The sequence below is a fragment of the Saimiri boliviensis genome, chromosome 7, assembly GCF_048565385.1.
Source record: "Saimiri boliviensis isolate mSaiBol1 chromosome 7, mSaiBol1.pri, whole genome shotgun sequence".
Lineage (NCBI taxonomy): Eukaryota > Metazoa > Chordata > Mammalia > Primates > Cebidae > Saimiri > Saimiri boliviensis.
In genome coordinates this window covers 83,480,750-83,584,713 of record NC_133455.1, presented here as the reverse complement: position 1 = coordinate 83,584,713, position 103,964 = coordinate 83,480,750, and the positions used below count along the sequence as shown (strand labels likewise).

The following is a 103,964-nucleotide window of genomic DNA, read 5'->3' as shown; positions in this document are numbered from 1 at the left end:
TATTCTAAAGACGTATCATTCAAATATCCTTAAAATGCTTATTAAACATGAAATAGGTAAAATGCTATAAAGGGGTTTTAAAAAATAGCTAAGAAGTCTCAAGTGAATAAAGCCTTTACTTACCTTCATGTTCTGCTTCTTTTCAGAACCTTGAAACAACCGTGACTTTCCCTGTGAGTTTTCTACTCTTGCCCTGAAATTGTAGCTTTTAAAATCTTGGTGTTAAGGACCTCTCTCCATCTGGAGTAGAGTTTGGGAGTCCACAGGGACATCTTGTCAGTCTTCAGGCAAGATCGATAATCTGATGACTCCTCCAGGGAGTTTCATTGCAGGAAGTTGAGGAATGATTGATGGGCGGAAATTATTTGTTTGGATACGGAGTGCGTCATCCAGAAGACATTCAGAATGTGTCAGCATCACTGCTCTTGCTTTTCCTACTAGTTACCCAAAGCACTGTTATTATTATTATTATTATTATTATTATTATTTTTTTTTTTTGAGACGGAGTTTCACTCTTGTTACCCAGGCTGGAGTGCAATGGCGCGATCTCAGCTCACCGCAACCTCCGCCTCCTGGGTTCAGGCAATTCTCCTGCCTCAGCATCCTGAGTAGCTGGGATTACAGGCACGAGCCACCAAGCCCAGCTAATATTTTGTATTTTTTTAGTAGAAACGGGGTTTCACCATGTTGACCAGGATGGTCTCGATCTCTCGACCTCGTGATCCACCCGCCTCGGCCTCCCAAAGTGCTGGGATTACAGGCTTGAGCCACCGCGCCCGGCTGTTATTATTATTATTAATGAAAACAATCAATAGTCCAAGGCAGAATCAAAAGTAAATGAGTAAGTAAGAAAACTTGTCTTGGGTAACTAGCTATCAGTCTATCACTGATGCCTAAAGATGTATGAAAAGGTTCGGGAATCTCAGTGGAATCTGACATCAGTCGTTCACTTAATTATTCATTCATTCGGTTGTTTAGCAAATATTTATTGAGTGCCTACTCTGAGACACACAATCCTTTTATTTCAAGGGACACAGCCATGCACTGAAAAGACATGGTCTTTGCTTTGATCTAAGTTACCTACTAGTCAAGGTACACACTAAATTGAGAAATAGATAAAATATGACACAGTAGTTACCCCTTAATCATAGGTGTATGTGGGGGTACATGTTTCAAGACCCACAGTGATGCCTGAAACCATTGGTATGTATATGCCTTCTATACACTGTATTTATTCTATCTGTTCACCGAGACGGTTACTAGTTGACTGGTGTTTACATATGAACATGCTAGACAAAAAGATGTTTCATGTTTTGGTTAGGCTTTAGCTGAACAGTGAGAGATTTCAACACCCTACTCAGATTTAACAGTCACAATTTAAAACTTATGAATTCTGAAATTTCCCGTTTAATATTTTCAGACTGTAGTTGACCATGGGTAACTGAAACCATGGAAAGTGAAACCGTGGATAAGCAGGGTCTACTCTAACTACAGAATGTTTTAATTTTTTTTTTTTTTTTTTTTTTTTTTTGAGATGGGGTCTTACTCTGTCACCCAAGCTGGAGTGCAATAGTGCCGTTTCTGCTCACTGCAATCTCCACCTCCTGGGTTCAAGCGATTCTCCTGCCTCAGCCTTCCATGTAGCTGGGATTACAGGCACGCACCACCATGCCCGGCTAATTTTTGTATTTTTAGTAGAGATGGGGTTCCACCATATTGGCCAGGATGGTCTCAGACTCCTGACCTTGTGATTCGTCCATCTCCGCCTCCCAAAGTGCTGGGATTACAGTGCTGGAGACACTGAGCCCTGCCTTTAAATTGTTAAGTAAAAGTAAGCAAGGTGATGGGTTAGGATAAGTGGTGGGCTACTTTAGGGAAGGTTAAAAACAGAGGGTAGTAGTCTTGAAGGATAAGGTGAAGTAATGGGAAAAACTGGGGCAGTATTAGTATTCCAGGCATTCTCAATAGAAGAAGAAAAGCAAAATCTATGGACAGCAAAGAGCAAGGCTTGTTTGGGGAACAGGAAAGAGGCCAATGGAGACCGAGTTGTGTGGTGACAGAGAGAGGCTTTGAAATGAGATTGGAGAGAAAGAAACTGGCCAGTTGATATGGAAATATGATTATAAGAAAGGATGATGATGGCTTATACTGGGATGGTACACACAGAGAAAGAAGAGCTGTAAATGAGTTTGGATACATGTTGTGGAGGTAGAAAATACAGAACTTGTATATAAAAGGGATATGAGAGTATGATAAAAATATATCAAGGATGGTTCTTAGGTTTATGGATAAAACTATGGGTAAATTATGAAGTAATTTATTGAAATTGGAGAAACTTCTTAACTTCCTTTTGGTTAGTAAAAGACAATGGAATATAGAATGCAGTATGTGAGCAGAAACTTGAGAACTATTTACCATCTGCAAGGAAAAATGCAAAGCAGGAAAAATCTAGAGGCATTAGTGTAATGCTCTATTTCCATGTCGTAGGAAAGGAGAAAGATAAAAACTGACTAAAATGTTATCTGGTTGCTGTTTTAATAATGCTTTAAATGCTAGATTTTAAGATTTTCATTTCAAAGGGTTGTAGCAATTTCCTTCAAAAAAGAGCAATAAAAGAAGGTTATGTTTTAAATAATCACACATGAAATCTAATTACCAGATTATCTGAAAAATAAATAAAATGCCTTTCCATACCCATAACACAAATGTTTTGGGAAGAGGAGCAGGAAAATGAATCACCAGTAAAACGTGTTTTGAACTTACAATTTTAACAAGATACATAAATGTGCTCTGCTGATAATAGTTTAGCTAATGAATTCACAAGCAGATGTCTTACGTCAAAGCTGCCATTTTCAGTTTAATGTGTGCAAAAGAAGGGAATGGTTTTGACATGTTATCAATATTGCAGTCTTATCAAGAGTAACATGCTAGAATGTGTTACTTCTAAAAGGATTTCCAAAGGGCATTGGCCCCCAATAGAATATTTTTGGTAAATCACAAAGCTTTTAAGGTTTTTACAGTTTCAAACTAAGACATAGGTTGTTATAATATTTGGTATAAAACAAAACAAAACAAACAATAACAAAAATTCACATAGGTAAAGCCCTTGAATTTTATTCTGCTAGTATGACCAGACAGTAGATGTGAATGAATGGTCTTTTAAGCCTTTTTTGAAGGCACATTCAATGAACACTGTTTTGAATTCATCACTGTTACCTGCATTCTTGTGGTTGACTAAAGAGTGCCCAGACCCTATTTAACCAATGATCACCTGTCACTGTTCAAATGGCGTTCTTTCAAGGTCAGAGATTATTGTGTTCACAAGGAAAACAGCTGCTATCTTGGATAAGATTATCTGGACAATGTGGCTATTATTGTCAAAATGCCTAAATGACTTTTTTGATGACGGAATAGAGAGAATTTGAGTTGGATAGCATGAATGAAGATATGAGTTCAATCTTCTAGATTGGCTTCATTTTCTGTTAGGACATCAGCCCCTTAGGCCAGTTGTCTCATAATCAGATGAAAGAAGTCATTTCCCCAAAGGGTTACCAGTTTTAGGAGGGACTTTGGGAGCATTAAGAAGGCCTGCTATCCAAAATAAAACTTCTCATTAATTGGCCACTGTCTTTAGTCAGGCTTCTTTTTACTTAACGCTTTGATTCACAATGAGCTCACACCCTGAGATAGATAATATTGCAATTCTTTGTTTACAAACTATTTCAGATCCTTTCTCCAGAATTACAGATAGGGAGAGGAAGGAGAAAATATGAAGATATTGGTTTTCTGAGGAGAGTTAAGACAAGTAATGTTTAGTGTGTTGGGGGTAGATAAAAGTGAAGCAGGGAGACTCAAGTTCACCAATTTCATACTATTTTCTGGATTAAAATATTTTACCACTCATTTCCAAAATGATATAATAGTGTGTATAGATTAATGTACAGCCACTGTTACTACAGGATAATTCATAAGACATGGCTGCTAATGGTGTATGTTATGTAAATGCAGCACAAAGAGGACAGATATAGCAAAAAGGTCTTGGATCAAGATACAAACAACAAAACACTAACACTGATAGCTCTTTTGGAAATGTTGAGCCATATAAACCTTGGTAGCTCAGAAATGTGAAGAATGATTCCATAATTCTGTCATGTGAATTAGCTCGAACACCAGCTGTTGCCAGGTGTGATCATCAAATAGGAAGGTGGGATAATCAGTTGTCCTACTTCTAATCTATGTCACTGGGCCAGAAATACTCTCAGGACAATGCATGCTATTTTTCATAACACTTTAAATTTGAGACCTTTGAAATCCATTGTTAAATTCAATTTTCATATCAAATTCATGTATTAGATCCTGTATTTCACTTAGAAGCATACTTGAGAGTTTGACTTGATATGACACTAAATAGTAGAGCTAGTGTTTTAGCACCAAGACTGGTCCTTATACCGCCATGAAACTCAGTCACCTCACAAGGTCACATCACAACAGAAGAATCTTCAGGGATTTAATTACCCACAATTACCAGTATTATTTCATATGTGTAAAAAACTATTGTGCAAGTGATCCCTCTTGTCATAGGGTATTATTTCTGGCTTTCGTCACTTAAGAAATAAATTTTGTTTTCTTCATGGGATAATTCTACTTCATCATACATAGCAGCTGCAGTGACAAACAAAACCCAAGAAACTCTTCATTTCATACTGGAAAGGAGAATTAGTGGTTCACATCAGCCTCAAAACTTTAGCAGTAGCTTCTGGTTTCCCCAGCAGCCTCCCTTTTCTAGTAAAGAAGGGCAGCCAATCTGTAGGCGTGGTCTTTCGTTTATCTACCATCCCTCCATTGGCAAGCTACTGGGTACAGTCAAGTCCTGAGGAATGTGAAGTAGAAAGACAGACTTCTGAGGGGGCCAGATCATTAGATTCAGCCCTACGGCTGACAGAGGTTGATTTCAATATATTAAAAGTGATCGGGGCCGGGCACGGTGGCTCAAGCCTGTAATCCCAGCACTTTGGGAGGCCGAGGCGGGTGGATCACGAGGTCGAGAGATCGAGACCATCCTGGTCAACATGGTGAAACCCCGTCTATTAAAAATACAAAAAATTAGCTGGGCATGGTGGCCCGTGCCTGTAATCCCAGCTACTCAGGAGGCTGAGGCAGGAGAATTGCCTGAACCCAGGAGGCGGAGGTTGCGGTGAGCCGAGATCGCGCCATTGCACTCCAGCCTGGGTAACAAGAGCGAAACTCCGTCTCAAAAAAAAAAAAAAAAAAAAAAAAAGTGATCAGGGGGCTAGCACCAGAAGAGCTGAAAGAATGAACTTTCACTCATTAAACCAACATTTACAGAGCACCTATTGAAGGCCAGGAACTGGAGATACAAATGTAAGAAGAGATTTCGAAACTCAAGAATCTTTTCTATAACCAAATCAATACAAAGCAAGTGGAAAGCTGTAGGAGAGGACAAGGAAGGAGCAGCTGTTTTGGCCTACATGGTCAGGAAAGATATGTTAGCAGTGACATTTTAGTCAGGCCTTGAGTAAAGCTAAGGTCATGGAAACACATATTAGTCAATGAAGAATTTTGGGCATGCTTCTAGTGTTCCATCTCCTACATGGATACAGGTAACAGAAGAATGGAGGTTGGGGCCTTTTGGCGCAGGTCAAGATTACAGAGACAGGCTGGATATTTAATAGCAGATTCAAGACTTCCCATTCACCCAACAATAGTCTGGATTTGCAGCTTAATTAGTGAATTCAACAAATACCTACTGGGTGTTTTAAGTGGTAGACGTGGCCAGTAGTTTTTTTGGCTTTAACAAAATTTACAATCAAACCACTGCAGGTGTTGTGGTAATCTTAGTTAAGTGACAAAGAAAGATTCTTTCCATTCTGAGAAAAAATATTAAAGCATCTAATTTCTAAATTCCCTGACCACTTTTTAAATTTTGCAATTAATAGTAGCAATCACAGCAGCTTTCAGAACACTGTCCCAACTGCCTGTAGCAATATAAATTCTGTGGCAGGCTTCTGGATAACACAAATAGCAGTGACGGTTCTAAATCCCTAGGCCTACATTAAAAACAGTTCTCTTCCCTCTGCCACAAAGAAACCAAAAACATAACCCTATAATAAGTTGAATACATGCACAGGCTTGTAAAAAATTACATCTCAAAACAAACCTCCCAGAGTTAAAGCTGGTGATTATTTTTTTTTCCTCCAGATACCTTTTGAAAATGCCAATCAATCACACAGCTGAAGGTTGAATAGTTTTAGCAACTCTTGACTGGGAGAGAACAATAGGTTAGGATGTTTATACCACAAATTTTTCTACCACCATTTTTTTGCAGTACAGGCCAGGACAAGTTACTTGGAAATACAGCTAAGAATTTACAAGCAATGTTAACATTATAAACACTTAATGAGCAGATGCCACATTTTGGGGGTCTCCTAAATTCAGCACGGGACTTTTAGTATTCAAGAGGTACTCAGAGCCGGGCGCGGTGGCTCAAGCCTGTAATCCCAGCACTTTGGGAGGCCGAGGCAGGTGGATCACGAGGTCGAGAGATCGAGACCATCCTGGTCAACATGGTGAAACCCCGTCTCTACTAAAAATACAAAAAACTAGCTGGGCGTGGTGGCGCGTGCCTGTAATCCCAGCTACTTAGGAGGCTGAGGCAGGAGAATTGCCTGAGCCCAGGAGGTGGAGGTTGCGGTGAGCCGAGATCGCGCCATTGCACTCCAGCCTGGGTAACAAGAGCGAAACTCCGTCTCAAAAAAAAAAAAAAAAAAAAAAAAAAAGAGGTACTCAGAAAATGTCTACTGAATAACATAATACATAGAGTCTGATTTTTAAAAAACAGCATATTGCCCAAAGTAGTGACTTTCTTTTTTAGTTTTCAAAATTAGGAATTTTTTTGCTTACTTGAAGCCCATCTGTATCCATTAGTACCTTTAGACAATTTGGAAATGAAAGATGTGAAGATTGTTTGAAAAGAAAAAAATTGCATATAAGGCAAATTTTTAAAAACAGGTTATTCTGCAATGCTAAATTAACTTTGAGAACTTCATAACGCATATATATTTGACCACCAATTAATAGAAAAGTACCCTTTTATTGAGAGGTAAGACAAGTATATTTACAATATTCAATGTTAGATAATATAATCTGACAGTGAGACTTTTTAAAGCAGCAGTATTTTCAGGAATTACAATTTATAAGGGGAAAAGAAAAACATTCCAAATATGTTTCTGTTACAGAAAATACACTTGAACAATGACAGAAACACTTAAGGCTATGTAGTATTAGACCTTTTCCTCCATCTCTATAAAGTGTAATTTTGTTACAAAGACAGAAGGCTGATTTTGGGAAGGAAAAAAAAACAAAAGGATGTATAGTGCTTTCTATCAGAAAACTAGTATGTTTAAAAATAGAGTCTCATCAAGGGTTCAAATATAAGTGTTGCCAGGCAGTCCCAAACTCACATTTGATATTAACTGCAGACTCATTTAAAACTGAAAACTGCTCCAGCCTCTCAATCTTCCTAAGGACTGGGATATTATCAAACCCTTTCAAGTCTAATAATGCTTTCTGAAATAAGATTGTTGAAAAAGGAGTCTCTGTTACAGTGCAAAGAACATTTTGATAGAAATTCATGTCTACAAAGGAGTTAAATGATACAGATGTGTCTTACATTAGCAGATACTATTCTTGCTGTAAAAAGGTAGAATTATCAAGCCATTTTAAATAATATGAGTCAAAACTATGTGTAACAGAGTTCTGCTGGGCACCTTACATAAGTCAATCCTCAAAAGTATATATTTGACACTCTCCAAATGAGGATATTCCTTTTTTGAAGAACATTAGACACAACAGTAGGCTCTTATTATTCCATTAACTATTGAGGTAGGAGTCTCCATTTGTCACTATTATCGCATTTTCACAGACATATCGTAAGTCAAATGCAAGTACGAAAAATGTCAGTAATCCTCCAGATTAAACCATTACACTATACACCAAGTCTTTCCTTATTTAGATGAGCAAGATTGGGAGTTCTCTGTGTATCAAGAGATTTAACTAAAAATAAGCTGTAATCTATTTTTGTAGACATGTTTGTAAATGAATACCACAAATTCCAATTATAATTTTATGCATTAAAAAGCTTTGCAACTGTCAAAAAAAAGTAAACAGTTCAATCAGTGGTAAAACAAATAGTACTGTGGCGTTTGAAATGTTTTCCTATATCTACCACTAAAGCTGCCACATCTTGTAAAACTAAAGAAGAAAACTGTGATTTCCTACTGTCTAATAATCAGCAACAGTGGAAAAAAACCATTTTTTTTTTTTTTAGTGTCATGTTCTTAAGAAACTGTAGCCAGTTTAATTACAGTAAAATAACTTCAGCATGTGAACTCAGGTATTTTCCCAATTAACTCAAGATGAGTGATCCTATGAAGGGCATATCATGCTTATTGACTATTATATGCTAGGAAAAAGCTGAAAACAAGGGAAAACTCAGATTAAATGAATAGCCCTTTAAAATAGTCACTTAAGTTTAACCTTTTAACACATTTTATGTCTTAAAGTAAACATTATCAAGTTTGTTATTTTAATTTGTGAAAAACAAAACAAGCCACTACTAAAATTAAAAAAAAAAAGAAAGAAAAAAGAAAAATTACATCATGACATGGAAAAAATCCATTTGGTTTGCATCATTTAGTATCTTAAATAAGACTATTCAGTGAGACAAGCTATGAAACAGGCTACTTCATTCATGGTTAAGAATGCTTTTTTGTTAAATACTTACATGTAATGAATGATATAGGCAGATACTTAGGAGGGCAGACTCCCAAGAAATATGGGAATTTCCAGAGTAGGTTGCTGACCAAACTTACTCAGCTATAATTTAGAAACTAAAAGTTAGTAAAGTATGACCTTTGCATATTCCAACAAAGAATACCTAGTTCAGATTTTCACCTGGCTTCAAAATATTAAGATTCAGAAGAACCACAAAAGTTTTATTTTAACCATGTTTACAAAAAAAAAGTAATCCATACAAAAAAAAAAAAAAGGGTTTTCCTTGGTTTTAATACATTAAAATGACATAATTCCATCGAATTCATGCATCACTTTCAGAGATAGAGCGGAACTGGAAATATTTTTGCCTCTGCAGTGGACGTTTCTAAAAAGCAAATGCCTATGGGTGCTCCTGAGCCTTCAAAATGAAAAGAAACAGGCACCACATTTCTCTAAGGATGGCTATGCTTCGCACACTGTGGAAAAACAATACAAATAGCCTTCAAGAGTTTCATAAGCATCGTAACATAGATTTCACCTCTCTCAGTTTGCTTGCTGACTTCTTAGTTCACTTGAGTAGAAGCCTGTTTTCATTGCTTCTTTGCTGCTGGTACTTTGTAGGCTATACGTTTTGAACTTCTGTAAAGATCATTACAAGCTATTTCATGTAATTTAATTTTGTGCTGAATATTCTTCAAATGACTTTATAAATAACACGATATTTTAAATGAGTCTTCAAATTCACTTGTTGTTATACCATATTGTTGCTTTCTCCAACTTTATCTACAAACTGTAAGAAGAAAAACAGGTAATTAAAGAAAGCCCAGAACATTATAGAACATTACAGAACATTTTATCAACATTTAAAATGTTGATTTTTAAAAACCCAGCCTTACAAGAAGAGTTGTGGAAATTTAAGGTATGACTGACAATGACTAATCCAGTACTACTCACCACCATCTTCTGATACATAAACGTGTATACATTTTTTTTTCTAAAAGTTTTTTGCATGACATATCATACATATGAATTTAAGGGTGCAACATGAAAAATGCAACACGATGAATAAAAAAATTGTATAAAATGAAGATAACACTGCTAGCTTAACAAAAAATAAAAAATAAAAACAAAAAAACTAAAATGTCAGCCATTCATGCATTAATGAACTCAATAAGATATTTCAACTGACCATTACTGTGGATCTCTTCTGGGCCTATGTAGTCTTTGAACAAACAGATTTAACTCCATTAAGTTCAATAATTAACAACAGTTATTGACTAAAAATACTTTAAATGTGTATTCTGGACTTCAGATTGAAAGTGGTAATGACATTAAAAATAGATTTAATGATGTAAGCATAAATTTATAATTATGGAATATAAATTTTAACACACATTATTGTAAGTGGTTATTTACTTTGGTTACTCCACCCCAAACATAAAGCAGCTGGGCTTTTTTTTTTTTTTTTTAAACATTCCAGATGGTGATGTAAAGGCTGAAATTGTATATAATTAGCAGACACATTAAAAGTTATATAACCCAAGTGGTTATGCTATCAAATTCTAACAATGATCTGTTCATTTATTTGATTTCACAAGTCACATTTTTTACATAAGCACTTATCATGATGAATAATGATAAGAAACATATTCTATTGTATTGGGTGTCCATTTATGCAAATTCTTGAGAATTCTTAAATTAAGGGCACAAATAATGGTTACAACTCTATAACTAGAAGTTTCAGTACATTCAAAAGCCATTCTAGGTATAAATAACATTAACTACTATATGAGTTTGCAGATTAATGCAAATGAAATCAGAGTATACCCCTAAAAGCCTCTGTTGAACATTCTGTGATACTACCACAAACAGGTGACTGGCAACTGAAACTAAAAGTTTTGCTCTCAAAGAATTCATGGATTTACTAGAATTTTAAGGTAAATTTAAGTGGAGAGAAAGCACAACATTCTCTCTCCAAAGGTAACCTGAAATATTTAGATTGTTTTGGCTGTAAGGTTATGACCCTAAAATTACCCTGGGGATGGAAATGGGACTGGGCTTATAGTGGTACTTACTCTTCCACAGGTAAGCCATCCTTTAGCTCTTTGAGAATTTAATAAATGCTATGAACTTCATCTTTAGAAATATCTACAAAAATCTGTGAACAACTTTAGAAAGTTGATTAACTTCCCTGGACCTAACTGGAAATTGTGGTCTTTTAAATTTTCCTTTAAAGCTAGTTTATCCTAGTTATTTAGGACAGAGTTGGACCTATAAAACCAGTCCAAAGAAGGACATGAATACTTCTGATATGGGTCTGACCTAGAGCCAGAAGGATTGTAGCCAACTCAGCTGAATTCTAGATTACCCAGATTCTTTTAGAATTTAAGGGTTTTTGTTTAGTTTTGAAACTTAGGAGGTAGGCTAAGGGACAGTCATCTGGTGTTGTCCTGAAATTCAACAAGTGCCCTGAGGTTAAAAAAATGCCATCCTTCACTCATTTGCTTAGCAAAAAATATTTTGAGTTTTCATTATATGCCAGATATTATGCTGGTCACTACGGATAGTACAATGACTCAAATACAACCTGCCTCTGCCCTCAAGGACTGTAGTTTTACACGGAAGCACCTCACTTTCTCCCTTCTCTTTTTTGAGACAAGGTTTTGCTCTATTGCCCAGGCTAGAATGCAGTGGTGTGATCATAGTTTATGGCAGCCTTGATCTCCTGGTTTAAGCAGTTCTTCCACCTTGGTCTCCCAAAGTGCTGGGATTACAGGAGTGAGCCACCATGCATGACCTGAAGCCTTTTTCTTGAAAATTAAAACAGAGGTAAGGCTGGGCACGGTGGCTCACACCTGTAATCTGAGCACTTTGGGAGGCTGAGGTGGGAGGATTGCTTGAGCCCAAGAGTTTGAGATCAGTCTGAACCATACAGTGAGACCTTGCATCTAAGAAAAAACAAAATAAAAAAACAAAGAAAAAAACAGAAATAAATGCTATGAGAGAGTTGTGCACAGGAATGTTATAGAAGCACACCCCGAGCCAGTCACAGGGAATCAGGAAAGCTTTCCCTAAGGTGGCAAAAAATAAGTCGAATTCTGAATGCCCTTCTGAGCTTCCACCAAGAGATGTTAGAACCTCAAGCTAGCAGTTAGTACAAAACATTTGTTGAATGAATACTGAATAAAAGAAACTCATTTGTTAATTTTGAAAATGTTCTCTTTAACCATTATTGTCTGATTTGACACTCTATTTTATGAAGATGGAAACTAAGGCACACACTGGAAAACAAATTTGAGAAGCTTGTTCAAACTGTGGGCAGAGCTGAGAACTGACACCATCTGACACCCAGTGTAATAGTGCTTTAGTTAACTTTTTTTTTTTTTTTTTTTTTTTTTGAGCAGGGTCTTACTCTGTCACCACCCAGGCTGAAGTGCAGTGGCACAATCATGGCTCACTGCAGCTTTGACCTCCTAGGCCCACGCCAATCCTCCTGCATCAGTCTCTCGAGAAGCTGGGACTACAGGCACATACCACCACACTCAGCTAAATTTTGTATTTTCTGGGGTAGAGATGGAGTTTCATTGTGTTGCCCAGGCTGCTCTCAAACTCCGAGCCTTAAGCAATCCACCCGCCTCAGCCTCCCAAAGTGCAGGGTGTGAGCCCCCTCACCCAGTCTTATTTAACGTCTTAATCTAGTCTACTTGGTGATATAGACTGAGAAAGAAAATACCGCAGGAAATAATGGTTTCCTTTTTACATTATTGCTTCTAAAATTAGAGATTATATAAAAGTTAAATAAAAAATGTCCTGAACTCTCAACGAGAAAGGTATCGTAGCATATCAAATCTGAGTGACATTAAAAAGTAGAGAATATGAATATAGAAATGTATATGGTAAACCAAATTTCACATTTTGTAAGTTTAGCAATAATTATTTTTTGGTCTTCATGGTACTCATGATCTACATGATGTCACTATTTATAAAAAGTCATCAATTAACCATGCATCAATTACTCAAATTAAAAAGCATCAAATATGTATTTTGTTGGCTTAAAAATATATTGCTAAATACATTACTTACTGATCTAATTCCAGGTAAATTTAGGAGGGATCCAAGGACTGGCACTCTTCTAATAAAGCCAACAACAACAGGAAAGAAGCCCCTGGGAGAGAGAAAAAAAAGTCTTAATAGTTACACATTTTCTGTTTTCAAAATCAATTGCTAACCAAGGAAAAAAAGAGTATCCTATTAAAATTCTGAATAATTTAGGGACTTCAAACTTAGAAATAACTACAAACTTAATGAAAAATTTTGTGATCGTTGGTAAAAATGTGAGAAGTGCATAATGAGGCCTAGCTATGTTGTATGCTCAAATTATGAGTTAGCTGAACTGCTGAAAAATTTTCTAACTATGAGCTGTGTGGGGTGAAACTGATCAAAAGAAAGTGGCTGTTGAGACCATATGTGTAGAACCATGAAAATAATAGTAACTATCATTTACAAAATAAATACTAAGGGTCAAAACATTTAGTTAACACTAAAAGACTACATGCTAGGTACTGATCTTCACAGTATGTCTCATCTTTCGAAATACAAGTCTACAGAAGTTATACAGCTTCTAACCAGTTTAAAATTAATAGCAGATCAGTTAAGCTACCTCAATATAGGAAGAGAATGAAATAGTTTATTTTAAAAATGCAAAGAAAGTAAACTTTTTCTGGGTCTTAAAAATATGTACTGTGATATTGTGAACTATGTATTTGGTCTTTGACCTCATTTCCTGGCTTACAACTCCTAAAATACTCAGAGTCTCTACAAGGTGATGTCTTTTTGTATACTAATGAGTTATCAATGGTTGGCAGCACCTAGGTAGCTTCAGGATGGGGGCTGGTCATCAGAAAGACCAAGGCAAGATTAGAGGGCTGGAAATTTGAGCCCTACCTCCTAACCTCCACAAAGGGAAGAGGGGCTGAAGGTGAAGCTGACCACCAATGGCTGATGATTTAATCAATCATGCCTAGTCATGAAGCCTCCATCAAAACCCAAAAGGACAGGGTTCAGGGAGTTGCTGGATAGCTAAACACAAGGAGGTTCTCAGAGGGTGGCAGGTTGGGGAGAGTTTGGAGTATCTGTGACCCTTCCCCCTTTTCTTGCCCTATGCATCTCTTTATCTGTATCCTTTGTAATATCCTTTATAATAAACTAGTAAACGTCAGTGTTTCTGAGTTCTGTGAGCCTCTCTAGTACATTAATCAGCTCAAAGAGGGGATCGTGGGAACCTCAATTTAGAGCTGATCAGTCAGAAGCATGGGTAAAACAACCTGGGGCTTGTGGCTGGCATCACTGGAAGTAGAGGACAGCTGCAGAACTGAGCCCTCAACCTGTGCGATGGAGCTATCTCCATGTAGACAGTTTCAGAATTAAATTGGGAGGATGCCCAGCTGTTGTCTGTTGCAGACAACTAATTGTTTGATTGCTGTATGTGGAAAACTCCCCATACATTTGGTCACAGCAGTCTTCTATGTTGATTGTGGTAAGATGAGTACAGGAAAAACTGTTTTCTCCAGAGTTAGGAATGAAAATACTACAATGAATAGAATTCAGAAATTAAGCAATAAGATTCTGTTATGAATCTGTAGAAGTCAAAATAAAGAATTAAACAGAAAGTAGAATTTTTAAAATTAGAAAAGTATGTTGATGGTATATGTGCATAAAGAAAATTATTTTCTAGTAGTACTGAATTCAAAAGATCATTTATTTTAAGTATTGTTTTAAAATATAAAAATGTGTGATTTCAAATGCTATTATTTAGGATTATAAATATCTAGAAAAACAATGCCAGAGACCCTTGGAACTAAATCTCCAGCTCAGAATATCTCAGATCATAACAAAACCCAATAACAGAAACTAGTATTTATATCACAAAGCTCTTTAAACCACAAAACCAATGTAGTCTTCCAAGCTTATCAATGATACTAGGACTTTCTAATTTTATTCATCTCAAAGATCAGCTTTGGCTTTTAACTTCATTACTAAAATTCCTCCTACATAACTAAGAAAGCCAATGGTTTTCTTAGTTCTTAAGGAGCTTAAGTTTTCTGCTGCAAGATACACCTGCCAAAACAAACTTCTTTTTTTACTCTCTTCTCTCTTAGCCACTATGAGCTTTATTCCTAGTTCTTCTCCCAGCTCTTTTCCTAGTCCCTTCCAGTGTTTTCTTTTTCTCTACCCACCCTAAAATGTCAAGAGTACTTCAAGATTCCAGTCTTATCATTCTATACTCTGTACTGTATTAAGAGCCTCTTGACTGGCTCCTTTGACTTCAGTTTTTCTCTTTAATACGTACTTTATCCTGATATCAGAACAATCTTCCTAAAACCCCTACCTGGTTTTATCACTTCTGGCTTAAAAATCTCTGTGCCCCACGCCCTTGAACTTCTTCAAACACTACTCCCCCAGCCCAAATTTGGTTACAGGATAAGATACTTTTCTTAACAAGTCATCAAAGAAAGTTTGCAACTTGGCTCCAGACTTCATTTTCAGTTTTATTATCAACCATTTCCTTCAATTGCTCACATGCTCCTGCTCTGCAGAAGCATTCACTCTTTTCAGAACAAGCTGTGTATTTTCAGGGCCCTGTCCGTTCCTTCTGTCCAGTTAATTGTCGTTTACTTTTCATTTATAGGATGAATTCTTACCCATTCTTCAAACCCCAGTTTCTCCTTGAATTTACTAATTCTTTAATCATGTTCCTACAATATTTGGCATATACATTTATAATGGCAATATAACTTTATCCTACTGGTATTTTTAGAGTCTACTTTCCATAATAGAAATGAGAGATTTTCTAAAGCAGATTTGGTACTTAATTTATTTGTATGTCTCCTGAGGGTAATACAGTCCTGGCAGATAGAAGACAAAGGATATGCATTTCTGAAATAAATAATTAAGATCAACCCTACTTAAAGGTATTTTCCCTTTCTGAGATGGCGTCTTGATCTGTTGCCCAGGCTGGAGTGCAATGGTGCAATTTTGGCTCACTGTAACTTCCGCCCCCCAGGTTCAAGCGATTCTCCTGCCTCCGCCTCTGAGTACCCGAGATTACAGGTGCCTGCCACCACGGCCGGCTAATTTTTGTATTTTTGGTAAAGATGGGGTTTTGCTGTGTTGGCCAGGCTAGTCTTAAACTCCTGATCTCAAGTGATCCAAATGCCTTGGCTCCCCCAAAGTGCTGGGATTACAGGCATGAGCCACTGAACCTGGCCAAAGGTATTTTCATACACATACGTATATATACACTATTGTTTACCTGCTAATTGGCATTTACAAAATATTAACAGATCAAAATCTCCTATAGTGGAGATTTGGTAAACAATCTTCTAATATGTACATGTGCTAAATAAATTGGCATCAAGTGGTAGTAATTACTAAGAATAAGATTCTACACACTAAAATGCTGGATCTATCTAACTACTTACCACTATTTAGTTGATAAAAAATATCAAGCATAAAGATGGTGCCTTAAAATGCCAATAAAGTAAACTTCATTGTGCTGACAACACAAGATAATTTATACAATTACTTAGGCAATCATTTACATTTGATAAACATTTTTATAGTTGCTTGATCTAAAACTATAATAAAAGATTCAACTTCAATAAAATTCTTTTTAAGGAAATGATCATCACCTTACTCCAACTGATGCAAATATCTGGGTTTTTGTAATAATTTTCTGACATACTGGTTTACTGAAAAGAGACAATAATATGCCTTACCTGAACAAGAGAAAAAATCCATAGATTTCGAAGATCATGCCTATCAAAGGCCAACCAATAAGGACTACAAATACTCCACCCAGAAAAAATCCTGTAGCTTTCATTTTATGTTTTTGGAAGAAGAATCTAAATGTTCTTTCTAAACCAATTACAAAAGCCAAGCCGGCCACAAATAAAACCTAAAAGAGAAAGAAAATACAACACAGAAAAGGTAGTTAAACACACTGCATAAATTTGAAAAGGAAAGCCAAAGCTAAATATAAAAGCAGCAGCACATTTGTTTGGCTTTTAATGTGGGCAACTGGCCAGACAGAACTGTCATGTACAACCAAAAAGCAGAACCAAGGAGTGGGTTATGCATGTTAAAGCTGTAGTTTTGTTCCACTTGTCTCATTCCTCTTCTATCTTGATTAAATGGAGAAAAAGAGAAACAAAGAAAGATTAGACGTTACCAAGGGGCATCTGTGTTTGCAGTAGTTTTCCTAGTTTTAGCTGGATGAGGAAGGCTTAGTCAAGCAGATGAGTTGGCAAGGCATAAAGAGGAAAGCTGCCCATAATATATGTCACCCCAGGGTATTCCTCTTGGTTCTGAAACATTCATCATAGGCTACAGGAGTTTCTATGGATGGGAGAAATATTGACATGGCTAAGATGATAGTAGAAGAAACAACATAAAGCCAAGAAGATTCTAGTTTTATAAATTCTAGAATACCTGGTGGCAGCTGAAATAAAAATACAACCAAGCGTTTTCAAATATTTCGAATATTTTGAATGTATTCTGACTGTGGACAAAAAATGGTGATGTATTTAAGAGCTTGCTTTCCCCAGGTTTGCTTTCCAAATACTTGCCCTCCCCATTAACTTTCTATAGTGAAAAATATTTCACACAAATATATATTAAGCCTAATGGTTAAACTTCATATTCTAGGATACCCGTGCTATTATCATTTATGAAGACATCAATTTTGAACAATTTTGCTATCCTTTATCATTTCCAATTAAAAGCCCAAATATATATATACACATAGTGACTTCACTGCCTTAAAAGGGTTATTATTTATTTCTGGAACATAACCTCCACACATGAATAGCATAGTACACATTCCAAATAAACAACCATTAACAAAGAGATACAGTTTTTTAAAAAAGTTAAAAAAATCTGTATCTTACGCAGCTGAATCAAATTCGAAGTCTTGGATTTTTAAAGTAAAAATACTTTAGCCAATTTACCAAGACACGGGACTATCAAGTCATCTATTTTGAACTCCTATTTAGAGGCAGCCTTCATTTAATCTATTGTAAATCTCATGACAAACACTTAACAGAGTAGTTATGGAATTAGAAAACCTCATTAAGTGTTTACCTTTTATTTAAACAGAAAGCTGACAGGTTTCATTCCTGATGGAAATAGAGAATGTAACAGGAATTACTTATAAGTAATAGTGAATTATTTTCCCCAAATTTAATAGCAGCTATTAATTCATTTGTAGGTAAAATTTTCCTTATAAATTTACTTAAAATATATATTTAAAAACTCACATTTCCAATAGCCAGTAGTGCTTTGTCAAAAAAGAGAATCATTCCAAAGAACAGGAAAAACACTCCAAATCCTGTTAATCCCATTCCAATTTCTGCAATATAAGTTATATGGTTAAGGGCAGAGAAAAATTAAAGTCACATTAACATCCCTATAAACTAAGTAAGAAAATGTTCCAGTTTTCCTTTCATTGATATAAGAAAACAGGTACTGAACACTGCATGTTAACTTCATAATGACATTTGTTTAGATCTATAACAAATTAATTATCAGCAAATTATTTCAAAATTTAAAACATGAATGAAAATTTCTAATCCTTATGTGGGAGACAGTATTTCTCAGACATAGCTATAATAAAAAAGATAAATCAGGATTCTAAACCTTTGGTTTTATATATATATATATTTGTTTTTTTCCTCCTAAGAAGCTCTCTTGTATCAGACAGAAATGTATAGGTTTCCTTTAATTACTTATCTCCTTTCACATTCTATAATTATTATTTATATGCACAATATCTGTAGTTCTTTTTCACTCTTCTTAAAATTAATTCTTTCTTTATTCCATTAGAAAGGTTATGGTAGGCCAGCACAATATCTTTCATTCAATTATACACTGCCTGTCACAATAGCAGCAAGAAATATTTTGAAAATCACGGTAGCAGTCTTCTCAAAATCAAATTTTCAGGTCAGGCATCACTTTTAATTTCTTGATTATTATGGCCTTTTCATCTACAAATTTACCTAAACTATAAATCCACTTACATATTTAGTCTAGAGTCCGAAAATCAACTCTCCAAAGTTTCAAAGAATACTGTTTTACCTCATATTAATATTCTAGGTTGTTAGTGTTTCATTCAAAAACAAAGAATCGTTGATCAACTGCCAGATGCAAGGAACTGTTCCAGGTACTGAATATACAGTGGTAGACAAGGTGTAAGCTTTAAAGTCTATGTTTATCTTGCATATAAAGTTAATACTTTTATTGATTGTGCATTCTCTAGTCTTATCTTTTTAGTATGAAAAGTCTTAACTTCTAAGGTGACAGATGTACTCTTCTATTAATGTTATAAAGCACAATTCACTAAGTCACCTCCTTGATCATTTAAGTTTTGATTTTAGAAAACAGCCACCAATCCACAGTTTAGCTAGAAGCAGTACCTGCATACAGATGAGTCAGAGTAGAAGCCACTGTATTTTTGGAAGCACAATTTAAAATACACTATCATTGACTTCTGATCTATTGCTTAACATTCTTGCCTCAAATCCAGAAAGCTAAAATCTATGTCACAGCTACTTAAAAAAAATCTTGTCATATAAAATGTTCTGATAAGTTGAAAACTTGTATCAACTTTAGCTTTTTCTACATTCCTCACCTGCTCAATTTCCTGATAACTAGTGTCTTCCATTCTGGCCACCTTTGTTCCCAAAATTAGTCTAAAATAATTCAGGTATCTGGTCTATAAATATACCAGTTACGCATATTCAACACACATTCCTATGAAAATTTGAGTCTGATACTTTTATGATTAAATGCCTTAAGAGAATTTACCAAATTAATTGTTTGGATAGCAGACATAATTTCACAGAGGAAAATATGGACAAAAGAGCAAGTAAAATTATATTAAATAACTATTTAGTAATTAGGATTAAACATTGGCAGCTTTGTTAGTTGAATATGACTCATTTCTATCTTCTCACAAATAACCTTGATGATTACATACAAATTTTGAGATGTTTTTAGAAAGGAAAGTATATGGAAAGACACCTACTATGTACTGAGAATTTACCACAAATTTGGTCTCATGAAGTACATCACATACCTTATATAACTAATATTTCTAATACTACTAGAATACAGGCATAATTACATCATTTTAAAGATGGAGGAAATTGAAGTTTAGAGAGTTGACTTAAGTTGCCCAAAGCCATTCTTCTGGTTAAGCATTTGAACCAAGGTCTTTTGAATTCAAAGCCAATGTGCTTAGCCATTAATGTCATACTTCTTCCCATAGAATTTTTATTTTTTAGGTTAAACACATTTGGTTACTAAACTCAAGGACACTGGAGTATATTGAACTTCTGGGGGAATGTGTCTTTTAGCGGATTCAAGTTTGATATTAGCTTGTTATCTAACACAGCCAAGTGGAACTATTAAAAATCAACCGCAGTGAAAAAGGGCAATGTCTGAGTATGGTTTACCACGTAATGAAGTGTTTATACACAATTTTTATAATTTATTTAACAAAATTGTGAGGTAAAAAGTAGCACTGGCCCTATGGCTCATATGTGCAACCATGGACCTAGAGGTATTAAGTAATTTGTTCTTGATCACAGAAGCAGCAAAAATATGTGTGTAGGTGCTAGTGATACGGAATCAGGTACAACAGTCTGTGGAGTCAGCATTTAACCAGTTTTCTCACTCCACTGACAATGGGTCTTACAACTACCACCTGGGAACCACAATATTCCCACCACTTTATCCAGTACAGTCCAGCAGGAGACACTGCCCATAACATCTCTGCCCGAACTGGCACTGGCAATGACATTGCCAAGTGGCTCCTGATCCATACCAGTGAAAAGTCTCAAATTGGCCACACTCTGCCTTTTTCTCACCTCCAGGTTCCCCTTCTTCCCCATCCTTATGCATTCATAAGCCCTCTGGCTATCAAAAGCCTGGCATAGAGCTGCCTTCTTCCCATTAGCATAGTATCCAGTAAAATAAACTTATTATCTTCCTTTACTCCTCCCACATGTTTAAAAAACTGCCCAAAAGTTCTAAAAAAATGATAAAAGCAATCTAATACAATGAATTTGTCTAACATAAGGAGCATACTGAAGAAATTTTATGAGGAATGACATGCATAATCTAATGGCAGACACTGTTAGCATTTTGATATTTGCATTTTTTAAAGGCAGCACTGTCTTTCTTACTATGCCCTTTGAAAAACAGAAGTCAAGAAAGAATTCAATTGAACATTAACTGTACTGGAGAACACAATTATCACACTAGAACTTTAGACACTGTGATGAAATGAAGATTTAGAGGCAGCATGGAACTGCGCCTCCTCCATCCCTCTGAAAAAGTCTTGTCTTCCTAGGGGGGTGTGGGGGGATGGTGGTGAGGAAAGTCGTATTATAGAATCCTTTAAACCAATCATGAATTTCCATTTATTCTACTCTGATCAGTGCTGGGTCACTCTCTCTAAAAATCAAAATCCCAGAATAATCCTGGCAAATCACTTGAATGATGGCCAATCCCTGCAGTTAAAACACATTCACACACAAACACAATTTGAAATCCAAAATGCATTTGCTTCACTAATCATTTTATGCTTCCATCCACTGTTTCACCTAAAACATGTGACACGTGAACAGCAAAGAGTAAAATTTCATTGCCCTCACAAAATTTAATGAAGTGAGGAGAAAACTCAGAGAGAATGCCCATAGTCCAACCCCACCCTCTTGTTTTTGGAATGATGTAAAGCAGGTGCTCATCACTATATTAAGTCTTCAATAAGATGATTTCTATGCACAGGAATTGTGCATAGAAATTATAAACTTGATGTATCTAAAGTTTATATCAAGTCTTCTTAGATGATAGTGGGGTACAGTGAAAAAGGTTTCTGAGTCAGCAGACCTGGGATCAAGTCTTGTTTCTGTCACTTTTTTTATGACCATGCACTGAATTTCTTTTGTGCCTCATTTAACTTATGAAAGGGCATGCTTCTCTTTGTCTTACAGGGCTCTTATAAGAACTGTGCATAATGATTTATATGAAAGCACATGGTAAACGGAAAGAAAATACCTTTACATAAATGCTAGTAATTATTATTACACTAGATTCCCACCCCCTCAAAGCTACACTTTTATTTTCTTTAATCAGAACAGGCCAGGCCAATGGACCAAAGTGGACAGCAACCTTGGGGCAGGTGGCCCCAAGGCGCAGGCCCAGTCCAACCTCAGGAGGGAAGATAGCTTGACTGGGGTGGCAGTGTATGTAGGAGGCCTTAGAAGCTCTGTCAAGTTGGTCTGCCATGACTTAAATCTATACATGAAGACTAAGGGCATTTTAAATAAAGTTCTATTTTTCACTTCAACATACTGTTTAAGTCATAAAATCTTGAAAATCTGGGTTAACTGGAATAAAATGAAAGGCGTGGCAGATAAAGCAAGCTGAGACAAAAACAGATGCATATGACCATCAAAAGATGAGACACAGAGCTTGGGCAGACATAAATACAAAATCATTAATATTAACAAAAAGCAGTAGGAAAGTGGAAATGCAACGAAAGAAAAAGAAAGCAATTATCAGTACTAGCTTTAGAGATGAGACAGGCCTGGAGAACTGAGGCAGAGAAGGTGTGATGCTAAAATAATGACACAAGCCACAAAACACAATATACAATACTAACGAAAGATATCCTTTAATGCAACACAAAGTGCCTTTTCTCTACTGCTTGAAACTTTAGCGGGTAGAAAAATGAGAGTGTTTCAAGAGATTTCTAAAAGGTTGCTTACAGTACTGGCAAAAAGCCAATATTCAAAATACCACATTGAAGTGTAAGCATATTTTAAAAAGAGCCTACTGTAGGCGACACTTAAAATACCGCCTCCCAAATAAACAGCCAGCTAGGGGACTTGCAGAGGACCCGAAGTGTGTCATGGGCATAAACGATCCCGAGAATGGGCCGCGGGCACCACGCAAACTTTCTCTTGTGGCGAGCCCCCAGAACAAAGCGCCTTTCTCACTGGGGATGAGGGCATCAGCGCGACCCTGGAATGAGACAGACTCTCGGCTAAAGCTCCCCTCCTCAGCTAGGGCGTCCCACCCTGCCCCACAGACTCTTTTCCCAGGTCAGGTCCGCCACTGCAAGTCTAGCCCCGGCATCCCGAAGACAGCCCCTTCGGGTCCCAGAAGCCCTAGCTCGGTCTGGCAGGCCGCCGCCCCAACCCGGAGCTTCATTCATTGACCCCAGCCGAGGGGCGAGACCCAGCCTAGCGATGGGTGTGCGCGGCTCAAGGCGGGGGCCCCGGGGCAGGTGCTTACTCTGCGTGTCCGTTAAGGAGATCATGGTTGTAGTGGTGAGGACCGCGGCGACACAACCTCGGAAAGCCCAGGGTGGGAAGCTGAGTCGGGAGAAATGAAGCCGGGAAAGAGCACAGGCGAGAGCCGCCACGTCTTCCGGAAACACGCAGCCACCCTCACCGCCGCTTTAAGACCGCGTCCTATTGGCTAAACCTGCTTCCAATCTCAACCAATAATTCGTAACCTTGTTCCCTGACGCTCATGGTGACCACACCCCTTGACCAATTAGAGAAGGTTGTTATTTGCGATTGGCTGAACTGAGCGACCCGGAAGGGTGGATGCTCTCAGCTAGGTGGCGGGAAGATTTTACTCCAGAGCGGCGGAAAGAGGTACTTAGCTGGCTCGAGGCCGGGGTGCTTTGGAGTCCGAGATACGAGAGTCGGGCATGTGGGAATCAGACACCGGAGAGTCGGACCGGGCTCTGGGATAACTCCTGTTACAGCTCTGAAGGGTCAAGGGTGTGCGCTTCTTGTTTGAGTCTTCCCTTTCCTGCTGGAGGGCGAGGCCGGTCTGTTGCGGATCACTTCCTTTCGCCCATGAAGAAACTGGAACGTTATTCATTGTTCTGCTCTGAGAACTCCGGCCTTTAGGAGCGTGTTCGCCTGCCGACCAGTTGGGCTCCCCATTCTTTTCTATGCAGGAAGCTTGACCACCAAAGCCTGTTTATTAGCAGCCGCCATTTGTTGGTAATACTACTGGGGATGTTTCTTCCATCCCCTACTTCACCGTAGCGTAAGGAAGGATGTAATTAATATTATACTATTGCTTCTAAGTGCAGGTGGCGGGGAGAGAGAGGATTTAGCCTTTGGCACCTCAGTGGCGTTTCCTGCAACATTGATGACTGGCTGTGGCCCTGTAAAATTTTCCTGTGGATGCCTAGCTTGTAGACCTGCTATAGTTCAATCTCTGGATACTTTTTATGTTGAGATATCTTTTGCTATTAAATCACATCATTTTGGGAAAGAACAGTCTTTTAACAGCATAATCAAAGGAGTTATTTGAAATCATGGGGTGGGGGATAGAAATTGGATATAGACTATTATCTTTTCATAAGGGTAGAAACAGCCCCTGCTTTCAGCCTTAGCAAACCTGAGCCTTCACTATATCAAGGCATTTTGCTGGGCTGTGAGGATACAAAGGTGAATAGATCGAACCCCAGCCCTGCCAAAGGATACAAAGGTGAAGAGATCGAACCCCGGCCCTGCCAAAGGACCTTTCATCTGTGGAAGGAATGTTACGTTTTCATTACATGAAGGGATGTTTGTATAGGTAAAGAATTAGAAGTCCTTGGTTTACTCACCTATTTAGCCATCTTTTAAGTGTGGTTATTCCACATTCTTTAGCAAGGCAAAAAAAAAAAAAAAAAAAAAAAAAAAAAAAAGAGTCAACCTATCTTTCCAGCCTAGTGGTGGCTTCAGAATTCTATGTAGGAAGGGCGTAAGGTCAGCAGTCTAAGGGTAGGTGGTGCAGAAGTGACATTTGGAGAGCATTCTTAGTTTTAGAAAATGTCCATATTGGAGAGACTGGCTAAGTGTTTATAGGATAATGGGGAATTTAAAGTTTCTACTCTCAAGCCCTGTTTTCTACTTGTCCATATGCATGCTTAGGTTTTAGTCATTCATTGATATTTAGAGTTCGTTAATACAAACCATTCCCCCCCACCTCTAACCGCGTTGTATTCTCTTTTAAAATCTAGCTTTTCTATAGAATAACAATTTCTCTTTTAAGATTGAGCTTTTATTGCAATTCTTTAAAGCAAGTGCTCAATAAAATGTTAGGTGATTAATTTTATTATTTATGTTGCTGTATTTTGCTTAATCTGGTATATTTGGATCTATCCAACTTGATTGCTATCCTCCCAGATCTGCAGGTAGGGAAAGAGGCTTAGAGGAACAGCATATGCTATTTTGCCTAACATAGTGATTTAGTCACATAGCAATTGGTGCTAGAACTGTTGAATGTTCGCTGGTTTTTGTTACCTTACTTTGTATCTGGTGGATGTTTGCTAAGTGTTATTGATACTGTACTTGTCATATGTATGTTTAGGTGACTTTGGTCACTTCTCTGAAATCTAGAGTGAGTTCTGAGTGTTGTGAGTTTTTAAGGTGAAATCTAGAGAGTTTTCAAAAAAAAATTAGTGTCAAAAGAACTATGTGGTTCTTATATGAAAGGTCACTGCAATATATAATATACTTTCTAACACGAATGAAGATTACTGTTGACTGAGCATCATTAATAGTACTATTTTTAAAAACTTGTTGTCATTGTTGTGCTTTTATTTTTAGAAAGAAATTTGGATCTCCAATTCGGTCTTAGAATGGCATCCGTTTCAGGTTAGTAGTAGCAGTGACTACATTTTCTTGTTTCTTCTGTTCTATGATATTTGAGAAAAAAAATATTTGTTTTAAAAATTCTGATTATAAAAATGATTTTTTTTCCCAGCTTTTTCTGTTTGTTTGTTTGAGATGAGTGTCGCTCTGTCTCCAGGCTGTCGCTCTGTCTCCAGTGGTGCAACCTCGGCTCACTGCACCCTCTGCCTCCTTCCTCAGCCTCCTGAGTAGCTGGAAATACAGGCATGCGCCACCACACCCAGATAATTCTTGTATTTTCAGTAGAGCCGGGGTTTCACTGTGTTGGCCACAATGGTCTCAATACATTCGGTTATTACCGTTTTCGATTAACTTTAATCACAAGATAAGGGAAAACTGAGAGGTGCCCTAGAGGATCTTCTACATCCCAGACATATTACTCCTTATCCCTATAGTGTAGTAGCTGTTTGATTTCCCCTTAATAGTCAGTATCACTTACCCCAGCCAGTGTGGTAATCTTCTTTGCCTGTTCATTTGTTGGCATGAGGAATCCAAAGTTGCCAAGTGGCAGTCAACTTCCAGTTTAATGGAACTATTGCTTTTTCCCTAGTACAAGCATTTCTTTCTTGGTAACTAAGACTTCCAGGCCAGCAAGAGTCCAGTGTTTCAGCAATGGGAAGCCAGAATTTCACTAGTGGATCACTAAGGGCAGTAGAGGAGCCACTCCCATTTCCACCCCTGAGTCCCGTGAACTGTTGCAATGGGAGAAACAGCACCGTTCACTGATGGATAGCATGCCATATCCTGGAGGCTACTGGTCTAGACCTTAAAGTGCTGATACTCACCTGGCAGCATAATTGAGTCTGCAAAATGCCACTCCATTATTTTCTCAGGCCAGCTGCTTCAGGGTGTTGGGGAACATAGACCAGTGAATTTCTTGAACATGATGAGCTTTCTGTTATGCTTCATTTGCTATAAATTAGTTCTTTGGTCAGAAATAATTTGGTGAGGAATACAATGACAATCAGTAGGAATTCAGTGAATTCATGGATGGCAGACATGATAGAGCACTGCAGGCAGGGAAGGTAAATTCATATGCAGAGTAACTGTATCAGTGAGAGCAAAGTGCTGCCTCTTTCATTAGAGAAGGTTCCAGTTCAGTTACTTTGCCGTCAGGCATCTGGCTGTCCCACAGAGAATGATGCCTCCATTGGAACTCAAGGTGAGCTGTTTGCAAGTTGGGCACTTAGCTATGGATGTAGCCAGATGGTTCTTCATGAGTGGCAATCTATGTTGCAGTGGAAACAGGGTTACTAATGCCTTGACATCTAATCAGATCAGAAAATCAATTCTGTGTGGCTTAGAATCAATTCAGAAAACCTAGTAAGTTTCTGTTCTTCTGGATCAAAATTCTGTATGGGTTAGGGTTCAGTCAGGTAACCTGAACCATTATGAGTGCTGTAAGTTTTATTATGGAGATTAAACCTTATGTGGTCATGGGAACCGGTTAAGCAGTTATCCCTGAGTCAGCTTCTGGTCCTGAAGTCAGCAGTACCAGCAGTGAAAAAGGAAGATGAATGTGAAGTGTAGGAGGGTATGGATGAGCTGGAAGCCAGAAGTATAAATTGAAACTCATGAGGATAAAGTCAGGGTGCTGGTGCCTGGCTGAAAAACCGGTGCACTTGTCACAGAAAGTTGCTCAGCAACCTGACCAAGAAGCCAAAGAAGCTGTGAGCCAAGTTGCTCCACCAAGAAGATTTAGCAGGGGGTAGGGGAGCTGGCTTCCACCCCACGTCAAAAAAGTGAGGCAGCAGATTCCTAATATAATGAGTGAGCTGCAGAAGCACCTGGCCTTAGGCCAACTATCCCTATTCAAAACTGACTGCTGCTTTTTTTCTGCCTTTTAAATCTCATGCAGAGTTCACTTGTGGCCAAACCTAACCCAGAATCATGTAGGGAAGGGTTGATACAAGGGATAATGGCAGTTGGTACAATGAAAAGCACCCCAACATCCTGTTTTAAACCATAACCATTAATTTTATCTCATGAAGAGGCACATTGAACCTGTATACTGATTAATGCAGGCAGGTATGTTAGAATGCACCAAGAACATCTTAAAGATTTTTCTAGCTTCCATTGATGTGGTATCAAAAAGTGTTTCACTTTTTGACTTTAATACTTAGATTGATTAGAATCATACACTGAGGTTTCTTTATAAATTAGTTACAAAGGAGATATAATGCCAATTCCAGTAGTACACTTGATTTCTCTTAGTTGTTACATCCTCTTGTTTATAATTACCAACTCCTTATACCATCAAATGAGTCCAAATAGGAATGCCTTCATAGAGTAATAGCAAAGTAATTAGGGAATTAGCTTTCTTTTGCTTCAAAGTCTGACTACTTTACTTAAATGATTTAGGAGATTGTTAGATGACTTCTCTACAACATAATAAAAATAAGTATGTATTAAGAATTTGTGTACCAGGTACTATGTCTAGAACTCTTAATATATTATGTCACTAGCTCTTTATAAAAATACTATGAAAGTTAGATATTATCCTCTTTTTACAGGAGGGGAAATGGGGATGCAGGTAAGTATCTTGCCTCAGATCACTTAGCAGGTAAAAGATTAGGAGCATGTTTTTGAGTCAGATAGACCCTAGTTAAATCTGACCTTTAAGTCTGAGTTAAATCTCAGGTCTATATGGCTCTAAACATGCTCTTCACCATTCTGCTATACTACTGCAAGTTAGTCTGTAATTTATATGGTGGAGAACATCCAAAAATCAATCTGGAAACTTAAAGTTGTAATTTCCTTTGTCTAATCACTGTATTCCCCGCTGCCACCCATAGCTCTAACTGAGGAACTGGATTCTGTAACCAGTGAGCTACATGCAGTAGAAATTCAAATTCAAGAACTTACGGAAAGGCAACAAGAACTTATTCAGAAAAAAAAAGTCCTAACAAAGAAAATACAGCAGTGTTTAGAGGATTCTGATGCTGGGGCAAGCAACGAATGTGATTCTTCACCAGCTGCTTGGAATAAAGAAGGTGAACTTTTCTTTGCTAGTTTTGTTTCTTCTCATTTTTTGAAAAAACTAGAATTAATTCTTTATGGGTCAGTGCTTTCCAGTAGGCTTAGAGGTGAAAGTGGTGGAATGGTAAAGCTGCAGATGGATCATTCTTTCCCTCTGTTCTGTAGTCTTTAAGCTTTTATTATTCAGACGTTTTTTCCAATTATTGTTCTAGCAACATTGATCATGCTTAGAAAATGAGATATTTACTTTACCTAAATTAACAATTTAGAAACAAAAAATTCAAACTCTTTGCCAAAATTTAGATTATTTTCCTGCCCTAGTGAACAGACCTCTCATGATTCAAAATCTTAACAAACATCATGTTTATCAATTATAAATTGATAATAGTATAATTATACATACTATAATAGAATAATTATATATAATATATACTATAATAGAATAATTAGAATAACTCTAGAAGGAATTGTAGTGCTTTTTGTAGATGTTATTTTTTTTAATGATTCACATCTAAACAAGATATTTACACCAAAAATTCCAGATAATTGTTAACTTTGTTCATGATATTTGAGTATTTTATGATGCTGTGAATTCCCTGATCAGCATTCCGACTGTTTTCAAATACCTGATCAAACACTTTCCTCTTTTGTGTGGGTTCATTCTTAACTGGCAAATGTTTACATTTGTTTGTTTCTTTTTTTTTTTTTTTTTTTTCCATTGAGATAGGGTCTTGCTTTGTTACCCAGGCTGGAATGCAGTGGCGCAACCACAACTCTCTGTAGCTTCAAACTCCCAGGCTCAAAAAATCCTCCCCTCTCAGGTTCCCTAGTAGCTGGGACTACAGGCGCACAGCACCACACTAGGCTACTTAAAAAAATTTTTTTATAGAGATAAAGTCTTGCTGTCGCTTGAGCTCAGGCTGGTCCCAAACTCCTGAGCTCAAGTGATCCTCCCACTTTGGCCTCCCAAAATTGTTGGGATTATAGGCATGAGACACCACACCTACTATGTCTTATATAATTTAACTTGTTTTTGCTTTGCTTAGCTAGTGAGTTAATCTCAAAATTATTATCAGAAAAATTTAATGGTCCATAAGTATTAGAAGTTTTATATATGTTTGACTCATTCTTATCAAACTTCTATAAATATCTTCTATATGTTTGTTTGATTGTTACCTTTCTTTTTCTAGATTATCCATGGTCTGGTAAAGTTAAAGATGTTCTGCAAAATGTCTTTAAACTGCAGAAGTTCAGACCACTTCAACTTGAAACTATTAATGTAACAATGGCTGGAAAGGAGGTATTTCTTGTTATGCCTACGGGAGGTGGAAAGAGCTTATGCTACCAGTTACCAGCATTATGTTTAGATGGTATGTACTAATAAAAACTAATTTTGAGTTGAAGAAGTGCTTTGTCATCATATACTTTTAATTGTTTTAAAAAATAATTTCTAATCATACATACTGTATGTAAGAATCAAGTGCATTTTTTGTTTTATTCTATATTAATAGAAATTTAAAGTTTCACTTAAAGGGGGAATTAATTTACTTTTTATTATAGATTCAGGGGTACATGTGCAGGTTTGTTACATGAGTATGTTATGTGATGCCGAGTTAAGGACTTTGAATGATCCATCATCCAAGTAGTAAACACAGTACATGATAGGTAGTTTTTCAGCCCTTGCCCTCCTCTCTCCCTAAAGGGGGAATTTAAAAAACTTCTGAGATTAATTCTTTTATCTGGTTCCTGAAACATAAATTTTAAAACATAGTGTATTGAACATTCAAAATCCTCTTTTCTAGCTTTCTGAAACCCTATGCTAAATTATTATTAACCATATTCACCCTGAAGTGCTGTAGAACACTAGAACAGAAAATAAAAGGGGGGAAAACCCGAAAAATGTTGTAGGAGAAGCAGCACTAGAAGAAGAATCAGTAGACCTAAATTCTCATCCCTCATCTTCATTGAGTGTGCCATTGTGCTAGGCACTGGGAGATACAGTAGTGAGCAAAAATGGCATGGTCTTAGTTTTCACAGAACTCATAGTGTAGAGTAGCACTTTTTCAGACTTCAGTGTACATAAGAATCACCTGAGGATTTGATTATGTGCAGATTCTGATTTTATGTGAGACCAAAGATCCTGCATTTCTAACAAGCTCCCTGGTGCTACTGATATTGCTGACTGGGGAATAGCAAGGGGTCAGCAAACTTTTCCTTGAAAGGGTAAATAGTAATTAATATAGGCTTGTGGTCCATATGGTCTCTGTGGCAGTTCTTCAACCCTGCCATGGCAGCACAAAAACAGCCACACATAATGTGTTAAGACATGAGTGTAGCTGTGTTCCATTAAAATAACTTACACAAATAGACAACCAGCCCTTAGTTTCTTGACCCCTGGTTTAGAGAATACAGGTAATTGCAAGCAATTGCAATAAGAGTTTTAGGATAAAGGTTTCAACAGAGAATTAAGTCTGTGCAGAGATCTGGTCTAAGGGCTGTCAGGAAAAGCTTTTCTAAGGAAGTGGCATTAAGCTGAAAGTTAAAGGGTGAGTACGCAAAAGGGACAGGGAAGGAAGAGTGTTCTTTCAGAAGAGCAGCATGTGTGAGATCCAAGAGCAAGAGAGAACACACATTATGATGTATTCAATAACCTGGAGGAATTTTTGTGTGGCAGTCAGTGGTAAGACAGGTGGAAAGAGTCTTTTTTTAAAACTTTTCCTTATTTTAGCAGGAAGCCATTGATGTGTTTTACACAAGTAAGAGACCCATTATTTTGTGGTTTAGAAGGATAATTTTTGCAGTTAGATGAATTCCAGATATATCTGGAAGGTAGACTTGGTGTTTATTGGATGGGGGGAAAGGAGAAAGAATAGTCAAGAATGAGGCTCAAATTTTAGGCTTGGACAAATGATGAGGTGCTTCACTGAAATGGGGTGCATTGGAGAAAGAACTCTTGGGAGTGGAGAGGGGAAGATGATGAATTTATTTGAGACATGTTGAATTTATGATGCCATTAAGACATCCAGGTGGAATTGTCCTGTGAGTAGGAGGATGTTTGTGTCTAAAGCTTGGTCTTAGAGGTCTGAGTTGGAGGCTGTTAGTATGGCGATGGCCACTGAATCCATTGGAATGAATTACAGAGCAGCATAAGAAGATAAGAAGGCCTAGAACAGAAACCAGAACACCAAGAGTTAAGGGATAAACAGAGAAAGAGGGGTTTCCGGACAAGGCTGAGAAAGAGTGGCAACATATAGGACAACCAGGATTGTATGGTATTATTAGAAGCCTAGGGAAGGGCATGTTTGAAAAAGAGAGTGGATTATAGTGATATCTGTTAGCAAAAGGTCAGTTACAATAAGGATGTAAGTTTCATTGAGTTTAATGACAAAGGACCCATCTATTACCTTAGCTAGAGCAATTTTATTGAAATGGTTGGGTAGAAAACAAATAGCAATGGTTCAAAGTGAGTAGGAATTGAGGAAGTTACACTGGTGAGTGTGGGATGCTCTTTGGAAAAGAATGGCTATGAAGAGAAGAAGAGAGGGGGTCATAAGTTAGGTGTTATCTTAATCTATTCCAGCTGCTGTAACAGAATACTTTGAATCGGCTTATTAACAAACAACAGAAGTTTACTTCTTGCAGTTCTGGAGGCTAGGAAGTCCAAGATCAAGATGCTAATAGATTTTAGTGTCTAGATGGGGTGTTTCTTATAGATGACACCTTCTTGCTGCATCCTCACATGGTGGTAAAGAATAAGGGCATTCCCTTCAACTTCTTTTAAAATGGCATAAATCCCACTTATGAAAGCAAAGCCCTCATTACTTAATCTTTTCTGAGGGGATACCAACATTCAGACCATAGCAGGTGTTTTCAAAGATAGGAGACTTGACCATGTTTTAACATAATGAGTAGGTGCTAGTAAGGAGAAAGTGAAAATATAGGAGACAGAATAATTGACAGGGCAAAATCCCTAATAAGGTCTTAATTTGATTATGTTTTTAAAGCATGTCTGCCCTCTGCCACAGGTTGTTGTAAGAAACAAACTACAGAAATGTAAAGCCATATAATTTTAACAGTAGAATAGCTTTTGTAGTTTAAAAAATTTCAATTATAAGGGGCATATTACTACAACTTTATTCATACAGTAAACTGTTCACTGAGTTCTATTCAGAGTAAATCTCACACAAAAAGTAAAAGAATGCTCATGCTACTGTCATGTTTAATTATACATACTAATATATAATTAAAAATCTGTTTTCTTTGGAAAGCTTTGTAGCAATTTTTCCCTGATGAAATTGTTTAGTGTTTGAACTGATTTACTTTATATTACTGGAATTACCAATAGTGATTATTTAAAATGATAGCAAATTAAACATTCAAAATGTTCAAATCTGTCTTTAATTTTATACGACTGAATAAGGATAGGAAGTTCTGTTTAGTTGTATGTTTGCTTATTTGACTTATATTTACCTTGTGTGGTCATTTATTCATAACTATCTCCCTGATGAATGAGAGTAAGAAGTAAGCATTGCTAAAGCTGCATTAAAAATTAATCTGAATTGATAGGCAGTGCCCGAAAGTTAACAAGGTAAATGGGCTGGGCACAGTGGCTCATGCCTGTAATCCTAGCACTTTGGGAGGCCGAGGCGGGCAGATGGCCTGAGCTCAGGAGACTAGCCTGGGCAACACGGTGAAATCCCATCTCTTCTAAAATACAGAAGACATTAGTCAGGCATGGCAGACTGTGCCTGTAGTCCCAGCTACTCAGGAGGCTGAGGCAGGAGAATCGCTTCAACCTGGGAGGTGGAGGTTGCAGTGAGCCAAGATCGCACCACTGCACTCCAGCCTGGGCAACAGAGTGAGACTCTGTCTCAAAAAAGAAGGCGAATGGTTGCAACTGATTCTGATGGTGGTGTAAAATTTAAGGTAATTTTTTTTTCTCTTTTAGGTTTTACACTTGTCATTTGTCCATTGATCTCTCTTATGGAAGACCAGTTAATGGTTTTAAAACAATTAGGAATTTCAGCAACCATGCTAAATGCTTCTAGTTCTAAGGTATGTTTCAGTGGCTTTTTTTTTTTTTTTTAATGTAAACTTTTCACTGAAATAGGAACCTAACCTGAAGTTGAGTTGCTTATAAAATTATAAACTGTTAACTGTTTATATTAGGAGTTGCAACTACTGCTCTCAGGCTAGTTCTGGCCAACTGTCTATTTTTTATGTCCCATGAGTTAAGAATGGTTTTTTTATATTTAAATGGTTAAAAAAAATCTAAAAAGAATATTTTGTGAATGCGAAAATTATTTGCAATTCAAGTTCCAATATCCATAAATAAAGTTTTATTGGAACACAACCATGCTCATTTGTTTACCTGTTGTCTGTGGCTGCTTTTACAGTATAATGGCAGAGTAGAGTAGTTGCGATGGAGACCTTATATCCCACAACACCTAATATTTATGTCTGGCACTTTACGGGAAACATTTGCTGACCTGTTTTGTATTGTCTATTCTAAAATAGTAAAGGAGAATTTCTAATTATGCGATATAATTAAATATGAAATATGAATTACTAAGAAGATACCCTATACCTGTGGAATTTCTTCTATTTAGGAATGGACTCTTACCCTCATCTTTAGGATAAAGCATTTCCCAGCTCTTCTTTTTTAAAAAGCTTATTATTGAAATCTTCAAAAGTAGAGAGAATAGCATAAAAACTGCCACGTAGCCATTTCCCCCTTCAGCAGTTATCAACATATGGCTAATCTTTTTTTTTTTTTAATCTGTATACTTCCAGTTTTCCCTACCTCCTTCGCCTTCGTTTATTCAGAACAAATTCCAGGCATCATATTTTAATTGTAAATTCTTCAGTATGTGTCTCTAATTTTAAAGAAAAGTACTGTGCCATCAGCACATCTAAAAAATTTCATATCAATTCTTTAAACTTATAAAAATATTCAGATTTCTCTCATATTTTATGTGTTTTTTTTTAATTATAGCCCAGATAATATTCATGCATTGTAATGTGTTTGATTGATATACTCATAGGTTCCCTTTCTCTCTTTTATATTTCCCGTGGAAATTCTTTGTTGAAGAAACCAAGCTAATTGTCCTGTATCTTTCTACATTTTCCTGATTACATCCTCGTGGTGTTTTTTTCTTTTTCTTTTTCTTTTTCAGTTCTGAGGTACATGTGCAGGATATGCAGGTTTGTTAACATAGGTAACTGGTTCCTTTTAGTTAGATCTAAAAGGATCCTTACTGTATTTGGAATTTTTCTTTTTTCTTTTCCATTTTTTTTTTTTATTCTTACTGTGGTATCACTCAAGTGGTATATAGTACCTAGTTATCTTTTTGTGATGCTAAGCATCAGTGGGTTCAAGTGATGTCTGCCTGATCTGATTATCAGCTTTTCGTCTAATGGTTTTAGCAGTCACTGAGACCACACTGAGAGCCATGATTTCATTAGGGAGGTGCAAAATGGTGATACCTAATTCCGTCACTCTTTCTTCATATATTAGCTACACGTTTTCTATAAAAATAAACTTTTTTTATTTTTAATAAAATAAAACCATAGTTTACCCATGATGAAAGTGCTTGATTTTTTTTCCCCTTTCTTTACCAGTTTTCAGAAAGAGTTGGTTTTCTAGCATTCTCCAAAGGTGGTCAACAAGATTTTTAAGCTTCCCCCCCCCCCCCCAAGTATAACTATAAACTTTTAAGTTTTCACATATAATATAATATGGGGCCAGGCGTGGTGGCTCATGTCTGTAATCCCAGCACTTTGGGAGGCCGAGGTGAATAGATCACCTGAGGTCAGGAGTTTGAGACCAGCCTGAACAACATGGAGAAACCCTGTTTCTTCTAAAAATACAAACTTAGCTGGGCATGGTGGTTCATGCCTATAATCCCAGCTACTCGGGAAGCTGAGGCAGGAGAATCATTTGAACCCAGGAGGCCGGGGTTGCGGTGAGCTGAGATCACGCCATTCCACTCCAGCCTGAGCAACAAAAGCAAAACACTGCTCAAAAAAATTGTGTGTGTGTGTGTGTGTGTGTGTATGTGTCCGTGTGTCCGTGTGTCCGTCCTTGGGCAGTGAGAGCCTCTTTAAGTTGGTTCCTGAATCTTTTCCCTTAACACCGTTGCTTCTGCTCCTTGCTTCCTTTCATAGTAAGATAATCCATGTTCATTTTTTATGTATTTCCTGCCCAGACCTGGTGTCAGCCATACCTCAGAGAATCCCTGGTTCCTTTAGTTTACCCAAATATTTTTGTTTTATTTAAACTCCATGGGTCATTCTATTATAATTGCTTCTTCATTCAACAAAATGAATCTTTGGAGAAAACTGCCTCCTAATAATGTACTTCTTAAAACTGAAAAAGAAAGTAATAGTAATAGAAAGGAGTTTAGACAGTTACAGATAATTACAAGTTCGTGATATATCACTACTACTTGAAAAGTTGGAGAGAGAAAAAAAGAACGTCTGTATCCTAGAATATATCTAGGAGTTAACAAACTGCTTCTTTTCTATGATGAAGGCAGTTTGACTCTCTATCCCATTCACTGGCATGTTTTTATACTTTTTTGATCCTCTTTAGGTTAGAAGGAAAAAAATGACATCTAATGTGCTAAGTATTATATAGAATTGTATTAAAGTACTAGAATCTAGTAACTATTACCTTTTAAGATTTATTATTATTATCTTAATTTAGTGAGTTTAAATGAAAGTTGCCAGGAAAATTTATTTCTTAAAAAAAAAATATTTAATGAGTGATACTTTATGTAGCCCCATGGTCTTTGTATTGAAATGGAGAATAAAAGATTTGATGGCATCATTGAAGTAATTAATAAATTTCGTTCACATAAATAAAAGGATTATAAATATGTTAAAATTAATAAAACCCACCTTTATACCCATAACAATTTTACCTAGCTTACATTTTAGAGTATATTATGAACAATTTAGAATTATATCTTCATAGAATAAATGCTGTTCATGGGAGTATCTGTTCGTGTTAAATTTTTTTGTTCTTTTTGGCAAGTGAGGTTTTTTTTCATCAATGATATAGATATTAGTAAATAACTAGATTGCTATTTACACAGCTGCCATGATGTGTAGCACCGAGACATGGTTTCAGTTTTAATGAAGTAGGCATCTGCTCCTAAAAGAGCCGAAGGCTATTATTGCTTTGGAGAAATGAATGTTTTCATTTACCAGCTAGTGTTTCAGTGTGCTAGCTTGGTTTTCCTATCATTGTATCTATTTTTTCTTTTAATAGGAGCATGTTAAATGGGTTCATGCTGAAATGGTAAATAAAAACTCCGAGTTAAAGCTGATTTATGTGACTCCAGAGAAAATTGCAAAAAGCAAAATGTTTATGTCAAGACTAGAGAAAGCCTATGAAGCAAGGAGATTTACTCGCATTGCTGTGGATGAAGTTCACTGCTGTAGTCAGTGGGGACATGATTTCAGACCTGGTATGTATGTTTTATCTAGAAAACTTTTTGATGTCAGAGACTGTGTCTTTACTCAGCTTGTCATGATGGAAATCTCTGCTTCTATTAAAATCATCCTCAAGTAGTTACACGTTGAATATCCCTTATCCAGAATGCTTGGAACCAAAAGGGTTTTAAATTTTGGATTTTTTCGGATTTGGGATGATCAACTTGTATTACTCATTTTAATCGTGTCTCATTATGAGGAGGACTAAGAGGCAGAATCTTTAGTTTCACTCCCCGCTGTAGTGTGTTTAATAGCTTTTGTCCTTGGACACACATGTTTCCTAGCCAGTAGTGGACATCTTTGTGGCATTTATGGTGTCTAGTATTCCTGCACATTTGTTGAAGAATTTGCATCTGCTTCAAAGTTGTCATCTTTAGTCATTCCCAGGGGGTCTTTTCAGCACCCACATACAATCCTCAGCATTAAACTTTGGTGAGATATTTTAGTGACCTTTCTCTTCATCCCACCACCTAATACTATAGTCATAGCCTGAAGTAAGTTACTCAGAATTGTTATATGCAAAAAAATCTTAAATTCAAAAATTCTTCTCCCTGGCTTCAACCTCTTTTCCTTCTGAAGCTTTTCACACTCATTAGGATCTGCTGGCTCCCTCCTTTAATCCCTGCTTATTTATCCAGACTCCTGTCCCTGCATAGCAATCACTCTTTTTCCCGTCCAGACTCTGCGTTGTTGCCCCTGACTTCTATTAGATTTGCCCTGGACTGCCTGGCCATTTTTCCAGTCTGCTTCAGGTGTTCTGCCTGAGACGCTGGATCCATCTAGACTTCTGCTTTCTCATTCCTGTTGCTTGGCTACAAAACATTGTCAAAAAATAAAAATAAAAATTGCATAACTCAGTTCAGCTTTTCATTATCCTCATTTATCCTTATTCTTGTCCCTATTTCAACTCCTTTATACATTTCTTCCAACAAATGTTTCATATCATTAACTTTCTATTCAGTCCCCAACTTGTGCTTAGCAGACGCTTCACAGGAAATAGATGCCATCAGGTTTGAACTGCTCTTCTTTTTACTTTAAAACATTACTAATTTTTTTTTTTTTTTGAATTTCTTTTGTTAAGGCAGAAAAGACCACTGTTTTGTAAGGGTAACCATGACCCCTCCAGTGTCATCTTTTCCTGCCTTCTTAAGACCTTGCACTGCCAAGTGCCTCGCTCCTTCACCTTTAGTCTCTTTCGTCCTCCCCTACAAACAGAAAATAAACACCCTTCTGACTTTTGCACCTTTTTATGTTATTGTCCTCTTTCTGTTCTTTCTGTCACCATCAGACTACTCAGCTTACCATCTCCAATGGACACCTTTATGGGCATTCTGAACGCACTGAATCATGCTTCTGCCACCACCGTGCTACTGAAACAGGTCATCAGTAACCCACCCCCAGTGGCTTCATCAAGCCCTCTCATCTTCACTCCTCTTAATACGTTCACCTCTCACCTGGCCACATTCTACTCCCTTGGTTACTGTACAGTAATGCTGTTCAGTGTTTTCGTTTCCATTCTCACCTCCTTTGCTCTTTTTCTTTCATCTTCTTTTTAAATATTAGTGTTCCCTAGGGTTCCGACCTCAGTCTTTACCCTTTCTTACATTTCTCCACGGATAGTGAGCTTGTAGCCCTAAGACTGCATTCTCTACCTGCAGAATTACTGTGGGTATTGTTTTTATTTATTTGTATATTTTAAATGGATTTAAATGCCTTAACCAGAATATATACTCCTTTTAACTAAGGACCCCACTTTCTCTCTTTTTTTTATAGGTTGTTTCAGTATGACTTTTAATGGCATGTCCTTATTAAAATGAAATGCAATAGAAAATATACAAAGAAAGGAAACTAGTCGAGTTACACGATACTGAAAAACTAGGAAAGTTTTGTTTTGGGGATCAGCAATAATTTTTGTACTAAACTTGTTCAGTGGTGTACATATCACTGCTGAGAGCCAGACCAGTTCCGTGGAGAGAACATGGACTCTGGAAGGAAATGACTAGGATGTGGCCCCAGGCCGTGGTTGTAAACAGCCTTGAAGAATCGTTGAAGTAAAACTCTGAAAGTTTTAGTTTTAACATGAGTGATATGGAGATAATATGTACCTATTTTATACATTTTGAAAAATAAATGAGATAGTATGGGCGGGGGCATAACTGCCTACCAAGGTCAGCACCCATTCGATACTAATTTCCTCTTTTCTTTTGCACCATAGTTTGGTTTTATCCCCAAAACATCTTCTTTTATATTTATAAAAGATATATAAAAGATTTATAAAAGATATATTTATAAAAGATATTTTGGGGATAAAACCAAACTATATATAATTTTTTATATATATATATATATATATATATATTGTCCTTTAGGTTCTGAGGACCCACTTTCTTAACCAGATAGCACCACTTGGTTGTTACCTGGTGGCCATGAAGTTACCTAATTTGTGATTCTTGCCCTGTTTTCAATCTAAGTTGTGTGATCAGTTGTGATTGTTACCATTGCTTATCTATTACCATGACTTATGTTGTCTCTGTGGATCTGCTGCCAAAGTGCAAAACATTATTCCCATATCTAATTATCTAGCTCAGGCGTCCCCAAACTACAGCCCGGCCCGCGGGCCACATGCGGCCCCCTGAGGCCATTTATCCGCCCCCCCCCCCCTCCCCCGCGGCACTTCAGGAAGGGGCACCTCTTTCATTGGTGGTCAGTGAGAGGAGCACAGTATGTGGCGGCCCTCCAATGGTCTGAGGGACAGTGAACTGGCCCCCTGTGTAAAAAGTTTGGGGACGCCTGATCTAGCTTCTAAGCTTTAAATTTATACTCCTAATTGCTTATCAGAAATACGTGTCTAAATTAGCAGGAACAGAACTAAATTCCCCCAAAAGAACACTCTTTTTCTTCTTTTCTGCAACTGGGAATCGCTATTTTCCCCATAACTTAACTTGACGTTCTAACCAAAAACTTAATTTTCTTTGCCTTTCCTTTCTCCCTCCTCCTCTCTACTGCCAAGCAATTTCCCCTTCAGTCTTCTCTGTCTAGAAAATCATCTGCTCACTCACACATTTGATGAAGCCAAAATTTTAGCAGTTATCTTTATCATTTAGGTTCCAGTCAGGAGACAGTTATTTGAACAGAGAGAATTTTTTTTATAAAGAATTGTGAACTGGGTAAAAAGTAGCTAAGTAGATAACTGAAAAAGTAAAGAAAGAAGCTAAGATATCATGGAGTTAAAAACTGGAAGAAGCACCTACCATCTGTAGGGCTGGGAGAACAGGAAGAAAAGATGGAAACCAGTAAGACTTAAAAACTTAAAGGAGAGGCCTTGTGGAACTGGGCTCCCTGGTGCTGGAGTCTCTTGGTACAGGCAGAGGTGGGGTACATCTTTGATAAAGCTGGTTCTCCAAAGGCTGAAAAAACTGCCAACTGTATGTAGTTGCTCTTAAGGAAAGACTGTGCTGCTGCAGGGATGAGAAGCCTTGTGGGGTGACAGTCCCAGGACACAAGCAAGCCTACAGGAAGCAGTTAGGGAGGAGCCAGGCATGGAGTCTTCCATCCAGGACCAGGAGGCAAAGCTGACGTATAGTGTGCAGAGTCCTTGGCGCAGCATCCCAGAGCAGAGAATAGAAGGGTAGAGTTAGAGATGAGGAAAAACATAATGGATGACACACCGTCCTTGATTTATCCTCCCTTTGCAGATCCAGTCCACCACTAAGTGTTGTCAGCTCTGCCTCTAAAATGAATCTCAAGTTTGTCTACTCTTCATGTACCTGCGTCTTACATAGTCAAGCTCCTTTCCACTGGTCTATTGCAGTAGCTTCCTAAGTAGTCTTTGATTCCAGTCTTACCCTCTTTGTTCATTCTCCACAGAGCAACCAGTGATATTTTCTAAATTTAAATCAAATCGTGTTACTTCCCTGCCTAAACTACCCAGTAGCTACTGTGTACTTAGAATAAAACTCATGAGTTTTTAAATGGGGCCCGTAGGGTAATATGTGATTTGCTCCCATGTGTCTACCTGATTTCCTGTTCTTCTTCTCTTACTCCTTAAGCCACAGCTATTCTGGGCTTATCATTATGAGCACTTATACTCTCTAATGGCATATTTATTGGTTTACTCTTTGTATTGTCTTGTTTCTTTGCTTGAATTATAGCCACATTTGCATAGCATTTTTGTCTTGTTCATCAAACTATCTTCAGTGTCTTCATTTATCTCATGCTAGATTTATCCATTCATCAATAGTAAACATTTATCTATCGATGAATGGATAAATCTAGCATGAGATGAATCTCTCCCTCCTCCCTGCCACCTCCATATCCCAGTAGTCACTAGGACCTGTAGGTTCTGTCTCTACTCTTTGTGATTTATCCTTAATGTCATGCCTTATTTTATGTTCTGTATTGTTTTCTCATCTGTGACTGCCATCATTTCACTGGTTTTCCTTCAGTGTTTTATCTATTCCAGTCTATATTTTGTACTGTCACTAAAAGATAATTTATGACACATAGGTCTTTTAAAATACTTGATGGGCTGGGTGCAGTGGCTCATGCATGTAAGCCCAGCACTTTGGGATGCCGAGGCAGGCAGATCACCTGACGTCAGGCATTTGACACCAGCCTGGCCAATATGGCAAAACCCCATCTCTACTAAAAATACAAAAATTAGCCGGGTGTGGTGACACATGCCTGTAATCCCAGCTACTTGGGAGACTGAGGCATGAGAATTGCTTGAACCAGGGAGGCGGGGGTTGCAGTGAGCCAAGATAGCACTATTGCATTGCAGCCTGGCAACAGAGTGAGACTCCATCTCAAAAAAATAAATAAATAAAATTACATGATGACTCTTTATTTCCTATGGGATAAAGTCTTAGCTTAAAATCAACTGGCCAAATTGTTCATAGTTTTACTTAAACCTGCCTTCTACATAGACTGATAGACTGAGTCAGGGTTCAGGCCAGGAAGCAAAGTCACAACGAATGTTATGGGATAACAGTTTTACTATAGGAAGCAGACATTGCACAGTTGTGGGAGGAACTAGGGAAGTGAAGGTCTGAAGAGGGGACTTGGAGGATTAAAGTAATGACTGATACCTAAGTGCTGGTGCAGGAGGATGAGGCAGAGCCTGTAGGGAAATCTGCTGCTGGCATGTACAGTGGCAAAGGGGACCCTTTAGGGGAAGTTCATGGTAAGGTCTCTAGTAAGCTACTTCCTCTGAGTAGATATCGCCTCTGTGGGTCTGCTGTTGATTGGCAAGGCCGGCAGTTGGAAGGAAGAGTTGAACGAGGAGTGGAAAAGAACTGGGATGACCCAGAACTTTCTGAGCACTTCTGCATCTGTCCATCATGCTCTCTGCTTATAAAGACCTTGAAGGAGTAATGTTAGCTGGTTCACTTCTGCCACCAAATCTTACACAATTCCTCTTTTGGTCAGCTCTAACTTGGAACAGGGAAGAGATTCTGGGAAATGTAATTCCCAGCTTAACGGATTGAACGATGAATCCAGCCACCACAACACTCTGTGAATTAGCCCCAACGGACTACTTGCTGTTATCTGAACATACTAATTTCATCCCAATGTATTTGTATATGCTGTTTCCTCTGTGTGATGTTCGTCTCTTCAGAGTGAACTTCTGCTCATTCTCTTAAGACACAGCTCAAGTATTTTCTCCTTGAAATCTTTAGTTCCCAGGTAGCTGCTTTGTCCTCTGTGTTTTCATAGTAGTCCCCTACTTAGCATGTAAGCAATTTCTACCACATTTCTTTTTCACCTTCCTCCAAATAGTCTAAGTACTTAGGGAGATTCAGAACAATTTATCTAGTGATTTAGTGGTCTATAACAAGTTTGAGCCTAGAATGGTTTCTGAGAAATAGGTTATATACAAAGCAGTGCTGCCCTCACCAAACTTTTTTAGGTCTAAGGCACTAGGTAGTAGCAGGGTTTGTCTGATGGCCTCAGATTTTATCTTTTGTTTTAATAAATGCAAACACTGGCTATACCCACTGTCTCTTGAGTCCACTGTTCAGCAGGAGTAGGCCAGTGCATAGCTTGATGGACTGTTGAGTGATCCCTCTCCTCAACATCTCCTCCTTTCTACCTGTAACCAAGAATAATGTCTGAAATAAAGTGTAATGAAGCCTGCCTATCAAGAGGCAGGTTTCCTGCTACAGAGAGCTGTGGAAATAAAATCATAGTAGTCATTGATTATCTGCATAATGTTAAAAGGTTTAATTTACTCTAATTCTTAAAGGATAAGGGCCACTTTGTGTTTTCAGATTATAAGGCACTTGGCATCTTAAAGCGGCAGTTCCCTAACGCATCACTAATTGGGCTGACTGCAACTGCAACAAACCACGTTTTGACGGATGCTCAGAAAATTTTGTGTGTAGAAAAGTGTTTTACTTTTACAGCTTCTTTTAATCGGCCAAATCTTTATTACGAGGTATGTAACTTTTATGTCAATTCATTACTTTCTTGAAGAATTATAGCAGAAAGGTTCTGCCTTTATATTGTGCTTGTTTACATGAGCAACAATTAAGTACTTACAAAAATTTATAACATTAGGAGGTAATCATAAGCAGATTCTGTAATTGGGCTACATAATCCTTTGTTAGGTTAAATGGAAGACACTTGCTAGGTGATACTTTTTATAAAATATAGGACTAAGTCACATATCTTTTATTAAATTTCTGTCTCCTCTCTTCTTGTGTAAAGATGGGAAGAAAGGATGGAGTGATACCCTAATAACATCTCTGTTCAAATTAATTACTAATAGAAGCATTAATAAGCCATTAAAGATTTGCCAATTCTATTTAGATTTTATTTGATAAACTTGAAAATAAAAATAACCTAACAGCTGTCTTTCCTTTCTTTTTAAACCCTTTTAATAATAGATTGAACATTTTTTGGAGTTTTCATTAAAGAGTTATTTATGTTATGGTTTGTTTTTATAAAAGCAGCATCATAAAATAAAAGTCTTCATCTTTTTTTTTTTTTTTTTGAGACGGAGTTTCGCTCTTGTTACCCAGGCTGGAGTGCAATGGCGCGATCTCGGCTCACCGCAACCTCCGCCTCCTGGGTTCAGGCAATTCTCCTGCCTCAGCCTCCTGAGTAGCTGTGATTATAGGCACGCACCACCATGCCCAGCTAATTTTTTGTATTTTTAGTAGAGACGGGGTTTCATCATGTTGACCAGGTTGGTCTCGATCTCTCGACCTCGTGATCCACCCGCCTCGGCCTCCCAAAGTGCTGGGATTACAGGCTTGAGCCACCGTGCCCGGCCTTCATCTTTACAAGTTATTCACTGTTCACGCGCTTGCTTTTCTCTGTAAATTAAAAAAATAAAGATCAAGAAGAGAGGCTAGGAGGTAGAACAGATGAGTCAGATGGGTTGAGTCCTATGAGTAACTGAGAGAGTAATAGAAAAACACTATGCTCATGAAGAACTGCATCCTGAAAGTTGTAAGTAGACAGCCTCTTGGACAGCCTACTCATTCATTTACTTTTTAATAAGTTAAGTCTTTTTCAGGTTCGACAGAAGCCCCCAAACACTGAAGATTTTATTGAGGATATTGTAAAGCTCATTAATGGGAGATACAAAGGGCAATCAGGTAATATAAAAACAAACCAACTTTGGCGACAGAGATAACTTTCAAAAAGGACTTAATATTATACTGATAATTATACTGATAACTAAATAACACCAAAAAAAATACTGGATGGCAGAAGATAATTGAAAATGTGTGATAAAATTAATTCACTTGATGATCTTAAAAACTGGGTGTGACATTTGCTTATGCCACAGATTCTGAGTCATAAAATTGCCTGATTTATTTTTGCTTATTTACACTTGCCTTAGAATAGACCTGATGACTTAATGTTGATTATCAACAGCACATATTTAGTAAGTACCCACTGTGTACAAAATAGTGGATTAAGCAACCGATGTTCTAAAAGGATAGAAAATATACTCCCTTATAGTAAAGGACTCATTAAAGCAATAAGTAAATCCAGTAGTATATACTGAATAGATTAAGCACAGATGGAGTTGTGAGTATATATACATGGTTTTCTAGGTTTAATGACTAGACAAGTGTTACTGAAGCAAAGAATTTTGTGTAAAAGTAGCCTTGTAAACTGTTGTATAAGTTTTCAGTAGGTAGTAGTGGGTGTCCTGGGCAAAAGGAATACTAGGGTCAAATAAATTTGAGACCATTTGCAGGTATTTATTCTGGCTGGACATTCACAGGGAGTATCAGCAAATTAGAAGCTCTCACCATCCCTGAAAATAAAGAGAGACACCCATTTAACTTTGTTGAAGGCAATGTTCTTCAAATTAATTTGCATGCAAATTAACCTAAATGAACCCAAAATTATTTTGTAGAGCACTGCATTCATAGCACATTTGTTAGCATCTTACAGACATCAGTTTGAGAAATACTGTGAGATAACGTTAAAGAGAGAAAAGAGATAATGGGATGGAAAACTGATGGCTCAGGGCTCATTTCTTCTTTGCAGTAAGCTGGTGATCAAATCTGGAATTATACCGAAATGTCAATATATGCACAAGTCCTTGAAATTTTTCATTATTCTTTTTTTCCTTCTGTGCATTGTATTAATCAATGTCCCAAGTGTGTGTGTTGAAAATTATCTTCCAGGAATATACCACATATATCTAAAAAATGTACATATTTTACTACAGGGATCATATACTGTTTTTCTCAGAAAGACTCTGAACAAGTTACGGTTAGTTTACAGAATCTGGGAATTCATGCGGGTGCTTACCATGCCAACATGGAGCCAGAAGATAAGACCAAGGTTCATAGAAAATGGTCAGCCAATGAAATTCAGGTTGGGTATATATCTTCCATAGAAGCCTAATTTACCTTGAAAGTATTTAAACTTGATTTAATTAACTGATAAAATGTTAAAATATTTCAGGTAGTAGTCGCAACTGTTGCATTTGGTATGGGAATTGATAAGCCAGATGTGAGGTTTGTTATCCATCATTCAATGAGTAAATCCATGGAAAATTATTATCAAGAGAGTGGACGTGCAGGTATGTAGGAATCAAATCCAGAAGTACTTTTTAGAAAGCTTTTCCCAAAAGCATATTATAATTGTTTAATAAGTCTGTATATTTAACCTTCTGGATAGTATTTTTAGAACAGTATTTTTAGCAGTTTTACAATTACTTGCATATGGAGAAACTTTTACTTATGTTCTGTTGTTACCTGAATTGTTTCTTCTTATGTGTATTAATTTGATGTTTATCTTTGCCTCCTGAATTTTTAATTAGTGGTTTCACATCTATAGCTTAATTGGATTATCGACACATATTTTAACTTAGTAAAGCTGATTATTGATGTCTCTTGAGGGTTTCTTTTTTTTTTTTTTTAATTTGAGGGTACCCATTACAAATTAACTTCTACATCTCTAAAATTTCAGATGTGGTATAAAACATTGCCTGCTGGCCGGACGCGGTGGCTCACGCCTGTAATCCCAGCACTTTGGGAGGCCGAGGCGGGTGGATCACGAGGTCAAGAGATCGAGACCATCCTGGTCACCATGGTGAAACCCGGTCTCTACTAAAAATAAAAAAAATTAGCTGGGCATGGTGGCGTGTGCCTGTAATCCCAGCTACTCAGGAGGCTGAGACAGGAGAATTGCCTGAACCCAGGAGGTGGAGGTTGCGGTGAGCCCAGATTGCGCCATTGCACTCCAGCCTGGGTAACAAGAGCGAAACTCTGTCTCAAAAAAAAAAAAAAAAAAAAAATTGCCTGCTAATTTTACATATATCATTTTTGTGTATTTTGAATTTTTAAAAGTAATTCCACAATCTCAAGGTTTCTCACACCACAGGTCGAGATGACATGAAAGCAGACTGCATTTTGTACTATGGCTTTGGTGATATATTCAGAATAAGTTCAATGGTGGTGATGGAAAATGTGGGACAACAGAAGCTTTATGAGATGGTGTCATACTGTCAAAACATAAGCAAGTAAGCCACCTACCTTTTTATAACTTCTATCAATGAAAGCAAATATGAAAGTGTATGACATCATTTCATCATTTTTTAGTTCTTACTAAATACATTGGTGAAACACCAAAGTGCAGATCCATAGAAGCAGATGTTGGAGGGTAGGAACCAGTACATCAATCTGTATGATCTGCCTTAATTCAATAAAAGATGCCCTAAATTTGAGAGATAATCATCCAAAACTTCTTTGTTAATTGAAGGTTTTTGAGGCATATTGATAGCAAGTCGAAGCCTTTTTTTCTGTGGCACTGGTATATAGTTACATGCTTTAATAATTTTGAAAAGGTCTATAGTTAAGAGGAATTTTGAGAGTCAAGCTCAGCAATGTGCCATTCTTCCAGCTCATGTGTCAATGAAATACCAAATTTCTCCTTAAGAAGTAAGTTTAAATCTACTTAGGGTAGCTTTTGACTATATAGCTTCCCGAAAGTTTTATGTCATAGTTATCTTTGTGCTCTTATTGCCTATCACGTAAGAAGTGCTCAGAAATGTTGAGGTGGTAAACAGCAGCCAGTGATGGAAATGTTCTTTCTTTCTAATAGATGCTACAATAATCTAGTTAAAAGAAATGAGAAAATGAAAATGTCTTTAAAAGCCCAGTAGATTCTCATGAAGCGTATTTTAAGGTTTCAATTCAAATATTGCTACTTTAAAATATAAGAAACTATTTTGCTGTCAAGAATATTCTCCTAATAGTTGTAAAACTTTGAATTTAAAAGTGGAACTCAGACAATTTCTTAAACAGTGTTTATCAAGAATATACAGGAAAAAGTCGTATGTGGGGGGCACATATGAAAGTATATGACATCATTTCTTCATTTTTAAGTTCTTATTAAATACATTGGTATAATTAGGACATGAATACATAGATGTTCATGTCCTAATTCCTAACCTGTATATTACCTCACATGGCAAAAGGAATTTGGAGTTGCACATGGAATTAAGGCTGTTCATTAGCTGACCGTAAAATAGGGAGATTATTTCGGATTATCAGAATGAGCCTAATGTAATCACAAGGGTCCTTAAAAGTGGAAGAGGCAGAGGTGGTCAGATGAATGTGATGTAAAAAGAACTTGTTACCTTGTTTTTGATCCAGTGAAACCCACAGTACACTTCTAAACTACAGAAATGTAAGAATAAATTTGTGTTTAACGCCACTAAGTCTATGGTAATATTATGGCAGCTGTAAGAAGCTAATACAGTATATAATTGTGTAATCTGAAATAGAGATTCTTAAAACCTTATTATATCCTTTAGTAATTTGTATCTTTAAATGTGTTTGCAGATGTCGTCGTGTGTTGATGGCTCAACATTTTGATGAAGTATGGAACTCAGAAGCATGTAACAAAATGTGTGATAATTGCTGTAAAGACATTTGTGAGTTTGTTTTGTATACCTTTCTTGGCTAATATAGTCATATACTACCTAGTGACGGGGAAATGCATCCTTAGGTGATTTTGTCATTGTGCAAACATCGAAGTGTACTTAAATAAACCTAATGGTGTAGTCTTTTGGGTTATATGGTATAGCCTATTCATCCTAGGCTACCAGTCTGTACTGCGTGTTACTGCACTGCTTACTATCAGAAACTGTAACACAATGCTAAGTATTTGTGTATCTAAGCATAGAGTAAGTACAGTTAAAATATGGTATTATAAGTTCTTGGCACCACTATCATGTACATGGCCCATCTCTGACCAAAACATTATATGGTACAAAACATGAGAGAAATATTAGACTTCCTCATGGATTTAAAAGATTAAAGTGTGAATCAGATTTTCCAGAATTAAAAGTATCAAAGTTTTGAAACAAAGGTGAATAAAAGGAAAAGTCATACGTGTATGCACCCATTTTATATTGCTATACTATACCAAGGATGTGAAATTTTTAAGAAATAAAGGAAAATGTTTGAATTCTTCTGAATAGAAATGCTATTCTATAAGAAAAGGCTAACCATGTGATAATCTCTAATACTTTATTGTCACTAACTGGGAAGAAAATGAAGTGTAAAATAGAGATTATAGTGAATCATTTTTGATCCAGTTAATGGCTAGTCGTAAGAGATTTACTTAAAATTCTTTTAAAGGTAGGAGATCAGCAGGACTTGTTTTTTGAGCATTGGTCACAACCCTGCTGATCAAAACAAGATCCGTCTAAACAAGACACAGCAAAGAAACTGGCCCAAAGCAGTTAGAACTAGAAAATATACTGCATTTGCATGCTGTAAGACACTCCCACAGGCACCATGACAGTTTACAAATGCCATGACAATGCCTGAATGTTAGTTACCTTACGTGGTTCTCAGAACTCCCTACCCCTTTTCTAGAAGATTCACGAATAATCTGCCTCTTATTTAGAATATAACTAAGGAGTATCTATAAATATAGCTAGCAAGCAATCGACAGGGCCACTCTGCCTTTGGGGTAGCCCTGCTCTATGGAGCTGCCATTTCCTGTATTTTATTGCTAATAAACTTGCTTTGCTTTCACTTTAGTCTGTTGGCTTGCTCTCAAATTCTCTCTTGCATGAAACTGGGAACCCTCCTGGGCTGAGTCCCAGTTTTGGGATTTGCCTGCATCATTTCAGCACTGCATTTTAACTTTTATTCATCTGTGTGTTTTATTTGAAGAGCTAGACTAGCCAGTACCTCATGTAAGACCTTACAGTTCTGATGCCTTGGTAGGTGGAGGCCACTACATTTTTAACTTTGCAGACAGAGAAATTTATGAGTTTATTAGACTATCTTAGAAACTAACAAGAGTGTAACATATAAATCAGAGTACTGGTCTCTTAATAATTGGGGATATCTGTTGAAGACATTCTTGTTGCTAAATCAGAGTGCACAGGAGCCTATACTAGAATAGACAGGCTATCAAGCACATGTCTTACTAACTTAGTAATTACATCTGGCAGATACTTTATGATTTCTAGAGTATATGGCAGGGCTTCTGATAACCTTTTTTTTTTTTCTTTTTTTTTTTTTAAGTGTCACTGTAAACCCCACAATGTTTACAGAGACCATAACTTGATCTAGTGACAGACTTGAGGAATAGCCTAGTCTTAATTCACAATACATTTAAAAATCAGTGTTTAGGGTGCCTCACATTGATAACTAGCTTTAAACCAGTTTAACTACTTAAGATAGCCTATCCGTGCCCTCAATTCTAAATCCCAATTACCTCTTACCATATTTGTTTTATTATAGCATTTGAAAGAAAGAATGTAACAGAGTACTGCAGAGATCTAATCAAGATCCTGAAGCAGGCAGAGGAACTGAATGAAAAACTCACTCCACTGAAACTGATTGATTCTTGGATGGGAAAGGGTGCAGCAAAATTGAGAGTGGCAGGTGTTGTGGCTCCCACACTTCCTCGTGAAGACCTGGAGAAAATTATTGCACACTTCCTAATACAGCAGTATCTTAAGTATGTATAAACTCATTTATTATCCTTTCATTTTGTCTTTATGGCTGTTCCTTTTTTAACTGGAACAGAATGAATGCTTTTGCAGTTATTTTGTGTGAACTTTTAAATGCTATAGAAAAGAATTTACCTGAAAAACTCCAACTTTAATCACTATAAATCAAAAAATAAAAAAACTAAAATATTTTCTATACGGGTTATATTTGCATTCTTGTAAGTTTTATTATTTCAAGTCAATATGTTACTAAAAAATTATTGCACATATAGCTATTTCTTTTATAAATTTGTTTTCTATGATTCCTTCAAAAGCTTTCTTATTGTTGGGCTTTATTTTCTGCAGAGAAGACTACAGTTTTACAGCTTATGCTACCATTTCCTATTTGAAAATAGGACCTAAAGCTAATCTTCTGAACAATGAGGCACATGCTATTACTATGCAAGTGACGAAGTCCACACAGAATTCTTTCAGGGTAACTGGCTATTAATTTTGTTTTATGTATTTTTAAAATATATTGAAGCCTATGGGATGCTTTTCTGTCATATCCCCCTAGGTCCAGCTGAACATAGGGAAAGTCAGTTTTCTGATTGGATTTCTGGGTATGGAAGAGAGAAAACTAGGGGTTTCCCATCTCTTGGAATGTAAGGACTCCACTTTAGTATCTAATTTTGTTATGTACCCTGCTTTTATGGTATTGGTTGTGATTACTAATAGTTGGTAAGTCTGTTTCTGCTCTTCCATTGGTTAAAAAACACTTGTTATAAACCAAATACTATCAAGTCTGCAAAAGCACGTCAAGTGCCATTGTGTCTAATGATATTTGAGGTCTTTGAAACTTCTCTCACAATGTAGCCCCTTTTATTCAATAGAGCTCATATTTGAATAGAAATTTGTAGGTAAAAAAAACTAGACCCCTTGATACTTAAAAAGCCAACCGATAAAGAATATTTTGAAATGTTTAATCTTATGAAAAACTGAATAGCTGAATTTTTACCAGAGTGCTTGCTATTTTTTTTGTAGGTTGAATCATCTCAAACTTGTCATTCTGAACAAGGTGATAAAAAGATGGAGGAAAAAAATTCAGGAAACTTCCAGAAGAAGCCTGCAAACATGCTTCAGCAATCTGGCTCTAAGAATATAGGAGCTAAGAAAAGAAAAATTGATGATGCCTGAAGTGAATGTTACCAGATTTTCTAATTAAAGATGTTTATGCATGTATACGCCATTATTTTTGTAGTTAGACAAAAGCTTAATTTTAAAAACCATTTCATTGATATTTTCTAAATATGGATCTATATTTTCAGAGCTTATCTCTGAAGATTTAAACTTTTGAGAGCTTTTGAAAATTAGAGATCATGTATTATATAATTTTCCAGTATAAAACAAGGGAAAAAATTTTTATGTAAAACCCTTTAAAAGTAAAATATTTGACAATAAGTTCATACAATTTTTATGCCTTTATATATTAGCTGTATTTTTTATTTTTATGTAACTATCTTTTTGAAAGCAATATTATACTGACAGAGGCTCATTAAACGTGAACGATACTTTTAAATTGAATATGTAGATCAGGAATGTCCAATCTTTTGGCTTCCCTGGGCCATACTGGAAGAAGAATAATTGTCTTGGGCTGCACATAAAATATGCTAACACTAATGACAGCTGATGCGCTGAAAAAAAAGTTTCAAGAAAATCTCATGTTTTAAGAAAGTTTATAAATTTGTGTTGGGCTGCATTCAAAGCTGTCCTGGGCTATACCACGCCTGTGGGCTATGAGTTGGACAAGCTTGATGTAGATGATTTCAGGTTATAAAACCAGAAGTACAATTCAAACAAAAAAGGAGTAAGTCATCAATATAAAATATTAGTAAATGAGATATTGCTATATCTCAGTTTAAGTAAAATAAAACTTATTTAATAAGTTCAAGAAACCACAGCTGTATTTTGACATATCTACTAGTATACATTTTGGCTAAGTAGATAGATAACTTAGCTAAATTTGCTCCAAAGCTCAATCACAAGTAAACATATTTATGTTTAAAACACAGAAATAAACAAGACTTTTTATCTAAGCAGTGAGTGTTGTATTGGAAAGATATATCTATAAATAAATTACTTGAACTGATTTCACTTAGAATTTGTTCTTATACTTTTCCATTAATGTCATTATCACTTCTGTAATTTTCAGTGTGGTCATCATTAACTCAATGCAGTCATTCATTTTATTGACTTGTGATTTTTTTGGTGTCATTTGGAACATTATACGATTCTTGAATTTTTATTTTCAGTCAAAATAATCTTCTATATCAATATTTGGATCTAGCAGATCTTCTCCATATGATGAAAGATTCATTTGGTTTAAAATTAGATTTTCAAATGTTTCTTCCAAATCAGTTTCACCAATTAAGACAGCTCCCATCATTCGTCCATTTTGCATGACGACTTTGATGTATTCTTGTCCTTTGGTACATCTCAGCATTAATTCATGATCTGAACCTAAGCCCTGTGCATTGTATTTTCCCAGCAGTACAACCTATATATAAGGATGAAAAGGTTACTGTCATGAATATCAAAAAGAAAATGTAATGGGTATTTTGTGTCATGTCAGAATAGTCAGCAGAAAAATTATGCCACAAAATTTTATAACTAAAAATGTTATTAGGGAGAGTCCCCCAAAAAATATTTGAATAGCATGCATTGATTCTACCGATGACATTACCACACAATCTACAGTGACATTAAAAAATTCTTATGAATATAGTCAAATATTAATGTTTAATATTTTTAACACAAAAAATATCTAGTGAATGGCTAGGTGATAATACCAATCTATAGAAACATGAAAACTATATAGCAAATATATAAATATGTAGGAGGTAGACTACATTATCCTGGAGTCATGGTTTAAAGATTTAGCAAGGAACTGAACTAGATCTTTCCCTGAGCCTTATGAATATGTTTCTCCTTCTTTGTAAATTAGGGGAAAAAGAAAACTAACAAAAAAAACCCAAACGACCTTCGTTAGAATAATGGAAAGAGGACTGAATAACATAACACATAAAGGAAAGCACTTGATTTATTTTTGAGTACAATAGCTGTTAGTTCCCTTCACAAAGAAAGGATGAATCACAAGTAAAAGTTAAAAATGCACCAACATCGAACAAATCTGGAGATAAATTTTTTTCCCTCTTAACTAAAATAGCATAGTGGTAAGGTGGATAATTATCAGATGATGAGGGATTGAGACTAGCAATAATACCAGGTATTGGTTTGTAAGAAATGAAAAATGCCATTTTTTTGTAAAATGATTAAAATCAAGTATATTTTTATTCAAGTGAGATTAGATGATCTATCCATAGTCATAAGACAAACAAGCAGCGAAGGCATTAATATGCTATCTTACCTTATAGTTAAAAAATTTTGTCACATGCGCAAACAGTTCAAAGCTAAAATCCATGTCTATAGAGTCTCCTGAACTCGCTGCAGCCATGCACTTTGCTGCATACCATCCCATCTGCCTAGCCTGGGTCCACAGCCTCATCTGAAATAATGAAAAAATGTTTTACAATGTCATTTTTCATGATCATTATTTGAAAAATGTTATCTTAACCTTGTAAATTCACTTAAAGGAGTTAAATGACAGTCTGCCATCTTTGCCACAGAAGCAGTCACCAATGGACAACTAATCAGACTAATTTTTGATATTTATTAATTATATCTAAATTACTGCCTCTAAATTTAAAAGATGATACCAAATCATACCTGTTTTAGTAGCAGTTCTATTAAATACTATGAAACTATATTAAGCTATACCAGGTGAGAAAAAATGTTTAACCAGTCCCTTCGTCAAAGTTTGTCATCACCATTAATAGAAAGGTCAAATTACCACTGAAGAACTTGTTCTATTTTTCAGCAACCTTCATTCTTATACACACATTAAAGTCTCCCATGCTGTTAACCTCAGTGGTCAGATTGTTGGTGCCTCACCCCAAGACAACATACATATTTCAGCAACTGATTCTGGGAAGTCACAAATTCTTTTGTATGACAGGATTAATTTATCCTCTATTGTATTTTTATTTAATTTATACAAAGTTTTGACACTCCCTGGTATAAAAGAACACTGACCTTGGGAGTCACAGTGGATTTGAATATCAACTTATCTGCATTTATAACTTTTCTGAGCCTCGGTTCATTTACCTGAAACATAAACATACTACTACCTACTCTGTAACTACTAGAGAATTAAATAGGTTAGCCTAAAATAAGCACTTGGTTTCCTTGTGCCTCTCTGTATGTGCATATGTACCTAATGCTGTCTTTTGTTTGCAGGAAGAATATCATAATCACGGACATAAGCTTTAAGCATTTCTAGCAGAAGTCATGTAGATTTTTTTTTTTTTTTCCAATCTTCTCTCTGTAAACAAGGTATTACAGATTTGATAAAGTGAAAGGCAGTTTATGGCAAGGGATCAGAATAAACTGAGCATAGTAACAACTAGAGAACGGCTAATAGGAGTGGCCTGAAAGTTTGCATCTTGGACTGCATAAACTAATTAGTATCCTTATTGCTTGTATAAGCTAAGAAATGGGGTCTATAAGGTGCACTGAAAACAAGGGACACCTTTTTATTTTCGGATTTTTTTCTCTCAGATTGTAACACATTAAAATATAATTACCCTAGAGAATTAAAAATGTTAAAAAAAACACACACACAAACTCCAACTCTTAAGAATTTGTGATACTCTTGCCACAGAAATGACACAGAATGAGGCAGGTTAGAAACAGAAAGGGTGGAACCACTCTCTAATTATTGATGTCTCTACTGTCTGTAAGAACACGAAATGATGGTGCTGCCTCTTGAAATACTTTTAGCTCTTCTACTACTTCACACTGCATAGTTAATCTGAATGAATAATGTCCCTAACTGTGGAGCTGGTCTTTAACAAAGATAAATGTTGATGGATTCCTTGATCTCAAACATCTACCTAGGTCTCTAGGTCTCTGCCCCTCCTCACACTCTGGTCACTGTCTCTTATCTTCCTCTGGTATTTTTGTTACACCATTAGAAGGAGGTAGGTAAAGCTGTGAGGACAGGGAAAAGTCTAGAGCCAGTTGGGACTTGTTAAGGCTCAGGAAAGGCATTTACTATAGGAATTTTTTTTTTTTTTTTAGATAGAGTTTTGCTCTTGTTGCCCAGGCTGGAGTGCAGTGGCACGATCTTGGCTCACTGCAACCTCCACCTCCCAGGTTCAAGCGATTCTCCTGCCTCAGCCACCTGAGTAGCTGGGATTTTAGGTGCGTACCACCACGCCCAGCTGATTTTTTGTATTTTTAGTAGTGACAGGGTTTCATCATGTTGGCCAGGCTGGTCTCGAATTCCTGATCTCAGGTGATCCACCTGCCTTGTCCTCCCAAAGTGCTAGGATTACAGGTGTGAATCACTGCACTTAGCCGGGAACATTTTTTAGTAATAATTACCACAGGGACAGAATAGGATCGTCCAGGAATAGAATGCTTTATCTATATAATTTACAATCTTAGTAGTTTTGTTTTTTAATCTAAAGTTGTGCTGTCCAACATGGTATTGGACACTAGCCACATATAGCGATTTGAAGCTAATGAAAAGTAAGTAAAAATAAAAATTCAGTTCCTTGGTCATATTAACCATTTTTCAAGTGGTCATGTGACATACTGCTGGCTACCTGACTGGATGGTACAGAATTACACATTTCCATAATCACAGAAAGTTCTATTAGACACTGCTGATAAGCATGTCGGAATGAAAAACAAAGCAATAACCTATATATTCTTTTAAATTAAAAGATATACCGGTCTACTATTATAATAATAGCAGGCAGGGAAAATTCTAGTTTTTTTTTGTTTTTTTTTTTTAAATATATATAACAACTCTGTGCTAGCTTCCTACTTAAGCAGAAATGTTGGAAAACTGGAAGTTGGATATATTAGTAACAACCGCTTTATTTTCAGACAGAATCTCTAATAAAAACATATGGTCACATATGCTAGCTTACCTGCTGCCAGACGGGGCTCAGCTGCCAGGATGTAGTACAGATGTCACCAGCAGCATAGATATCAGGAAGGGATGTGTGCATATGATCATCCACTTTCAGGCCACCATCTGCTCCTAGATCAAACTAAAGAGTTTTCCTCATAAACTTAAGTGTTAAGAAAAATGAAACATGATTTTTTCGTTCTAAAGTAAAAGAACAAATTTTTACACTTTAACATGCTCATCTTTAATGAGAAAATGGAAAATAGCCGCAAAATTTAGACACCTAAGCTGAACTTACATGGATCAAATTCCAACTAAGATTGACTCATACAATTCTTAGAATTTCAACATGACAAGTATCCAATAACCATTTGACTACTCTACCCATAACCAAAAGAACATTGTTTTTTTTTTGTAAGCATCAAGTACTGAAAAGTGAAAAATACAAGATGGTTTCTCTAAAATAATCACTTCTGAGAAGTTGTGGGAGGTGTCAGTCTCTTACCAACATTTAGATAAATAAGTTGTACATTATGAACCATTACTATGACACTTATACCAGGATGTAACTATGTAAGGATTTTAAGCAGTAAAAAATACTGTAAATCAAGACAATGTTATAACCAAATTGTTTTCAACCATTATTTTTGTATTACTAAAATAATATTAATGTTCGAGAACAAGAGACCTTCACAAAAATACTTCAAAAATATTCATAGCTGGACAAAACTTTCACCTTACACTGTTACCATGGAGAAAAGGCTCTACATTTGGTGTAACTCCTGTAGCACTGACAATGAAATCGCAGCCATATATCTTTTCACTGGTCAATTCCACATACACAGGCCATATCTCTTTAAGAAAAAAAAGAAAAAAAGACTATTTTAAAATAGAACCACCACCACAGCAGTGTATGTGACTACAATGATTAGAAACAAAGAAAGACAGAAAAAGGAAGGCAAGAGATGACTTTGTAACACACTCCTCAGTTTTTTATGAGGCCTATTTGCTAGAGCAATTTTAATGCAATTACCATCATCTCGTTTGGGTATACTTTTAAAACCATGGCATTTTAAATGTTTTTCCTTCAAATGTGGACACATAAATTTTGACAAAGTAAATTTAAATTGTTTCTAAATTATCTCTAAAAATCCTTAGTAATATTTTATACTCTACTTAGTGTTTAGTTCAACTAGGTGTTTTCCCTCACTATTCATACTCAAACTCCCCTTTCCTATGGAAAAAATTCAAAGAATTCAGTTCAGTAGAATATTTCATATGCTAGTTGGCTGAGTGTATTTCTTTAAATTATGATAATTCTCAGAGGAGTTGTGGAATTGAATTAGGAGAGCTGCATCTTAGTCCCAAAAATATGGATTTTCAATCTGATTTGAGTGAAATCACGTCATCTTTAGGAACTTTAGGTTTTTGTTTCATTTTGATGTACAATCTATTCTGATTGTTGTTCAAAACACTATGAGCTCTATGTAAGATGTAATGCCCTATACAATTTAATTTACTAGAAAACAACGGATAGTGAAATGAAGTGACTTATTGCTATTAAATTATCGTTTTATTTTTATTTATTTATTTATTTTTTTGAGACGGAGTTTTGCTCTTGTTACCCAGGCTGGAGTGCAATGGCACGATCTCGGCTCACCGCAACCTCTGCCTCCTGGGTTCAGGCAATTCTCCTGCCTCAGCCTCCTGAGTAGCTGGGATTATAGGCACGCGCCACCATGCCCAGCTAATTTTTTGTATTTTTAGTAGAGACGGGGTTTCACCATGTTGACCAGGATGGTCTCGATCTCTTGAGCTCGTGATCCACCCGCCTCGGCCTCCCAAAGTGCTGGGATTACAGGCTTGAGCCACCGCGCCCGGCCAATTATCGTTTTATTTTTACTTTTCATATTTAAATTTTATATGGAAATCTGAAGTTATTTTTAACATAAGACAGCAAGATTAAATTGCTTTGCTTTTAATTAAGTGGTTATATATACTTTTTTCTTATTTCATTACTTGCCTGTATCAGTTGTAACTGACTTATGGTCTCCTGGAAAAGTGAAGGACTTTTTCTTCAAAATTCTAAACTCATCCTGAGAGTAGATTTTCTTTACTTCACACATAGTTTCAATGTGAATCTTACGAGAAAACTAAAATTAAAAAAACACTGGTTAGCATAATACTTCCAGAAAGAATGACCTGGGTTACTAATGATGAAGAAAAAACTTGTAGAAACATACAGAAAACATAATTCTTATAATGTAAATGAAAACACATTGGATGCCCTAAAATAAATCTCTCTATGTACATGAAAGGAGTGAACAGAAATTCATTCAGTCGCCTAAGAGATTTGGTAGCTGCATTAGCAGATAGCATGGAGGGAATGCTTTCTGGCCTAGGCTTCACTGATAATTACACGTGTATTCTTTAAAAATTAGTGGTTGCTGGGCACAGTGACTCACACCTATAATCCCAGGACTTTGGGAGACTGAGGTGGGTGGATCACCTGAGGTCAGGAGTTTGAGACCAGCCTGACCAATATAGTGAAAACCAGTCTCTAATAAAATTACAAAAATTAGCCGGGCCTGGTAGCATGTAACTGTAGTCCCAGCTACTCAGGAGGCTGAGGCAGGAGAATTGCTTGATTCCGGGAGGCAGAGGTTGCAGTAAGCCGAGATCGCATCACTGCACCGCAGCCTGGGCAACAAAGAGAGACTCTGTCTCAAAAAAAAAATTAGAATAGTTATGGACTATAAAATTTTATTCAGGGCAGATCTGTCTTGACTTATTGTTATATCACTGAGCATTAATAAAGTGCCAGGTAGGTAGTAAATAATAAATGCTTATTGAATTAAACTGTTGGCAAGTTCTCAGTTTAAAAATATAATTACTGTTAGGATCTGAAGGTACAGAAAGAAGGGACTTTGCATAATTTCCATCACAAAAATTAGATACACCATGCAGCCAGCCTCACTCCCATCTGCCAAAAGTCGAAACCAATGCTTTAAAGAAATCACACACAGTAATGCAGGACTGCACGCCTGCTTCTTACAACACTTTATTTCACAGCCTTGTAACAATTATCAAAAAATCAAAATAGCTAACAAAATGAGGAAAAGCAAATCATCTCCTTATCCAATTAGGATATTAAGTGTGTATCTGTAATCCATCTAATAACTTATAAGTTTACTGCATGCATCTAAAGTGACCTTTAAGAAAAGATTAAAAGAGGACAGGTGTATTCATTGTAGTCTGGGTATAGAGATCTCTATCCCTGGTCAGAGGATACAGGAAAAAAGAAACTCAGTTTCTCCTACTATACTCTCACACAGGCGTCCCCAAACTATGGCCCACAGGCCGCATGCGGCCCCCTGAGGCCATTTATCTGGCCCCCCGCCGCACTTCAGGAAGGGGCACCTCTTTCACTGGTGGTCAGTGAGAGGAGCACAGTATGTGGCGGCCCTCCAACGGTCTGAGGGACAGTGAACTGGCCCCCTGTGTAAAAAGTTTGGGGACGCCTGCTCTCACAACACAGAATACTTTTGTGACCAACTGTGTATGTGGGGGTTTTCTATACACTAAGCAAGCAATCAATTCTGCACAGGACACCATCTGGGTGTCCTCTAATTCAATTTAGTTCTGATGTTATTATCTACTTGGAGATAGCATCAGGTCCCATATGTTGAGGGATCAATCTCAGAAGACTGTCCTCCACTTCCAATACCAATTGCAAGCCCTGGGTGTTTTACCAGTTGGTCTGACTAATCCATCTATAAATCAAGGGGCTCCCATGAGCCCCTTTCTTGGGTTCAATTAATTTATTAGAACGTCTCACAGAATTCGGGGAAACTTACTTACATTTACTAGTTTATTATCAAGGTTGTAACAAAGGAAAATGAAGAAATACATAGGGCAAAGCATGTAAGAAGGGGCATGGAGCTTCTATGCCCTCTCCAGATACACAATCCTCTAGCAACTTCTATATGTTCAACTTCCACATGTTCAACTTTCCGGAAGCTCTCCAAACCCAGCCCTTTTGGGTTTTCATGGAAACTTCGTTATGTAAGTGACTGATTAAATCACTGGCTGCTAGTGATTGGCTTAACTTTCAACCCCTTTCCCTTCCAGGAGGTTGGAAAGTCTAAACAGTTTAATCATGCCTTGGTCTTTCCTGGGACCAATCCCTATTCGGAAGCTACCTAGGGTTAGTCCCTAGCATAAAAAGGACACATCACTTCAGAGATGCCAAAAATTTTAGGAGTTGTGTGACAGAAAATTGGGACAAAGACCAAATACAGGCACAATATTTTATTGTGCTTCACTTTATAGTGTTTTGCAGATAGTGTGTTTTTTACAAATTGAAGGTTTGTAGCAACCCAACATCAAGTCTCAGTGCCATTTTTCCAACAGCATGTGCTCACTTTGTGTCTCTGTCACATTTTGATAGCTCTTGCTATCAAATATTTCAAAGCTCTCATCATTATCAGACCGTTAAGTGATCTGTGATTAGTAATCTTTGATATACTATTAAGGGAAGGTGTGCTCTTCCAGGGTCTACAAGGGGGCTTAGTTTTAAGTGCAAAAATTTTCCAGTGCTGTGCCATGCCCTGCTCCCATCTCTCTCCATCCAGGAGATTTAACGGTTTATGTTTAAATTTCACGAGCACGGGAAAAAAAACTAAAAGTCAATCACTCCAGCAAAAGTTCTAAAAAACTCCTTTCATTAGCCAGGGGCCTTAAAGAAAGTGGGGGTTCCTCCCAGGATAAAAGTCTTCTTCTTCCACAGCCCTTTGGACTCCATGTTTGGGTTCCTGTCCACGAACACTCTCGTGCTCGTGGAAGCTGTTCTCTGTCCTAAATTTTTCCTCTGAAGTCCCCTTCAAACACTCTCTCGTGAAAGCCTGTCTTCCCCTCCTAAACTCCATCTCTCTCTATTCCCTTTCACTCAGAGTGGAAGTGGCTTTCCTCTCCTGGATTCCATCTTACTGGATTCTCTCACTCAGTGTGAGACTTAGCTGTTTATTTCTCTCTCCTTCTCCATTTTTTTTTCCTCTCTCTCTAAATAAATCACTTTCTACAAACACTTTTAAGTCCGGCATTGACTGTGCACTGCGCCGTGGTCCCCTCTCTCATTCTTGAGAGGGTAGAAAACCAAGAACATGGAAAAACGTCCTCTCAGGGGAGCTAAGGACACCCTGAACCCCTAAACCCCAATATTACACTATTGTAATTGAATTGGGGTATCATGAACCACACACATATAACACAGTGAACTTAATAAATGTTCTGTGATCTGACAACTCCTATCAACCAGCTGTTGTCCTGTCTCTCCCTCTCCTTGGGCCTCCTTATTCCCGGAGACACAATAATATTGAAGGCAGGCAATCAGTTACTCTGTAGTGGCCTCTAAGTGTTCAAGTGAAAGGATCACACATCTCTCACTTTAAATCAAAAGCTAGAAATGATTACTAGGCTTATTGAGGAAGGCACATGGAAAGCCAGGCCACTTGCACCAGTTGACCAAATTGTGAATGCAAAGGATACATTCTTGGAGTGACTTTAAAGTGCTATTCCAATGAACACATGAATGATTAGAAAGCAAAACAGCATTATTGCTGATATGGAGAAAGTTTTAGTGGTGTGGAGGGATCAAACCACCCAAAACATTCCTTTAAGCCAAAGCCTAACCCAGAGTAAGCCCCTCATGGTTTTTGATTCTGTAAAGACCGAGAGAAGTGAGGAAGCTGCAGAAGAAAAGGCTGAAGCTAGCGGAGGTTGAAGGAAAGAAGCCATCCCTACAACAACAAAAAAAAACACTGATAATTGATGAATGTGGCTATACTAAATAGATTTTCAGTATACATGAAACAGCCGTCTAGTGGAAGAAGATGCTATCTAGAGAGAAAAAGTCAATGCCTGGCTTCAAAGGACAGGCAGACTCTCCTGTTAAGGGATAATGTAATTGGTGACTTGAAGTTGAAGCCAATGCTCATTTACCATTGTGAAAGTCCTAGGGCCCTTAAGAACTAACCTACATTTACCTGGCCTGTCCTCTATATATGGAACAACAACCTGGATGACAGCATGATATGATATGGGTCTGTGTCTCAGCCCAAATCTCTTGTCAAATTGTAATCCCCAATGTTGGAAGTAAGGCCTGGTGAGAGATGTTTGGGTCATGGGGACAGTTTCTAATGGTTTAGCACCATCCCCCTAGTGCTGTTCTCATGAAAGAGTTCTCATGAGATCTGGTTGTTTAAATATGTGTGGCACCAACCCCCTTCTTTCTCTTCCTACTGCTCCAGCCATGTAAGATGTGTGTACTTCCCCTTCCACCATGATTGAAAGTTTACTGAGGCCACCCCAGTGATGTTTCCTATACAGCCTGTAAAAACATGAGCCAATTAAACCTCTTTTCTTTATAAATATTACCCACTCTCAGGTGTTTCTTTATAGTAGTGTGAAAATTGACTAATACGCAGCACATCTGTTTACATGGTTTATTGAATATTTGAAGCCCACTATTGAGACCTACTGCTCAGAAAAAAAAATTCCTTTCAAAATATTACACTCATTGACAAGGTACTTGGTCACTCAAGAACTCTGAGAGAGATGCACAAGGAGATGAATGTTGTTTTCATGCCTACTAATACAATATCCATTCTGCAGCCCATGGATCCAGGAATCATTCTTACTTTCAAGTCTTACTAAAGAAATGTATTTCATAAGGCTATAGCTGCCACAGATAGTGATACAGCTAATCGATCTGAGAGAAGTACACTGAAAACCTTCTGGAAAGAATTTACCATTCTAGATGTTATTAAGAACATTCATGATTCAAGGGAAGAGATCAAAATATCAACATTAACAAGAGTTTGAAAGAAGAATATTCCAATCTTCATGGGTGACTTCGAGAGGTTCAAGATTTCAATGGAGAAAGGCAGATGCGGTGGAAATCACAAAAGAACTATAATTAGAAGTGAATCCTGAAGATGAGACTACATTGCTGTAATCTCATGATAAAACTTGAAAAGATGAGTTGTTTCTCATGGATGAGCAAAGAATGTAGTTATATGAAATGGAGTTTACTTCTGGTGAAGATGCTATGAGTATCATTGAAATGATAAAGGATTTAAAATATTACATAAACTTAGTTGGTAAAGCAGTAGCAGAGTTTGAAAGAACTAATTTTGAAAGAACTTCTATTGTGGTTAAAATGCTATCGAACAGCTTCGCATGCTACAGAGAAATCTTTCCCGAGAGGAAGAGTCAATTGATGGAGCAAACTTCATTGTTACTGATTGATTGATTGATTGATTGATGGAGATGGAGTCTCCCTCTGTTGCCCAGGCTGGAGTGCAGTGGTGCAATCTCGGCTCACTGCAACTTCTGCCTCCTGGGTTCAAACAATTCTACTGCCTCAGCCTCCTGAGTAGCTGGGAGTACAGGCAGTGTGCCACCATGCACAGCTAATTTTTGTATTTTAGTAGAGACAGGGTTTCACCATACTGGCCAGGTTGGTCTTGAACTCCTGACCTCGTGATCCGCCTCCCTTGGCCTCCTAAAGTGCTGGAATTACAGGTGTGAGCCACCGCACCCAGCCCAAACTTCATTATTTTAAGAAATTGCTACAGTCACCCAAACCTTTAGCAAGCACCACCGTGATCAGTCATCAGCCACCAATACTGAGGCAAAACCTCCCACCAAAAAAAAAAATTATGATTTGCTAAAGACTCAGATGATTTTTAGCATATTTCGCAATAAAATATCTTTAAATGTGCATTGTTTTTTCAGACATAATGCTAATGCACATTTAATAAACTGTAGTATGTTATAAACCTAACTTTTATATGCACTGGGAAACTGAAAAATTTGTGTGGCTCACTTTATTGTGATATTTTATTTCCTGTGATGGTCAGGGACTGAACCTGCAATATCTTCAATGTATGACTGTATATGTACAACAATATCACACCTCATGAGTTAAAACATAGGCTGAGATCCAGTCTTAGATGTTTTGACATTCAGTTTTCTTTGGTGGCCAAATGGACCAAGTGGATTGGAAGTCTTTTCCTAGCACTATGGATTTTAAGTAAAGTGACCTAGCAGTTCGTTGACTATCTATTTATAACCAGTCTTTAATAAAAGGTTCAAGAGGCCGGGCGCAGTGGCTCAAGCCTGTAATCCCAGAACTTTGGGAGGCCGAGGTGGATGGATTACGAGGTCAAGAGATCGAGACCATCCTGGTCAACAAGGTGAAACCCCGTCCCTACTAAAAATACAAAAAATTAGCTGGGCATGGTGGCATGTGCCTGTGAACCCAGCTACTCAGGAGGCTGAGGCAGGAGAATTGCCTGAACCCGGGAGGCAGAGTTTGCGGTGAGCCGAGATTGTGCCATTGCACTCCAGCCTGGGTAATAAGAGCGAAACTCTGCCTCAATCAATCAATCAATCAATCAATCAATAAAAGGTTCAGGAATTTAAAATTACATTTATACATGTTCAATCACTATTATGAAGAGATACCTGTTTTGTTCCTTTAAGATTCAAGCCTTCATGCCAATCTGGTCCCAACGCACTGCCTACATTATCTGCTTTAGATTTGCTTCTGGCTTCCTTTTTCCTTCCTAAATAGATGAAATTAAATAATATAAAAATTACCAGGCAGAGAATTACGTTAGTGTTCAAGTTTTTATTTAGGCAATGTAATGATACACATATATACATATATTACAGCATGACTAACCTATGTTATCTATATTAATCATTTTGTCATTATTTTAATATTTTTCTGATGTAGAGTTACAAATAGATAATCTTTCAATTGTGTGTTGAGTATATGCATACTCAACTTATGTTTTGGATGTTACACCAGTTAATATGAAAGATAAGAAACTTAGCCTTTGAATTTTAATAATTTTATCAATTATTAGCACCTCCAAAATGTACAAAACTCTTGCTTAATTTTATAATCTAAAAGCTTTTTAAGCTATCAAACTTAAAAAATATGAAGTCTGTATTAGCTTTTCAACTCACTGTATTTTTTACAAAACTACTTTAGGTGTTGCCCAAATGTAGCAACTGTTTGCAGAGATGCAGATGTGCTGAGTTATTCAATTTCATTTTAAATTTCTTGTTTTAATTTTATATATAAAATACACATATATAAATATATATAAAATACAAAATCTGAAAACTTAATGTAAAGATACATAAATATCCATATTACTATCTCCAAAATTTATTTTATTAAATTTTCTTATAGCCCTTTTCTATACTGTAAAAAAAAAAAAAAAAAAAAATAGGTTTGTACGAGAATTAATGAGGTAGATGCTACACTTACCTTCAGTTGTATACCTGGTTCTTTTATGTGCAATTTTAGCCTCTGATTTTTCAGAAATGAGCTTTGAAGTCAAGAATTCAGCTGCTCCTGCATCGAAGAAAGTATTCCCTATAGCTTTATCTTTAATGGCCCAAATCACTTCACAGCCTTCAATTTCATATCTAAAAACAATACCAAAGTTACTAACAGTAATTTCAAAAGTCTAAGTAAAAAATCTTTGCATTTGCAAATAACGATCTCCTGAAGCAAAATAAGGAACACATTTTTAAGGCAAATTGGGAGACTGATCATAAAAAGCAATATAATATTCTTTAAAGATATTAAAAATTAAAAATAGAATAGTAAAAGAAGTAACTGAAGCAGTTTACAAAGGTTCTGTAGAAAGAACCTTTAAGTGACAAATATATGTACTGAGTATCAAGTAAAATTTCATTACAATGAACATCATTAGAAAATGTTCAGCTTCTACAACATAGTTACTATATGAATGATCCCTAGGGCTCCCAGGGTCAAGCACTACTTTTTAAAAAATCTGTTAGAGTATAATCTATAATGGATGGATAATACACAGCTATAATATTAAATTCAGTCACTTATTTGGTAAGAATGTTTTATATCTTCAAAGCACATTATGAAAGGGGACAGAAAATGGAGAGAATTCGAGTTAGAAGCTAAAAATCTTAAGGATCAAGATTAAGGACCTTAGAGGAAAGAAGGAATGGACATAGTATATAAGCCACCTTCTATTAGTATTTACCACTAATATAAGGTAATGGGCAAGTGATATTTTATTTTAGGTTTAGATACTGATAAGTGGTTTTCCTAACAATATTCATTTCACAAAGTCCTTGCAATCCATTATAATTAAGGTGATCACATAATTTATCATTCAACCTGGGATACTATCCACAATTAATAATCACTTTTTGTACAACTGGTGGAAATGGGGACAATCCCAGGCAAACAAGACATATGGCCATCCTAACTATAATAGGATTTTATCTAAACTTGCAATACTATAAAATACTGTAATTAAAAAAAATTAAGGTATTACTTTTTCACATTTCTTTAAAGTATTGCCATCTTTATTTCACAGATTGATATAATTCATAAACAAATTATAGAAAAAAAAGTTTAGTACATCTGAATCCAGGTGACTTGATACTCAAACTTTTTAACATATGATGATAGGAGCTCCTTGCTTCATCTAATAAGTTTTTATTTTTCCAGTTCTCCTATGCCAGTAAACATTTAGTCACCAAATTTCAGATTATTGGGTAAACATTCTATTTTATGTTACTCTGGTCATATAGCATTACTGACAAATGCAAAGTAGAATACACACTAATTTGGTAATAAAGTTTGTATGTCAGTTTACACACAGGCATACAGTTATGTAATCCTTTCTTTTTTTATAAACTGGAAATTTCTTTATATTACCGTTTTTATATTTAAAGTAGTATTACAGTATAACACCTATCAGTGCAGTTTAACATGCTGATGACCGACTAGAAGACGAAGTTATTACAAGTAACCACATGTTACTTCAGTATTTGCTCTACCTCCTAGGACACCCTCTAATCTTCTTTTACTAACTTGAACTATTCTGTTAGCAATATGCACAAGTTTGAAGATTATCATCACACACAGAGGGGAAATACTGCTTTCGTTTTTAAAATGACTCTACAAAAACAATGAGGTATTACAGTTTTGTGAAGTTATGAAAAACAGTATGTGTTTGAAAAGGAAAGGATTAACTTATATTTAGAAAAAAGAAAGCAGACCAGGCGCAGTGGCTCACACCTGTAATCCCAGCACTTTGGGAGGCCGAGTAGGGCAGATCACAAGGTCAGGAGTTTGAGACCAGCCTGACCAAAACAGTGAAACCCTGTCTCTACTAAAAATACAAAAATTAGCCAGGCGTCATGGCATGCTCCTGTAATCCCAGCTACTCAGGAGGCTGAGGCAGGAGAATTGCTTGAACCCGGGAGGTGGAGGCTGCAGTGAGCCGAGATCATGCCACTACACTCCAGCCTGGACAACAGAGTGAGACTCCATCTCAAAAACAAAAGAGAGAAAGAAGAAAACAGATAATAACTGAGATAAATATATAACAAAGAACACTAGTAGTTTCACTGAAACACAGGGTAGAAAGGGTATAGGTATGCCAAGTTTCATGACAGACAAAGACCTAATCATTCAGTGGACCTAACCTCAGAAAATAACATTATGTGGATCCATTTTTAATTACCAAAGAAGAGCTTACTAAATACAAAATTATGAGGTTTTTTTTTGGAGACGGAGTTTCGCCCTTGTTACCCAGGCTGGAGTGCAATGGCGCGATCTCGGCTCACCGCAACCTCCGCCTCCTGGGCTCAGGCAATTCTCCTGCCTCAGCCTCCTGAGTAGCTGGGATTACAGACACGTGCCACCATGCCCAGCTAATTTTTTGCACTTTTAGTAGAGACGGGGTTTCACCATGTTGACCAGGATGGTCTCGATCTCTCGACCTCGTGATCCACCCGCCTCGGCCTCCCAAAGTGCTGGGATAACAGGCTTGAGCCACTGCGCCCGGCAAAATTATGAGTTTTATCCAATTATACAGTCTTCAATCTCCAACTTAAAATGAGGAATAGGATTAAATGTTGTAAGACTCTAAACATTTTTTAACATAAAATTTTTACATGTAAATAATAACAGTCATAATAATAGTAAGTGATTCTTTGGTGATAGCTGATGGAGAACATCTGTCATGTATATATCATACACAAGGATTTGAAGCCTCATTTAAAATAAATCTATACGTCTCCCATCTTGGCCACATTTTGGTTTTGACGCGTTCTCTGCATTTCTCTGTACAATGCCACAAACTTCATAATAATAATAATGACTGTTACCCATAGTACTCAGGCAATTTAAGAACACTTACAGGCTTCTACTGGGACAGATGGTTCTCTAAAAGAGTGGCAAAAACCTAGTCTGAAAGCTGGAATGAATGCAAGTGAGCAAAGATATGGCTTTAGCAGAGTCCTTATTTTAATTCAAATGTGTCCTCTTTGTGGTTTAACCCAATTTTACTGCCTGAAAAAGATCCAGACTATTTCAGGTCAATCATCTGCTAGAGGGTAAAATCATAAAGTGAATCAATCTTATGCAGGCCATAATGGGATATTTCTCAATGGTTTTTGAACTTGTAATGTCATCTTAAGATGAAAATGTTTCATATTAATCAATGTGTTCACATTCCCCAAGCTTCCAAAAACCAAGAGCTGAAGAAGCACATATCCTAAAACAGGAGTCATAAACATTTTGGGTTAATTGGCCAGACAGGTAACATAAACGAGTGAAGCAAGATTTACCATATAAGTAATAAAAAGTGGTGAAGGCTATCACTAGAAATCTCAAAAGGTGTAAATATTTAAATTATTTTAAAACACAGAATATACTTATAAAACACATTTGTGGGCCAAATTTGGCCAGCCACCTTGAGACCTAAAGGATTCCCAAAATATTTTTATTTTATAATAAAATTTCTACAATTATGGATTCCACAAGAGCTTAAAAAAAATCGTGGATTTTTCTCCTTGAAAACATATGAAAATTGTATTTATCTTTGATTTTCGGAATAAAAAAAACATTTCCTAGTCTGCCAATAATCACACGAATCACAAAGCAATTGCTAAATTTAAAAACAAATTATTTTAAAACAATTTAAATGTTATCGTATTTAAAAATGTATACTTACACTAACTCAAGTGCAATACCACCATTTCCTATGATCATTATTCTTTTAGCTTTAGTAAGCTGTTTCTGAAATTCCTATATTAAAAAGAAAATAATGAGGTAATATTTTGTAATACTGGGTAATATCTGAAATACGTGGCTTCAACAGTAATATTCTAAAAATATATTTTATTAAATTTATAAACGAAAAAAGATGAAATCTCACTTTCCCACTCTACCAGGGTACATCCTCCCAATTAATATTACAAAAGTTCCCCTTTATGCTTTATCCCAAGCTGCCTCTATAGCTGTGCCTCTCCTGATTTTCCTTTCCTTTTAGGTCATTACATTTAGAGTACTTCAGAATTTCAGCAGGACGCAGTATTAACTTACCACATTCCCAACTATTTGACCAAATCAATTATTCTTTCTTTTCACCTAGACACTCAGTTTCCCCAGAGTTACTCAACACTTAAAACTTTTAGGAATGAGAAGCTCAGCAGCACAGTGGTTAATAGCCGACTCTGGAAGCACTGGCTTAAGCAATTACTAAATGAATGACTTTGGGCACGTTGCTTACCCTATCTGCACCTCTGGTCTTTCAACTAGAAGTGGAAATGATAAGTGACTATATATACTGATGTTTCTGTAAGGATTATGTGAAATGATAATGAACAAAACTGGTAGGAGTAGCACGCACACAATAATGTCAAACTTTTACTGAAAAAAATGTTATTAATATTCTAAGACAGCTAAATTGATGCCTCTACCCCCAAGAAAAAAGGTGACAATGAGCTTGGAGAAGCCAATGGTAATTCTTCAGGCACTTTCAAAAGTATAGAATAGTCTCATTGCTTCAGAATGACATCTGAACAGAAAAATTCCCCCTGCTACTAAGTTTCTACTAAATGTCTATTAAATTTATCTCCAAACTCATAATAGTCACTGAAGTTGACTTTTTAAAAATTCTCCAAAAAAAAAACAACCCAGTTTATTTTAGTTCGTCCTTCTTTGAAGATACTGCAATTTAAGAAAGATCTGTAAGAGCACCGGACCTAGAGGTGAAAAGCACAAGTTTAAATTGTGTATCTGATAAGCTTAATACCTAAATTAGTATAGATACATACTTAATCTCTTAACCTCAGTTTCCTATTTGTAAAGTGGGAGTAATAATCGTCACACAGGATTATCATGAGAATTCAATGAGTTCATGTATGTAGAAGACCTAACTGAAACAGTTAGGAGCTCAATCTCTGATAAGATGAACTTAAAATTGTTTACAAGAAGAGAATCAAGTTCATTTAATTTCCTCTAAATTCCTAATTATTTAATTAAGAGAAGAGGTTGAAAGAAAACATTATTAATTTTTCAGAATATAAAATATTATACTGATGCAAAATCATCATGTCATGAGACAGAACAACAAGCTTGAGGCTAGACACAAAATTGTGAAACTAGGAAGAGCTTCTTGGCAATAAGGGTTAATAAGCCCTGAATTAAATTACCAAAAGAAGTTATATAATGCTCCGAATACAGAAGATTCACCTTATTGAGATAGTTTACCTAGGGCAGAATAATAATAAGTCAAGTGACTTTTTCTGTTCTATGATTCTATCATGATTTTATACCACAAAGATCTTTTGAATACTGTTTTTTTGGCTGGAGAATAAGATGAGTAAATTTTGAATATGCATTACCTTTTTGGAAAAAATTTGTTACATTATTTAGGTGGCATATCACATATTCCCAAAGCAGAGTAATGTGTGTAATGTAAGTTTTAATATTCAGCACAGTCATTATATCTGGGATATCTCATACTGATAACACATCAGCATGAACTTAAAAACAGAAAATAATATCGATTAAAAATTTAAAAATTGGCAGGAATAAAACACAACCCCTCTGAGGTTTATTGGTCATGAAACAAAAATTTCCCTTCTGACTCATTATAGTTTAGGACCTGTAAATGGAACACTTTAATTCGAATGTAGAAAGTTGTTTATTTTCCTTCTCATGGTCCAACCCCAAATGTTACCTGAGCACTATCTGTATCACGGATTCCTAATACATAAGGATTTCCTTCACATATCAACTTTGGTTTAGCTCCAGCACACAGACAGAGTTTCTTATATATATGCTTATTGCCATCTTCTGTTATAATGCACTGTAAATACATCAAACAATGAAATAAAAAGGGGATACATAATCAACACTGATACAATTCACTTGAAATTAAAAATTCAATAAGGCAAACACAAAATGTAATTTATTAAGGTTCCTCATGGTGGCATTCAATCCTCTGTTATAGTAATTAAAAAACTAAGCATGAGAATACATTCTCTAATCTCTAAGTTATTCTTAATCATTTTAAGCTCATGAACCATTCTGAGAATCTTTTGGAAACTAGTCTTTTTCCCCTTAAATAAAAAGGTACATTCACACAAAGTTTTAAATTAAACTTCAGGAATCCATGTTGGTTGAAAAGGTAGTTGATCCCAGGTTAAAAAAAAACTTCCAAGAAATTTTAAAATTAAGCATTCTCATTACACCTGTGACAGGCCTTGAAGATTTCTGATCGCAAGGGAATTTACTGTAATAAGACCTAGTAATTCTAATCATGTCATACCTTCATATCTATTATGAGTACAGAGAAGCAGTGTGTGGTACAAGAAATTACAGTATGTCTTCTTAATCTAAAAAGACTAGAAGTCCTAAAAAAAAAAATCAGTATTTATATTCTTAAGTACAAATAATGACTTTACTAGCAAACCAAATGTTTTTGGGGTATATCTTAGTATAAGTAAAAAAAAAAAAATGTTAATCTTTAATCATAGCATGTATTGGCTTTAAATTTATATTAATTTTCAATAACATCAATGGGTCTAAAACTACATATCAGAGATCTATTGCTTTTGTTCCTTAATAATGAGTAAAAAACTACATATAAATAGTAGCCTTTAGAAAACATTTAAACATAAATGCATGCTACTATGAGAGATGCTCAACTTTGTTTGAATGATTTAGGGGGGTTAATGTTTGGGCCAAGTATTTGATTTATAAACCTTGGCAAACTGTATCATAGCACTTAACACCCAATGAGACATTTATAACCCAAATTAACTTTTCAGTTGCATAACAAATACATAAAATCAGTAATCCAGCATAGCATAATCTATATAGAAATTTTATACATTTCTTTCAGATAATCTCATTAGAATTTTATCTGACAAGAAAAACGTTAATGATAGGTACTGACTAAACTTAAAAATTATTTTGCATTTAGCTGCTGATTGCCATCTTCCATTAGAATGCCCTGTAAATACATCAAACAATGAAAGAAAACAGCACAACAAACACAGAACCTCTTTTCATTAGCTACTGCTAAATTTTTGGCAGGAGATGTGAAAGTAAAACATACTATCTCTAATTCACTAAAAAATGTAAAGGACACTTTGTCCAGACAGAAGCAAGTGACACACTCTGCATCCTCACCTCACCAGGATAGTGAAGTTCCTGGGGAAGCAAAGCAGAATTTCATAAGAACAAAATAGATGGAGAGGAGAAAACCTATAGTGGCTGTGAAGGCCCTGATGCCATGTATATCAAATTGATACCCTCTGATGACCATGAATTTACTGTAAAAAGAGAACATACATTAATATCAGTTCATATTGAGTGATAAAAGTCAATATGATAAAAGTCATACTGAGTGGTCCAGATCAATTTGCTGAGAATGAAACCAATGAGGTCAATTTTGGAGAGATGTTTTCATATGTGCTATCAAAAGTATGCATGTATTTTATATACAAGGTTTGCTAGACTAACAGCTCCACTGAGATTCCCAAATTCCCAACTGCACCTGAAATTGCACTAGAACTACTGATGGCTGCAAACTTCCTTGATTGTTAAATAAAAGAAATTATAATAAACTGTTAAAAAAATGTAAAGGACAATAGATAATAGAAGGCAGACATGCACTGCATGTGAGATGGTTTTCAAATGGTAATAGGAGGCACTCTGTTTTATTCAAATGCCCTAACATACAAATTCCTTCACAATCCATTTCATATATTTGAAAGCCCACCTTAATTTACAAAACAAATTGACAAAGATATTACCTGGAATATGTAATACCGCTATAAGTATTAGGAACTCATCTAATAATAGTTTCTAGTTTGGGGATTCAGACTTTTTATTTTTTCCTGATAAAACTCAGTACTTTTACTTACTTTTTTTTTCTCAAATTACTTGTGTTTCAAATGTGGTATATATGTTTTATCCCTAAAGGAGATAAAACACATCTCTATGAGTTAGAACTTATAAATTAGAACTGCCTTATAGAAACAACTACAAACCTACTTCTCAACCTACCTAACGTTCATCTGATGATACTGTAAATCATCTAACAACATCCTTTCCTGAGACTGCCTTCTTCATTCTCATGTAAGGGGTTATTGAGTCCTGATGAATTTATAGTAGTAATCTCACTCAAATCTGGCATACTTTTTACAACTACATTGTCCCTGTCTCAGTTCAGGCCCTATATTATTTTTTTAAATCAACTTTTTGAAATGTATTATTATTATTCTTTTTGAGACAGGGTCTCACTCTGTTGCCCAGGCTGGAGTGCAGTGGCAAAATCACAGGTACATGCAGCCTTGAACTCCCAGGCTCAGGTGATCTTCCCACCTCAGCCTCCCAAGTAGCTAGGACTACAAGTGCATGCCACCAAGCCTGGTTAATTTTTGTACTTTTTTTTTTTTGTAGAGATGAGATTTTGCTATGTTGTCCTACTTTGTTCAAATAATTTAGGGGTTGTTTGTGTCAAGTGTTTGATTTACAAACCTTGACAAATTGTATCATAGCACTTAATACCCAATGAGACATTTATAACCCAAATTTTAGCCCAGGCTAGTGTCGAACTTCTAGGCTAAGGTTATCTACCTTCCTTGGTCACCTAAAGTGCTAGGATTACAGGTGTGAGCCTGTACATAATTTCCTGACCCTTTACGTAATTTTCGACCATCATATCCACCTTCTAATTTGGTTGTTGGCTACCAGCCACTTGTTCTACCTCAGTTTATTCTCAACACTGCTATCAAATGTATCTTCCTTAAAAAAAGATCAGTTTTATCATTGATGCCCCCCTCTTAAAATCACCTTACAATTTCTCCCAAATATAAAACAAAAATAGTATGACATGAAAAACCCTTCAGGATCTTATTTACTTATCTTCTAAGCCTTGATTGCCAATCTCCTTTACTTAACCATATCCTAATCCCTTTGACATTTCTATTCTTCGTATTACTTTTCCTTTCTTTGGGTCTTTGAACATTCAATCTCCTCTTCCTGGAATGCCCCTTTCCACCTGGGGAACTTAATTTACTCATCTGTTAATACCTAGCTCATTTTACTCCCTCTGTAAAGTCTTCCTAAATCCCTGATATCAGAGCTTTGATGGTATTTCAGTGACTGTATTTTTTACATGTCAATATAATTATAGTATGCATGTTCATACTCCCTCTGACATGGACAGTTACTAGGAGCAGACACATCATATTATCCCTATTGCATCCTGGCACCTAATGTAGTACCTGGAACACAGTGGACTCTTTATAAACATTAATGTAATTTGAAATGTGAAGACTAAAATCCCAAATCTAATTATATAGTTCCAGTAAACTTAAAAAATCTGTATTTTTTCTTTAATACTGGAAATCAATGTCACTAACCTTTGCATGTTAAAAACTTAAATAGTGCTGGTGGTAGACCTGGAGTGAAAAGAAGGCAGGCCAAACCTCATCAAGATTCAACAATGAAAAATGTCATTAAGAAAACAATTGTCTTACGTGGTCTTCACTCCTCAGTTGCTTTACTCCAGATTCTATAACCTTAATGTTGGGAAAGCGATGTTCTAACATGGTACTTGATTGTTCTTCAACATCAAATTCTTCCAATATTTTAGAAATCTGTATAGATCAAAGAGATTAAAAATGCGTATTTTTAAAAGCATTTTCTTTCAAGAATCTTAAATAATAAAAATACTTTGCTTTTATACATTATTTTGTGTTTACAGTTAGCCACCTGCACTATACAGAATTGAAAGAGGACTAGACTCAACATTTAGAGACTTAAAGATTTGCTGGGCTGTTCCTGGGCAAGGCAGGTATTACAAGTCATAGATTCCTGGCTAATAAAATGAGAACTGACCTGTAAAATGAGGGGTAATACCACTTACATTTCCACAGTTTAACCAAACCGCTTATTTATTTCCTTATCCTTCAGGCTTTCTCTCTCCATTTACTAGCTAACCTTATGGTGATCGAGGCTGTGCACTTTTCTTTCCTGTTCTATAAAACCATATTCTTCTAGACTCATTTCCTTTCTGTACAGCTAAAGTTCAGTTGTGAATCATTTAATCTTTTCCCCAAATCCTTTACTTCTTTGCTTTCTTATCCTAACCCGTTAACCTGAAAACCCCCAACCTTATACCACCTGTTTTCTCTAGTCCTAAACCCAGTTTGCTGCAGGAAGACCACATAACCTTGCATATTGATATTCAATCTCAGCTGCTCCTTAAACACTGCATGGAAATCTTACTGTACAGCCCTAAACAGTTCTCAAAACTTTCGGTCTCATGTCCCCTTTACATTCTTACAAATTATTTAAGAACCTACTTCTAGGGTTATTTAAGGATCCTATGTTTGAAACCTTTAGAAGACTATTTGGTGCACTGTAAGCACTTAACAAATGTGAATTATTAGTAGTAATCTTTTTTCTCCTTTAAAAATTATACAAGTCATGAATCATGCTCTTTGTAACACTAAACAAACAATACACAATAGAGAGTAAATGTTGAAGTCTGTTTATCACTCTCCAAATCTCATCCCTAATCCCTCAGGATAAGCACTAGTGACTTTTTGCTGTTATGTTCTTTACTTTGAATCTCTGTATGTTATGTGCCTAGCACATTGATTAATATATAATATAGGTGCTCAATAAATCATAAAGATGATGCCATTTCCTACTGCTGTGCACAGAATAGCTGATATTTGTATGTTTGTTATTGGCACATTTAAGCTCACAACCCTGAGAAGCAAGGAAAGAATTAACCTAATACTACAGGTGAACTACAGGTGAAGCAACTTACACAGATCTTCCAAGGCTACCCAACCAATAAATAAGAGTCAGGCCTAGAAACCAAGTTTGTTCCTTCTATTGTACATAACTTACAAAACTGGCAAAAACTGAATTCAAGTCTCACAACTCTTGGATTACTATGCTAAATTAGGTCATCTAGAAATATAATTATGAGACCCACCTATACATCTTTCTCTTATATATATAAGTACTCTTAGCCTGTCATTAAACACGTACTTTTACCTTTTAATGATTAATAGCTGTAATTTTTCCTCTGTTTCTCCCAAACCCCATAACTCTTGCGTATACCTAATTACTAAGATATCATATGTATCGCTACATATGAGAAGTGTAGGTTATAAATGGACAACATGGTATGTGCCACTAAATTACTCTTGGTCTTAGGGGTTTACAACATGAAAAAGTTATATTCCATTATCAGGATATTATAAGAAACACCGTATTAAATGAAGGGCTATGGTAGTAGTCTTCACTGAAGGGTGGGAAGAAAGATCAGAATGTATGTTTTTCACCATTTCAGAAATTTTATTTGGCACAGGCTTTATTACATTAATTGTAGTTCTGTAGCTCATGCATATAACTCAGTAGTATACATATATTGGGATGTCAGGGCAAAACTTTTTAACAGTTGAGCTACAGATCAAAAAAGTTTGGAGATGGCTTTTCTATGATACTATGATCCAACTGTTCTTATACTCCTATTATAATGCAGATACAAATTAATGGAATACCAAGTGTTCAGAGATGCTTATTAAATGTCTGAAAAACTAATTATGTGTATGTATAAACTTGGCTTGGAAGCACTTCTCTGATTTATAAACACACATACACACCCTATCCATATTTATAATAAATACATACATGTATATTTGTACCTATTTTAGATTTGCAGAGCATCTTTCCTGAAAAAATTTTTATTGGCAACTTTCCCAGAAGTAATTCTAAGAGGAAGGAAAAAAGAGAAAAAGAATAGAAGACTAAAAATTCAGTATCATTCTGGGAGCTTTTGGTTATTCAATCTGAATAATTCTCAAGTCGAGCTTTTTAAAAATGACTGTCAAAAGAATCTTTGTAATCTTAAACAATTAAAACACTCCAGAATGCACAGAGGTGTTGTCATCAAGATGGCCAAGTAGGAGATACCAGCCTTCATTCCCCCATAAAAAACAAGTATAGACAACTATTTACAAGCCAAAGTGGCCCAAAGAGGACTCAAGGGCCCATTAAGCAATCTGTAGCAACATAGTAGAGCAAAAAAATGGAGACTATCCACATAAAAAGAATCAATAATGACCTTGGCATGCCTGAGAAACCACGAGATGGCTAGGAACAAAGAAAGGCAGAGGCTATCAGTATCAGCCACATGGTGGGGACCGCTGTGGTCCATGGTGGTCTGCATTGCAAAGAAAACTGGCATCTCTTGCTTCTGTGAGGGAACCAACAACCATTCCTGACAGGGAACCCCAGAGAGGGAGACATGGCGGCACATCCTGTCTCTACAAAGAAGTGGTCAATGTCAAGATGCTTTGGAAAAGGAGTCGCTTCATCTCTCAAACCCATGATGCCCCAACCCCAGAGTCATGGTCATTCTGAGAATGTCCACACCTCAGACCCAGGTTCTATGGCCTGCACTGGACCCACCTATATCTCAGACACTAGAGCCATCACCATAGTAAGCTAGTTTGCACTTTGGGCCCTACAACCAAGCCTCACTGCAAATCTCTGCAATCTAGTCACTGGCTCAGCCGCCACTGAAAGCAAGTTATTGCAATTTTTTCAAATTAGTAGTAAGAAGTTATACAAAGGTTCTTACCTGCTTGAAATTTGTAACTGCTTTAATAACAGGAGAAGCTGTTACCAAGAGAATATCTTCTGATGGAAAGTGAGTAGCCAACTTATTTTTAAAAAGAAAGAAAAAATTAGGACACATTACTTTAAGTATTAGTATACTTGGTTTGGGGGTGAGGATAATGCAATTTTAATACAGTAATTAATCTAGAAAATTAGAAACCCATTGTTCCTCATCACAAAGTCTCCATTATCCCTATCTATGGGGCAACGGTGAATAATGTTAAACTCTGATATTGATAAAATACTACATTTACACTAAACACTAACAAAGATCTCCTGAACAAGAAAAGTGATATAAGGAAATATGCTTTATTTATTCAACTATTTTGTATACCAATTTAGAGTTATAATACAGAGGATAAGAATAAACAATCTTCCTAATTAACAGTTAGACCAACTTCTATTTATCTTAAAATAGTATTTCCTTTGTCTTCAATGGAATGACATTAAAGCAAACCCTTAAACACCTAGAATCTTGGTCTGACTTTCCCCAAGTGCTTTGGCACTCCTATTCTGCCTCTTCCCATCAGTACATATTGTGGCATAATAAAGGCATTTTAATAATAACTTCAACAAAATTTAGACATATAACTTTAGAGGTTAATGTTTCATTATTTTCCTCTAGCAACAACCTGTCTTCACTCTGTACCTGAAAGCATTTTCTTATCTCAAAGTCTGGTTCCTCGACACCACCACCACCCTCAATAATCTGGCTTCTATTCCTACTACACCACTGATACAGCATGTTTGAGGGAACTATGGATCCTTAAAATCCAAGGGATTATTTATTTTCTTTAATTATTTTTACGGAGATGGGATCTTGCTATGTTGCCCAGTCTAGCTTTGAACTCTTGGCCTCATGCAATCCTCTCACCCCGGCCTCCCAAAGCTCTGGGATTACAAGTATGAGCTATTGTACTCGACACCCATGCGATTCTTGTAGTCTCTTTTTATTTGAACTTTCTATATTATTTGACAATATTATTACTCTCTCCATCTTTCTTTCCTGTGTATACTCTGCAATTTATCCCCCTGCTTTCTGTTTCCATTGCTAGTTGAGGTTCTCAAAACTTCTTTATACTACTGAAATCACCTTCAAATTGGCTCTCCAGTCTGATGTATAAACCAACTGCCTCTGCCACAAATACACTGTAACCGTCTTTCAAACCTTTTTATGTGATTAAGTTACTCTGCTGCTCAAAAACATTTGACTACTTGTAAACTTGTTGAGTTATTAGCGTGATTTATAAGACTCCTTATGATCTATGCTTTAAGCTTTACTGCTCTCTGATGATCCACGCTTTTCCACTGAAGATTACATTGTTAGCCTCCCTTTGGAATGTATTTCTTTTCTTGAATACTTGGTGAACTTTTATTCTTTGATAACAAGATTTTAAAAATAACTTTGATTAAAAAAATACCTCTTCTCTAATTCACTCCCTACCTAACTCCACAGGTACCCCTAAGATAACCAATCATGTTTCTAGCATAGACATAAAAAAATTGTCTCTTCCACTAGGTTGTGAGTGCCTCGTATAGTATTTCATGGTGTTCATAGTTTAACACTCAGCACTTAATACTGTGCCTGGATCATAAGCGTGCTTAACTTAGTGAGTAAACAGAAAATTCGCATCCAATGTTGAAAACACTTGAATTTCTTGCACTATTTCCTAAGACTTCAGTGATTGCTCACCTTTAGTTTACATCAACAAAATAATCCAGAACTTTTTGGAATACACACATGTATATGAATATATATGGTCCGGCTATTCAGTATAATCAGAAAAGCAATCCCTGTATGCACTTAATTCCTTGCTGATTGTTTTACAAAACATTACTAGAAATAAAGTATCTTCTATCGTGGGAGTTCAAAGTATAGAAAACTTATCTACGGGATTCTTTATTAATTAGTTAAGATGCACTGAAGACTCGGCAGCTATCTGGAAAGTAAAGGGGCTGAGGGCGGCGCGCGCTGCCTCAGGCCTGCAATCCCAGCACTCTGGTAGGCGGAGGTGGGCGGATTACTTGAGCCCGGGAGTTCCAGACCAGCCTGGCCAACATGGTGAAACCCCGTCTCTGCTAAAAACACAAAACTCAGCCGGGCGTGGTGGCCGGCGCCTGTAATCCCAGCTACTCGGGAGGCTGAGGAAAGAGAACCGCTTGGACCCGGGAGGGACCCAAGATCAAACCACTGCATTCTAGCCTGGGCAACAGAGTGTGACTCCGTCTCAAAGAAAAAGAAAAAAAAAAAAAGAAGAAAGAAAGAAAAGAAAGAAAGGGGGCTGAATTTGCTATTTGCTGTCTAAATGCAAAATCCTCTTCTCTGCTCTGACATTATTAGGATCAGAGCACGGATCAGCCAGCTTTGGTTTCTCGGCTATAATTTGACTCCCACTTCTCTCTGAGCCTGAGAGAAAACTAGCGCGGTACTAAGAACATCATCTGAGGACCATCAAACAGTTCCTAAAATCCGGGAGCAAAAAGGGCGGAAAACGGCGCGGCGAAAGAGGAACCCGGAAGAAGAAAAAGGGAGCGGGCGGGAGGAAGGCCTCCAGCGCTACAGCCTTCGGTGGAGCCGCCTGAGCACCGCCCTACCTGCTCCGCACAAGTGACGCCCGCGATGCCGCCGCCGACCACCACGAACTTCCCTAAAGTCGGGGAAGGGCGCGCTGCTTCCATGCTGTCGGACTCCCAGTGGTTTACTCAATATCGCGGCGGAGCAGCGGGACTTTGGGCTCCAGGAGAGGAAGCAGCCGGGAGGCGGTCACTTCCGGTGCTTCATCCGGGGAATCCGGCCTACGGGTGCCCGGAGGCTCACGCTTATATTCTGGAGGACCTGCCACCAGCTGCGCTTCGGAAGCTACGCGCCCTCTCGTAGTTTTCAGAGCGTTGTCTTACGATGACTACTCCTGAACGTAGTTATTCCGTGAAGGTTTGACAAAGAGAAGACAAAAATTTTTTTAAAAAAAAGTAAAGAAGGCCGGGCGCGGTGGCTCAAGCCTGTGATCCCAGCACTTTGGGAGGCCGAGGTGGGTGGATCACGAGGTCGAGAGATCGAGACCATCCTGGTCAACATGGTGAAACCCCGTCTCTACGAAAAATACAAAAAATTAGCTGGGCATGGTGGCACGTGCCTGTAATCCCAGCTACTCAGGAGGCTGAGGCAGGAGAATCGCTTGAACCCAGGAGGCGGACGTTGCGGTGAGCCGAGATCACGCCATTGCACTCCAGCCTGGGTAACGAGCGAAACTCCATCTCAAAAAAAAAAAAAAAAAAAAGTAAAGAAGATGGGCTGTCCAAAGAAGTTTGATAAATGCCTTCTCTAAACAAAGACCAGTGTTCTCACGGGACAAAGCATTCATAAAATAAATGAATTGGTATGAAGTTCTCATTATTTGTTTCTGCGAGAAATTATGTCCTTATTGGTAGAAGGAGCCTTTGGGAACATCCTGACCCCACTCCTGTCATTTTTGTAGAAGAAACAAGAGTCTTCTGAAAACCACTTGATTGCCACGTTCGCCTAACGGTCCAAGATTTTTTGTTTGTGGAAGCACAAAAATTCTTCATGACAGGGCAAAACAATACTACACTGAATTGTTCTCTAAGAAGTTATCCTTTTCATTTACAACTTTGACCTCAGCTAAAGTTTCCAGTAATAGTGTACCGTTGCTTTCCATTTTGTCAAAACAAATGCGTATTTCTTACATTTCCAATCAATAGCAGCATGTGTGAGGGTTGAATGAAATATTCCCAGTCTCAGTTTTACTGTAAATTTTTTTTGTGTGCTGGTCAATTGTTTTTGAAAAATTGCTAAATTATTTTTAACTGTTTGTACTATATTATTTACTATTCATATTATTTTATTATTTACTATTACCTTTGCTGTCTCATATAACTTTCCCTTGGAGTTTTTTGTAATGGTAAGGTATTATTTCTCAAATGACTCACTCTAACACTGGTCCCTTTAACACCAGTGTCCCTTTAATTCTTTAAACACTGAGAATAACCATTGTTTATGAACAGGAAAGCCCACCGTGTATCTAAATTACAGATATTTACTGATACCTATAAAAATCATTGTTCTTTGATTTACCAAGTTAAATGGTAAGCAGTTTAATAAATGCTTCTAATTCTTGTTACTAATATAGCAAGCAAACAAAGCATTCATTTCTAGGAGGAGGAAATATATTCCTTTATCCCATTTAGATCTAATCTTGCTTCAACTTATTTTCACAATATCTCACTCAAACTGTTTTCCATTCAGGCTACAGTACACTTGGCAGATCCCAGGATATGCCATTTTCTTTCTGAGCATTTGTACATATCTTTTTCCCAACTACTTTTCCCTAGGTAACTCATCAACCTTTGGCTTCATGAAGCCATTGCTTCCCCTAAGATACTTTATCTAACATTCTCAAGACAGCTAGGTGTCCTCTCTGTGTATTTCTCTAGCACCTTGTCATCCTCTAAACTTAGACTTATCCCACTTTATTGTAACTTCTTACTGCCTGACCCCACCATCACCATAAACTCCTTACTTAATCTCAGGGATTATGTTTTGTCTCTGGTTGTATCTCCAATATTTGGTAGGTAGTATATATTCAACAAAAATATGCAAAACGAAATAGGAAGTTGGTGGAGCATGAAACTGCCCTGAAGTCCTTCTAAAGACTTTTAGATTCATTGTCCAGGATCAAGATCCTCCTGTATATTGTGACAGGGGTTTCCTCTTTTTGGAAGATGGATGGAAGACTAGAGTGGAATTTAAGCTCCCAGGGAAAAATGGAAGGAGATAATTGTCTATGGGAAGGGAAGCAAAGTAGTAGGAGGCATCTTAAATGTGAGAGGTAATGCCTCCACACTCTCCTTTCTTCCTCCCCTTTTGAAGGCTGGCTTTTTGTCAAGGTGATATAGGTTTAAAACATAGCTGCCTGATATACCAGCATGAATATCCAACTTTTAGAAATGTCTAAGGGTTAAAGAACTTTCAGGGAAGAGCACTAAGAAGAGACTAGCAGTGCATCTCACCTTAATGTTGATTAAATCAGATATTACTGGATGTAGGGTGGGTTAAAAATAAGATACAGGTAATTTGAAGCATGTTATCCATAGAGAGGGCAGCAATAGCTACAGGTTAGGAGAAAGGGCAATTGCAAACTAAACTGGTCACCTAGACGTAACGGAGGCCTAATGCCAAGAAGCAGCAGAGGAACAGAAAAGACAGAACTTCAGCTCCCTTTTAGCTCTGGTCAGCAAGGTTAGGAGTGAAGAGCACATCAACCTGGTGACTGTTTCTGAGGAGTCAAAGAAAATGCCAGTGTGTTGCTAAATATTATGGTGTATGCTTATAGGTGGAAAAGAATACCAGGACTGGAGTTGGCAAAGAAAGTTTCCAAGAAGAGGTCGAATTTATATTGAACCTCAAAGTCCCATAGCATTTGGATAGATTCAAAAGAAGATGTGACAAATCATGTAGGAAATATCCCAAGAACCAAAGGCTTAGCAGCAAAAATGAGCATGGGAAATACAGGCGATGGTAAAAGGGAAGAAAGAAAGAAAAGTGGTTGGAGAGTTCAAGATTCCTCTGGAAAAACTGAAGGAGATAAAGCTATCTTCTTCTATTTATTTCCATAATATTTTTACATCTGATTCCCATACACACCTAATCTCTTGGCCATTCCCAACTTTTAAACTATCATCAAAATCTAGTTTTCCGTTCTTCTTCAAGTTGATATTAGAAATATCTAGAATAGGAGTATTTGGGTTAATTTTGAACTGCAAAAATTGGGAATGAACAATGACATTTCAAGGAGTAGCTAATGATTAATAGCTTTTGAGTCAGATGACCTAGGTTCAAATGTGGCACCAGCATTTCTTTACTGTGTGACCATTCAGTGAGTTACATACCTCATTGGAGCCTGGTTTCCTCATTGGCAATATGGGTATACGACATACTTTGAGTAATCGGAGTCCTCCTGTGTTTGATTTTATATGTAATATCCCAAATTACTAGTCTTACATAGTGGGAGAAATAGGGAAAAGGGTATCTATTTAATCTTCTCAGAGATAGAACACATTGCATTTTATATGATTTTTGTGTGCTACTAAATATTCTTAATTTTTTTTCAACAATTAAAAAATATAAAAACTAGTGTTAGTTCACAGGTCATACAAACATAGATCATGAGCCAAATTTGGCCTACAGGTGGTAGTTTGCTAATCCCCTGTTCTAGACCATCACTACTAGTAGTAGAAACTCCCTTATCTCTTTAAGTTTTTATATATGACTGGTATGGTTTGGCTGTGTCCCCATCCAAATCTCATCTTGAATTATAGCTCCCATAATTCCCATGTGTTGTGGGAGGAACCTAGTGGGAGATAATTAATTCATGGGGACAGTTTCTGCCATGCTGTTCTCATGGTAGCGAATAAGTCTCACAAGATCTGATGGTTTTATAAGAGGTTTTCCCTTTCACTTGGCTCTCATTCTCGCTTGTCTGTCGCCATCTAAGACGTGCCTTTTACCTTTCGTCATGATCGTGAGGCCTCCCCAGCCACGTGTAACTGCAAGTTCATTAAACCTGTTTTATTAAATAAATTACGCAGCCTCAGGTATGTCTTTATCAGCAGTGTGAAAACAGGCTAATATCACGACTGTTCAATATTCTGTGCCTGAGGTTTCTAACATCTGCAGTTCTCAGTAATCTGATTGCTATTTCTTTTCTCTCAAAAGATTTGTCTCTTTCCATTGTTTTTGGAGCTAATCATTTGATATTAATCATGTACCTAAATTGAGAAACATTTTTCTCCAGACAGGAAGGATTTTTGTCTGCTTCTGCTATTATCCAGGGACAGCACTGACATGGAATTTTTTTCTCTAGACTTTTGCTCAGTGCAGACGTCTCATGTTTAGCTTCCCTTTGTTGCCTCTGGCCTAAGGTGTAGTATCTAAATACTAGTATGGCTTTTGTCTTCATCCTTCAGAGCAACCCAGGTGCAGGTCAGGTGTGGGGATGAGGATTTGAAGTTTTAGGATATTTTTAGACCTCTTCTACCTCAGTAGAGACCAATGGTGTGTTGTAAAAGTATGTTTTCTTTACAAAAGCTGTGTTCTTTAGTGGGAAAGTCTCACGAACTTTCCTCTGAACTATTGCTGGAAGCAAAGGCCAGTGTTCTATTTCTACAATTCTATTGATTATACTTGCATTTTAATGAAGTATATTTTTCATTATATTTTTCTAACCAGACCTAAAGTTTGTCAGTGTTTTAATTATTCTCCTAAACAGTTCAGGAAACTTCATGATTTAACTTCTTGATGTCCACTGAATCCACCTTCTACATAATGTTTGTCATTGAGTATATTAGTTCTGTATAGGTTTAATTTTTTATATTTTATTTTAAATTGGCTTTTAACAAATTATGCATGTATATATTGCATGCAAATAGTTTTATAAGATTTACAACAAAAAGAATAATCCCCTCTGTCACTTTTACCCGTTTCCAAATTCCTCTCTTTTAAGGCAGTTTTCAATATTTTTCAGTTTCTTCTGGTATTGCCTCTTTTTAAAAGAAAATCTAAGTAACAGCCAAGAGATAAGGAGGATAATGGAAAAGTCTCACCTCCTAGAATTAAAATATTTTGCAAGTCTTCATATTGAAAGAGCTTATAGAATGTTAAAAAGAGAAATATTGGTACACATATACAAATACTACAAAAGATGTAATTTCTTTTTTTTTTTAAAGACAAGGTTTCACCATGTTGGTCAGGCTGGTCTTGAACACGCGACCTCAGGTGATCTGCCCGTTTTGGCCTCCAAAGTGGATTACAGGTGTGAGCCACCACGCCTGGCCAAAAGATGTGATTTTTTAAATCTACGATGAAAGATGTAACTTTAAAAAAAGCTTTCTTAAGTGACATATTTTGCCACATATGTATTCCTCCTTTTGAAAACATCTCAATATAGTCCTTATAATTTTGATGAAATCAGTATTCAATGTTTATATAATTATGACTATGTAAATATTATTCATAGCTGATTCACATATTGTGGTATAATTATATTTCTTACACAACTTTTTATTTTCCTTGTAATGCCTTGCTTTTTCTCTTTGCTTAGTTTTCTTTGTTTTTATTACTAATTTTTTCCCAAATCTGCCAGAGAAAGCGAAGTCATATCAGGAATATAGAAAAAGAATACACTGAGTGCGACTGTGCTACTTATTGCATTTATGGAGCTTACATCAGAAGGTTCAAACACTCAGCAGTCTCAATCACTATGTTCAAACATTTAACTTTCCAGCTTAATGCTTTCAATAAATATTAGTTCTGATTTTTCCTTGGAAATTTCCTTTTGGGAGCCATTTATCCTCTCGATCCAATTAAGCTGTTGGTCCCCATTTTGGCTGCACGGTAATTTCTTTTCATTCTCATTTCAGAAATTTTATTTATTTAAGTAAGATCCCTTGTTTCCTGAACTCAATGACTTATTTTTTTCTTGGTTGACACCTTCATTCGTGATGAGTATGCCCAGTGCAGAATAAAAATGTGGGGCCCTTTGTTCAAAACTTCTGTGTTAATCAGTAGTGGGATCGCTCTTGTGAATAGTCAGTGCCCTTTAGCCTGTCCAATGCTCTGTTTCTTAAAAAAAAACAAAAACAAAAACAAAAGCTAAGCAAGAACAGTCTGCAGACAATTAAATTAAGCAAGACACCCACAGCAAGCATGAGCAGGTGACACATACCCATGAAGCTAGCTCTGTTCTCAAGTTTGGGGAATTATAACGTAAAAAAAAATAATCCTCCTAATGATATAATGTTTATACTTAAGGAACAAATAATAGAACTATAAACATGTCCTGTAGAGTTATTTTGGGAGAGTGAGTGATTTATTATCTTGTGTGTGTGTGTGTGTGTGTGTGTGTGTGTGTGTGTGTGTATGCACATGCACGCCTGAGATTCTATATCCAAAGGTCCATTATTTCCCTTTCCTGATTTTATTGTAACTGACAGAAAATGAGGTCTGATCTTCCTTCCTAGCATTGCTTGACAGATTAGCCAATATTTTCAAAGTAAAATGAGCTCGTAGGCTCAGAAAACAATACATTTGAGAACACAGCCATCTGAATAGAAAAATAACAGATTAGGTTACAGCTACAAACAGAATCAGAATATTAGAACAGTTAAAAAAATTTAAAGCAATAAACATAATGAAAAGAAAAATAATTATTAACAATATGAGACAAGAACAATAAATCACTAAAAAGGAGAGGCTATTATGTATAAAAAATAATTGCATAATGAACACAGCAGATGGGATGAGTAGCAGAAAGGATAAAGCTTGAGGAATGAGGTATTGAAAGAGAATATCAGATAGAGAAAATCCTCCAGAAGGAAGAACCAAGGACAAAAAGTAGAAAAATATGAAAGAGGAGCCAAGAGATGAGGAGGATAATGGAAAAGTGCTAACTTCCTAGAATTAAAATATTTTGCAAGTCTTCGTATTGAAAGAGCTTATAGAATGTTAAAAAAAATTGATAAACACATGCACAAGTGCTATAGTGAAATTCAAGACTGACAAAGACAAGAAAATATTATAAAAACTTCCCAAGAGAATGAAAAATTCACATGCAAAAGGACAAGAAAAAATCAATCTCAGTTTCCTTAATTGCAACACTGGGGTCAAGAATAAATGAAGCAATATTTTTAAATTTTGCAGGAAAAGATACTAAATTTAACGTGAGCCAAATTGTTCTTAGAAATAAGAGCATAATATAAAAATAATATTCTCAGGCAGACAAGAACATGGATGGAGCTGAAATCCATTATCCTCAGAAAACTAATGCAGAAACAGAAAACCAAACACCACATATTCTCATTTACAGTGGGAGCTGAACGATGAGAATACAATGGACACAGGGAGAGGAACAACACACAGTGGGGCCTGTCGGGAATGGGAGGAAGGAGAGCTTCAGGATGAATAACTAATGCACGTGGGGCTTAATACCTAGGTGATGGATTGATAGGTGCAGCAAATCATCATGGCACATGTTTACCTATGTTACAAATCTGCTAGTCCTGCACATGTATCCTGGAATTTAAAATAAAATGAAATTAAAAAAAAAAATCAATCCAACTATTGTAGTCACTCCATTACAAATTACCCCTGGATATGACCACCTGATTACTTTGGATAGCCACTAATCTTTTATTCATTTAATCCAGCTAGAAAGTTACTGATAGAATGATCTGTAGACAATGGTTTTTGCATCTCAGTCTGCTGTTCAAAAATGTCAGTGGCATCCCATAGAAATAAATATCCTTGTCTACATCAACTCTGCTTCCAAGTTTATTCTCATTTTGGTGTCATTTTTTCTTAGATTATCCAGCTACACTGAAAATTGAACTCGTGCTCAAATACATGTGTGTCAATTTACTCAATGAACAAATTAACATGTTATCTTTGATTTACAAGAGACTAGTTAAAGCCGTCTTAATCACCAAAAAAACAAACAAACAAACAAACAAAAAAACCCTGAGAAAATTGACGCTCAGCCATTACTGAGGTTTTTCAACAGAATATTGGAGCCAAGGCCACACAAGAGTTAACTGTTTAAAAAAACAACAAACAAAAAAGCAGCAAGGAGGAGCCTCTGGTCCCAAGTGACTACAGTAATCTTAGAACCTGTTTCCAAGATTATAACCTGTTTTATGCAACCATCAGAGCCAAAGAAACTTAACCAAAGGACTAAAACTTACGTAAACAAAGATCCTTTTATTTACAACTCTGCTTCTCTGATGAACTAGAAACTCCAGCTTATACGTTTGAGGTGCTTTATTCATACTAGCTACTCAACATGTAATTTAAAAAAAATCTGATGATCTTATGGAAGCAACAATGAACGGTGGTGTTGGTGAATGCTAAGGTAAAAGTCCTTCATTTATTTGGGTTGCTGTGGGCTCTAATTCAGTCACTTTTACTTGGAAAATTATAAGGAGATTTAATGCTTAGTAATAAATATAAGATTCTCGAGTTTTCTAATTATCTTGTCTATACATTCCTGATAGCAATGACAGTTATGTTTAATGCAGGATTTGTTTCGTGCAGTAATAATAATATTGTTTATGCATGCACAGACACAAATTTGTATTTTGAGTTTTCAAATATGTAGTTACAAGTGGCTTGGAGCGTTAGAAGTACGTCTAAATGATTCTGGGTAATGTTCTCCTCCTGCCTTGTCATTGACCTGGAAAGTCCCTTTTTGTTTATCCAGTTCTTCCACGACCATCCTTCAAATTTTGATCAAGCCCCATGTTTTTCATATTTCTCTCTCTCTGGAAATCGTAGAACATTAGTTGTCCCTAACATACACATCTACACACTTAACACTCAACACTCACACATTTTAAAATTTAAAAATGAAAACATTATGTTTTCCAAGCCAAGTAACAGAAGAGTATATAAAAAAGTCAATTTTGTGCATAACTTTTTACATTTCTTGCTATACTCATGTAAAACATACATGATTTGTGTAATTATATACATATGCTCCCCATAACTTTTACTCACAAATATAGGATCATCATTATATACATATCTTGACTTGTTACTGTAATCATTTAACTATGAACTATGGACATCCCTCTAGGTCAGCATGTATATCTAAATCATGGTTAGTCCTTAATTGCTTGGATAACAACATCTATTTCTACAGAATGGATTTCCAAAAGTGAAATGACAGAAACATTGTATACCACAATATACAATCCCATCACTTCTCCAGTTATCATTTTGCTGTGCATGATAACTCTTTCAAAAAAAGTTTTTAATTTGCTATATGAAAAGACTAGGAGTACTGTGTTATTTTTCAATCGCATTTCCTTGAATTTGTTCACCAGAGAAAGTATAGCTTATTTAATAAATGATTTGACAATAATAATTAGATCTCCATTCAGCAAGAAAAGAGTGATATTCCTGCAAATGCCACCTTCAAAGGTGAAAAAGAGTAATCCATTAGGGATTTTAATTTTAAAATAAAAAGTAAAAAAATGAGAAAAATAATGTTAGGTTAAAGAAAAACTTCTTTAAAAAGACAAACAAGACCAAGAAACTATAATGGAAAAACATCGTAGGATCTAATTCTTTAATAGTACAAATTTACACAAAGGCAAAAGTAGCATAAATAAGTTTTTTTTTTTAAATAGAGAACATGTTTGAAACATATATGAGAGGTAAGCTTTATAACTATAATGTAAAACGGAGAACTACAAATGGAAAAGAAAAAGCAAACATGGGAAAAACGCATGAACTGGGGTTTATAAAAGAGGAAATGCAAATAAACAAAAGTTATTGTAATCGTTTTATAAAAGATGCCAAATATCACCATTTTATGATGTAAGTGTTTGCAAGACAGAAAAAGAATTGGAAAATGTTGGTGGAGGGATTTAGAAGGTGGGGGACAAAAAAGTAGTATCGTCACTCTTCCACACGCTCCTGCACCACATTTTACAAACTTTATCATCATTTTAACTATAAATGTATTTGTATTTCAGATTTTTAAAAGGCTATCTTTCACAAGTTTACATTCTTTTCCTTTTTTGTGGACATTAAACACAGTTTAAGGTCTATATGACAATGTTTGTTGAATAAAATAAAGTATGCAACAGTAATTTAGAAATTCAAATCTATGTAAGTTTATTTAAGTTTGACACTACAAATATCTTTCCGTGATTTAAAATTTTCTATAAAATTCTAGTAATAAATAGTTTGGTAATGTGAACATAGCTTACCAACATTTTTGTCTTATAGATTATATATTTTTGATAGTAACTCTCTGTGATTCAATTTATTTTTATAAGAATATGACATGGTGATCTAGTGTAACAATATACATTTATTTGCATTTTAAAATGAAAAGAAACAGTATGTAGCCAGGCATGGTAGCTCATTCCTGCAATCTCAGAACTTTGGGAGGCTGAGGCGGGCAGGTCACCTGAAGTCATGAGTTTGAGACCAGCCTGACCAACATAGTGAAACCCTGTTTCTACTAAAAATAAAAAATTAGCTGGGTACGTATAAAACAATCTTTTGACAATGTATATGTCCTGGCAATAAACGTAGGATACACAGACCATATATTCACAGTGGAAATGAAAAAGCCACTGGTAAATTATACAGGAAATCACTAGAACATAAAGCAATAACTGTAGAGGCACATTGTCCTCTAAAGGGGCAAGTAATTCGGTGGCTCTCTCTTTAAAACCTCTGCTGCATTCCTCTTGCCATAGGTATTGGATCCCACGTTGGTAGGTGAGAGAATGGCACCAAAGTTGTTGCCGGAACGACCTAAAAAATCTGCCAGGCGATGCATTGAACATGTGGCGGTGTTGCATTTCCGTGTTTCCACCTGATGACTGGTAACAAGAAAAAATGTGAAAAGTTAGAGCCTTAGAATTTTAGTTGGATCCAGCCATGTGACATCAAACGTCTTATACTGATGAAAAATAAAGACACACTTTTCAAATAAGTAATTCAGTGTTTCGGTTTGCAAACACCTAGATGACTGAGAGATTTTTTTTTTTTTTTGACACCTTGAAACGACAGCTGGAAATCATATAACATTTTTCATTACAGTCAATGTTGCATTTCTCAGTAGAAAGTCTTCCTTTGGAAATTCAGAATACATTGCATATAATCAGTATAACAGTGTCTTTGTCTTACATTTTAAAAAATCTTGAGGAATTTATGTTTTAATATATAAAAAGAATTTAGAAATGTAAAATTTATATAAATAGAAATTTAAAAATAATTATTTTTACATCTTTCCAATAAATAAAGCAGTATCACTTAATCTTTAAGTTCCCTGAGATAATTGAATCAGGAGTGTTAAGCAAGAAATGTCAGAAGCGAATTCTGCAATATGCAGCACATGGATGAAGCTTCAGGACATTAGGTTAAGTGAAAGAAGCCAGAAACAGAAAGACAGATACGACTTGCTTCCATGTATATAAAGTATTTAAAATAGTTGAGTTCATGAATCAAAGAACGGAATAGTGGTTATTAGGGGAAGGGGAGAGGAGGAAACAGGGAGTTACTAACTAATGGGTGTAAAGCTTCAGTCAAGCAGGGTGTCTAAGCTCTAGAGATTTGCTGCACAGCATTGTACACATAATCCAGGATAAAACATTGCGTGCTTAAAAATTTGTTAAAAGGGTAGATCTTCTGCTTTGCTCTTACCACAGTAAAATGAAATATAATAAAATAAAAAAGCGATAATGTCAAAAAAAGAGAATGTCATAAAATCTCAAAGAGAATCAAATTTATCACCTGCTCAAGTACTCTACTGCAATGTGAGAGTTTTCTTACTTTTAGCATAAATACATTTTCCTGCTTGGATCTTATGCTTTCAACAATTTTAATGATAAGACTAGGCTAAGTGTTAAAAAGCAAAAGACTTTTTATGTCAATGGTATTAATAGTCACCATAATTTTCTAGCCACCTGGAAGAAGTGCATAACAATATTTATAAACTCAGAAATCATAACCATGAATTAAATGATTCCATTGTTTTCAACTTAGGTTTTAATTTAAAACATTTGTTTGTATACTGTCTCCGTATTTTTGACTGCCTTTTGTTTCAATGTGCTTTCGAAATGATAGTGGAAATGGATGCAGAATAATAACATTGCTTCTTTGGTGATTATTAGGAAAGTTAGAGAAATGTTTTAGTTTTCAGCTCCATATAAATCAAAATATTGGTGCAACTTAGGGTAAGTGGAAAATGACATAGTTATAGGGCTAAAATCTCAAAATCCAGGAGCCGATGGATATGCGTAATTTGGGACTTAAACGCGTGGATTTATCTCATTGTGTTTACCTTGTATGGGGAGTATTTCATTATCTCTATCTCTAAGTAGAGATAGCCTAAGAGTAAATGTTTAATCATCTCATGTTAAACTCTTTTTTTTTATTTTTACTCTCATATTTCCTTCTAAATACAGAAAATTTCTTACAGCATCAGGTGAACTGAATATTTGTTGAATGTAAGTGAATGCTGACAAATTACTGGACAAATTATCTGGGCAAAGGAAACCACTTTGGAATATAATTATTTAATCTATATCAATCTCATTCACATTATCTGTTCAATTATTTATTTTTGAAGGTACAGTAAATACGACCAATGTACATTTCAAAAGAGGGACTTAATGCTTTAAGAATTGAACCAGTAATTTTGTATATTTGCATTGAATTCTAAAATACTAACCTTTCTTGAAAAACAGGAAAAATTGGAATTGGTCCAATTGGAAAAATTGGTCCAAACACCTCAAAAAAAGCAATAAAGAAAAATTATGGGTCGAATTGAGAAGGTTCAAAGGGAATATCTGTTTCAAGATATGATTAGCATGTGATTGAAGCAGAGTGTGAAATACTTTATATGCTAAATGCTGAGTGATATTTTGATAATTGGTTGGAAGGTCAGTAATAGAATTTTAAATTGTTATGAATAAAATGCTACCTTGTTTGAATTAGCTAGATGGACTATCATTCTATTTAGAAGAAACAGTAAGAGCATTTATGTTTGTAACATTATTGTGAAATTGCTTTCCTAAACAAGACCTTTCATCTAAATATACTATTCAGCATATACAAGAGTGCATCTAAATCAATCTTCAGGATGGAAAAAGATGTCTGAAATGGTTAATAAAAGGCACATCCCCAGTTTCAGGCATTTTTTCCCCTCACTGACTACCTGGGCAGGTAGCATACTAGCTAGTAACAACATTAAAGCTTTTGACCACCTACAGGCACATACACACATGGAAATTCTTGACTTTAAGAAGAGTTTAAACAAAGATGATAATAAGCCAAAGTGTAACTCTTAAATTGCCTCTGTTTTAAATGGTCTCTCCAGAGTTTCAAAAATGACTTTAAAGTGAGTCCCTTCTCTCAGCTCTTAACATTCATCTGTGGAAGCATGTGAGCTCTTTCAGGGAGGTTCTAGTGATTATATCTTGGAATCTATGTAATTTCGTTTTTAACTTTCCTTTGATTACCTGCCAGGCAGAAATTTACAAGGGAATGTAAAAAAATTGGTGAGAAAGTATGTGATCCTTTTGCCCTGTTTAATACTTTTATAAATTGAAAGAAATCTCAAATGAGATGACTAAATGTTATGAGGAAAATGACATTGAATACTAGTTTCTTTTTTTAAAAGAGTTTAAAATTTGAGACATTTCCCATAGATTTTCCTAGCTTTCTGTGAGATACATAGAATAGCACATGATTTAACATCTCAGCATGATAAATCATACTCCCTTTAACAAGTGTTCAAACATACTCATTTCAGGCAACACATTAAAAAGCAATCTGAAGAATGTTTTACAAGTTTTTCTAATAACAATTCAAAGTTAAAGATTGTGAGACTAACATCAAAATAATTGTATAATAAGTAATATTATATTACATATTGCTCTATTTCTAAGTGAAGTTCCTCTCATAATAATCAAATATCTATAAAGACATAAAGGTCTGGTTTCAGTGGCTCACTATTATAATCGCAGAATTTTGGGAGACTGAGGCAGGAGGATGGCTTGAGCCCTGGAGTTTGAGACCAGCCTGGGCAATATAAGGAGACCCTTTCTCTATAAAATAAAAATAAAACAATTAGCTGGGTATGGTGGCAGGTGCCTGTGGTCCCAGAGACTTGGGAGGCTGAGGTGGGAGGATCTCCTGAGCCCAGGAGGTCAAGGTTGCAGTGAGCCATATTTGTACCACTGTACCCCAGCAGCCTAGGTGACAGAGAGAGACCTTGTCTCAAAATAAAATTTAAAAAAGAGGGTAAAGGTGCTTAGTAAATTTCTATATCTATTGAAAGAAAATATCAAGATATAAATAGATATACTAGGTAATACTACTGATTTTCCTGTCATCATTCAGTTATTCTGCTTATCAGAAACTTCATGTCATTTTAAAAGTTATGTTTAGCCATAAATAAGCAAATAGAAAATTACAGTCAGTTCTGAGAAGAACATCCTGTAAACTAAATAAGCCCTGAAATGACAAAAACATCTGATGATGATTCTTGCTATTTATTATGCATAGGTGCTGTAGAAATCTTTGCATATTGCTATGGGTTTCCAGTGAAAACTTCCTCGAAGGAAAACAAAGACAAGATGATGGTCATTCTAATGAGAAGTGTTCTAATATGACAATGCACACTCGTTACAAAGGGAAACTTAATTCTCCTTGGTGTTAAAAAGTGTGTAAGTTCAGTCCCATAAGGCTCTATGGAGCAAAACTGATTTAGGCACAAAAAAATCCTCAGTATATTATTTATGACTTATGCATGGATTTGAACCCAATAACCCTTTAAATATAAATGAAGAATTACAGTTTTAAAGTTTCAGTTTGAAAATTGTAACTACTCTTAAGGGTTTTATGTGACACAGCTTTTAGACTTCCTTAATTACCATTTAAATGACATAAAACCTTTCATAATAAGCCTTCCCAGGAAATCCTGACATACATGCTAACTATTGAAAATAATTTTAAAAAGTATTAATTTAAATTTACAGCCACACTGAAGTAATATGAAGAATGACTTTTTATAATTATGTTTCACTAATGGAATAGCTAGCTAACAATATAGAATAAATCCTCAAACAGCAAATGATTTTTTAACTAATTATTTTAGGTTTCATTTGTTGCAAATATTAATTTGCTCCTGATTATTTCTATACATTTCCATTTCCACAATATGTAAAAGTTTTGAATATTTCCAGAGCCATTTGAGGAAAACAAAAAAAAAATCTATGTAAATATAAAAAAAAAATCCACTTGATGTAAGAATATATGCTTTAGTTAGGTTTCTCCAGTTTGTTTCAATATCAGGTTAGTATAGGATAAATTACTATCTTTTGATTTTTTTTTACGCTTCATGTTCTGGCTTTGCTCCTCTAAGTTCCAAGAGCATATTTCTTGACAAAACTGGAATTATTCATTCCTGTCTGTCAGAAATTCCGTCAAAGAGATTTATTAACCACTGGCATTATTCTTTAAAGAACACAGAATTCAAGGACCAATGGAACAGCTGAAGGTACTGTTCTTAAGCACGATATAGTCAGAAATCTAACGGCACAATGTCTGTTAGTTACGCCACAGTATTTAATTCTATTTTCCCCAACTTTACAAAATAAACAGAGTTTAAAATTACCAACCTTTCCATGGGTGTAGCTTTCAGAGAGTTTAATGCAACAGAGAGCACGACGAGAAATACTTGCAGCTTTAGGATGCACATTGCTTCTCAAATTTTCTGCAAAGAATAATCCAGCACTGAAATGAGATTTTCTACAGTTCTAATTGACGTAATTTTAAATTAGAGACTAGTTTGGTTTTTTTTGTTTGTTTGTTTGTTTTCTTTTTTTTTTTTTGAGATGGAGTTTCGCTCTTGTTACCCAGGCTGGAGTGCCATGGCGCGATCTCGGCTCACCGCAACCTCCGCCTCCTGGGTTCAGGCAATTCTCCTGCCTCAGCCTCCTGAGTAGCTGGGATTACAGGCACGCGCCACCATGCCCAGCTAATTTTTTGTATTTTTAGTAGAGACGGGGTTTCACCATGTTGACCAGGATGGTCTCGATCTCTTGAGCTCGTGATCCACCAGCCTTGGCCTCCCAAACTGCTGGGATTACAGGCTTGAGCCACCGTGCCCGGCCGAGACTAGTTTTTAAAGGAAATATATTTAATGTAATTTACAAAGATAAAAACTTTTATTGACATAGTCCCTTAATACTATACACTTTTCAAGTAATTTCAAAATTTTTACTTTCCCAATTTCCTCCTCTAAACATTCTGAACATTCATATTGTAATACATTCTCCCTTTAGCCTTTCTTTGAAATAAACCATGAATTTAACACCAAGTGTGCATTTCTCTAAATAAATCTTTCCCAGAAATAGAAAATTCTTTACCTTTTAATATTTCAATGTCAGCAATATCAGCAAATGCTTTTGATAGAAAAAAAGCTTCATGAATAGAGCCCAAACTTACATCCACTGGAATATTTACCCCCTCATTTGCTATCTAGTAATCCAGCTCTTATATACTTCTCACACCATTCTCAGCTCAGGCAGCTCAGAGAGCCTCTGTCATTAATTTCCAACCCTATGGATAGAAAGTACCTCACAGGCAGCAGAAGCAGATGGGTCATTATTACATTAACTCATCAGTAAATACTAATGTAGCAAATACAGAGTGTCTTTGTGGAGTTAATGGTGTGTTATGACAGAAGTTTGAATTTGCCATCTTTGTAGCACACGAATGAATTTTCAAGAATTAAGTGCATGTTACGGTAAGGAACTGATAGAAAAAAGTAAGGACAACAACAAATGTGCATATATGCAGAGAAGTCACAGACATTGAAGAGGTATACCTAAACCCATGTGACCTCAATGGCTGAATCCCATAAAGCTTCAGACATAAAAGGAGATATAAGGGCAGGGTGTATAAAAAGGGTAAAAGAGAAATCAAAAGTCATTTACAATGAGGTGAGGGGAGATTTAAAGGCATAAGAGTAGTGGAGACCCACTCTGTGGTGGGGATTATTGTAGGTACCAGAGATATGGCAGTGAACAAAACAAAATTAGAATGAAAAACTGCTACATAACCAAATAAATACAAAAATTCATTTGTCAGCACTTAAATAGAGATGCATAACTATATGTAGTCAAGTAGTTTTTGGATGATTTTTTTCCAGTCATTCTTATACAAAAATTTTACAATTATTTTGAAAGAACAGATTTGCTTCCCTTTAGCTACACGAGAAAATTATGGGGCTGGGTGCGGTGGCTCACACCTGTAATCCCAGCACTTTAGGAAGCAGAGGTAGGCAGATCATGAGGTCTGGAGTTCGAGACCAGCCTGGCTAACACGGTGAAACTCCGTTTCTACTAACGATACAAAAAACTAGCTGGGGATAGTGGCATAACCCTGTAATCCCAGCCAAGATTAAAAAAGAAGAAAAAGATGAATGAAGTGGCTCAGAGAGTACATTGCAGTTTGTCTTTTAAAATGACTTGGTTTTTAAAATTTTCTCCAAATTGCTTTTTTTTTTAATTTCTAAATTATATTTGTTATCTTAGTTATTAATGTAACAACTCAATGTCATGTAAAGCAAATCAAACAAATTTCAACTGTCAGTAAAAATGTGTATGCCTATGTAATCTTAAAAAAATTGAAGTTTTCTAACTAGGAACATAGTTTATTGATTTAATATATTTCTTAAAATCTTAGTAACATAGTTTGAAGGTGTTTGGTAGAGATTTTAGGAGGAAAGAAACAACTTTGTTTAGAATCCTTGTTCTAGGGCCGGGCGCGGTGGCTCAAGCCTGTAATCCCAGCACTTTGGGAGGCCGAGGCGGGTGGATCACGAGCTCAAGAGATCGAGACCATCCTGGTCAACATGGTGAAACCCCGCCTCTACTAAAAATACAAAAATTAGCTGGGCGTGGTGGCGCCTGCCTGTAATCCCAGCTCGGGAGGCTGAGGCAGGAGAATTGCTTGAACCCAGGAGGCGGAGGTTGCGGTGAGCCGAGATCGCGCCATTTGCACTCCAGCCTGGGTAACGAGCGAAACTCCGTCTCAAAAAAAAAAAAAAAAAATAGAATCCTTGTTCTAATTATTCAATGATTCTACAAATTTAATATTTCTGTGAAATTTACTGATGTTCCAAAAGAAAAATCAAAAGATTTGGATAGATAACGGATTTCCTGTAAAAAGACAATGTACTTAGCAAGGCAAATACGAGACAGGAGGCAGGACTAGACTCCAGAGGCAGAGCTTGAACACCAGACCTCAAATTGAGAACTAGCAAAAACAGGGCCAGTGGAAAGCAGCTTTCCATAAGACACGCCCCCTAGTGTGCCAAGTCAGTTTACCATGCCCGTAGCAACACCCAGGAGTTACTGCCTCTTTCCTTGGCAATGACGGGATGACCCAAAGTCACTACCACTTCCCTTGAAATTTCTGCATAAATCGCCCCTTAGTCTGCATGTAGTTAAAAGTGGGTATAAATACGACTGCAGACCCGCCCTAAGCCGCTACTCTCTGCATATGGGGTAGCCCTGCCCTGCAGGAGCAGTCACAGAGTTATAACTGCCAGAGTTGTAACACCACCTCTTCAGTAAAGCCTCTTTTTTTCTACCTCCAGCTTGCCCCTGAATTCCTTCATGAGCAAAGTCAAGAAACTTTGAGCGCTAAGCCCCACGTTGAGGCTCACCTGTCCTGCATCAAATACAGTGATGTAGAAAGGATACGAGGGACAGTGACCTTGAAGTTCAACAATAAGATTCGAACAATCTAGTTAGTGCTGAATCCAGGACCAAAGCTTCGCTTTCTGACTCATGATCTAGTGTTCATTTAAATAAAAATACTTACCTGTTACCTACATTGTTATTTATTTTATTTTCATAACCTTTTTTTTTCCTCGTGAATATGTTAAGGGTGCCAAACATAACATTCAAAATGGGTTCTCTCTTACCTTAATGTTATAAGCAAAATGTTCTACCTAATCTTGGCTAACTGTAATCTCCACCTCCCAGGTTCAAGCGATTCTCCTGCCTCAGCCTCTCAAGTAGCTGGGATTACAGGGGCATGTCCCCTCACACTTCGATATTTCCTTTCCTTCTTGTGAGCTTAGCCATAAAAATATGATTGTCTTAATTTATTTAAGTTCTAGTTGTCTTTTGGTGGGAGGACTCTTCAGGATAAAGTCATACTTAAGGGAATAAAAGCGTGTATGCACATTTTAAAGACTTCTGAGCTATATAGCCAAATTCCACTCTATATAGGCTGTAATAATCTATACTCCTCTAGAAATGTTTCAATGGCTCTGATCTTCTGAAAATTACCAACACAGGAAATTATAATAAAATAATATACATGGATCATAAAGAAAAACAGTATCTTTGTGTTAAGTTGAATTTTTTTTGATAGTAGTGATTTAAAACTTAGTTTTGGACATTTGTGCAATTTACTTTTTAGTTACCTAGAGATATAGATGTAGATATTATGATAGGTCTGATCTTGAGATGGGGAAAGCTTTGCCCATAGAGTATATAATACAAGGAGTGTATGTGAAACAACAGTAAATTAAGACAAAGGTGTTTCTCAGGAAACACCAGAATTCATGAATCATACTGAGAAGTAGGAGCCAAAGAAAGGTCTGAAGTGCCCTAAGATGACTTATTGGGAGCTATCAGCAGTGTCAGCAATCAAATGAAAAAAGAAATTAAAGAAAGAAATGTTGTTATGAATGTTACATGATGGGCCAGGCGCGGTGGCTCACGCCTGTAATCCCAGCACTTTGGGAGGCCAAGGTGGACGGATCATGAGGTCAGGAGATCGAGACCATCCTGGCCATGGAGAAACCCCATCTCTACTAAAATACAAAAAATTAGGCGGGCGTGGTGGCACATGCCTCTAGTCCCAGCTACTCCAGAGGCTGAGGCAGAGGAATTGTTTGAATCTGGGAGACGGAGGTCACAGTGAGCCGAGATCATGCCACTGCACTCCAGCCTGGTGAAAGAGCAAGACTCCATCTCAAAAAACAAGTTAAAGGAATATTACATGATGAAGGTAAATAACATAGGAAGAAGGCTAAAATATAGAAATTTGATTTTAAAATTAAAAATTTACTGATAACCATAGCTAGAATCTTCAGGTAGGGACAGAAACAGATACAATGGAAGAGCAGGACAGCCCTGAAAAACTATTAATGTAGATTCAATGTATCTTAACATGTTGAGTCAGGGATCTTTCGATACTATGACAGAAGATATTGATTTTTTTTTCTGAAAAATGCTCACATGCACATACAATCTAAATATTGAATGCAGTATCTAGATATTCACATTTCCTCTGAAAACCATCTTTATCTGGATTCTCTTATTGTCACCTAATTGAACAGGTTTCATAATAGCAGATAGGAGAAAGATCAGTACCTTCAGGAGAGGTTTGGGTAGGTTAAGGTAACATGTAAAAAAAAAAATACCTGGCACTTACTAAACAAATGTTCAGTGAATGTGTGTTGATTTTTCATGAGCCATCAGGAAAGGAGAGTTTAGCAAGAAAGCAGAGGAAAAAGATAGTTGGCATAGTGTCCCCAAAGAACTGAGAGGCAATGGGATGATGAGTGAAATGGAGACATTAGTGTTTTAGGGAGGATGGAATTGAACTTTGGAAATAACAGTTTATTCAGAATCTGCTTTATGTAATGCATTAGAACATTCTTATGCAGTATCTCCCATAATCTTCAAACAACCCTGCGAAGTAGGAAATGTTACCTTTTACGGTGAGCATTTGAGTGTTTAGAAAGATTCAGTAACTTTTTCAAATTCTCCTTAGGAGTAAAGCAGAAATTCTTCTGTTGCCTGCAGGGTCTTAGGTGGTCTAGCCCCCTGAAATTCTCTCAGTTCTGAAGGTGAATTTTTAACAGGAACTCTTCAAAGCCTTATTACAGAGGAGTGCAGGTATCTGCAGCCTTTTGAAAGTGATGTTTTGGAGTTAGTTTACTTACCATCTCAGCAGGTAGGTAACTGCTTACTATGACCGAGAAAAAAGGAAAGAGTTACTAGACCACCAAGAGATGCTTAATTTATTTTCTGCATCTTGGCAGGGCCAATGATATCTCAAACAAAGTCTGTGAGTAAATTACATCTATTAGTTATTTCTCTGTCTAACCAAGAATCTTTTTGCCATTGTCTGATGAATTTGATTATTTAGTGCCTCTAACATGGTAGATGCCCTCTGGTGGGCGTTAAAATGCCATACAAATCGCTTCACATTCATACCCCTTTCTATAAATCCACCTGCATGCCTCATTTTCAGAGCTCCTCTGTCCCTGTTTTACAAGCTTCTGATTAAGCAGCCAAACCATTTGCCATTGTCCTTGAATTTCTATACAACTTTGAGCAACTTCTTTTTTGTTTGTTTGTTTGAGATGGAATCTCACTCTGTCACCTAAACGGGAGTGCAATGGTGCAATCTCGGCTCATTGCAACCTCTGCCTCTCACGTTCGAGCTGTTCTCCTGCCTTAGCCACCCAAATAGCTGGGACTACAGGTGTGTGCCACCATACTTGGCTAATTTTTGTATTTTTAGTGAAGACGAGGTTTCACTATGTTGACCAGGCTGGTCTCCACGTTCAAGCTGTTCTCCTGCCTTAGCCACCCAAGTAGCTGGGACTACAGGTGTGTGCCACCATGCTTGGCTAATTTTTGTATTTTTAGTTAAGACGAGGTTTCACTATGTTGACCAGGCTGGTCTCGAACTCCTGACCTCATGACACCAGCCTCGGCCTCCCAAAGTGCTGGGATTACAGGTGTGCTGCCGCTTCTTTTTTTATATAAAGTAGGTGATCAGGTGCACCTCCTGAAGCACTGCTAACTGGGAAGATTGCCTGTCATCTCGGTCTTTCACAGTACCCCTGAGTGAGGCTCTAGACTGGCAGCAATTCCTTTGTGGCTTGTAGTCACATGTTGAGCTCATCCAGCTGTAATCCAAGCTCAGTCTCTTTCTGTCTCCTCTGTGAGCTGATATGAAGGAACTTTGTTAGTGCTATAGTCATAATTTGATGGAGAGCTGCAAGCGCGATACTGGTGGGTGACATGGAGGCTGGCCTACCTGTTCATGCAGCTTGCATCTGCCCTCTGACCCTGCTTATGCCCAATCCTGAATATATTACTTCTGTCGTATGATAGATTGCTGAAGGAGTTACCTCACTCTGACTTGGTGAGTCTTAACGGAACCCAGCTCATCATAGGCAGGTCTGGCCATGTGGTCACCAATATGCCCTGGCCCATAAGTCCACCTTTTCCAGGGCCCAGCAGCTGCAGGCAGTATGGCCTTTAGAACCCCAAAGGTCTACATTGTGATTCTTATACTGAGGCTTGCCATAATGGTTTTCCTCACCATAGATACCTCCATAATTGTATACTATTTTCCCTTCATAAATATGAACAATTTCTGGTTCTTTTTTCTGACAAGAATAGAAAAGAATACATTTTTTCAGATCAATAGTTGTATAAAAGGTACCTGAGATTACGTAAATCTCTCCTAGAAAAGATGTCACGTCTTAGCCAGCAACTGCAAATGGGGTTACTACTAGGTTGAATTTGGTAATTTATTGTCATCCTCCAGGAGTTTTCTATTTATTGCAGGGGTCAGAGTGGTGGATTAAATGGTGAATAGGAAAGAAACCCTTTGCCTCTTTACTTTTTAGGACAGAATTATCGGCGGTTCTCCGTAGATCGCTATGATACTTCTTACGTCACAAGCCAAGGAGCAAATGTGAGGACTCTACCATCTATTAGGTATGTTTG

At 36.6% G+C, this 103,964-nt stretch overlaps 4 protein-coding genes and 1 pseudogene across 5 annotated transcripts; 2 read left to right on the top strand and 3 right to left on the bottom strand.

Moving 5' to 3' along the window:
- Nucleotides 1-8,987: 8,987 nt before the first annotated feature.
- GOLT1B (golgi transport 1B) lies at nt 8,988-23,313 on the bottom strand. The gene is made up of 5 exons (XM_003926562.4): nt 23,155-23,313; nt 18,111-18,202; nt 16,572-16,750; nt 12,877-12,958; nt 8,988-9,583 (listed from the first exon to the last, which is right to left on the bottom strand). The coding sequence occupies exons 1-5, from the start codon at nt 23,177-23,179 to the stop codon at nt 9,545-9,547; spliced, it is 417 nt and encodes a 138-aa protein (XP_003926611.1). The 5' UTR covers nt 23,180-23,313; the 3' UTR covers nt 8,988-9,544.
- Nucleotides 23,314-23,440: 127 nt separating this feature from the next.
- Nucleotides 23,441-52,053, top strand: RECQL (RecQ like helicase). 2 transcript variants are annotated; one of them, XM_010337294.3, is made up of 15 exons: nt 23,441-23,522; nt 25,479-25,526; nt 28,358-28,555; nt 29,732-29,911; nt 33,490-33,596; nt 36,817-37,015; nt 43,310-43,476; nt 44,563-44,644; nt 45,736-45,884; nt 45,975-46,092; nt 46,896-47,034; nt 48,359-48,450; nt 50,279-50,498; nt 50,836-50,965; nt 51,514-52,053. In XM_010337294.3, the coding sequence occupies exons 2-15, from the start codon at nt 25,511-25,513 to the stop codon at nt 51,664-51,666; spliced, it is 1,950 nt and encodes a 649-aa protein (XP_010335596.1). In that variant the 5' UTR covers nt 23,441-23,522; nt 25,479-25,510; the 3' UTR covers nt 51,667-52,053. The 2 variants fall into 2 exon arrangements, with proteins under 2 accessions (XP_010335596.1, XP_074258978.1); XM_074402877.1 differs by having other exon boundaries at nt 44,548-44,644.
- A 329-nt stretch (nt 52,054-52,382) lies between these two features.
- PYROXD1 (pyridine nucleotide-disulphide oxidoreductase domain 1) lies at nt 52,383-81,375 on the bottom strand. The gene is made up of 12 exons (XM_003926561.4): nt 81,186-81,375; nt 78,553-78,633; nt 75,428-75,547; nt 71,614-71,742; nt 69,601-69,674; nt 65,856-66,016; nt 65,039-65,139; nt 58,533-58,662; nt 57,251-57,363; nt 56,529-56,651; nt 53,897-54,034; nt 52,383-53,026 (listed from the first exon to the last, which is right to left on the bottom strand). The coding sequence occupies exons 1-12, from the start codon at nt 81,267-81,269 to the stop codon at nt 52,778-52,780; spliced, it is 1,503 nt and encodes a 500-aa protein (XP_003926610.3). The 5' UTR covers nt 81,270-81,375; the 3' UTR covers nt 52,383-52,777.
- Nucleotides 73,174-73,487, top strand: LOC104651142 (elongin-C pseudogene; annotated as a pseudogene).
- A 10,435-nt stretch (nt 81,376-91,810) lies between the features above and the next one.
- Nucleotides 91,811-96,886, bottom strand: IAPP (islet amyloid polypeptide). Its single transcript, XM_003926557.3, has 2 exons — nt 96,807-96,886; nt 91,811-92,000 (listed from the first exon to the last, which is right to left on the bottom strand). Exons 1-2 carry the CDS (start codon nt 96,884-96,886, stop codon nt 91,811-91,813), a joined length of 270 nt encoding a protein of 89 aa, XP_003926606.1.
- Between the last annotated feature and the right edge of the window lie 7,078 nt (nt 96,887-103,964).

Bases quoted from the DNA above. Each gene is read 5' to 3' on its own strand.
- RECQL (XM_074402877.1), top strand. The intron at 33,597-36,816 runs GTATGTTTCAGT...TTCTTTTAATAG, and splicing joins TAAATGCTTCTAGTTCTAAG to GAGCATGTTAAATGGGTTCA. The intron at 50,499-50,835 runs GTATGTATAAAC...TATTTTCTGCAG, and splicing joins CTAATACAGCAGTATCTTAA to AGAAGACTACAGTTTTACAG.
- IAPP (XM_003926557.3), bottom strand. From the start codon at position 96,886: ATGTGCATCCTAAAGCTGCAAGTATTTCTCGTCGTGCTCTCTGTTGCA. The intron at 92,001-96,806 runs GTTGGTAATTTT...TCTTGTTACCAG, and splicing joins AAAGCTACACCCATGGAAAG to TCATCAGGTGGAAACACGGA.
- GOLT1B (XM_003926562.4), bottom strand. From the start codon at position 23,179: ATGATCTCCTTAACGGACACGCAGA. The intron at 18,203-23,154 runs GTAAGCACCTGC...CTTATATTGCAG, and splicing joins CTCCTTAACGGACACGCAGA to AAATTGGAATGGGATTAACA. The intron at 12,959-16,571 runs GTAAGGCATATT...TCTCTCTCCCAG, and splicing joins GGATTTTTTCTCTTGTTCAG to GGGCTTCTTTCCTGTTGTTG.
- PYROXD1 (XM_003926561.4), bottom strand. From the start codon at position 81,269: ATGGAAGCAGCGCGCCCTTCCCCGACTTTAGGGAAGTTCGTGGTGGTC. The intron at 71,743-75,427 runs GTAAGACAATTG...ATGTATTTACAG, and splicing joins AACTGAGGAGTGAAGACCAC to TGCATTATAACAGAAGATGG. The intron at 65,140-65,855 runs GTAAGTGTAGCA...TCATCTATTTAG, and splicing joins AACCAGGTATACAACTGAAG to GAAGGAAAAAGGAAGCCAGA.